The sequence below is a fragment of the Eleutherodactylus coqui genome, chromosome 3, assembly GCF_035609145.1.
Source record: "Eleutherodactylus coqui strain aEleCoq1 chromosome 3, aEleCoq1.hap1, whole genome shotgun sequence".
In the NCBI taxonomy this organism is placed as follows: Eukaryota; Metazoa; Chordata; class Amphibia; order Anura; family Eleutherodactylidae; genus Eleutherodactylus; species Eleutherodactylus coqui.
In genome coordinates, this window is record NC_089839.1 from 11,277,349 (window position 1) to 11,421,527 (window position 144,179).

The 144,179-nt window shown below is 47.0% G+C and overlaps 1 protein-coding gene across 2 annotated transcripts; it reads left to right on the forward strand.

Moving 5' to 3' along the window:
- The first annotated feature begins 22,018 nt into the window (after positions 1-22,018).
- LCLAT1 (lysocardiolipin acyltransferase 1) lies at positions 22,019-113,152 on the forward strand. Of its 2 annotated transcripts, none has more exons than XM_066595119.1 (6): positions 22,019-22,101; positions 36,576-36,744; positions 37,531-37,729; positions 51,669-51,815; positions 67,158-67,274; positions 105,338-113,152. In XM_066595119.1, exons 2-6 carry the CDS (start codon positions 36,580-36,582, stop codon positions 105,835-105,837), a joined length of 1,128 nt encoding a protein of 375 aa, XP_066451216.1. In that variant the 5' UTR covers positions 22,019-22,101; positions 36,576-36,579; the 3' UTR covers positions 105,838-113,152. The 2 variants fall into 2 exon arrangements, with proteins under 2 accessions (XP_066451216.1, XP_066451215.1); XM_066595118.1 differs by lacking the exon at positions 22,019-22,101 and adding an exon at positions 24,861-24,995.
- Positions 113,153-144,179: the final 31,027 nt, after the last annotated feature.

Below are 144,179 nucleotides of genomic sequence, written 5' to 3' on the forward strand. Positions count from 1 at the left end.
CTCCTGGGTAAACTGCACTAAAGGGCCAAAGTGCTGCTGATGGAATTCATTAAGATGTGGTTCTCATAATATGTTGGGTGGGACTCATTTATAGGACTTCAGTAAATACACGGTAAGTACTTCTCTCCGCCATTGACTGCCACATCCATCCTACAGCCATTCTAATGATTTCTGTGCGATTCCACAGCCGTCCAGCGAGGTATCGACATCCACAGCTCTTGAGAGCGCAGCTCTGCAGACGCACGGAAGGTGCCACATCTGAGATTTTCCAGACGCCTCCTGGTTTCGCAGCATTTCTCAGTATCGGAATTACACGTGTAACACTTGTACAGGGGAGTCTATGAACAATAACAGGAAGGGCAGGCAGGGCATCCCTTCAATATGAGGCGAGGTTTCCAACCACTTCAGATCACTGCATGTAACACGGAGTACCACAGACGGCGACAGGAAGACATTAACACGCTGATGACATTTATTACATGGCCCCGAGTTCCCTTACATCTCCTATCGTGTACGGAACATCTACAGCCCACCCCCAGTATCCAAATAACCCCCCGACTTCAATCACGACAGACTACATTGTTACATATATATCTCCTGTATATAGTGATATGGAGCATGCTGGTATAACCTGGGTATCTCCTGTATATAATTATATATGTACAGCTGGTATAAGTTATACATCTCCTGTATATAGTGATATGGAGCATGCTGGTATAACCTGGGTATCTCCTGTATATAATTATATATGTACAGCTGGTATAAGTTAAACATCTCCTGTATATAGTGATATGAAGCATGCTGGTATAACCTGGGTATCTCCTGTATATAATTATATATGTACAGCTGGTATAAGTTATACCTCTCCTGTATATAGTGATATGGAGCATGCTGGTATAACCTGGGTATTTCCTCTTTATAAGTATATATGTACAGCTGGTATCAGTTATACATCTCCTGTATATAGTGATATGGAGCATGCTGGTATAACCCGGGTATCTCCTGTATATAATTATATATGTACAGCTGGTATCAGTTATACATCTCCTGTATATAGTGATATGGAACATGCTGGTATAACCTGGGGATCTCCTGTATATCATTATATATGTACAGCTGGTATAAGTTATACATCTCCTGTATATAGTGATATGGAGCATGATGGTATAATCTGGGTATCTCCTGTATATAATTATATATGTACAGCTGGTATACGTTATACATCCCCTGTATATAGTGATATGGAGCATGCTGGTATAACCTGGGTATCTCCTGTATATAATTATATATGTACAGCTGGTATAAGTTATACATCCCCTGTATATAGTGATATGGAGCATGCTGGTATAACCTGGGTATCTCCTGTATATAATTATATATGTACAGCTGGTATAAGTTATACATCTCCCTGTATATAGTGATATGGAGCATGCTGGTATAACCTGGGTATCTCCTGTATATAATTATATATGTACAGCTGGTATACGTTATACATCTCCCTGTATATAGTGATATTGAGCATGCTGGTATAACCTGGGTATATCCTCTTTATAAGTATATATGTACAGCTGGTATCAGTTATACATCTCCTGTATATAGTGATATCGAGCATGCTGGTATAACCTGGGGATCTTTTGATATGTAACACAGCAGTCTTGGCATTCATTACTCTCGGAGAGCTGGGTGACGTTCCTCTAGGACGCTGTATCAGTTGTTTGGTTGGAGTTGCCGTCCCCCAGGATGGATAAAACATCTACCGTATATTCCGGCGTATAAGGCGACGGGGCGTATAAGACGACCCCCCAACGTTCACCTTATACGCCGGGAATACAGCGGAGCAAAAAATAAATAAATTACTCACCTCCCCGGCATTCTGCGGCGCTGCTGCAGGATGTCGCTCCCTCCTGGTCCCCCGCAGAGCATTGCTTTCTGGACGCTGAAGGCACGTGTGTTTTAGCCAATCACAGCCATTCAATGATGTCATTGAATGGCTGTGATTGGCTGACGGCGTGTGTTAGCCAATCACGGTATTAGCTTTCTGGAGGCGGGGATTTCAAGCCCCGCATTCAGAAAGCAATGCTCTGCCGGGGACCAGGAGGGAGCGACATCCTGCAGCAGCGCCGCAGAACGCCGAGGGAGGTGAGTACTGATTTTTTTTTTTGACACTTTCTTTTTTTTGTACTACCGGCGTATAAGACGACCCCCGACTTCAGAGCAGATTTTTAGGGGTTCAAAAGTCGTCTTATACGCCGGTATATACGGTAATATCTTTTATCCAGCCTCTCTCCAACATGGGAGCGCTCTTACTGCGCGGATATCTGTTTATTTAATGCAAGCAAGGTGAATTATGGGAGGAAATGTGATTTTGCTGTTCATCCAAAATAATGGACTATGGAAACTTCTCCTTCCTTAGACAAGAAATATGTTTGAGGCGAACGCTTCAATTTTCCTCTCATTTTCCATGAAGCTTCAGCAGATTCAAACAAATCCAGAATCCTCGCTGTGAATATTACGCTTCTCAGGACCGGTTCAGGCCGGACGCGGCAATAACAGCGCAAGAAATGGTGTTAAATCTCACAGTATGAAGTCACAGAACAAACTGACATTAAATATTTCCTAACACACGAGGGAAGCGCCGCTATAAACACGGGCGGCCGGAGACACCGCCATAATTGTTTCCTCTCAATTCTTCGTGGACTGGAAAATGATTGTTTTTAAAGCTGGTTGTACGCAGTAGCGCTGACTCGCACGGGCGTATGTGTCTCGTGTTTTACGGGCGTGTTTTTCACGTGCTGCCATATTATTCGCCCATGTGATAAAAAAACGCAGGTGTGAGTGGCCCAATGGAAACCAATTGGCTTTTAGCACCACATAATACGCGCGTGAAAAATACGTACGTAACGCACGGGTGAGATACGGCTGTGTGAGGGAGCCCTTAGATGGACGTAAGCGGATGGTTGAACAGTTGTTGAACGAACAATCCAGTTGTGAAATGTTCGTAGAAGCGGCTTTTACGGTAAGTCCATACTGGCTATTACAGTCATTCAAATGCGCCATCCATATTCAGCGACACCAGGCGACGGGCGACCTTAGGCTTCTTTCACATGAGTGCATGTCGGCCGGCCTTTTTCACAGCCGGCCGATATACGCTACGTTGGGAGTGAAAAACCTGATGAACGGGTGCGCAAATCAAACGTTTGTGCGCCCGTTCATATAGCCTGGTGAGGCCGGCACAAATGCACCGAGCTCACCAGGCCATCGCCCATTTCCCCTCTCTCCTCATCGCAGGCTCACCTCTCGTTCTGTGCAATAGGAAGAGGGTGGGGCAGGAGCGGAGCTAAGTGCCGGTCCGCCCCGCCTTCTCCCATTGATGGCATGTCTATAGCCATCAATGGGAGGAGGCGGGGTGGACTGGTGCTTAGCTCCGCCCCCACCTCCTCCCATTGCACAGAATGAGCGGGGAGGAACAAGAGGTGAGCCTGCACGGAGGAAGGAGAACAGAGGGGGGGAGTTTAGCAGCCATGCTGCTAAACTTCCTCCCAGCTCCGGCCACTGTCAGGGACTACCATAGGAGCCCATGTAGCGGCCGACATATTCCGGCCAAAAAGATAGTTCCAGGTTTATCTTTTGGACCCGACTTAAAAACGCCCAGCGCTAAATTGGCTTGGCCGGGCGTTTTTACGTCTCAGAAATACGCCCATGCGATCTGATGCATTGGAATCCAACACATCCGATCACAGCGCATATCGGCCGGCCGTTTCCATGTGAAAGAAGCCTTACTGGGAATATTCTTCCAATTATCAGTCAATTTGATTGGGATAGATGGACAGAGTAACTCCTCTGTACCCGTCCCTGGACATTATATATTTGGGGAATTGTTAGGGTCCTTTTACACCAAGCGATATATCGTCTGAACTGTTTATACAGCAGATACACCATTCAAACGAAAAATCATTCAGTCCTTCACATTCGCTGTATAAGTCACTGAACTATACATATTTAATGCAACCTGCCAATGGTTATGATCTTTATGTCTGCATATTAGGAACGATGAATGAAAAGCGAACTATTGTTGGCTGCTTTAACATTGAATGATTATCGTCCACTATTGGTATTTTAGTCTAGGACACCAGTAGTGAGATATAATGCTGGAGCAGGCTTTATGATCATGTAGTGGCCCAGAGTTAAATGTTTGTCTCGTGCAATGGTGTTATAAGTGTTTCCTATGTGTATGAATTTGATGTGTATTGCACCTCTGCAGCACTGAATGGGTTAACGTCTGGGTTATGTCTGAGAAATGTATCTTGTTGTATGTCATGTGACTGTGTTTTATCTATATGTTGATGAGGATGCAAGTGTGAGCGGGACATTCTGGGCAAAGAGAATGGAGAGCACATTGGAGTCCAGGAGAGCAGGACATCCCAGTTGACAAGTGAGGAGTCTGTGAGAGACCCACACACACACACACTGTCTGGTCTGTGTGGTCCAGCAGCTTAGCCTGGGACTGCTTTACCCAGGATGTGGCGGTGCTGCCACTAGCACTGAGAGAGGAAGGAGGAAAGCACCTGAATCATGAGTGTTGACCGGTAGAGAAACTAGGAGAGGAATAGAGTTGCTGGGAGCAGGATCACACAGATAACTGTTACACCACCTTCAACTGTTAGAGCCTCCCTGTTACACCACCTTCAACTGTTAGAGCCTCCCTGTTACACCACCTTCAAAGAGTGTAATTTACGTTAATTGATTGTTACTCTATTGGAATTGAAGTAAACGGACATTACCGACCATCCCGGTTATGTTCGGAAAGTTATCCCTGTGTGTGGACTACTTTATTGGAACCTTAGGATTCACTGCAGAGCATGGAACAGTGTAGTCACGAGTGACAAGGGAGGAACATGAGTGACACGTGCGGGTGGTCTTGGAAAGACTCCAAAAGAACAACCTCTACATCAAGTTAGAGAAATGGGAGTTTGAACAAACCCAAATACAATTCCTTGGATATATTATCTCCCCAGATGGCTTAAGTATGGATCCCAGCAAGATTAAAACTATCCTAGATTGTCCCATTCCAAGAAATTTAAAGGAAGTACAGCACCTGATTGGTTTCACAAATTTCTACAGAAAATTTATCAAGGACTTCTCAAAGGTCATCTATCTCTCCCATCACCTCCCTCCCAAAGAAAGCACACACATTTTTTTCTGGTCCCCAGAGGCACAAGCCACTTTAAAAAAAAAACGAAAGACACCGTTTATTTCAGCACTAATACTGACTGTTACATTCGCCCTGAGTGCCAACAGGAACCTGGTATGAGGGCAGCCAGAATGGACATGTAAACTAGCTATATGAGTGGCTAGATGCAGACCAGACAGAAAAATGAGGTAATGGACAGAGTCAGGCACTCTGAATCCCTCATACTTAACCCACCTTGCAGCGGAGCACTCGCCCTGAAAAGGATGATCCCACAAGGACAGGACGGGGGTCCGAGGGGAAGCAGAGTTCTGGCAATCAAGGAACAAGATAGAGACAGACAATAATTAAAAGAAAAGAACAGTAGAATACCAGACAAACAACAGATACAAACAGGGAACAAACCCAAGCACAGTAGCCAGATACACAGGCGCACTGAGCTGGCTGACTGCTCAGGGAACACTGAAAATCATCGGCAAGAAACAGCCAGGAAGAGCTGGATTATATAGGGAAGAGGGAGAAGCTGATTGGTTGACAGAACTGTCAATCACTAGCCACACCTCACTGACAGTTGCAGAACTAATTAACCTGGACTGGTAAACACAGGAGATGTTAACCCTAACTAGTAAGGATAGAATCCACAGAAAAAAAGGTGTGCTGGCAAAGACTTAGCCGTGTGCTGGCTGTAATGTGACACTGATCCACCGAAACCCAGAATTGCCTTTTGTCGTGGAGGTGAATGCGTCCAACTCTGCGAGTCAGAGATAAGATGCAACTACATCCTTGTGCATTTCTTTCCTATATCCTATCACCCGCAGAGAAAAACTATGATGTCGGAAACAAGGAATTTCTGGCCATCAAAGTGGTTTTCACCAAATGAAGACCTGGCCCCCTCAAAGGGAATAACTACCATCCTTATGGCTGTGGACCGACTCATGAAGATGGCTCAATTCATTCCCATAGAGAAGATTCCCACCGCTGAGCACACCACAGAGTTGATGATCTAGCAAGTGTTCCAACTATATGGAATTCCTGAAGATGTGGTCTCTGATAGAGGGGTTCAGTTCACCTCAAGATTTTGGAAACACTTCTGCACGGCCCTGGGAACCTCCGTGAATCTTACCTCTGCCTTTCATCCACAGTCCAATGGCCAAACTGAGAGAACAAACCAGACTATGGAGCAGTATCTTCGCTGCTTCATCTCCCATCTCCAGGACGATTGAATGGATTACTTATTGACTGTGGAGTTCACCTATAATAATGCTAAAAACAGTTCTACCACCCAGACTCTGTTTTATGCCAATTACGGTATGCATCCTGCCTTTATTCCTGGCCTTCCTATCAATTCTCCGGTGATGACTGTCATCCAGAGACTGACAGCGCTGGCTAGAACTCAGGAAGAGTTAAAGGAAGCCTTACAGGAAGCCCAAGAGGCCTACAGAGAGGCGGTTGATAAGCACCACCAAGCTGCCCCTGCGTTCCAGGTGATAGAAAAAGTATGGCTATCAACCAAGAACCTAAAGGCCTATGTGCCTGCTCCCAAATTGGGGCAAAAATTTATTGGGCCCTTTCAGATTTCCGCAAAAGACTCCCTGGCAGTCTTCGAATCCATCCAGTGTTTCATGTATTTGTCTTTCGTTCAAAAGAGAACACTTTTCCTGGAAGAAGCCCACCACCTCCTCCACCAGTGATGGTTCAGGGTGAAGAGGAATTCCTGGTAGATCAGATCCTGGACTCCAGAAAACATAGTGGGATACTGCAGTACCTGGTCCGGTGGAAGGAATATGGCCCAGAGGAGAATTCCTGGGAACCGCTCCTCAGCTGACGAGGGAATTTCATCTCAGGTACCCAGGCAACTCAGCTCCTGGAATGTCCAGTATCCATCCTAGAAGGAGGGGGCTGGTTTCAGGACTCGAACCTGGGACCTCTTGTGCTTCAGTCAGCTTTTTGAACGAATTTCGAGTGCTCATCTTTGCATGTAAATGGGGCTTAACAGCTGACTTGAGCTCCTATAATGCTAGGGGGCATTTCAACTTTTCCTATATCAGATGACTGCATAGATCCTAATGTAAAGACACTTCTTAGAATGTAAATCAAAAGGACAAGCGTAAAGAAAGTCACTGTACAAGCTGGGAATGTATAGGAAGGCTGCAAAATTGTAAATGCAGCACTGGAGGATAATCAGCTTTTGTAACTGCTCCATATTCATCCTAATACAGTAAGAGTCCTAATGGAGGCTTCTTAAAATAATTTTTCCCTATCAGAAAGCAATTTTTAGGTTTAGTTTGCAATTATAAAATAAAACTATACCGATACGATAAAATACTAAAAACAACAGTAACCAAACAGGAATCACTGCAGAAAAGACAAAAGTGAAACCGTGTAAAATCTGAGTGTGTGGGAAGTTCATGGTGGAAACAAAAAAAGGTTTTTAGGAACCCCTCCCCCCCCCAACATGTTATGGAAAGTTGTTTGTAACACCGATGAAGACTTTCAAAAATGATCAAAACAACTGATTGGAAAACTAAGCTGGGGAGCCTCGTCTTGTGGGTGAGACTTCTCGTCAGGACCTTACAGATGTGGTCAGGTGGAAGCCGGTACAGCATGTTATGTGGAATTACTGACTTTCCATCAAAGTTCGTGAAGTGACTGAGCTTTCCTGTACTTCATGGGGGTTTTCAGTGTGGGTTACCCCAATCTGGTTCCTATCGTGGTGGAGCCACCTACAAAGGTATGCGTATCCATCTGCTCAGCCGACGCCAAAAGGGCTGAAAATGGGGCTCTCATCCCACTGAACCTGGGAACTGGGGTCTCCCTCTCCTCGTCATTCTGGGCTCACTGTATCTCCTGTTACAGATTGAGAGGAGGTTGAATAGAAAGGGGTTTGTGAAACCAAACAAAATAGAAAGATGTCATACCGGACCACAAATATACCAAACAAATACTAAGTACGATCCCCCGCTGGTCACACTAAAAGGTATCCTAAAGAAAGTGTATTACTATATGACACAACATATTTCATGGATTGAGCTACATCCAACAGAGGCGCCTCTTTCATCCAGGGACATCATTATTCACGGAGATGCGGCACGTTATTGGATGTAGCCATTGACGCTTGGATTTACATTGGATATCCTCTGATGTCTGAGGTGGAAACATGTCAGGGGCCGTTATACATCTGCTGGACTGTATATGTTTTTGTGGCATACGACCATTAGGGTACTTATAGGGTCATTGAGAGGGCCAGTCTTGGAATTGGGGGTGAGGCCTCCAATGATCAGACTTTTATGAGCTATCCTAATGAGAGGTGATAAGTCAATTTTGGTACAATCCATTTAAACGTATCAGAACCCCATTCACATCTGTGACCTTCCGTCTGTGTACGATTATCATTTCTATGTCCACTTCTCCTTTAATAAACGAGTCCACTTATTACATTTGTATCATTTTACAATAATGAGTGTAATAACAATGCTGTAGCGCTATGTAGACCAACAACAATACTTGTACATCTAAACCATTTAGCGCACCCCAGGACTCAGTGGAGGCCACGGAAAACATCTGGGATGTATTAGAAATCGTCGCCACTTGGTTAAAATATTGTCCGGAGGATAAAAAAAAAAAATCTTAATAGAAATGATAACTTGGTCTAAAAATGCAACTGTTTTGGAAAGTTATTTCTATGATAACTTAGCTTGGAATGTGTAAAATCAACTAAAAAAAGGGATATTTTAGAGCAGGGAGTTTGGGTTACCTGGGAACGGGGAAAATGTTGTGTTTAAGCTATGACAACGCAGAGTATTGAACTTAGCACAAGATCCCATGAGTTGGAGCAGCGCCATAAAGCTGATGAGAAACGGCAAGATCTGCAATTTGATAGAACATGCGAGTTGTCAGACACCTCTGGTCTATACATTAACACCACGCAGATTTTGGCCGGTAACATTCAGTCACGCAGATTACCATGAGCCCAGTGATTCTGTACGGGAGGTAAGCTTGTGTGTTAGTTTGTGACTGCTGCACAAAATCAGGGTCAGATTTTTTCCAACATTGCATAATTGTCATTGTGGTCATGGCCATCCTGTAGTCTTACCACAACTCACTCATGAGCGGATAATGGTGTGAGAGGTGGCCCGGGGCAGTATCCGAGTCTTCAGGATCGGCTGACGGCTGCGGTAGTCACTGGGGAGGGTTGGGACCTACCTGCCGTCTGGGTCCTCAAGGAGAAACCTTGCATCTACTTCACCCGCCCAGCTCTGGCTGCTCTAGATGAGCCTCAAGCCCACATATTTCTCTCCCACTGTTGTCAGACGACACTCTTCCTGGGGTCTAGGCTCGGTCTCACCACCATGGAATGAAACAGATCTCACATCCATCATCCAACTTATTAGCTTTATTAACGGTGAAATGAAGCTTGTTTCCTCCCTGGGCGCTGGGAGGGGTGCAATCGATGGACCTCAGTAGCACGTCTCTGCCTCACCAAGTCATGGGCCTTAGGCTTCACCGACTCTCTGTCTGCTTTTAGTGACTCTACACTGACTGGGGTGGGCAACACGCTCCAATTTATGCCACCTGGTTGCCATGGTGACGAACATTATCTAGCGCGTTGCGACAGTCACTGGTTGTCATTCCCAGCATCCAGGGGGCACGGCATTAAAACAAATGTCACAAAAAAAACAGTAGACAAAAATCTCCATGCACAACGCGACACATTGGTACGTAGACCCATCCTGAGATGATTAGGATGTAAAATAGTGGAGTTACAATTCAAGGACTAATCTGTGGCTTCCTAATTAGCTAATTCAACGGGTGAATACGGCATGGTTCATGTTACTACATACCAGGCCCTCAGTGGTTTAGTGTCCATCGCTCATGATCCAGTGGTTTTGCCTCCAACTTTGGTGGTTGAGTACCTGATCCAGGTTAGCTAGCGTGCATGTCCAAAGATGCAGAGATATCGTGTCCATCTGCGCAAGGCGGACCTGGGCATGAGCACTTCCATGCCAAAAACACATTGCCATTTTGTTGATGTCACTTCCGGCTTGTGGCGCTGCTTGAGGCGCCACTTCTGGTATGCAGCTTTTTAATCCAGCACTAGCCCTGGTTCCTGCGGCGGCCTGGGTTCCCCTTACACATGTCCTTTCACTCGTGACTATATTGATGTTTTTTCCCATTCATGGTGTTTTTTTCCATTTCTTCTCTCTCTTGTTCCACGTTTCTCCATTCTTTTGGTTGGTCATTATGCTAATATTCATTTTTTTCTGTGTTGACCTGTTTTTTCTGACCTTCTCCACTATGGCGGTCTAGCTTCTTCCTACTGTCTTCCATCCTGGAGTTCTTCCCTGGTCTTCTGTTGCTCACCTTCTCTTGGTTAAGCTCGCTCTTGAGCTTCTTACCGCCTCTTTGTTATTCCTCCCTAATTTTGGTGTGATTGAGTTATGATTTGTTCTATAGACGCAGTTTATTCATTCCTTCTCTTTTAGCTCACTCATTTAGGCCTTATTCACACAACCGTATATATGCCGTCAAAAAGCCATGCAAAAACCGCGACCGTGTGAAGCATGGGATTTCAATGTATTCATTCACATGAATGATTTTTGGGCGCATAAAAAAAAAATCACGTTTTCGGTTGGCGATTTTATATGCAGCGTCAAAAGATAGGTCTTGCCTTATCTTTTGCCGAGATACGCAGGAAGTTCCCATAGACTTCTATGGAAGCGGGAAAAAAGACAGCTGACGCTATTTAAGCATTTGCAGTCATGCTGAGGATTTCTGCCGATCCGCGCTGCAGCGTATTTTTTTTGCCGCAGCCGCTGACCGTGCGGATGGCAGAAAATATGCAGTGATTCTTCATTCATGCTCTTTTACGGCACGTACCAGCGACTGTAAAAACACATACGGTTGTGTGAAAGAGGCCTTACTCTGATGAGCTCCCCCTGCCTTGGACACTGCCTTACGTGATATTCTATATGAGTGTATGTATCATTGAGGCTGCTTACCTCCTGTTATCTGCACCTGCTTTCTGCCCATCTGTACTGATATACATTATTCTGTGCAGTAATTGTCGCTGCATCTACAGTTGTTGAAATAAAGCACCTTTCTGATTAAGAAATGTCAAGTGTGCGCTACCCAATTATTTGCTACTCTGTCCACTGATGACGACAGCCGACCCGCCCGCCTGTTGTACTAACAACATACTAGATGATCAGCTGGTGGACAGGGGTCCCGAGCACTGGGCCCCCATCCATCAACTATCAATGACCTATCCAGAGGATAGGTCATCAGTTGACAATGCCTAGAGTACCCCTCTAATGGGAATGTATCAGAAAATAACCTACTATATAAATTACATTTTTGTGCTAACATGTTTTTTAAGTATTTTTGTTGATTTTGGAAGCCATGAAATCCAATGCATCAGATGGTAGCGTATATCTGCCGGCAGTAAAGACGGCAGTCAATATACTCTTGTGTGAATAAAGCCATAGCCTGATACTTCCTGAAGTTTATAGGAAACGTCTCAGCCGTCATTTCACATCACAGGCAGGATTACACTGCGAGGAAACATAGTATATTAGGCAAGAAAAGACACATGTTCATCCAGTTCGGCCTATTACCCCCCAGTCTGAGCAAAATGCTTGTGAATGCGCATTCCTCTGCGCATGCGCGTTGTCTGCACAGCTTCTCCTTGCTCTCTCGGCAAGGCCAAGCATGCGCAGTCCTAATTATTCCTGCTGTGTTTCTCTTGCATTTCACAATAGCAAAATTAATTTGGCGCACTTTCTGTTTGGTGCCAGAGTGACGGGTTAGAGGGTTCTGTGCAGAGGGGAGCTGTAGACCAATCAGAGTGCATTGATTTGCGTGGACACGTTCTGATGCTTTAGGGGCAAAGTGAGTTGTGGGAGGGGGGCGCGGCGGCCATCTTTACTAATGCTGGATGCCAGAGGTAAGCGATGACTCATAAAATTGGTAAAGACATGGTAATGGGGGTACAATATATGTGATTCACTTGGATACCTGAGCCATCCCCAAATTTTGAAAATTTCATCCAGTAACTGTAAATACTCCTTTAATCCTTTCCAATCCAATTTGTATCCTGGTTTTCCTAGGGGGCTTACTCTTTTTCTGCTGTTATACAACGGCGCTATCTGCTGGCTAAAGCCAGTACCGTATGAAGTGACACATGGGATAGGCTCCGACAGCAGAGAGGCTGGCAATATACAATAAGAGAACCCCGACGGATGTCTTCCAACATCAGAGCTCTACAGCCTTAAATCATAATGTCTTCAGAGGTCAGACAGTGGATTGGAAAATGTAGCTCAGGAAAGATGGCCGCAAAAAAACCAAAAGAGCGACCATGTTCAATTATTCTGCATATTTGTGCACCAAAGGTTCACATAGAAGTCAATGGGGGTGCGGAAACACACATGAATACTCAGAGGCGCGTGAAACACTGCGTAACTTTACTGGAAAAAACACATTTGGAACTAATTAGACATTTCAATTGGTGCGTCTGTTTGCAGAGCACAAATGGCATGCCCTGTGGGGACAAAAAGGACAGTAGAATACGACAATGCGCGCACAAAAAGTCTTGTTCATTCTGCAAAAACGCAGTGCTGAGACGTGCGCACCTATGCTGGTATGAAGGGAGCCTTACACAGTCAGATAATTTGCCTGCGCTAGCGAGTGCTGACTGACACACAGCATGTCGTTCAGCGCTTGTGCATTTTGTCTAAGCGGCTGATTACTTGCCATGTGGCCCAGAATTAACAAGGCCCCTCCATAAGAGATGGATGTGTTAGTCTTGTACATTTGTATTGTCGGTGTCTTCTATGTGCATGGATTTGATGTGTATTGCACCTTTGCAGCACTGAATGGGTTAATGTCTGGGTTATGTCTGAAAAATGTATCTTGTTGTATGTCATGTGACCTTGTGTGATTGCAAGAGTACTCTTCTTCTTGACAGAGTTTGGCAGCAGTCTGGAGGAAGGAAGAAACTTCTCTTGAGTTGGAGAAACTGTATCTTGTCTGGAGACCCAGGCTGGAAGATGCTGAGCGATTGCCTTGTGTGTGCCCTGGGCCCAAATTCACCCAGGCCTTCCTGCTATTGGCCTGGAAGACTGAAACAGTGAGAGGAGCCGCCATGCAGCGTTGAGTGCTTTCTTCCTAAAATATGAGTGTTAACCAATAGAAAGCTGGAGAGAGAGAAGGAAAGCGTCCGGGAACAGAACCCCACAGATAACTGGGACTGTGGATTTGTCTGTCATCCTGTGATTCCTCCGTCACACCACTAATTTGTTTGCACCAGTGTCCTGATTGCTTATGGCAAGTGTTTTGGATTGTAACTGACCGTTCCCGGTTCTGCTCTGAAACGTTATTCCTGCGTGAACTTTTTATTAACAACTTCTGGATTCACCACAGAGGACGGAACGGTGGCGTCACGAGTGACAGGACTTTGAGGTAAACCGTGTATTGTTTTCCCAGTGTGAAACTCCCTCAGCGTTAACTTGGATGGGTCCCATGCTACCTCACAGGGGAGGAGATGGTAGAGCCCCGTGACAAGGCTGCAATCTTCCCCGCTATCTCCTCGCTCCTCGGATGCTGCACTTGCACCATGTGGATGGATGATCGGTCTCCCCGTACTGCGGTCCTTGGTAATCGCGTTCACTTGGAGAGACGTGCAGCCGGCCGCTGAGCATTCTGATGGTCGCAGAAACGAGCCCAGAAGGCGACGAACAAGTGTTTGCTTGTTCGCCAGGTGATTGTCTGCACTTTTGCTCGGTCTTATGACCGAGTGATTAAATGAATGTTTTTGCCTGATGATCAGGATGTGTGGAAGGCCCTGGAAGCTGATGATACCTGCGAGAGCTCCACTAGTATCTTATTTCACGACTCGCTGACACTCCACAATAGCTTCAAAGCAAAACTATTAAATAAACAGGAAAAATAGTTAAACGGACACTTCATGTCGGGACAGTCCTGCTTTGGGACCCTGTGTTTCACCATTTTACCCAGGGTCCCTAAGTGGGACAGCCTTTTGTCCCACTTATGGGACACAGGGTCACCATGAAAGTGATAACTAACCGGGGTGCCGGGACTTTCCGACTGTTAATCGCTCAGTGTCACTGATGTAGGATGCACACACTGATGGCAGTGTGTGCATTTGGGATCTTTCTCCCCTCCTCTCTTGACCTCTCCTCCTTGGTTCTGCAGGAGGAGAAGAGAAGGGATGAAGAATCCAGGCACACACACTTCCACACGAAAAAGCGCCGAGCAGAAAAGAAGCGGTACTTTAAAAATAAGGTGGAGGTAAGTATATTGGTCTTAAGGGGGCACTATTACTACTGGGGCTACTGTGGGGGTGACTATTACTTACTGGGGCTACTGTGGGGGTCACAATTACTACTGAGGTCACTCTGCACGTGGCAGCATACCTCACGCTGACTTAGGGTATTTTTGCACATGGCGGAAATGCTGTCTGCAGCATTCCCACATACAAAAACTGTCAAAATACGTACCATTGGTGCAAATTTTGATTGGAAATCAGATGCATATTTGCAGCAATTTCATACTATGCGGCGCTCCCACTCACCTCCTCCATAGACTTACCGCTATCAGTGCTCCCAGCTTCCTGGTCAGATGAGGCCTCTACAGGGTGTTTTGGTCTCTTCTTCACGTCTGGCTTTCGTCTTCAGTCTTCTGACAACCCTTCCTGGATTGAAGGATCAAAATCCCCACCTCCAGGAAGGGCTGGCTGTGATTGGTTTACGAGTGCCGGGGGCTCAGCCAATCAGAGCTGGCGCTCAATAAACCAATCACAGCCATTCATTCAATGAAGAGAGGGAGCGCAAAATCTTCTGAATTAAGCTGCAGATGCGCAGCTGATTTGGACTCTGTTTTGGATGCAGAAATGCTGCAGACTTATCAGCTGTGGAAAATACGCAGCATTCCCGCTAGGTGTAAACATATATAATCCACACCACAAGTTCATTTATGCATAGATTCAGGGCAAATGCACACGGAGGAGAGAAGGATTTATGGGTTCTGGTTTCTGACAGCCTCAAAATGAGCCCACAATGCAGTCAGGCAGCAAAGAAAGCAAGTAGGATACTCAGTTATAGCGAGAGGTATAACCAGTAGAAAGGAGGAGATTATGATCCCACTCTATAGAGCTCTGGTCAGACACATCTGGAATACTGCGGTCAGTTCTGGAGACCTCACCTGCAGTAAGACATTGATAAAATGGAACAAGTCCAAAGATGAGCTACAAAAATGGTGGAAGGTCTCAAGAACAAAACAACTGGAAAGACTATAGAAAAGAAAGGCCTGCTGGCGTTATCTGAGCTCTGCTGTCTCTGTCAATCCCATTCAAATAAGTGAAACGGTAGAGTGCGTGTCCCAATGCCGCCTTCCTTACTTCAGCTATGGAGCCACGTTCTCAAGAGTGATGGGGATGCCAACAGCCAGACCCTACCGATCTCAAGGCTATCGCCAATCCTGTGGATAGTGGACAACTTTCAAACATGGCATGACCCCTTTAAACCTGCCCCCAACTGGCATTTCAGGGCAGTTTTGTGGGTGCAGCAACTCTCGGTGGTTTATGTTTCTTAGGCTCCTAACGTAGATGACGTAGGAGTCTGCCTGGTTACCGGCCCCCATTACAAGTATGGTCCACCCGCATGCATGAGCTCTTGTCTGCTTTCACTATATAACTTGATCTCGCATCCGATATGTAACAAAAAAATACCCACGACACTGAAGAATAAGCCCGCATGTGCTTTTTGTGCTGCTCTATAATGGACACTAGGTATATTTGTAGAGCCATCCCCATTCTTTACAAGCAAAGAGCTTCGCTAAAGAGTCTTCAAGGCAGAGAATGAAACGAGCAACGAAAAAAAGAACGAGGCTGGAGAGCGCTAATGTCATCCTCGGTCACCAAAGGCCACAGGATTCAGGCAATTACATTTGTCCTTGTTTCTCGCTTGTCCTGAGGGCCCCTTGTAAGCAGCTCCTCCAAGGACTCAGCTGCGTATCGTCTACTTCTTTTATTTTGTGGCACAAAGTGTTCTCTTCCAGTAAAAATTGTTGTCTTCTCATTTTTGTACATTCCAAAAAGCTAAAATATATGGTTGCCTTAAAGTGCTTCGGCCATTACATAAGAAACAGCAACATAAAGGAGTTGGAGGCATTTCTTAAAGCGCGTTTTCCAGGTTTTTTTTTAAATTAACAGCCTATCCATATGAAACAACAGCGGGGTCCGAGACCTGAGACCCCCACCGCTCAGCTGTTTCCAAGAGGATGGGACAGAGCCTGCAGTACCTTTCCAGACCACTACAAAGTGTATGGCAGTATCCTGTGCTAGCTGCGGTGCTGGGGCTCTAGTAAACAGGTGATACCATTTTGAAGGTCAAGTGACTTTTTAATCACTTTTAATTACATTTTTTCTTGGAGACGGGATGAACAACGAAGCGTAATGGGTACTGGTTCATCCTGTCTCCACCGGAACTAGAGGCCAGAGTGACAGGGAACACCCACGTAATGCCCCCCGGGTTAAAATTAGGGATGTCCTCACTAACGCCTCCCACCTTAGGCTTAGTGTTAGGGATGTGCTCACCACACCCTCCTGTGCTGTCCTGTCGGGCTCCAGCGAGGACTCATAGCTGCTGTTCGGCTGGAGCGCACGGCGAAAGGCGGGCAGAGACAGCGGGCCCGGATTAAGCTGTGCCGCCGGAGGGCATGGGAAATACCTGCGCTGATGGGAGGCCAACAGGGAGAGTGACACCTGTGGAACAGACAGTGGCGGACCAGGGAGGTGAGAAGGCAGAGTGCCGGGGACAGTGACAGGAGCGCCGGAGAGAGATTGCAGCGCTGATGGGAGGTCATCGGGGAGACTCACAGCGGGGGACAACACAGTGACAGGAGCTGCCAGGGAAGATGATGTTACAGTGGCGGCGGTGGGAGGGCGGGGGGGGGGGGGGGAGAATTACAGCACCAGAGCCGAGAGGGGAGAGCGCCGGGGACACTGACAGGAGCCGGGACGGTAAGATGACCGGCGGCCAAAGTGACAGCAGGGTCGGGAGGGGAGATACATGGCATAGCGCCGCTAGCAACAATGGGGCTAGTAGCGCATAGAGCAGCCCAGCGGGGAGCCTACATGGCAGAACAATGAGTAGAGGTCTCACCTTGCGTCTGAGGAGGAATGTGAGGAAGCCAATTGCCAGCTGTGGGCGTTCCCTATAGCTCTACAAGGACAAACCCATTACTCCACCCCCAGTTTCGGTGGAGACAAGCTGCACCAGTACCACGTAATGTCTATCATGCAGGATAAATAAAGTGTTACTTTCATAGATCAGACTTTTACGGATGCAGCGATAACAAGTATGATTTTTTTTATTATTAGAAATATGGGAAAAGGGTTTTCTAACTTTAATATTTTGGGTTTTAACTGTGGGGGAGCCCAGGGTGCCAGTGTGGTTCACCTGTGGGGTGCAGGGCAGTCTGCTGGATTTAAATATGGCATCACTAATAGGCTGGATTCACACGGGCATATAGTGGCCGGGTTTTCATGCCCGGACAATATACGCTGCCCCTTTGATGCATTGGTTTACAATGCATCAGTGCACATGGGTGTATTTTCGCAGCGTAAAAGCACCCGGCTGGCCAAGATAGGGCATTTCGGCCTTGCGCTTTAATGCCACCGGCGGCTGCATAGACTCCTATGGAAGCCTATGACAGCTGCCGGACCAGGGAGGGAGTTTAGCAGCATGACTGCTAAACTCCCACCCCCTTCCCAGCTCCTCCCTGCCCCTTAACAGCTGTTTGCAATGGGAGGGGCGGAGCTAAGCTTCACCCCCCTCCCATTGCTAACTGCAACAAGGGGTGGAGAGGGGACGGGAGCTTAGCACACTAGCTCCCGCCCTGTCCCGCCTCCTCGCCTTGCCAAGAGACGGCGAGGGGGAGGGAAGGGGGAGAACAGCTTAGCAGAGCTAAACTGTCTCCTCCCGCCCAACGGCATTGCGCCCTCGGCATATATGCGCTGGGCCAGGGCTGTCTGAACGGACACACAAACGTTAGATTTGTGCGCCCGTTCACGCGTTTTTACGTTGACGACGCTCGTATGAATCCAGCCATAAGTTGTAAGCCTGCATGGTGCTCTACACGTCCCATCTGGCCTGACACCCTGCATTCACTCTTATGTGTGGGAATAAGCGCTAAGCAGCCGCCCCGTCGGTATAAGGAGGGCTTGTGAGTGGCGGCTCATCAGTGCCCTTCACATGTGTTACTTGCTCCTCCACTTAGCAGTCTGTCTGTATGTTGAGGGATACGTGTTGTATATGCCTGCCCTCTTGTATCAGTATAGGAGTAAGAACGTGGGCGCTTTCTGGGATTTTTTTTGTCTGTTTTATGATTTTTATTTTTTCTAATAATTAATAAAAGTTTTTTTTTACATTTTCTTTAGGCCCCAGAGTGTACTTAACTTGTAATCGTTTGATGACTGTAATAATGTAATACTATAATATGACATCAGACAGCATTTTAACAGGTAGTCTATTAACCCCTTAATGACGCGGCCCTCTTTTTTTCTATTTACATTTTTTCCTCCCCCCTTTAAAAAAAAATCGTGACTCCTTTACTTATCCATCGTCGTCGCTGTATGAGGGCTTGTTTTTTGCGGGACGAGTTGTATTTTTCACAAGTACTATTTAATGTAACATATAATGTACTGAAAAACTTTAAAAAAAATCCTAATGGAGTAAAATGAAAAAAGAAACAGCCGATGCCCGCATTCTCTTCATACATACCCCGACGATGCAGGATGTAAATGTGCATCCTATAGCGGGAAGGGGTTAAAGCGTGCCACAGGCACGCCTTCATAGGCCTTTGTACTTAGTAGTTCTGGGGACCTTCAGAAGGCCCCCAAGTTGCCTTGGCAATCAATAGTACTCCGCGACTTCATTGTGGGGGTGGAGGAGCCCTCAGGACCCTCAAAAACCAATTGGTGCATTTAAATGCTGCTATCAGAACTTAAATGGCTAACAGTTTAAGTGCTGACTGTGTCTGGTGCAGGCGGGTGTCAAAGACAGTCAGCACCCGCCTTGTATGGAGCTGGATCGCCTCCCGATCCTGCTCCATACAATCTCTGCACGCCCAGAATGTAACTGTATGTCCTGAGGTGTAAATATATTGACTTGGATTCTCCATTTTTTAGCAGTCTTTACCTCTGCAGGCTCCATTTCTAATTCTCCATTTTCTCTGAAGTGGTGGATGTAGACTAGCTGCTATGATGTCTCCCATACACTGCACACAGAGAAGAGGAGATCCTGCTCCCCTATCACTATCCTATATAGAGAAGCAGCAGAATAAACAACATTAGACAGCAGTACTGAGCAGTGTAGATGTGATTGCAGGAGGTCCCCAATGCAGCCAAAGCCCCTCAAACCACATCTGAATTCAGACGCAGATATAGGCAAAATTGTGCTCCTCCCAAAAACTGGTAAAAATAGTGTACAGTGGTGTAAGGGGTCGCTGAAAACAAAAGGGTCTCCTAGATCAAAAATAGTACCAAGGAAGACAGCTTGTTTTAACCCTTTCCAATCCACTGTCTGACGTCTAAAGACATTCTGATTGAAGGCTGTACAGCTCCAATATTAGAAGACGTCCGGCAGGGTATTCTTACTGTATATTACTGGCCGCTCTCTTGTCGGGGGCCTCTCCAGCATGTCCAATACCGCAATACTGGCTCTAGCCAGCAGATAACGCCAAAAAATTGGATTGCAAAGGGTTAAAGGCAATGTCCTAAAGTTTAAAAGGGAAAATTATGCAACAAAAATAAATGTGATGCAGCTTCTCTCTCTTGTACTCAACTGTAAAATGCAGTTCAGACAACGTCCATCCAGTTCAGCCTGTTTCCACCCCCCTTGTTGATCCAGAGAGAGAGGCTGCAGTAGGAACTGAGAGCCTAAGGTCCGGCGAGGACCAGACTGGGCCCGTTATGTCTCTGATAGGGGAGGACGACCTCTAGACACCCCATTGGTGGATAGTGACGGGGACGCCGCGGGTTGGAAACCCTGAAATAGTGTTATGTTCCAGAAGGCATTTGCTGTGTGTGAAATAAAACTAGTGGAAGCCAGAATGTGAAGTAATTTGGTGGTCCTGAGCCTTCATGTGTGGGATGCCAACCATCTTGGATGGAGAAGAGCGAGTAACCCCCAGGTTGCCACATTATACACAATGTATATACGCAAGTATGAATGTGTCAATGAACTTTCACTGACTCCATTCACGGCGTATTATGCACGCGCTATACACGATGAAATTACACTGGTGTGCGCCGGCCCTAATATGCTCTATAATAGTGTAGCCTCTATAAATGTTATTACAGTTAGTGCAAAATATGTCATAAACAACATGCTTACTATCACAACTGATGACATTTATGGCCGGCTGCACACGACCGGGCCGGATTCTGGACACGGGATCCCGCACCGGAATCTGACCCTGTGCCCGGCCAGTGACCCCGCGTACCTGGCATGTGCAGGAGGACTTCTGCACTGCAGATGGTCTGGCCGGCGAGCTGTCAGACATGCGCAGTACAGATTTTTTTCCACGCCATCGCTAGGCAGTGATGTGGGTCCCGCGACCTTTCCGCAATGTCAATTGTGGAAGGGCCATGGGTCAGACAACTTCTATTGACTTCAATGGAAGCCGTCCGTGCGGCGCCTGCACAAAAACAGAACATGCTGAACAAGAAAAAGTGCTTTTCCATAGCATGCTATGGACGGTATTTTGGGGGGAACTCGGGGGTGGATGCCCGCCCCGGATTCCGCAATTCAAATCTGGCCACGTGCAGCCGGCCTTAAAGGGGTTGTCCCGCGCCGAAACGGCTTTTTTTTTTTTTCAATAGGCCCCCCGTTCGGTGCGAGACAAACACAAGGGATGGGTTAAAAAAAAAAAAAGTTTAGTACTTACCCGAATCCCCGCTCTGCGGCGACTTCTTACTTACCTTACCAAGATGGCCGCCGGGATCTTCACCCACGATGCACCGCGGGTCTTCTCCCATGGTGCACCGTGGGCTCTGTGCGGTCCATTGCCGATTCCAGCCTCCTGATTGGCTGGAATCGGCACACGTGATGGGGCGGAGCTACGCGATGCCGCGTAGAAGGGGCGGAGCCAGAACTCTGCTCGTGCCGAGACCCAAGAGAAGGGAGAAGACCCTTCTGCGCAAGCGCGTCTAATCGGGAGATTAGACGCTGAAATTAGACGGCACCATGGAGACGGGGACGCTAGCAACGGAGCAGGTAAGTGAATAACTTCTGTATGGCTCATATTTAATGCACGATGTACATTACAAAGTGCATTAATATGGCCATACAGAAGTGTATACCCCAACTTGCTTTCTCGGGACAACCCCTTTAAATAATGGTCAGATCAATCCGGGTTGGGGCAGGCAGTGAAACATGGAACAAGCTGAAAGAATAGGCAGAACAGAGAATGAGGAAGCGAGCAGACAGAAGCGTCATCAGGGGTGGAAACAGGCTGAACTAGATGGACATTGTCTCCCTTCAGCCTAACATACTATGTGACTATGTATAACAAGTAGGGGTCAGGAGCGGAGACAGGAAAGTAGTCAGGAACCGGAGATTTAAAACATACTAGAAGAGCGCCCCAAGCAGGACCAAAAGTCCACAATCTCAGGCACTTCATAGGGGATCTAGCCAAGGGTATCGGATGATTTGCAGGGAAGGAATTTGTAAGGTGTGCCTTGGCCCTTTAAGAACGCAGCCAGGCGTGCAGGCATCCTCCGGGCTGCTGTCAGTGAGCGAGCAGACAATGGAGTAGGGCGTCTATTGAAGATCACTGCCAGACTGAAGCTGCGGCTGCCAGAATAAGCAAGCTGGAGGCCATGGTGGCAAACGGTAACAGAAGCATTACACTGTCATAAGACATATTACAACGTTTTTTACCTTCACCTGCACTATTGGCTTATGCAAAGTTTGCTGGAAGGTTAATGTCCATGTAAAGTATTGGAATATCAGGAGTAGTTGTCATGGTGGTCTGAGACACATGGAAGAGAAAAGAGTTACAGCTATAGATGACATCACCTCTGAATCACTGAATTCATAGAGGATCATTTGGAAGAAAATTATACTCTGGCAAACTCCACCCCAAAACAAACCGCCACCTGATAAACCACGCCCCCTCACAACCAGAGCGTCACTATAAAAAGTGTGCTTTGTAATACCCTATTCAACTCCGACGACTAGACAAACTCCCACGAGCGTACGGTTGGTCCTTGTGCTGCCCGAGTCTACAACGGACTGTAAGTTAATGTCACATGACCCCATAATACCCAATGGGCAGATTTACTAAGAAAAATGCAACACTTTTTTGGCACAAAATCGTGCCGGGACTGTCCAACAGTTTGTGCCACTTTTATCGTGTGCTTTTAGACACTTTCATGCACTTTTTAAGATGTCTGACAAAGGAATGCGGCGGTGTGAAAAGGGGGCGTGGCCTAAAAGCAACATAGATTGCTTCAAATGTTTGCATTATATTGGTCCTAAATGAGGCGATATGAAGTCAGACCGCACCGTCTAATAACGCGCCGGATTTATGACTCAGCAGTCCTTGTGATAAGCCGGCGCATTTCAAGGCCGTCTATCCTAGCTTTGCACTTAATACTGGCGATCACGATTTTGCCGTGAGAAAATCGTGGCAAAATCGTGTCTTTGTTCCTGCGATTTTTGCAAAAACATCGCCGCCGCTTGCAATTTTCTCTCGTGATTTTTTTTTGGCGCGAAGGTCAATCAGACTTTCTGATGTTAAAAAAACACATTGCACGAAAATTGCAATTTTGTGCGTTGAGATGCGATAAAAATGAGACTCCATAGGGAAGCATGGGAGATCAAAAAAAAGGGAAAAACGCAGAAAGATGGAGCACGCCGCAATTTTTTGTAATCGTATGAGTGAAAACATTGCAAATGTGACGCCCATTGAAAAGCGCGGCTTCCATAATTCTGCGTTTTGACTCACTCTCGCATCACGCACACCATTGTATCGCCAGCGTTTAGCGCAGCGTTTCAAACGCCATCGCATTTTATATGCAGGTTGCGAGTGACAAAGGTTTGGTCTGAGAACAAATCAGTGTGCGCCAAACATTCAGTGCGGCGCATTGGGGGTGGAGCGTCTGATATCGCTGGCAGGAAGAGCTGGAGGAGTCACTCTGCAAGAAAGGGGCGGCAGAGAGGCGGAGCATTGGCAGCGGCGGCCCGCAGCTCATTAGCATACGGCGCGGGAGAAACGTATTGGCCGCTATCTTCACCCAGGAGATAAAGGTGACGCCGCGCTCCGGATGACGGCGCGTACAGGACAGTATATCGGGGTTACTTGGCCAGGTGTAGGAGACAGTTTGTTTCAGCCCCGAATTGTCCTCAATGCATCCAGGAACCCGTCGCCACTCCAGCAGTGAAAGGGTTACAGCCCGCGACTAAAGGCCCGTTTACACGTAACCGTTAGCGCTCAAAATTGGGTCAAACGAACGAATGAGCGTTAATCATTCAGCGTGAATGCGAAAACCAATCGCTCGCTCGTCGTCCGCCTAGAGGACCTCGCTGACTCGCTGCCTCCCTGTCCTGCGTAAACGCGGGCGCTGCCCATGGGAGGTGAAGCGCTGAGCAAGAAGCCCGCGAGCCGGTGGCAAGACTGCATGAGCGCCGACGACGTTAGCGGTGATGTCAGCGCCCGTGCCATCGTTTAGCTGACTGTCGACCCATGTGAGGCTCAAGGGCTGGTCACACGGGCGTAAGCGTGTTTCAGCCGTGTAAATGTTGTGATTTACGCACCCAAACCGTCTCAGCCGCGTATTTCGCTGACTCCCGCCTGCTTCTGTGCGGATAAGACTGCGCAAGATCGCATGGATTTTGGGTGTAAATGCGCAGGTTTCCTGCATATTTTGCGCATATTTACGCATACCCATTGATTTGAATCGCCACGGAGCGTATTTTCTTGCACCATCACGTTGCGTGAAAAAATAGGCTCATGTGAAGAAACGCACTGAAATCACGCGGTTTTATTCACGGTGTAATACGTGTCGCAGATACATTTGTGTGCCCTCCCCGGACCGCAGCGCCTCCCCTCAGCTGCGCTATAGGTACAAGGGCCTACGAATATACAGGAGTTTTCTATAACATACTGCTGAGGTAAAATGAAAGCTGCCAGCTGATTGGTTGCTAGCGGCGACACAGGCAGGATAGCAACAGACCTGTGCAGGCAAGAAAACTGCTGCCCACAGCAACCAATCACAGCGCAGCTCTCATTTTACCTCAGCACTATAAGAAATGAAAGCTGCTCTGTGATTGGTTGTTATATATTACACCTCTGAGGTAACATGAAAGCTGCGCTGTGATTGGGTGTTATATATTACACCGCTGAGGTAACATGAAAGCTGCACTGTGATTGGTTGCCCGGGGCAGCACAGACAGGCGTTCTTTCTTCCTGCCCGGTATTATCCTCACTCACATCACATCTCCCGCCTTCTCCCTGACAGTCTTCTCCTCACACTTTCCCGCCCGCAGACGCCCCACCTCTTTCTACGACGTCACTGCCTTTTCCCCGCCTTCTCAACTCCCGACGTATTATCACCTGCGACGTGGTGACGTCATTGAACTCAGAGGGGCGGAGGGAGACGAGAACCGCTGCTGCTGCTTAACCCTTCCCTACCTGGATCGTGTCCCTTGATGGGGTCTTCAGCGGGCGGTGGGGGCGGCACACCCGACTGGTAGAGAGCCGGGCGCAGCGCCGGCAGCAGCAGGTGACCCCCACTTATCCTATATCTGCCTGTGCTATGAGGTTTATTATATACCTATCTGTTATCGTGTGTGTGTAACGCTATACAGTAATCTATACAAGCCGTCATCCTAGAACCGGCCCTTATAGACAGATGTATACATTATGTCACCATATACTGCCCCCTATAGACACGTATACACAGGGTGTCACCGTATAATGCCCCCTATAGACACGTATACACAGGGTGTCACCGTATAATGCCCCTTATAGACACGTATACACAGGGTGTCACCATATAATGTCCCCTATAGACATGTATACACAGGGTGTCACCGTATAATGCCCCTTATAGACACGTATACACAGGGTGTCACCGTATAATGCCCCTTATAGACACGTATACACAGGGTGTCACCATATAATGTCCCCTATAGACATGTATACACAGGGTGTCACCGTATAATGCCCCCTATAGACACGTATACACAGGGTGTCACCGTATAATGCCCCTTATAGACACGTATACACAGGGTGTTACCATATACTGCCCCCTATAGACACGTATACACAGGGTGTCACCGTATAATGCCCCTTATAGACACGTATACACAGGGGTGTCACCATATACTGCCCCTTATAGACACGTATACACAGGGTGTCACCATATAATGTCCCCTATAGACATGTATACACAGGGTGTCACCGTATAATGCCCCTTATAGACACGTATACACAGGGTGTCACCGTATAATGCCCCTTATAGACACGTATACACAGGGGTGTCACCATATAATGCCCCTATAGACACGTATACACATGGTGTCACCGTATAATGCCCCCTATAGACATGTATACACAGGGTGTCACCATATAATGCCCCCTATAGACACACATACACAGGGTGTCACCATATAATGTCCCCTATAGACATGTATACACAGGGGTGTCACCGTATAATGCCCCCTAGACACATATACACAGGGTGTCACCATATAATGTCCCTTATAGACACGTATACACAGGGTGTCACCATATAATGTCCCCTATAGACATGTATACACAGGGGTGTCACCGTATAATGCCCCCTATAGACACGTATACACAGGGTGTCACCGTATAATGCCCCTTATAGACACGTATACACAGGGTGTCACCATATAATGTCCCCTATAGACATGTATACACAGGGGTGTCACCGTATAATGCCCCCTATAGACACGTATACACAGGGTGTCACCGTATAATGTCCCCTATAGACACGTATACACAGGGTGTCACCTTATAATGCCCCCTATAGACATGTATACACAGGGTGTCACCTTATAATGCCCCCTATAGACATGTATACACAGGGTGTCACCGTATAATGCCCCCTATAGACATGTATACACAGGGTGTCACCGTATAATGCCCCCTATAGACATGTATACACAGGGTGTCACCGTATAATGCCCCCTATAGACATGTATACACAGGGTGTCACCGTATAATGCCCCCTATAGACATGTATACACAGGGTGTCACCGTATAATGCCCCCTATAGACAAGTATACAACGGGTGTCACCGTATAATGCCCCCTATAGACACACATACACAGGGGTGTCACCATATAATGCCCCCTATAGACACGCATACAAAGGGTGTCACCGTAGAATGCCCCCTATAGACACTTATACACAGGGTGTCACCGTAGAATGCCCCCTATAGACACTTATACACATGGTGTCACCGTAGAATGCCCCTATAGACACTTATACACAGGGTGTCACCGTAGAATGCCCCCTATAGACACGTATACACAGGGTGTCACCGTAGAATGCCCCCTATAGACACGTATACACAGGGTGACACCGTATAATGTCCCCTATAGACACGTGTACACAGGGTGTCACCGTATAATGCCCCTTAGAGACACGCGTACACAGGGTGTTACCGTATAATGCCCCCTATACACACGTATACACAGGGTGTCACCATATAATGTCCCCTAGAGACACGTGTACACAGGGTGTCACCGTATAATGTCCCCTATAGACACGTATACACAGGGTGTCACCGTATAATGCCCCTTAGAGACACGCGTACACAGGGTGTCACCGTATAATGCCCCCTATACACACGTATACACAGGGTCTCACCATATAATGTCCCCTAGAGACACGCGTACACAGGGTGTCACCGTTTAACGCCCCCTATAGACACGCGTACACGGGGTGTCACCGTATAATGTCCCTTATATGCACGTATACATGGGGTGTCACCGTATAATGTCCCTTATATACACGTATACATGGGGTGTCACAGTATAATGTCCCTTATACACATGGTGTCACCGTAGAATGTCCCTTATATACACGTATACACAGGGTTTCACCGTATAACGCCCCCCATAGACACGTGTACACAGGGTGTCACCGTATAATGCCCCCCATAGACACGTGTACACAGGGTGTTACCGTATAATGCCTCCCATAGACACGTGTACACAGGGTGTCACTGTATAATGCCCCCCAGAGACACACGTATACACAGGGTGTCACCGTATAATGCCCCCTATACACACGTATACACAGGGTGTCACCGTATAATGTCCCCTAGAGACACGCGTACACAGGCTGGCATCGTATAATGCCCCCTATAGACACTTATACACAGGCTGGCACTGTATAATGTCCCTTATATACACGTATACACAGGGTGTCACCGTATAATGTCCCTTATATACATGTATACACAGGGTGTCACCGTATAATGTCCCTTATATACACGTATACACAGGGTTTCACCGTATAATGTCCCTTATATACACGTATACACAGGGTGTCACAGTATAATGTCTCCTATATACACGAATACACAGGGTGTCGCCCGTATAATGTCCCTTATATACACATGTATACAGAGGGTGTCACAGTATAATGTCCCTTATACACATTATGTCACCGTATAATGTCCCCTATATACACGAATACACAGGGTCTCACAGTATAATGTCCCTTATATACACGTATACATAGCGTGTCGCCATATCATGTCCTCTATATACACGTATACACATGGTGCCACCGTATGATGTCCCTTATATAGACGTATACACAGGGTGTCACAGTATAATGTCCCTTATATACATGAATACACAGGGTGTCGCAGTATAATGTCCCTTATACACATGGTGTCACCGTATAATGTCCCTTATATACACATATACACAGGGTTTCACCGTATAATATCCCTTATATACACGAATACATAGGGTCTCACAGTATAATGTCCCTTATATACACGTATACATAGCGTGCCGTCATATCATGTCCCCTATATACATGTATACACATGGAGCCACCGTATAATGTCCCTTATATACACGTATACACAGGGTTTCACCGTATAATATCCCTTATATACACGTATACACAGGGTTTCACCGTATAATATCCCTTATATACACGAATACATAGGGTCTCACAGTATTATGTCCCTTATATACACGTATACATAGCGTGCCGCCATATCATGTCCCCTATATACACGTATACACGTGGTGCCACCATATGATGTCCCTTATATACATGTATACACATGGAGCCACCGTATAATGTTCCTTATATAGACGTATACACAGGGTGTCACAGTATAATGTCCCTTATATACACATACACAGGGTGCCACCATATAATGTCCCTTATATACAGAGGGTGCCACCATATAATGTCCCCTATATACACATATACACATGGTGCCACCGTATAATGTCCCCTATATACACGCATACACATGGTGTCACCGTATAATGCCTCCCTATATACACGTATACAAAGGGTGAGACCATATAATGTCCCTTATATACAGGTTTACACATGGTGTCACCGTATAATGTCCCTTATATACACGTATACACAGGGTGTCAGAGTATAATGTCCCTTATATACACATACACAGGGTGCCACCATATAATGTCCCTTATATACACAGGGTGTCACCGTATAATGTCCCTTATATACACATATACGCATGGTGCCACCGTATAATATCCCCTATATACACATATACGCATGGTGCCACCGTATAATATCCCCTATATACACATATACGCATGGTGCCACCGTATAATGTCCCCTATATGCACGTATACACATGGTGTCACCGTATAAAGCCCCCCTATATACACGTATACAAAGGGTGAGACCATATAATGTCCCTTATATACAGGTTTACACATGGTGTCACCGTATAAAGCCCCCCTATATACACATATACAAAGGGTGAGATCATATAATGTCCCTTATATACAGGTTTACACATGGTGTCACTGTATAATGTCCCTTATGTAGATGTATAGACACGGTGTCACCATATAATGTCCGCTGCCTGGGATCCCCACTGATCAGTTGATCGCCCGCTGTCAGTGAGGATACCGCTGTCTGTAATGCAGCAATCCGGTTTGGCGCCGCAGGCGATGACTTCAGTGGGAGCTGCAGCTGCAGTATGGTCAGAGCTGTCTGCTTCCGCCTTTATGGAGAGCTGGCGATCAGCTGATCGGTGCCGATCAACCACTGATGACCTATCCTGAGGACAGTTTATTAATAATAAAGTGCGGGACTAGCCCTTTAAGTTAATGCAGAGTTGTATTGTGCCAGCTGACAATCTTAGCTCTGCTGTGTCAGTACATGTAGCAATAGTAGAAAGAAGCTGATACTGAAGACACTTTGCACCGCGGCCGTCCGCTGTCACCTGTCACCTCGCTGTGTCTTCGCGGCCGTCCGCTGTCACCTCGCTGTGTCTTCGCCCTCCATTGCTGGATTGTGGTGTTCTTGGTGGTAATTGATGAGCTTTATGCTGAGTTTCGAGGCGTACCTGGTGTTGGGCTGAGGAAGGAGACCGGCTGGTCGGGGATGTCTTGGGGTGTTACGGCGTTGGGCAGAGGCAGGACACCGGCTGGTCAAGGATGTCTTGGGGTGTACCGGGCGTTGGGCTGAGGCAGGACACCGGCTGGTCGGACATGTTTCGGGGCGTATCGGGGTTAGGCTCGAGCAGGACACCGGCTGGTCGCGGATGTCTTCGGGGATATCGGCGTTGGGCTGAGGCAGGACACTGGCTGGTCGGGGCATGTTTCGGGGCGTATCGGGGTTAGGCTCGGGCAGGACATCAGCTAGTCGGGGATGTCTTTGGGCATATCGGCGTTGGGCTGAGCCAGGACACTGCCTGCTTGGGGATGTCTTGGGGCGTATCGGTGTTGGGTTGAGGCAGGACACCGGCTGGTCGGGGATATCTTATCAAGGCTCATATGTGCATTCAATTCTCAACATGATTGACACCTCGGCTTAAAGGGGTTGTCCAGGTGTAAACTGTTGGTGCCCTATTCTCAGAATAGGTCATTAATAGTAGACCCCATTGATAAGCTGACCTCTGAGCTGATGTGTGCAGGAAGTAGACAGTGCTGTTCCCACTGAAGTGGTCTGGCTTGGTATTGCAGGCGTTGAATTGAATGGGAACTTTGCCTGTAATACCAAGCCTGGCCACTGCAGAGTGAACGGAGCTGTCTGCTTCCTGAACACATCTCAGTGCAAGAGCTACTAAGCTCACAGAATGGAGGGAGACTGCTGAGTGCATTGATCGCCACATGCGCCATAGAAGTCAATGGTGTGGCGGTTGAGCATGCGAACCACTGCTCTTTGCATATGGAGCCTTGGGGGTGCGCCCGTCTCAAGATGATGGAGATCTCAGAGGTTGGACCCCTAGCGATCAGAGTATGAGAAGCGGATGAATGTCATTAGTGGGAAGATGTCTGCGGTCTGCCCTCCCGATGGCGCTGGCCAATCGGAAAGCAGATCTAGTCCATTAATGTGTGACTCGGCTCGCAGTGGGAGGAGCTATGAAACCGTCTAAAAGAAGGATCCGCCTTATGCTTAGTAGCAGAAAAGTGGACGAGATCTTCAAAATCTTCTCTACACAACAAAAATACGCACAAAACCCGGAAGCTGACCTGCGGAGTGGGGTTTAAATCCGTAGCATGTCAGCGCCATTTATCCTCTTGTCAATGAGGGGGTGAATTCCGCGCCAAAATCCGCATCACATGATGCCGGTTGTGATGCAGGCGTTTAGCTGCGATCCGCTGAGGACGCCCTGTAGCAATCTGCCCCCCCCCCAAAAAATGATTACATCCCTTGTATCATAAGGGGTTAAGCCTGACACTAAGGGGTTAAACCTGTTTGCATGCGCTCTATTCGTTACTCTTGGCCGGCCCCACAAATTGGCACCCGCCTGCGCTAATTAATACTCGCAGCTGATGGCGCGCCCAAATTACTGTTTTGCAATCTCCCCGGAGATCGATCGGGAAGGTAAGCCCCGGCCGCCATCGCAGAGCCCCCCCTCCTTAGATGCGGCACCCGCGATAAGCTGTACGCCGGCCAAAAAATATGTAAATTGGCAGCAGGTACGCGGCGCCTCGAGCGGCGCACCTGCCAAGGTGTCCTGAGGCTGCATGTAGATGAGGTGTAATGAGTCGCTCGCGCCGCCGCTGTAGTAATTGTGCCTCCTATTATATATTCACTTAATAGTCGTAAACGCCGCGCCGCGAGGTCACGGAGGTCGGAGACGAGCCACGGGATTCAGCTGTTGTTCCGTTCCCTTTTTGCGTTTCCACACGTAACGATTGCTCTAATTATCGTCTTGTATAAATGGCGTTAATCAACGTTTACGAAAGCCGAACGCAAGAAGTCAGGAGGAAGTTACGGAAACTTCAGCAACTTGTCACAACTTTACTCCACGGTGATCAGTGTTCTCCACCTTGTGGCCCTCCAGTGTTTGCAAAACTACAATTCCCAGCATGCCCTGCGAGCCGTAGACTGCGGAGTCAGTGTGCAGTGGCGGCAAAATTCCACTAATCCAGCAACCGATGGTCTGGAAATCCTACTATTTGTGTCACCTGCGGACGGCCATTATTGGCAAACGCATTCGGCGATGTCCGGCGCACCCGCACTGCTTACTGCCGCTTATTTGTCGCACTATCGTGGACTTCCATTGTGCAGGGCCATTCCAGACTATCGGGTGAATTCCTGATGATCCGGCACACTGCTGTACTGTTTTTTGTGTCTGTATTACATCCGTTTTTTTATGCCCCATCGATTGGCGCTGGTATATTCGGATGAGGGTTTTATTTCACGGACCGACCATTTGCATAAAAAAGTGCAGCGCCTCGTCCGTATTTATGGGCTGAAGTCGCCCCGTAAAATCTATGGGAGCGGCGAAAAGTGACATCCGTGCTGTGAAAAATGTGGCGAATACGGATGCAGCATGGACGTAAAAAAATGTGCATGCACATCGAAACCGTATGTACGGGCGCCGTGAAAACGGTGCATTATTCACGGACCGAAATAGAGGCAGCATTTCTGCTACAAGCCGCGCCATTCTGTAAATCTCCCTCACGTGCGGAAACTTTCTGCAACGAATCCACCGTGTTTTTGAAGAACGCTGCGACTTCTACATTCGCAGCTCTTGACATAAAGGGTTACGATCTGCGGCCGGGGCGCCACAAAAGCCTCCGCAGGCGCAGATTTGGTCGTGGCCGTTTTAAAGCATATTTGCTGCAAAATACACTACATGCAAAAGAATTGCGCACGAGCGAGCCTGAAAACGCGTTTGTCTGTCGAAGCCCCTAGGACTTGCTCACGTATTCTACCGCGTAATCCGCGCTACCAGTCTTTAGATTTAATTCTGCCTCTTAAATACAGTGCGCCAAAGAACGTGGCGTGCGCCGTGTCTGCGAGCATAAATGCCAAGATGGTGGATGGTGAGTGTCGGCACGCAGTGAGGCCGCAATGCATTGCATAGCGCTCGGTGCTCCCGCGCGGGAGATACACGCACCGTGCCAAAACATTCCTCTGCGAGAACGCCCTCGGAGTGCATGCTTACGAGGCGGAGGCGCTGCGGGCGTTCTGGAATGGAAGACCCCCCGCAACTCTGCTAGAAATCTGCGGTGACCAAATCCGCAGCTCATCGGTGCATCTTTGGGCATATTTGTAATTGCGGATCACGGTACTGCGGCAGCTCTCACTGCGTCCGTGCTGCGGGACTGCGGGAAAGCATGAGACGGCCCGGCACACCGCCAAAAACATAAACGGGCAAATTCAAGACAAGCGCGTCCGTGAAAATGTGATTTTGGGTGGAGTAGGGGTCGTTGGAAGTCATCCCAGATGTCTCCAGCTGTCTGGAGGTTTGGGTGATCCGCTGATTGGTGCCACACAGTGAGATCCGTGACTCGAGGACATACTGGGGGAGGTACGTATGGGAAGTGGGCCCTGCTGTGACTACTGGGGTCGGTGATGGTCCTGAGAGAAGAGGGGGGATGGTTTAGGCTACTGAGGTGAGGAATCAAGTAAAAGGTTGGGCTACAGAAAATGGTGAAAAAGGTGCTATTGTGAATTTGAGACAAAAAGAGGTGCCCTGCTGGGACTACTGGGGGCAGACGTCGCTCTCGTAGTTGGCACTTTTGCCAAATGTATCTGCTTGGGATTGATCACTATTTTGGGGTGCATACAAGTTTTTGATCATTTTGTATTGCATTTTTTTGGAAGGCACAAAAAGCCAAAAAGGGGTGCGCTGCTGCGACTACTGGGGGGAAAATTCCTCTTGGATGGCCAATAGTTGGCACTAATCCCAAATGTATCTGCTTAGCATTCAACAGTTTTGGGGCTTGGCTGATACGCTGGTTGGTATGCTTTACTGGCACCGCTTAACCCCTTAGTGACCCCAAAGCGCCCTTTTACAGCGGTCACTAATGGGCTTTAAACCCGCACATCTTTAAGCCGGTGGCTTGGCCGACTACTGACAGCCCGACTCCTGCTCTAACTGTCAGGAATGGAAAATCATCCCAGCAATTTAAGGCCCTTTTACACGGGAGCGATCACCGCTAGTGAATGCAGGCGGAGCGGCCGGGGATTCGCAGTCGGCAAGCGCTCATCCGTAAATGATAACTGCCCCTTTACACGGACCGACCCAGCGCTCGGTCTTCTGCATGCATAAACTGTACAATGAGCGAGAAGCAAACAAATCCTCGTTGGCCGTTCATTCGGGGCGGCATTCATTCACATTCCCGCTGGATGCAGCAATTATCGGCCTGTGTAAAAGGGCCTTAACCCCTTACATGCCACAATCAATAGCAAATACAGCAGATAACAGGGGGCCCCTCCAGCCACCCATCAGCACCCCGCCGTGCAACCACAAGGTACCAGTGGGAAGCCTGGCAATGACCTCCATGTCTGCCGTGTAGCTCCGCCCACTAGGCCCCGCCTCCGGCCCAGTATAGCAGGCTTCTGTCATAGGCTTAGTAGAAAGCACTACAGAAGTAATGCAGTGTACTATCCGAGCCATTGAATGATCGCATCTTCAAGTCCTCCTGAGGGACTGAAATATGGGGTGAAAAAAAGTTTATTGAAGTTCAATTTAACCCCTTCCCGCTCCAAGACGTACATTTACGTCCTGGAGCGTTGGGGTATGTATGCAGAGAGGCCACGGGGCGACCTCTCTGCATACAGCACAGGCGTCAGCTGTTTACTACAGCTGACACCCGCAGGCAATAGCCGTGATCGGGTGATCGCGGCTATTAACCCTTTAAATGCTGCGGTCAATTCTGACAGCGGCATTTAAAGCCCCCGAACAGCATTCGGGGGTCCTGTACGCCCCCCCTGCAGTTAGATCAGGGGAGCCGTGCAGGTGTCATGGCTGCCGGGGGCCTTCTGAAAAGCCCAAGGGCTGCCTTCAAAGACTGCCTATCAAGCCATCCCCATTGGGTGGCTTGATAAGCTGTAGCATTACGTCATACTGCAGGAGCGATCAAAGCATCCCATATTGTAGTCCCCCAGGGGGACTAAAAAGTAAAGTAAAAGAAAAGATAAGATCAATAAAGTTTTTTTAATTGTAAAAAAAAAAAAAAAAAGTAATAAGTTTAAATCACCCCCCTTTTGCCATATCTATAATTAAAAAGTCTAAATAAGAAAAGAAAAATACATATTTAGTATCGTCACGTCCCTAAAAGTCCGATCTATTAAAGTAGCGCATTATTTACCACGCACGGTGAACGTCGTCCGAAAACCCCCCCCCCACAAAAATGCTCTTTTTCAGTCACCGTCTCCCAGAAAAAAACGCAATAAGAAGCGATCAAAAAGTCAGAAACTACAGATCATCCCGCAAAAAATGAGCCTTTGCTGAACTAACGTCGACGGAAAAATAAAAAAGTTATTGCATGCAGAAGATGACGGCAGAAAATAATTGAAAAAAATTAAATGTCTTTAGTAGTAGTACCGTAAAAAAAAACTATACAAGTTTGCTATCGCAGTAATCGCACCGACCCGTAGAATAAAGTTAGCTGGTCGTTTTTGTTGCAGTTTGTGCGCCATAGAAACAAGACGCACCGAAAGATGGCGGAATGTGTTTTTTTTTTTTGTTGTTGTTTTTTTTTTCATTTTACTCCACTTAGAATTTTTAAAATGTTTTTTAGTACATTCTATGGTAGAGTAAATAGCACCATTAAAAACTACAACTCGTCCCGCAAAAAACAACGAGCCTTCATACAGCGGCGTCGATGGAAAAATAAAGGAGTTACGACTTTTTCAAGGGAGGGAGGAAAAAACAAAAACTGGGAAAAAAGGGCCCGCATCATTAAGGGGTTAAACGGGTTGTCCCGCGGCAGCAAGCGGTGTTAAGCACTTCTGTATGGCCATATTAATGCACTTTGTAATATACATCGTGCATACAGAAGTGCTTAACACCGCTTGCTTGCGCGGGACAACCCCTTTAAAGAAAAAAAAATCCAGCTAAAAAAATACTCCTTTTTCCCCACAAAAACCCTTTTAAAAGGATAAAATACCAAAGATCTTTTTGAAAAGCAGCACATATTATTACGTAGCGCCTCGCGCGATGAAAGCGTTTGGTTGTTTATTTCACGCTGCGAATGCTGGAAAAATAATTTTAAAAACGAACGCCAGAATCGCTATATTTCTGTAGTTTGCCTCCAAAAAAACGTAATAAAAATCAATCCAAGAGTCGTCTGCAGCCGGGCCCCCGAGTGTCTGTCTGTTGACCGTGTCCTGGGTGTTGTCGTGCGGCGGCGCGGAGTCCGCTGTTTATACTTAAAAATATGTTTGTTTTTATTTTTTACTAATTTATCACAAAGAAAATCAATCGCCATCCAGCTGTGATCGCAGTGATCGGGCCGGTCCAGAGGAGGAGCCTGTCAGGTTACTTTTACTGACTACCGGAGGCGCTGTTGAGGCTGCTGGGGGGGATGAACTACTGTGATTAGGGGAAAGTTACACACTGCTGGAACTAATAGGGAAGCGACTGTTCTGATGTGACTACTGGGGGAAAGAGACTGAAGGGAGTATTGGGGAGAGTGAAGGGCAATGCCGTGACTTTTGGGGAGGTGGAAAGATCTGGGACTGTTTCAAGTAAACGGGTAACGATGTACAGGTGACGTCTTGATACCCCCTATACTCACAGCGGAGTCCTCATTGAGGCAGCAGTACATAGGAACAAGCTCTGTCTTCTCTGCCACGACCTGTTGGTTTCGTTCCCCCTAACGCTCCCTGTCTTCTTGTGTTTCAGAGCCATGGTGTCATGGAGAGGGGTTTACTTTGTCTGCACTTTGTTTCTGGGAAGTTTCTTTGGTAGCATTTTCATGCTGGGCCCGTTCCTTCCGCTGATGTTTGTGTCTCCGGGCTGGTATCGTTGGCTGACTGATCGCATCGTGGCAACGTGGCTGACCCTCCCCGTGGTAAGATGTAACTCAGTAATGTATGAACACACCAGCAGAATAGTGAGTGCAGCTCTGGGGTATAATACAGGATGTAACTCAGGAGCAGTACAGGATAAGTAATGTATGTACACAGTGACTCCACCAGCAGAATAGTGAGTGCAGCTCTGGAGTATAATACAGGATGTAACTCAGGAGCAGTACAGGATAAGTAATGTATGTACACAGTGACTCCACCAGCAGAATAGTGAGTGCAGCTCTGGAGTATAATACAGGATGTAACTCAGGATCAGTACAGGATAAGTGATGTATGTACACAGTGACTCCACCAGCAGAATAGTGAGTGCAGCTCTGGAGTATAATACAGGATGTAACTCAGGAGCAGTACAGGATAAGTGATGTATGTACACAGTGACTCCACCAGCAGAATAGTGAGTGCAGCTCTGGAGTATAATACAGGATGTAACTCAGGTCTAGTACAGGATAAGTAATGTATGTACACAGTGACTCCACCTGCTGAATCGTGAGTGCAGCTCTGGAGGATAATACAGGATGTAACTCAGGATCAGTACAGGATAAGTAATGTATGTACACAGTGACTCCACCAGCAGAATAGTGAGTGCAGCTCTGGAGTATAATACAGCATGTAACTCAGGATCAGTACTGGATAAGTAATGTTTGTACACAGTGACTCCACCAACAGAATAGTGAGCGCAGCTCTGGAGTATAATACAGGCTGTAACTTAGATCTGTATGTGGTGTCTCTGGAGATGTAAATAACCAGCGCTTTTGTCCCCCATCTTCCAGGCTTTGCTGGAGCTGGTGTTTGGCGCCAAGGTGGTTATAACAGGAGATGGATTCATTCCGGGAGAAAGGAGTGTTATAATCATGAACCATCGGACCCGACTGGACTGGATGTTCTTGTGGAATTGCTTACTAAGATACAGTTACCTCAGGCTGGAAAAAATCTGCCTTAAATCCAGTCTGAAAGCCGTCCCGGGATTTGGTACGTGACGCCTTAGTGTTGTATGTATCACTGATAGGAATGACCTGTTGTCGCTGAGTAGCATCCAGCAGGTCTGTACAGCTGCTCCCACTTCACAGTGTAGATATCTCTACAGATGCAGCAGAGCAGAGTTTGTCATTCAGCAAAACTCAACACCCCATAAAGCTGCTGTTAATGGACCTCCTATTTCTGTTCTGTTTCTCTAATGTGAAAGATCTGCAAATCCAACTGACAGCGGGGTCTGGTGGTGGGATGTGTCATACTGATTGGTGATGTCCCCCCACCAGACCCCGTTATCAGCTCTACACCTGGTGACATCCCCCCACCAGACCCCGTTGTCGGCTCTACACCTGCTGAGATCCCTCTACCAGACCCCATTGTCAGTTCCACACCTGGTGACATCCCCCCACCAGACCCCATTGTCAGCTCTGCACCTGGTGACATCCCCCCGCCAGACCCCGTTGTCGGCTCTACACCTGCTGAGATCCCTCTACCAGACCCCATTGTCAGTTCCACACCTGGTGACATCCCCCCACCAGACCCCGTTGTCAGCTCTACACCTGGTGACATCCCACCACCAGACCCTGTTGTCAGCTCTACACCTGGTGACATCCCTCCCACCAGACCCCGTTGTCAGCTCTACACCTGGTGACATCCCTCCCACCAGACCCTGTTGTCAGCTCTATACCTGGTGACATCCCCCCGCCAGACTCCGTTGTCAGCTCTACACCTGGTGACATCCCTCCCACCAGACCCCGTTGTCAGCTCTACACCTGGTGACATCCCACCACCAGCCCTCATTGTCTCCTCTACACCTGGTGACATCCCCTCGCCAGACCCCGTTGTCAGTTCTACACCTGGTGACATCCCCCCCACCAGACCCCGTTATCAGCTCTACACCTAGGGGCATCCCCCCACCAGACCCTGTTGTCACCTCTACACCTGGTGGCTTCCCCCCACCAGACCCTGTTGTCAGATCTGTACCTGGTGGCATCCCCCCACCAGACCCTGTTGTCAGATCTACACCTGGTGGCATCCCCCCACCAGACCCTGTTGTCAGATCTACACCTGGTGGCATCCCCCCACCAGACCCTGTTGTCAGCTCTACACCTGGTGGCATCCCCCCAGCAGACCCTGTTGTCAGCTCTACAGCTGGTGGCATCCCCCCACCAGACCCTGTTGTCAGCTCTACACCTGGTGACATCCCCCCGCCAGACCTCCTTGTCAGCTCTACACCTGGTGACATCCCCCCCACCAGACCCAGTTATCAGCTCTACACCTAGGGGCATCCCCCCACCAGACCCTGTTGTCACCTCTACACCTGGTGGCATCCCTCCACCAGACCCTGTTGTCACCTCTACACCTGGTGGCATCCCTCCACCAGACCCTGTTGTCACCTCTACACCTGGTGGCATCCCTCCACCAGACCCTGTTGTCACCTCTACACCTGGTGGCATCCCCTCACCAGACCCTGTTGTCAGCTCTACACCTGGTGGCATCCCCTCACCAGACCCTGTTGTCAGCTCTACAGCTGGTGGCATCCCCTCACCAGACCCTGTTGTCAGCTCTACAGCTGGTGGCATCCCCTCACCAGACCCCGTTGTCAGCTCTACACCGGATGACATCCCCCCACCAGACCCCGTTGTCAGCTCTACACCGGATGACATCCCCCCACCAGACCCCGTTGTCAGCTCTACACCGGATGACATCCCCCCACCAGACCCCGTTGTCAGCTCTACACCGGATGACATCCCCCCACCAGACCCCGTTGTCAGCTCTACACCTGGTGACATCCCACTCACCAGACCCCGTTGTCAGCTCTACACCTGGTGACATCCCACTCACCAGACCCCGTTGTCAGCTCTACACCTGGTGACATCCCACTCACCAGACCCCGTTGTCAGCTCTACACCTGGTGACATCCCACCACCAGACCCCGTTGTCAGCTCTACACCTGGTGACATCCCCCCACCAGACCCCGTTGTCAGCTCTACACCGGATGACATCCCCCCACCAGACCCCGTTGTCAGCTCTACACCGGATGACATCCCACCCCCAGACCCCGTTGTCAGCTCTACACCTGGTGACATCCCACCACCACCAGACCCCATTGTCAGCTCTACACCTGGTGACATCCCCCCACCAGACCCCATTGTCAGCTCTACAGCTGGTGACATCTGATGGTTTCTGCACTGTTATCTCCTGTGCCATCCTCTCCTTTATACCTAATGCTACACATCACCAAGATTAGCGGGGGGCCAATACATTTGTCAGCGTTGTGTAGAGTGGGGAGTCGTCCTAGCTAGAGACCACTTTGGTCTGACCCTTGTACCATCTCCTAGTAAAATCCTTTAAAGTGGATGTTCCAAGATAGAATGTTTAGCCCATGTTCCTCAGGATGGGGATAACGTTCTGATCAGCGATGGTCCAACTGTTTAGACCCCCACAGATCCCAAGAATGGTGGTCTTAAATATCCCCAGATTATTGTAACAGTCATGTTGTCTTTTGTATTGCGGAAGCTTAACAGGATGAAATAGCGCTGCATGAAGTGCCATCACCTCCTGTAACATGCCAGATGGCGGACCGAACCCCATTAGAGTCCGTGGGGTCGTTTTGCAACTATCTGGTTCCGTCTTAAGACTGATCCATTCAGCCGGGGGTTAACATTTTCTTGTTCCCCAAATAGAGCAGGAAACCGGAAACCCCAAGTGCCAATGGGAGCGAACCGCTAACCACTTACATGCCGGGGTCAACACTGACCAGGACATCTAAGTGGCTAGCGGCCAGGATCAGAGTTATGTGTAATCCCAGCCATTGCAGTGAGCCCCCGGCTGTTACGGACAGCGTGACGCAGCATTACGCTAAATGACAGGAGCGGTATGACCCCGCCACATAATGGTGTTTATTACGGTCCTAGAGTTACCCGTACGGGTCTTTGTGCTGCTTGCGGTTTCCTCCATCGCTGTACGCGCTTCTCAGGGTTTCTGCATCCGTTATATTTAGTTTTGAGTCTTCGCACGTCCCCAGTTTGTCATCCGCTCGTCTCCCGCCTCCAGAGCGCAGCGCCGTTTGTAATCCATTTAGTCTTAAGTGGAACTCAGGTGACAGATGTGGACAACACAGGATGTGGAGCGCGGACGGCTCTGTTTCCGATCTGGTTATACGGGACACGAGCCAAGAGAAAACTGCCGTTCCTGAAGACACCCGTGTAACACACTCGTGGCCTTAGGAGATCTCCGTACCTCTGCTTACTGTCACTGAATGGGAACAGAGGCTGAAACTAAATCCTGGTTCTGTCACAAGTGGATGGTCTGTGGTAGCACGCCACGCGCCTCGCTCAGCTCTGTTCACACGCGGCCGAAATGCTGCGGATTTTCTACAGTGGATTCTGCCGTGGAATTTTCTGCCCTAAACGGCTCTTCCAGGATTTTGGCATTTTTTCTATTGATGACGTGTGCTCATAATACATCCTCAATAGATGATCTGTGGGGGGTCTCACATTCGGGGTCCCTGCCAATCGGCTGATTTACAACACCCTGCTGTCAGTACAGACCGCGCAGCAAGTAGGTAGCGCCATCCGCACTGCAGCGCCCAGATTGGTAATGCAGGCTCGGCTCCTATACCGTCCAGTTGGCCGCCGCTGCAGTCGTCTCTGTTGATTGCATTGATCTTCCTGGTCAGGCAAGCGCATAGCCGTGCCTTTCACATGGGGCATTCGCGTTGCGCAGATTGTTGAGGGTCGCAGCGGTCTGACCTATAGGGAACAGACATGTTTCCCCTATACTGCAGATGCGGGATTTAAAGGGGTTCTCTGGGACTTTTACTATTGATGACCTGTCCTTGGGAATAGGTCCTTCAATAGTAGATCAGTGGGGGTCCACCACTCAGGATCTGCGCCGATCAGCTGTTTGCCATGACTACCGCCTTCCGCATTGAGAGCAGGCGAGGCGAACAACTGATCGTCGGGGATCCAAAGTGTCTGGCGATCACTGATCAACTATTAATGACCCATCCTATGAATAAGTCGTCGGTAGTAATGTGCCAGCAAACACCGTAAGAATATGTTCACACGGGGCAGAGATGCTGCGGAACCTCGGCAGCTGCAAATTCCTCATAAAATAATGTGTCAAAATCCATGGATTTTGCCCAGGAATCAGCAGCGTGTCGGCAGCTACAGCACTCCGGTGCACCACGCAGCACATCGCGCCTCGCTGCACGTCACCCCGCAGACTAGTGAGCACCGAGCTGCTCGTCGGGTGATTTGGAACTGGCGCCACTTGGTGTACCCTCTGTCCTGGTCGAATTGGTAGGGATTTTAATTCAGATCTGCAACCGGAAGCGTGCAATCTGCATCAAAATCCACTATGTGTGAATGCACTTTTAGAGGGGTTGTCTGCGGGACGGAACTCACTCTTACCAGCTGCAGCGTCATCATGGCTGCCGGCGTCTGTGGAGGCGCAGCGCTTATATTTGCCATCGTCTCTTCTGTATGGCGGCTTCTCCAGTTGACCTTAATTTCACAATAGGCTGCGTCACTAAGGGGTTAAATGGGGAGTTTGATGCCTCAGTGTGTTAAAAGGCCGTTCCCGACTCGTAAAGGGATGGCGTATTAGTAGGGTAGGCCATCACTTTGTGGGCGTTGTCTCTCACCTGTTAGACCCCCACCGGTCCTGAGGACTCGGGGGCCGCAGCGTTGACACGGCACACGGCTGTATCTTCGGGGCTTATGAGCCCATTCACATGGATGACTGGTTTGTCCTATTCTGTGTTCACATGCAGTTTGCAGGGTCCTTGGGGGTCAGCGCATGGACGGGTGATTTGTAACGGAGCTTCTCGGGCACAACTGAACTGGACCTTAGCCTGATTTAACTTTTAACCCTTCACTCTTCTTCCTAGCGCAGTGCTGCTCCTTCTGGCTGTTTAGGGAACTGCAGCACAACTCCCTTCACTTGAACAAAGCTGCGCTGCAGCAGCATCCTAAAGTGATGTTCTATCCTAGAGCTGCAGATCGCCCGAATGCCCACAGACCCTTAATTAGGGGACACCTGCATTAGGGGATTCCTTGGCGTGATCGCTGGTGTCACTGGCTGTGCGCTGCGGACCGTGTTCCCGATCCCACCTCATACCGACTCCACGCTCCCAGGATGTACGTTTACTTCCTTCGGTGCTAAGGGGTTAATGCTCTATATAAAAAGCTCATAGCCGCAGGATGGCGTCACTGAGACACTGGCGTTCTGTTATCACCCTTAGGCTAGCTTCACACGGGCGATCGCCATTTTGCCGTGAAAAAAAATCGCATCTTTGTTCTTGCGATTTTTAGCGGCAGCGTTTTTGGTTTTTTTAAAAAAATTTTTAGAACAATCTCACTCCGCATTGTTGCCGTCTGCATTAAAATTGCGCGTTTTTTAACGTGAAAGTCAACAGGACCGTCTAATGTTAAAATCACATCGCCTCAGGGAAGTCATTGGATTCATAATCTGCTTTTTTTACTGACTCTCGCATCAGGCGAAAATCACGCGATTTTTCTCGCCCGTGTGAAACCCCCCTCAGGGCTCCTTCACACCAGCGCATTTGTGCATGTTTTTGCGTGCAGAACACAGAGAATTTCACGCACTTGAAAAAAAGCGACATTCTCTACTTTTGGGTAGAAGTTTATGGGGGGGGGGGTGCAAATACACGGGCGATACGCAAGGGGGTGTGCAATAAGCCGGAAAAAGAACGCATCTTAAACTTGGGCTAACTAGCCGTTTATATCGGGGCGTGCTTGTGTCCCGCGCACAAAACCCATATCCGCACGCAGAAAGAGTACAGGAAAATACGTACGCAAAAAGACTTGTTCACAGCGCAAACATGTTGAGCACAATTGCGCACACGCTCGTGTGAAGGAGCTTTGGCTGGTTTCCCACAAACCTATGATGGTCACACTTATGTGTCTGCCATACGGATGAGTGTCCCAGCCGAACGAGGGGGTCCTGACCCAAATTCAGGGCGTCGTAAGTTTGTCATATGTGTGTGTGTGTGTATGTGTGTATATATATATATATATATATATATATATATATATATATATACACACATATGCACCCAGAGTTTGTGTTAGGGGGTCTGCGGTCACGCCTGGACGCTCGTTCTCTATATGGATGGATGCATGCATGCGCCTATAATACGTTCGTGTGGAAGCGGCCTCAAAGGAAGCGTGGTAATGACTAGTAAGGACTCCGGCGCTGGGCGTTACATACAGATACAGGGGGCAGAACGTCGGGGGTCCTGTCCCTTTAAGACGCATTCCTCACTCCCTTCTTCTCTCTTGTTTTCTCCGCTCGTTGTTGTGTTTGTTTTGCCAAAATTCCATCAGATTTTCCCCTTTTCCTCCCCAATCTTCGCTCCGTCATCAGCTGGTTCGCATCTGGAACGTATTTTACCTTTAATGGTCAAATGAAGAGTGCCTGAAATCCATGAAAACCCAGAAAGTGACTATATAAGGTAGAGGCTGCGCTGCGAGCTCTGGTCAGTACATCGCTCCTCTAGATGTACCTGCTGCTATCGGCCGACAGACCACCGTCCCCACACACAGGACCCTCGTCGCAGGCAGCTCTCTTTATTTTACGTCACGTGCCGGGGGTTCCTGTTTATATAAATGGAGATTAATCATTAAAAATATGTTTTAGTCTTCAAGATCTCTGCTTGCTGTCAGTGAATAGAAACATTCTTGTCTGAATTCAGAGGCTGATGGCCTTTGGCCTCATATCCACGGGCGCGCACTGTTTCCACCCTGCTGGTTTTCTCCGTCCACGGCCGGATCTTCTTTCTTCTGCACTGTGGATGCGCTCGGTGCGGCGCACACATGCGTTATCCTTTTTTTTTTAAACCCTGCACGCTTTAAATTGTTTTGTGCACGCTAATGCATCCCTATCGGCGGCTTGATTTGTGGATCTCCAGCACGCATTCCGCAAATTAAATCTGCCTGTGGACGTTGAGCCTTCATGATCATGGGCTGATGACACCGCTTCAGGGCTCATTGCACTACACAGCTCTGATTGCTGGGGGTCCAATCACTGGGCCTACGCAGACGGGCGCACCCGGACGCTCCATGTGAATGAAGCAGTGCTGCACATGCTCCACCGCCGCTCCATTCACTTCTAGAGGATAGAGTGAGATTGCTGAGTGCATTTATCTCCCCAGTGAATGGAGCGCTGGTCTCAGGATCCCCCCAGTGGGCGGACCCCCAGCGATAAGACCTTTATTCCCTGTCCTGTGGATAGATATAATACATATCATTGCAAAACCACTTTAATAGTTGTAGAAAGAAATAAATATTCAGCAACTTTTCCATATACCTCCTATTTAATTTCTCACCATTTTCAAGATCTCTGCTGGCTGGCAGTGAATTTTTGTTTAGATCTTGACACAGAAACCCCTGTAGAGATCTGGGGGGTGCGGGAGGGGGGGTCATAGGAAGAAATCCACACTGGCAGAATATGATGTGGATTTCCAGCTCTGGCAGGAGTCCGCAGGTCTAAGCGAGGCCGCGGACGCCATCAGCCAGACCGCCGACTCCTTCATGTACGACTCGTGTTCAAGTGATACATTTACTGTACTGAAATGGTAACAACACGGTTTTCCTCCCCATAATGATGATGATCCAGCTATTCAGATAGAACATAAAATATATTTATTGGGATACAAGACAGAACTGAGCTGTAATTATCCGGAACGCGACGTCTTTACTGACGGGACGTTTCAGAACTTCCCTGAATTCCTATCAAAGGAAATATGCACCAAATTCTGCATGTAATTAATGACTGTATTTCTGGGACTAGAAGGCGCCGCAGGTCTAGACAGCCAGAAACAATGCTTCATACCCATTGTAACGTCTCTGGGGGTCTAAAAAAGTGGGGAGGGGGGCTGCTGACATTCAAGGGAACCCGTCCCCGCAGCACCGGAAACTACAACGAGCTGACACTTACATGGGCTGTGGGGCGCAGATGCCGGACAGGTCGTCCCAGCGATAGTCGCTCATGTGCTTTTACACGGGAATGATCATCGCTAGTGATTGGAGGCGGAGTGAACCGGAGATCGTTCCGGCCCGCCCACCTCGGTTCATAGTAAACAAGCAGCTCTAATGCATGCTTTCATGCAGGAGGACAATTTTTCAGATTCTTGCTGATCGCAGGAATCTGAATGGCTTCTCAGTCCGTGTAAAATGGCTCTAATACATGGATGAGCCATTCTTTGTTAGCTGCTCTTCGATCAAGCCAAAAATTGGGAGAAGGCTTTGGACGTGGACCCGCCCACTTGCCTTGCCAGGCCCTATGTACATTTTTTTCCCCTTACTATCCTGGTATATGTACCGTCAAAAAATAAAGCAACTTTTTAAAATCCGTTTTGATTAAAAAAATCTTCCGTTTTGTGCATACAGACATTCTGCAGACCTGTGTGTCTCCATGGTTACAGACTACAAACAAACCCTGTGTAGTCTGATCCCGCAGTCAAGTTTTACCCGACTCCTCCGATCCCAAGAATTTGGATAAGAGTTAGCAGATGGAAGTGGAGTATATCTGCACATCAGATACAGGAGTTATCACCTAGACTTGTTCCACTGACCACTTCCCCCACAAACAAGATAAGGCCCAATGTCCATGGGTGCCTGAGTTTTCCTGCCGTCGGCGTCCGCGTGGATCTCTTCACTTCCGGGTTCGCTGTACTGTGCGTGGCACTCGCGGCTCGCCGTCAGACATGCACAGTACAGTTTGTTTTTTTTTAAATCTCCTGCTTTCCCGTAGATCCGCAGCCCGTCCGCAGTGCCAGCTGCGAGTGTGCCGCTGATCGGACCACTTCCATTGACTTCAATGCAGGCCATCTGTGCGGGAACAGATTGGAGCATGCTGCGATTTCTTTTCTTCCCAAAGTGTCTGCAGAACAAATCCGCAAGCTTTAATCCATTTGCGGACGCCCGTGTTTTTCTATGGGCGGCTTCATTTACGCATCTCCCACGCGGGTTCCGCAGATCAAGCCTGCCCGTGGACATTGAGCCTAAGTGTATATTCCTATAGAGGAAGGAGACAACTGCGCATTCATAGGGTCCGCATACATGAAACAATATTGGGAACCATGACCTCTTTGACTAAACCTGAGCTGGTGACCACATATGATAATATCTAGTCGAATCCGCCAATTTTCTGTCTGCTTCTCCTCGTACCACAGATGAGCAAAAGGAGGTTTCAGCTTGGCCTGTATGCGCTCCCTCTCCCCCTCTCCCCCTTTCCCCGGGGTCGAACACGATTTGATGCTCGTCGAGTAACGAGCAGCATCGAGTATGCTAATACTCAAACGAGCATCAAGCTCGCCGGATTATGTTCGCTCAACTCTATTTATAACTTTTTTTTTGGCTCTATTATTTCTTCCATATGCTGGGCTGACCGGGAATTCTTGTAGCTGCTTGTACTACATCCGAGTACTGAAGCCGTGTTCAGACATTGCATCTGAATAAGACTGAGTCCACTGCAGCTTCTTATCGTATAAGCCATATGTACTTTATGAGATAGAGAGCGTTTGCATGTCCGAAGGTGGTTTGTGAATAAGTTGATGAGAATTAGGTAAAAACGGTTATTGCTCAATACTTTAGTAGAGGAAGGAAATGTCAACTTCTCTAAAAGCATTTTTTTACGTTTCTGAAGCAATTAGACATTTTAATGACAAAATAAGTAGAATATTTTACTACAACAGCAAAAGCTACATAATACTGCCCCCTATGTACAAGAATATAACTACTATAATACTGCCCCCTATGTACAAGAATATAACTACTATAATACTGCCCCCTATGTACAAGAATATAACTACTATAATACTGCCCCCTATGTACAAGAATATAACTACTATAATACTGCCCCCTATGTACAAGACTATAACTACTATAATACTGCCCCCTATGTACAAGAATATAACTACTATAATACTGCTCCTATGTACAAGAATACAACTACTATAATACTGCCCCCTATGTACAAGAATATAACTACTATAATACTGCCCCTATGTACAAGAATATAACTACTATAATACTGCCCCCTATGTACAAGAATATAGCTACTATAATACTGCCTCCTATGTACAAGAATATAACTACTATAATACTGCCTCCTATGTACAAGAATATAACTACTATAATACTGCCCCCCGTGTCCAAGAATATAACTACTATAATACTGCCCCCTATGTACAAGAATATAACTACTATAATACTGCCCCCTATGTACAAGAATATAACTACTATAATACTGCCCCCTATGTACAAGAATATAACTACTATAATACTGCCCCCTATGTACAAGAATATAACTACTATAATACTGCCTCCTATGTACAAGAATATAACTACTATAATACTGCCCCTATGTACAAGAATATAACTACTATAATACTGCCCCCTATGTACAAGAATATAACTACTATAATACTGCCCCCTATGTACAAGGATATAACTACTATAATACTGCCCCCTATGTACAAGAATATAACTGCTATAATACTGCCCCTATGTACAAGAATATAACTACTATAATACTGCCGCCTATGTACAAGGATATAACTACTATAATACTGCTCCCTATGTACAAGAATATAACTACTATAATACTGCTCCCTATGTACAAGAATATAACTACTATAATACTGCCGCCTATGTACAAGAATATAACTACTATAATAGTGCTCCATATGAACAAGAATATAACTACTATAATACTGCCCCCCATGTACAAGAAAATAACTACTATAATACTGCCGCCTATGTACACGAATACAACTACTATAATACTGCTCCCTATGTACAAGAATATAACTACTATAATACTGCCCTCTATGTACAAGAATATAACTACTATAATACTGCCCTCTATGTACAAGAATATAACTACTATAATACTGCCTCCTATGTACAAGAATATAACTACTATAATACTGCCCCCTATGTACAAGAATATAACTACTATAATACTGCCCTCTATGTACAAGAATATAACTACTATAATACTGCCTCCTATGTACAAGAATATAACTACTATAATACTGCCTCCTATGTACAAGAATATAACTACTATAATACTGCCTCCTATGTACAAGAATATAACTACTATAATACTGCTCCCTATGTACAAGAATATAACTACTATAATACTGCCCTCTATGTACAAGAATATAACTACTATAATACTGCCCCCTATGTACAAGAATATAACTACTATAATACTGCCCCTATGTACAAGAATATAACTACTATAATACTGCCCCCTATGTACAAGAATATAACTACTATAATACTGCCGCCTATGTACACGAATACAACTACTATAATACTGCCCCCTATGTACAAGAATATAACTACTATAATACTGCCCCCTATGTACAAGAATATAACTACTATAATACTGCCTCCTATGTACAAGAATATAACTACTATAATACTGCCTCCTATGTACAAGAATATAACTACTATAATACTGCCCCCTATGTACAAGAATATAACTACTATAATACTGCTCCCTATGTACAAGAATATAACTACTATAATACTGCCCTCTATGTACAAGAATATAACTACTATAATACTGCCCCCTATGTACAAGAATATAACTACTATAATACTGCCCCTATGTACAAGAATATAACTACTATAATACTGCCCCCTATGTACAAGAATATAACTACTATAATACTGCCGCCTATGTACACGAATACAACTACTATAATACTGCCCCCTATGTACAAGAATATAACTACTATAATACTGCTCCCTATGTACAAGAATATAACTACTATAATACTGCCTCCTATGTACAAGAATATAACTACTATAATACTGCTCCTATGTACAAGAATATAACTACTATAATACCGCCCCCTATGTACAAGAATATAACTACTACAATACTGCCCCCTATGGACAAGAATATAACTACTATAATTCTGCCCCCTATGTACAAGAATATAACTACTATAATACTGCCTCCTATGTACAAGAATATAACTACTATAATACTGCCCCCTATGTACAAGAATATAACTACTATAATACTGCCCCCTATGTACAAGAATATAACTGCTATAATACTGCCTCCTATGTACAAGAATATAACTACTATAATTCTGCCCCCTATGTACAAGAATATAACGACTATAATACTGCTCATATGTACAAGAATAGAACTACTATAATACTGCCTCCTATGTACAAGAATATAACTACTATAATACTGCCCCCTATGTACAAGAATATAACTACTATAATACTGCCCCCTATGTACAAGAATATAACTGCTATAATACTGCCTCCTATGTACAAGAATATAACTACTATAATACTGCCCCCTATGTACAAGAATATAACTACTATAATACTGCCTCCTATGTACAAGAATATAACTACTATAATACTGCTCCTATGTACAAGAATATAACTACTATAATACCGCCCCCTATGTACAAGAATATAACTACTACAATACTGCCCCCTATGGACAAGAATATAACTACTATAATTCTGCCCCCTATGTACAAGAATATAACTACTATAATACTGCCCCTATGTACAAGACTATAACTACTATAATACTGCCTCCTATGTACAAGAATATAACTACTATAATACTGCCCCCTATGTACAAGAATATAACTACTATAATACTGCTCCCTATGTACAAGAATATAACTACTATAATACTGCCCCCTATGTACAAGAATATAACTACTATAATACTGCCCCCTATGTACAAGAATATAACTACTATAATACTGCCCCCTATGTACAAGAATATAACTACTATAATACTGCCTCCTATGTACAAGAATATAACTACTGTAATACTGCTCCTATGTACAAGAATATAACTACTATAATACTGCCCTCTATGTACAAGAATATAACGACTATAATACTGCCCATATGTACAAGAATATAACTACTATAATACTGCCCCCTATGTACAAGAATATAACTACTATAATACTGCCCCCTATGTACAAGAATATAACTACTATAATACTGCCTCCTATGTACAAGAATATAACTACTATAATACTGCCTCCTATGTACTAGAATATAACTACTATAATACTGCCTCCTATGTACTAGAATATAACTACTATAATACTGCCTCCTATGTACAAGAATATAACTACTATAATACTGCCCCTATGTACAAGAATATAACTACTATAATACTGCCTCCTATGTACAAGAATATAACTACTATAATACTGCCTCCTATGTACTAGAATATAACTACTATAATACTGCCTCCTATGTGCAAGAATATAACTACTATAATACTGCCCCCTATATACAAGAATATAACTACTATAATACTGCCCCCTATGTACAAGAATATAACTACTATAATACTGCCTCCTATGTACTAGAATATAACTACTATAATACTGCCTCCTATGTACTAGAATATAACTACTATAATACTGCCTCCTATGTACAAGAATATAACTACTATAATACTGCCCCCTATGTACAAGAATATAACTGCTATAATACTGCTCCTATGTACTAGAATATAACTACTATAATACTGCTCCTATGTACAAGAATATAACTACTATAATACTGCCACCTATGTACAAGAATATAACTACTATAATACTGCTCCCTATGTACAAGAATATAACTACTATAATACTGCCCCCTATGTACAAGAATATAACTACTATAATACTGCCCCCTATGTACAAGAATATAGCTACTATAATCAGTAATGTATGTGACATGTAATGATTTCGGGGCATACAGAAGATCAGTATATTTACAGCACCTCCCAGCTGATAGCAGAGAACAATAGATTGTACTGTACTATATATGAAGAGCAGGTAGAGTGCGGGTGTTTTTGCCCAGACTGCCGCTGACTCCGTCTTGTCTTTGTCCCCTTGCAGGTTGGGCCATGCAGGTCGCCGCCTTCATCTTTATTCGCAGGAAGTGGGAGGAAGATAAGAGTCATTTTGAAGCCATGCTGGATTATTTCTGCGACATTAAAGAACCTCTTCAACTTCTGATCTTTCCGGAGGGAACCGACCTGACAGGTTAGTAAAGCTGCGAATCGGGAGCCGCTGCGTCATTCGTGTGAGAGACTCTCGGTGAGCGCAGCTTAGATATCTCGCAGAGTGCGGGCCCTGCAAACAGCTCGTATCTCAGCTTCCTGGTCCGGATCAGAGTGACGCAGGAGTTGGGGGTGAAGTGCCGTTGCATCTGAGGTTTTATTCTATCGTCTGACTTGTTATATAGACATATTAAAGCATTGGAACTATAAGTCCCATCATCCCCCAAACGAGGCGACAAGTGCTCTGTACTTCGTTAAATGCGTTCGATTAATTTCTTGGCAAACTTGTGAAAGGTCTTTTCAATTTTTAATTTTGTGGAAAAAAAATGTTCTATTAACTTGCTTCTGCTTGATTACTTCTACACTGCAGTACCTCATTGCAGTTTTAATGTTAGTCTATTAAGCCCTGAGGTCTTGAACCCATGGCAACCCTAGAAGCCTTCAGTATGCCCAGGAGTGGCATAGCAGCTCTCCACAATTGCAACACGGAGGGGACATTTTCAGGTCTCCCCAGGGATGTTTGATTGGGTTCGGGACTCTGGCCGGGCCACCCGAGAACATTCACAGAGTTGTCCCTACGCCCCTCCTGTGTTGTCTTGGCCGAGGTCATGGGGTCATTGTCTTGTCGGAAGGTGACCCTTCTGCCCGGTCTGAGGTCCCTTGCGCTCTGCATCAAGTCTTCAGTATCTGTGTACTTTGCTCCATTCGGCTTTCCATCCCCCCTGACCGGTCTCTTCCCCCCCCACCCCCAGCATTATGCTCCACCTCCAGGCTTCACAATAGAGATGGTATTGGGCAGGCGATGAGCGGTGCCTGGTTTCCTTCAGACAGAATGCTTAAAAGGCCAAAAAGTTCCATCTTGATGTCATTAGAGCAGAGAATCTTGTTGTTCGCAGTCTGAGGGCCTTTCGGTGATTTTTGGTAACTCCAGGCGGCTTCTATGTGTCTTACTGAGGAGGCTTTTTTTCTGGCCCCTCTGCCATAAAGCCCGGATTGCCGGAGGCTGCAGTGATGGTCGACCTTCTGGAAGTTTCTCCCTTCTGCACACAGAACTTTGGAGCTCAGCCAGAGTGACCATTGGTTTCTTGGTCTTCTCTTTCCTCAAGGCCCTTCTCCCCCTGAGTTTTGGGGTCGGCGGTTCTAGGAAGAGTCCTGGTTGTTGTTCTTCCATGTAAGTATTATGGGGGCCGCTGGGCTCTTGGGAACTTTCAGGGCAGCAGAAATGTTTTTGCAGCTTCCCCAGATCTGCGCCTCCACACAATCCTGTATCTGAGCTCTACAGGCAGTTCTGTCCTCCTCATGGTTTTGGCTCTGATATGCATTGTGAGCTGTGAGACCTTATATAGATGGGGGGTCTGTTACTTCCAATCAGCTGAACTTACCGCAGGTGACTCCAATCAAGGTGTAGAAACATCTCCGAGATGATCAAGAGAAATGGGAGCCTCCGAGCTAAATGTCAGGTGTCCTACCCAAGGGTGGGAATACTTATGTCAATGCCAAATGTTAGTCTTTCATTAAAAAAAATATATATATATATATATATTGATTTCTACCCTTTTGTTGTCACTTTGTCATAATGGGGAACTGAGTGTAGAATGACGGGGAAACACATGGCCAATGTAACAAAGTGAAGGGGTCTGAAGACTTCCCGGCCCCCTGTAAATGTCCTCTCGTTATGTATCACACCTTTATTATCATATATCCCATATGACGTACGTGCCAGAACAGTCGGCCCTCCGCCAGTGGCGCAGCCGGCCGCGGTTGGATGAGATACATTGGTGTCACATGGTCGGTGTAGTTACATTGTATCGAGCAGGTGACTGGTGGAGTAAGCGGTGAGCAGAGGAGACGTGCCGGGATTCTCTCCTTACTCGCCCAAGACCATTTGCGTAAGTGACCACTAATCTATAATGCCGCTCGTTGAGAGGGAAGGAGGATGTTTTTGCTCAGGACGGGGGAGGGGAAGATTATCTCGCAGGCTTTTACGTAGTTTCACCGGATTAAGCCTTTACCTGTCTCCCAGAATTAGCAAGCAGACGACACGCCGACGCAAATAAAGGCATATTAATAGAAGCCTTATCCCAGGTGTCATCCTTTCCCTCCGGGGATTGTGGGGCCATATTTATCGCACCCGTGACGCACCGTGTTGTGCTGCCGCAGCAGATCTGCCCGCCGCCTGATCGCATATTACCGCTTGTGTGTCATGTATTTATAGATGGGTAATATGGAAGAAAGTGTCCCGGTATTCTTTATAATGGCCACTATTATATGCAGTAGTATACGGAGCGACGCTATGCCTTATTGCCAGTTTGGACGTAACCCAGTCGCCATGGTGACCAGAGTCAGGGGGTCTGCTCCCTGCCCCGCTTCCATTCTGTAGCTGACTACTTCCTCTCTATGCCAGTTACACGGCGCTGGATATTGTATCTGACATTGTCGCACACAGTCCCTACTGGCGTTCACGGACCGCTACTGCCGGGCGGAGAAGGTGCGCGGCGTCAGTTGTCCTGCGTCATTCTCTGTTACTAGCCGCAAGGACTCGGGGCTCATTTACACGAGCATACGCAGCGTATTCACGGACCCAAACTTGCCGACTCCCTACGTATTTTGGGTGTTTGCAGTTTGGGTCCGTGGATATGCTGCGTATTCCCTGCGTATCTGGACCTGCTTGTGCCTTTTTGCGTGTGTATCCTCTGCGTTTTTCACATGCGCCATTGAATTCATGCATAACTCCCCAGTCAGTACGAATGTATCAGGCATATTTGCACAGTCCCATTGACTTCAAGGGGCTGCTCCGGTCAGTAATACGGACCATAGTAGGGCATGTTAATGAGGATTCAGCGCTCCGTAATGCAGTGTGCAGATATGCCCATGTGACATCGCAGCTCGCTGTGTACGGCGCTGCAGACCGATAAGAGTGTCCATGTGACCCCAGTCCACCAACGAAAGTGCATCCAATGGAGATCAAAACTGCGGCATGGAGTAATGGAAGAAGACGCCCGGTTCAATGAATCAGATTTCATCATGTGGGCGGCCGGGTGCGTCACTGACCAGGGAAGAGGATGGCACCAGACTGGGGAGAGGACAAGCCGGTGGGGCAGTGCCACGGGCAACATTCTGCTGGGTACTTGGGTCGTGGCATCATGTGATGTGACGCGTACCACCTACCTACCTAACCTTGTACAGACAAGTCCCCCTTCATGGCAGTGGGGTTCCCTGTCGGCAGGTAATGTGCCCGGGCATCCTGCAGGAACATCACAATGAGCTTCGAGGTTCTGACTTCTCCACATTCCTCAATCTCAATCCGACAGAGAGAACCAAGGCCGATCCACAGAGGAGCTTGCGGGACCCTTCTGGAGGGGGCGGAGTTGGTTATAAAATTCAAAATGTTTAATTAAGAGTACATTAAACAGCACCATTAAAAAAATACAACTCGACCCGCAAAAAACAGCGAGCCCCCCGACAAAGACGGCGATGGAGAACTAAAGGGGGGAGGAAAAAACGAAAATGGAAAAAAAAGGGCCGCACCATTAAGGGGTTAAATTCTGGTGTGAACTCTGACAGCAGCCTACAAATGCTTCAATCTGCCCTCCAATGAGATTGTGAGATGCCATTCGGTTGTCATAGCAGCCCGGGGCCTTCAGAAAGCCCCCAGGGCTGTCATGACTGGTAGTATGTCAAGGTGTGCCCATGGCATGTGCGATGGACTGCTAGTCAGAAGTCTGCCCCCCCTGGGGGGGTTAAGCCGTTACATAGGTTGTCCAGGATTAGAAAAACATGGCTGTTTTCTTCCAACAACAGCGCCATTCCGGTCCACAGGTCACGTGTGGTATTAAATCTCAACCCCATTCACTTCAGTAGAGCTGAGCTGCAGTACCAGATACAACCAGTAGACGGGTGTGGCGCAAGTTTTGGAAGGAAGTAACCATGCGCTTCTAAACCTGGAACCCTTTATGGAGGCCATAGTGCGCAGCGTTTGAGTTTTACCCATAATATTTCTTCAAAAACTTCTTTCCCGCTTCTGCTATTTTTTGGATCTTTGTACCCCGGACGGCCCAGATGCTTCTCCTCATGTTTTATGCGGTCCTTCCAAGTGGAATGTCTAGGAAGCATCTCGGGTTAGAAGCTTCTCGTCTCGTGTCTTTATCATCCACTTCAAAGGAGGGAAGTTTTTCTAAAGCTCCGTCAAGCGAATTTGTATCTTCTTCCATCTCTCATGTCCGTCCAAGACAAACTCTGAGAAGATGAAATGTGTGTTTGTTTAAGGCTACTGCCCAGACGTCCTCCTTCCAACAAGACTTCCAGATTTCCTTCGTACACATGATTTCGGAGGATGACAACAAGACCTCTCACCGGTCACACGTTTACTGGCCAGCTGGCGCCTGCTCACAGAACGCCAAACTGTACATCTTGTCCCAAAAGGTGGGGGCGGCGGAACAGAAATACGGAGAGAAGGAGATTGTCTGGTGACAGCAGGGATGTTGGGCTGATGAACACTGCTGATTAATGGTGACCCAGCGAGGAAGAACGAGATTGGCGGGAGGAGAAGAAACATCCGAAAGGCGTCATCCTGTGAATGTCTGCACTTATGTAAAGATGACAAGTTACTAATACTGTCCAGAGGTGCACTAGAGATTACATGTAATGGCGTCACAATCTATGAGAACGGAGGCAGCACTATAATAGTTATATTCTTGTACATAGGGGGCAGTATTATAGTAGTTATATTCTTGTACATAGGGGGCAGTATTATAGTAGTTATATTCTTGTACATAAGGGGCAGTATTATAGTAGTAATATTCTTGTACATAGGGGGCAGTATTATAGTAGTTATATTCTTGTACATAGGAGGCAGTATTATAGTAGTTATATTCTTGTACATAGGAGCAGTATTATAGTAGTTATATTCTTGTACATAGGGGGCAGTATTATAGTAGTTATATTCTTGTACATAGTGGGCAGTATTATAGTAGTTATATTCTTGTACATAGGGGGCAGTATTATAGTAGTTATATTCTTGTACATAGGGGGCAGTATTATAGTAGTTATATTCTTGTACATAGTGGGCAGTATTATAGTAGTTATATTCTTGTACATAGGAGGCAGTATTATAGTAGTTATATTCTTGTACATAGGAGCCAGTATTATAGTAGTTATATTCTTGTACACAGGGGGCAGTATTATAGTAGTTATATTCTTGTACATAGGAGGCAGTATTATAGTAGTTATATTCTTGTACATAGGAGCCAGTATTATAGTAGTTATATTCTTGTACACAGGGGGCAGTATTACAGTAGTTATATTCTTGTACATAGGAGCAGTATTATAGTAGTTATATTCTTGTACACAGGGGGCAGTATTATAGTAGTTATATTCTTGTACATAGTGGGCAGTATTATAGTAGTTATATTCTTGTACATAGGGGGCAGTATTATAGTAGTTATATTCTTGTACATAGGAGGCAGTATTATAGTAGTTATATTCTTGTACATAGGGGGCAGTATTATAGTAGTTATATTCTTGTACATAGGAGGCAGTATTATAGTAGTTATATTCTTGTACATAGGAGCAGTATTATAGTAGTTATATTCGTGTACATAGGAGCAGTATTATAGTAGTTATATTCTTGTACATAGGGGGCAGTATTATAGCAGTTATATTCTTGTACGTAGGGAGCAGTATTATAGGAGTTATATTCTTGTACATAGGGGGGCAGTATTATAGTAGTTATATTCTTGTACGTAGGGAGCAGTATTATAGGAGTTATATTCTTGTACATAGGGAGCAGTATTATAGTAGTTATATTCTTGTACATAGGGAGCAGTATTATAGTAGTTATATTCTTGTACATAGGGAGCAGTATTATAGTAGTTATATTCTTGTACATAGGGGGGCAGTATTATAGTAGTTATATTCTTGTACATAGGAGGCAGTATTATAGTAGTTATATTCTTGTACATAGGAGCAGTATTATAGTAGTTATATTCTTGTACATAGGGGGTACTATTATAGTAGGTATATTCTTATACATAGGAGGCAGTATTATAGTAGTTATATTCTTGTACATAGGGGGCAGTATTATAGTAGTTATATTCTTGTACATAGGGGGGCAGTATTATAGTAGTCATATTCTTGTACATAGGAGGCAGTATTATAGTAGTTATATTCTTGTACATAAAGGGCAGTATTATAGTAGTTATATTCTTGTACATAGGGGGCAGTATTATAGTAGTTATATTCTTGTACATAGGGGCAGTATTATAGTAGGTATATTCATGTACATAGGAGGCAGTATTATAGCAGTTATATTCTTGTACATAGGGGGCAGTATTATAGCAGTTATATTCTTGTACATAGGGGGCAGTATTATAGTAATTATATTCTTGTACATAGGGGGCAGTATTATAGTAGTTATATTCTTGTACATAGGGGCAGTATTATAGTAGTTATATTCTTGTACATAGGGGGCAGTATTATAGTAGTTATATTCCTGTACATAGTAATGGTATTATATTAGGTACTTTGGACAATGACAGCTCAGCGATATATTTAGGACATCCTGCAGCCACATGTGTTCCTCTCAGGGCGGCTTCCAAGAAGCAGCAGGATTATGCTCGGCCTCACACACAAGGGGGTCACAGGAGCCCCCACAAGATTGTCACACTTGCATGGTCGCCCGGTCATCAGGTTTATAGCCAATATAATGTGTACCGGACCACCTGGGATGCCAGCTTACACAGTTTATGAGTTTACACGATCTAAAGGCTCAGTTATAGTAAATGTGGAGCGATATGCTACAGGATACCATATAGAACCTGTATGCATCCATGCCCGCCCGTATCACATCTTGTATCCAAGCTAGAGGCTCTACAACAGGGTACTAGATCTTTAATGCCCACCCGTATCACATCTGGTATCCAAGCCAGAAATGGTACAACAGGGTACTAGAGTCTCCATTCCTTTCTGTATCGCATCTTCTAGCCAAGTTAGAAGTGGTACAAAACGGTCTTAGAGCCTCCATGCCCCCCATATCACATCTTGTATCCAAGCTAGAGGCAGTACAACAGGGTACTAGAGCCTCCATGCCTGCCTGTATCACATCTTGTATCCAAGCTAGAGGCGGTACAACAGGGTACTAGAGCCTCCATGCCTGCCCGTATCGCATCTTGTATCCAAGCTAGAGGCAGTACAACAGGGTACTAGAGCCTCCATGCCTGCCCATATCACATCTTGTATCCAAGCTAGAGGCAGTACAACAGGGTATTGGAGCTCCATGCCCACCGTGTCACATCTTGCATCCAAGCTAGAGGAGACCTACCAGGGTACTAGGGGAGGGATGTGTCTGACGAGTGTGTGTGTGTGTATATATATATATATATATATATATATATGTATATATGTATGTATGTATGTATGTGTATATATATATATATATACACTTACACACTCACTCCTTCTAGGGGTTTTATAGTTTTTGACAATCGGTGTAATTGCCGCTCTTTTACTCCTACAGTTCAGAATGTTTTTGCTCCATCTGATTTATTGACGATGGCCTCTTTTTTTTTTTTTTCTTCTTTTTTTTTGAGTAAAGTTTGCATGAAGCCCTCCGCAGCGCCCCCTGTGACGGGTTTACTCAAAATCAATTTTCCTGGAATACTTGAGCTGCAGATCCATTAACATGCGGCCAGATCTTGAACCACGCGGCACTTATCTATTTGCAGGCGGGTCATTGTGTGCAGAATGGGTTTTTGACATGAGGACAGAACGGCGTGTACCGCGCCAGACTGCTCTTACATCTACCTAAATGACCGTACTTTAATGTCGAGTGAATGAGAAGTTGAGCGTCTGAGTCTGCGGAGCTGGAAGTGAGCGCCATCCGCCACCGTGCTGGATGCATACCATTATGGGTATAAAAAGGAATTTCTGTTCTCGGTTCTTTATGTGCGGGAAGCGACTGGAGAGATCTGTAGCAGACTTACCACATAGGGAAGCAGATATTTTGTTCGAAATCAAAATACAAACGAAAATATTAAAGTGTTTGTCCGGTTGTAAACTATTGATAAGGCCATCAATGGTCGATTAGCAGGATTCTCACCCCCCCCCCCTTGTTACTCACCCCCGATGAGCTGATTGCTGTGCCAGTGCATTCAATACACTTAAGCTTATGATTGTAGGACATAGACAGCTCTGTTACCACTGCAGTGGCCAGGCCTGGTATTACAGGCAAAGTTTCCATTGAAATGAATGGCTTGTAATACCAATCCCAGCCACTGCAATGGGATGGGAGCTGTCTGCTTCCTGCACTGGTTCAGTTAGCAGCAGGTTGGTGGGGATCTGCAGGGCTGCACCCTCACCAGTTTTCTATTGTTTTCCTAGCCAAAGGATGGGCTATCGATAAATTAGAACTAGACATCTATAGGACCCCATAATAAGGTAATAAAGTGAAGTATATTTATAACACACCCCCCACCCCCTCAAAAATCCTGGCAAGAGAGCGTTATAAAGTTGCCTGACTTTCTAGCGACACGAGTGCGATATTGTGTCGTTCGTGTGAAATAGGCCTAACTGTAATGTGGTGTGTTTGGCCCCTGGCATGCCACCCAACATTTTTCTGAGATTTTGTATTGGATGCACTAGAGCCTTCAATATAGATGTGCACAAATCCCTATTTTATACTGACCCTGAGTTACATCTTGTATCACACCCCAGAGCTGCACTCACTATTCTGCTGGTGGTGGAGTCACTGTGTACATACATTACTTATCCTGTACTGATCCTGAGTTACATCCTGTATTATACTCCAGAGCTGCACTCACTATTCTGCTGGTGAAGTCACTGTGTACATACATTACTTATCCTGTACTGATCCTGAGTTACATCCTGTATTATACTCCAGAGCTGCACTCACTATTCTGCTGGTGGAGTCACTGTGTACATACATTACTTATCCTGTACTGATCCTGAGTTACATCCTGTATTATACTCCAGAGCTGCACTCACTATTCTGCTGGTGGAGTCACTGTGTACATACATTACTTATCCTGTACTGCTCCTGAGTTACATCTTGTATCACACTCCAGAGCTGCACTCACTATTCTGCTGGTAGTGGAGTCACCGTGTACATACATTACTTATCCTGTACTGATCCTGAGTTACATCCTGTATTATACTCCAGAGCTGCACTCACTATTCTGCTGGTGGGGTCACTGTGTACATACATTACTTATCCTGTACTGCTCCTGAGTTACACCCTGTATTATACTTCAGAGCTGCACTCACTATTCAGCTGGTGGAGTCACTGTGTACATACATTACTTATCTTGTATTGATCCGGAGTTACATCGTGTACTATACTCTAGAGCTGTTTTCTCTATTCTGCTGGTGGAGTCACTGTGTACGTACATTACTTATCCTGTACTGATCCTGAGTTACATCCTGTATTATACTCCAGAGCTGCACTCACTATTCTGCTGGTGAGGTCACTGTGTACATACATTACTTATCCTGTACTACTCCTGTATTATACTCCAGAGCTGCACTTACTATTCTGCTGGTGGAGTCACTGTGTACATACATTACTTATACTGTACTAGACCTGAGTTACATCCTGTATTATACCCCAGAGCTGCACTCACTATTCTGCTGGTGGAGTCACTGTGTACATACATTACTTATCCTGTACTGCTCCTGAGTTACATCCTGTATTATACCCCAGAGCTGCACTCGCTATTCTGCTGCTGGAGTCACTGTGTACATACATTACTTATCCTGTACTGATCCTGAGTTACATCCTGTATTATACTCCAGAGCTGCACTCACTATTCTGCCGGTGGAGTCACTGTGTACATACATTACTTATCCTGTACTAATTCTGAGTTACATCCTGTATTATACTCCAGAGCTGCACTCACTATTCTGCTGGTGGAGTCACTGTGTACATACATTACTTATCCTGTACTGCTCCTGAGTTACATCCTGGATTATACTGCAGAGCTGTACTCACTATTCTGCTGGTGGGGTCACTGTGTACATACATTACTTATCCTGTACTGATCCTGAGTTACATCCTGTATTATACTCCAGAGCTGCACTCACTATTCTGCTGGTGGAGTCACTGTGTACATACATTACTTATCCTGTACTGCTCCTGAGTTACATCCTGTATTATACCCCAGAGCTGCACTCACTATTCTGCTGGTGGGGTCACTGTGTACATACATTACTTATCCTGTACTGACCCAGAGTTACATCCTGCATTATACCCCAGAGCTGCACTCACTATTCTGCTGGTGGGGTCACTGTGTACATACATCACTTATCCTGTACTGATCCTGAGTTACATCCTGTATTATACCCCAGAGCTGCACTCACTATTCTGCTGGTGGAGTCACTGTGTACATACATTACTTATCCTGTACTGCTCCTGAGTTACATCCTGCATTATACCCCAGAGCTGCACTCACTATTCTGCTGGTGGGGTCACTGTGTACATACATTACTTATCCTGTACTGATCCTGAGTTACATCCTGTATTATACCCCAGAGCTGTGCTCACTATTCTGCTGGTGGAGTCACTGTGTACATACATCACTTATCCTGTACTGCTCCTGAGTTACATCCTGTATTATACCCCAGAGCTGTACTCACTATTCTGCTGGTGGAGTCACTGTGTACATACATTACTTATCCTGTACTGATCCTGAGTTACATCCTGTATTATACCCCAGAGCTGCACTCACTATTCTGCTGCTGGAGTCACTGTGTACATCATTAGTCCCCTGTCCCCATACATTTTACTATATGTCCCCTTTCCCCTAACAGTAATCCCGCAGTCCTGCCCTGAGGGTATTTCTGGTAATAGCCATTTTTCGCCGTTTCTTCCTGTATTGTCCCCGATTTGCTCTTGTGCTCGTTCGTTGTGATGCCTGAGATTAGATGAATCCCTGGTCTAGACGCGGCTTCCGCTCTGCTGTTTGTATACATGTATGATATCTGGAAGGCCTGATTTAGCTTCTATTTTTAAAGTCGTGGATTCAACATTAAACCCCTATTTAATGTACTGAAGAACTTTTTAAAAATTTGAAAGTGGAGTGAAATGGAAAAAAAGCAATTCCGCCATCTTTTAGAAGGGGAGGGGCTTGTTTATATGGTTTACACATTGCAACAACAATGACACAACGTTACTCTGTGGGTCGGCACGGTGACAGCGACACCAAATTTATGTAGTTTTTTTTTTGTACTATTAAAAAATAAAATATCGTTGGAAAAAAGTTAAATTATTTTCTGCCGCCGTCTTCGGACAGACGTATTTTTTTTATATTTTTCCATCGACTGTTGTTTTTGGTACCATTTTGTAGTGACTTTTTGATCGCTTTTTATTACATTTTTTTTCTTGATACGGAGTAACCAAAGCAACCAAATTCCGGAGTTGTGTATTATTTTTTTTTTTAATGAAGTGGATAAATAATGTGTTACTTTTAGGCCTCATGTCCACGGGGAAAATCAGGCCCGCTCCGGATTCTCCATGGAGAATCTGCAGCGGGTCCCTCCTGCCCCGCGGACATTAGCGCTGAAAATAAGAATAAACTCACCTCTCGCCCGCTCCGGATCTTCCCTTCGCCGCGGCTTCATCTTCTCCCCGTCGCGGCCGGATCTTCTTTCTTCGGCACGGCTAATGCGCAGGGCACGTCAGTTGCGTGCCCTGCGCATGTGCCGGCCCGAAGAAAAAAGATCCGGCCGTGACGGAGAAAAGATGAAGCCGCGGCGAAGGGAAGATCCGGAGCAGGTGAGTAAATTCCAAATTTAGGTCTCCCGCGGATCCGGACGGCTTCCATAGGCTTCAATAGAAACCCGCGGGAGACCCGCACGAAAATGGAGCATGGTCCAGATTTTTTCATGCTCCATTTTTTTTTAAATTCACTTTTATTGACGATCCGCGGGTATTTATCTACCCGCAGGGGTCAATGCATCCCTATGGGGTGCGGATCCGGGGGCAGGAGAAGAGTTAAAATCCACTGCGGATTTTAATTCTTCTTTTGTCCGTGGACATGAGGCCTTATACACAGCGGAATTTTATGGACGAAGCGATACAAAAATATGTTTGTTTTAATTTTTTTATATAATTGCGTTGCCATGGCAACCAGGGGCCTTCTAACAATGGCCTCAGAGTCTCCCATATTAGGTAAATCACATAATACACTACAGTATAAAAGCACTTCAGGTATTAGAAGATTGCAGGGTCAAGTACCCTAAAGAGATGTGAAAAATAATTTAAAATCTTTTAAAAAATTTATGTAAAAAATTTTTTTTTTTTTTGCACAGTTTTTTTCCTCTTTTGTTTAAAAAAATGGAAGCCATAATTTACGGTTTTGTTGCATCCGCAGCAACTCATTACTATAAACTAAAAACCCTTTTAATATTATGAATAAAGAAGCCAAGATGCTTTTTCCCTCCATTTTACATTGAAAGCAAATGCAATAAAAGTGAAAAATAAAGTGGGAAAAAAACCTTTATCTTCATGCTCCGTCTGGCCCCCCTCTCCTGCTCGCGCTCCGTCTGGCTCCCCTCTCCTGCTCGCGCTCCGTCTGGCTCCCCTCTCCTGCTCGCGCCCCGTCTGGCTCCCCTCTCCTGCTCGCGCCCCGTCTGGCCCCCCTCTCCTGCTCGCGCCCCGTCTGGCCCCCCTCTCCTGCTCGCGCCCCGTCTGGCCCCCCTCTCCTGCTCGCGCCCCGTCTGGCCCCCCTCTCCTGCTCGCGCCCCGTCTGGCCCCCCTCTCCTGCTCGCGCCCCGTCTGGCCCCCCTCTCCTGCTCGCGCCCCGTCTGGCCCCCCTCTCCTGCTCGCTTCCCCTCTGGCCCCCCTCTCCTGCTCGCTTCCCCTCTGGCCCCCCTCTCCTGCTCGCTTCCCCTCTGGCCCCCCTCTCCTGCTCGCTTCCCCTCTGGCCCCCCTCTCCTGCTCGCTTCCCCTCTGGCCCCCCTGTCCTGCTCGCTTCCCCTCTGGCCCCCCTGTCCTGCTCGCTTCCCCTCTGGCCCCCCTGTCCTGCTCGCTTCCCCTCTGGCCCCCCTGTCCTGCTCGCTGCCCCGTCTGGCCCCCCTCTCCTGCTCGCTGCCCCGTCTGGCCCCCCTCTCCTGCTCGCTGCCCCGTCTGGCCCCCCTCTCCTGCTCGCTGCCCCGTCTGGCCCCCTCTCGCTTTCGCCTGCGCCCCTTCTTTCACTTTTGGACAAGGATTTTTACTTCCCATTGATTCGTGGCCGTTGGCACAGTCTTCCAGTATTCGCCATACTATGGTTATCGACCTGCTGCCAGGAGCAGTCCGCAGCTCCATGCACGTCAGAAGATGCAGCCCACTGCTCCTTGTGAATTGAGGCATTAGTTGCCATAATTGACCTTTGTTTGGTTGCAGAGCCTAACTTGCCACATGCAAGGCTGCTAAATAAAAGGCGCTGAAATCCGGAACAAATTGTATATTTGGGACGTCCTATTCTATTACTGCCCAGCTATCTGCTGGGCCAACACAATAAGTGGGTAGTGCTGAGATTCAGGCCCAGCACTAGGGGTGGCGTGCAATTAAGGCATATCTGCACCTCCTAAAAACTGGTCACTGTGCTCATTACGTTACATATCCTATATAATACTCCAGAGCTGCACTCCCTATTCTGCTGGTGGGGGTCACTGTGTAAATACATTACTATCCTGTACTCACTATTCAGGATCAGTGCAGGATGAGTAATGTATGTACACAGTGACTCCGACAGCAGAATAGTGAGTGCAGCTCTGGAGTATAATACAGGATGTAACTCAGGATCAGTACAGGGTAAGTAATGTATGTACACAGTGACTCCACCAGCAGAATAGTGAGTGCAGCTCTGGGGTATAATACAGGATGTAACTCAGGAGCAGTACAGGATAAGTAATGTATGTACACAGTGACTCCACCAGCAGAATAGTGAGTGCAGCTCTGGGGTATAATACAGGATGTAACTCAGGATCAGTACAGGATAAGTAATGTATGTACACAGTGACTCCACCAGCAGAATAGTGAGTGCAGCTCTGGAGTATAATACAGGATGTAACTCAGGATCAGTACATAAGTAATGTATGTACACAGTGACTCCACCATCAGAATAGTGAGTGCAGCTCTGTAGTATAATACAGGATGTAACTCAGGATCAGTACAGGATAAGTAATGTATGTACACAGTGACCCCACCAGCAGAATAGTGAGTGCAGCTCTGGGGTATAATACAGCATGTAACTCAGGAGCAGTACAGGATAAGTAATGTATGTACACAGTGACTCCACCAGCAGAATAGTGAGTGCAGCTCTAGAGTATAATACAGGATGTAACTCAGGGTCAGTACAGGATAAGTAATGTATGTACACAGTGACTCCACCAGCAGAATAGTGAGTGCAGCTCTGGGGTATAATACAGGATGTAACTCAGGAGCAGTACAGGATAAGTAATGTATGTACACAGTGACTCCACCAGCAGAATAGTGAGTGCAGCTCTGGGGTATAATACAGGATGTAACTCAGGATCAGTACAGGATAAGTAATATATGTACACAGTGACTCCTCCAGCAGAATAGTGAGTGCAGCTCTGGAGTATAATAGAGGATGTAACTCAGGGTCAGTACAGGATAAGTAATGTATGTACACAGTGACTCCACCAGCAGAATAGTGAGTGCAGCTCTGGGGTATAATACAGGATGTAACTCAGGATCATTACAGGATAAGTAATGTATGTACAGAGTGACTCCACCAGCAGAATAGTGAGTGCAGCTCTGGGGTATAATACAGGATGTAACTCAGGATCAGTACAGGATAAGTAATATATGTACACAGTGACTCCTCCAGCAGAATAGTGAGTGCAGCTCTGGAGTATAATACAGGATGTAACTCAGGAGCAGTACAGGATAAGTAATGTATGTACACAGTGACTCCACCACCAGCAGAATAGTGAGTGCAGCTCTGCAGTATAATACAGGATGTAACTCAGGATCAGTACAGGATAAGTAATATATGTACACAGTGACTCCTCCAGCAGAATAGTGAGTGCAGCTCTGCAGTATAATACAGGATGTAACTCAGGATCAGTACAGGATAAGTAATATATGTACACAGTGACTCCACCAGCAGAATAGTGAGTGCAGCTCTGGGGTATAATACAGGATGTAACTCAGGAGCAGTACAGGATAATTAATGTATGTACACAGAGACTCCACCAACAGAATAGTGAGTTCAGCTCTGAAGTATAATGCTGTACCTAATTAGGGATCTGTGTCTGGCAAAAATGAAAAATAATGTTTTTTTGTTTTTTTTTTCTTTTTTAGAAAATACCAAAGCCCGCAGCCATGAATTTGCTGAAAAGAACGCGCTGGAGAAGTACGAATACGTCCTGCACCCTCGCACTACAGGATTTACCTTCATCGTGCATCGCCTGAGAGAAGGTAATGGTCTCCTTTATAGCTGCTGTGAGCAGTAGAAGCGTGTTCATCATTGTGCTGTACTCTGCTGGTGGTCTCTTCTCTGAGGTGGGCCTGTAGGAATGTGAGCAGCACAGAGTGTTTCAGGTTAGATTGCTGATCCCATGGGCCGCAGCGAGCTAGGAGTAGGCTTATACAACACCAATCGTCACTCTAACGGGCGACTGTCAGCGTGGGTACACACGGACCCCGACGGCACCGAGCAAGAAGTATCTGAGTAGTTGCTCACTAAAACGGAGCAGCCACCCAGTGAGTTCTCACTCCGTGTAAACGGGAGACGCCCAATCATTGAACGACTCCTATTTTCTATGAATGGCGGCGAGCAGCTGGAAGACGTATCGGGCGCTCAGTTCTCTGACGCACCACAGATAGGAGCACAGGAGCGGCAGTCGTCCCGTGTAAAGGTACACCGCCTCTTTAAGGTTCTGTGCCACAACTATTACTTCAAAGACTTTCCAATATACTTTGAATCAGTTTCTTAACACTTCAAGATCTCCGTCAGCTGTCAGTGAACAGAGGCTGAAGCAAAGACTTCAGACATGGTACGTACGTGCCGGCTCGCCAAGAGAATCCTGGAGCAAGCTAAAGTGCAGATGAGTGTTGCCTTGTAGCATGCGGACCCCGGGGCTCTGCTGCTCGCTCTCTTCTGTTACTCGATATTAGGGTGACATTTGCATCACAAATTCCTACAGGTTTTGCAGATTACTCTGTAACAAATCCACAGCTGAGGTTTTGTGACATTTGTATCCAGTCGATAGAATTCTGTGTGAGTGATGATATCTGCAGCACAAATTTCTCTCTTTTCCTGCTAGTTTGTTACAATGTATCAGTTTGGAGTTCCATCTGTTTAAAGTAGCCCTTGGATCACTGGACACAATGTATGCAAGGAGCGGAGTGGGGGAGTTATTCTACCTGCCACCCTCCAATCTGCCGGTACAACCAGCAATCCTCTTCATGCATTCAATATGGCCGTGGCGCTCCTATCACACTACTCGATTAGGAGCCAAATATCGCCTGCTGCGTTCTCATTGGCCAGTGCTGCTCAGTCGGAGCGGTGTGTAATGCCTTAGACCACCAATACACCATTAGGACTCGGTGTGCGCATCAGGTAGTCTAAGGCCGTATTTACGTGGGTAAGCAAAATATCGGTCCAAAAACCTCAGACTGATATCGCGCTCGTAAATATGGGATTTTACCCACGTCTGTCATGTGTTGGGTCAGAAAAATGCATCGTAACGCCGGACATGTGGTTTTCACGCACGTGAAAATTATGTTTTATTAGGAAAAATGGCAAATCGCATAAAAATCGTATCTGCATGCGACTGCGGTTCACTCTTTAAATTTTTTTTTTTGGCTCCCATACTAAATAATGCTTGATATTGCCCAAAAGGTAGGACATGCTGCGATTCTTCTGTCTCAGACCCCGGAGCCGAGAAAAAACTTGTCCATGCGTATAAACATATCGCAATCAGATGGAACTCAGGCGAGGAAATCGCCCATGTAAATATGGCCTAAGAATCGCCGTGGCCATGTTGACAGATTAAAAGGAACCCCAGAAGAAGTGGATGGGTGACCGTAATGGGAGCTAGGAGGGCAGTAGCTGATATAACGCCCCCTCTGGTCCAGGAGGGTTGCTCTGAAGGGCTATTTCTATCTGGACAAGCTATCACAGAGGATAATTTGCCGGTCTAACCCCCGCTGATCCAGAAAAATCGCTCCTGGCGTGTCCCAAAATTTTGATAGCCATGACTGCACATGCGTGCAACTGTGCCACTCACTGCAATGGGACCGCTGGAAATGGCAGTGTTCAAGTGCTCAGCAACCTCTGGTGGTCCCATTGACGTGAGTGGGACTGCTGGGGAGAGCTGAACTTGGCAATCTCTGGCTATTCCCATTGAAGTTAGTGGCATGCATGTGCGGCCACCACTGCCAAACTTCAGGGATGCACTGCGGGCAATATCTCTGTATCAATGGGGGGCCCAGGGGTCGGATCCCCATTAATCGGCAAGCTATTTCCCATCCTGTGAATGAAGGCCCATTTAGACCCAACGATTCTCACTTCTAATTCCCTTGAAGCCGTCTTTTGAGCGATAGCCATTGCGTCTAAATGCGCGGACATCGAGCAGTTTTCACGCATGATTCGTTCCTCGCTCAATTCAAGTTTTCTAGAATTCAGTGATGAACTCTTATCAGCGGTGTTATCACAGTCGGCAGCGCCAATGAGATTGTTTTAGCTTGTGTCCTGCTGGTAGTTCACAGCCAGACGTGAGCTGTAAGTGCGGAGAACAATGCAGCTATTTGCTTATGCAAAACAGCTGTATTGTTTGCCGAATGATAGCAATGGTGTCTCGCTCCGCCTGCATAGCTCTTTAGTAGCCAATTAGCTACTATAGACTATGCAAAGATGATCGCTCAAAACTGTCACTCAAACTGTCTTTTTTTGTAAATGAGGTCTAAGGGCTAACTTGCCAAGATGGGAATAGCCCTTTAATGGCAGGGGGAAGATCTAGACTGGATACAATTGTAACAAACTTTCAGCCTTGAGAAGTATTCGGTATATACAAATAGGAAGATGGAACAATACCTCTGCAGTGCCACCTATTGGAAGGCAGCATTCCTGCAAGTCAATGTTAGACGTTTCTCCTTATGGTGAGGAGCATGGATGGCCTTATAAGTCTCCTCACACCTTCTAGGTGCTCTCCTTAAGGAGAAATCATGCCCTTCCCGACCCACAACATAGCCTCTCACCCAGCAAACCTACCGCACCGTGATGAGGGGCAAAAACCCCGAAACAGCTGTTTGTGTATGGTTTACCCTTTCCTTCCTGGAGAAGACTTTAGCTTTAGCTTACATTCCCAGTCGTTGTTACAAGGCTTGTTAAAGGGGTTGTACCAAAATTTCAAGGCACCCCCTATCTCACCGCAGAGACCCCCACCGATCTCAAGAATGAGGGTCTCATGTCCCCTGTCCTCACTGTAGGGTTACTGCACCCCCTGCAGGGAGGAGGAGACTGAATGAAATGCAGCAGTGGGTATTTCTGTCAGCTCCAATGAAATGAAGCGACCCCCACAGTAACGGACAGCACACAGGAGTTCCTGAGATCGGCTGCTGAGACCCTCACTGAATCAGCAAGTTATCCCCTATCATGGATAGCGTATACCTTGAAATCCTTGAACAACCCCTTTAAAAAGTCTGCCATTGACCTGCAGGAATGCTGCTTTCCAATAGGTGGCGCTGCAGAGGCATTGTTCTGTCTTTCTAGCCCAGCATGCATGGCCTTTATACGTTTGCTCACTAGGTACGCTCCCTAAGGATAAACCATACCCTTCCTGACCCAAATATGAGGTCTGTTCGGGTTTTCAGCCTATGATTGTAAATGAGGTTATTTCTGTTCACTGACAGCAAACAGATCTCACAAATGGGAGGAATTGAAACACAAAGTAGTTTATTGAAAGTTGCGGAACTTTGGCAATAATCTAGACTCTGTCTTGTTTTGCTCATGAATGACGTTGGATCACGTTGCACTCGATGTCCCCTGGAAGTCATCAAGATAAATAGAGGGGCGATTAAGGGGTCAAATGGAAGAGCTGGAAATTTCCATCTCTGAAAGGGACACTTGGTCATGTGGGAGGTCAGAGGTCATATAAACACAAAACTGAAGGCACTTAAGACGTCTCGGCTCTTTCTCCTCGTTCTCCTCTTTTTCCAAGAAGCGAGGGGAGAATGGAAAAGAAATAAATAACGGGCGTCTGTTTCCCCTGCAATCAGCCAGCGATGGTGTTTACACGCTTCAGCAGAAAATCTTTGTTTCAATGACAACTTTTATCCCTCGGTGGCTTTCGTGTGAATTAATGTTGGTTCTTGGCAGCCTGCGGCCCTCGGGGGAGAAAAGGGAGAAACGAGCGGCGAACGTTAGTTTACTCTAAAAATAGGACCGCAAATTTAGGCGCAGGAATCAGATCTGCTTTCTAAGTCTGCAGAAAGAAAAGCGGGCGGACGGAGCCGCGGCGGGCGTATGTTACACAGGGGACGTAAACTTCACGGGGGTCCTGTGTGACAGGCAAGATGCTGATGGTGGCTCATATACAGAAGTCTGAGCCCAGGGGGATCTGGATGTGACCGGCTGGGCGAAGAGATGGGCATTGCCTGGGTACAGGCCGAAAGGGGCTTGTCACGTGACTGATGCTACGTGTGACCAGTTGGTGGTCACCATTGTTACCTCTGGCTAGTAAGCATGCAGGTAAGGGCCTGGGCACTTTCAGTTTGGGCAGTTGCCCTGTAATCTGGGTAATACAGGACGGCATCAAGTTATTAACATACAGCACCCTAATTAGCTATAATACAGACAGGTATACAGAGACAATAGTATTAAAATGAGGTATTGCAGTATATGGTATAAGCGATGAAACTATTGCAGGTTCAAGTGCCCTCTGGAACTAAAAAAAAAAAAAAAAAGTAAAAAGTGATTTTTTTTTTTTTTTTTTAATATTAAACAATCTTTATAAAAAATAAAGGATACTAAAAGTTCCGCCCCGCCCCTTCCCCTGATCAACAAGGGGGAGTGGAGACAAGCTGAACTAGATGGCCATTGTCTCCCTTCAGCCTAACATACTATGTGACTATGGATGTATTCAGAATAAAAAATCCAAACAAACAAGCCCAAACATATTTGATGCTGCTGCGACCATAAAAGTGCGATCCGACACATCAGCAGAAAAAATATAGACGGGACTAGAAGTGCGCTTTTCTGTTCAGCCCCCTCTCCAGAAAAAAAAATCATAATTAAAGTTGTTTTTTCCCATTTCACTCCACTTTTTCAGTCCATTTTCTGGTACATTAAATAGAACCAGTGAAAAATACAACTCGTCCCGCAAAAAACAACGAGCCACCAGAAATCGAACACTGAGGGGAAAAAAAGCCACAACCGTAAGGGGTTAAACAGGCAGAAGCAGGTAGGATGGAGGCGCCAGCCCACACCCTTATATGGTGGCATTAACGCTGGCGTGCTAAGCCTCATGGCAGCAGGTTGATTAATTAATCACATCTGATTATAGCACTTAACGATGGGGCTCTCAGCAGCCTCCTTCACTAACCCCGGGCACTGCCAGTCACCCGCACACGTCAGCCCTGGCGCTTTCTGGGTCAAGTATTGGTTTCCCTGTATACGGGGTTATGGTATGGTCCGCCGTGTATCCTCCGGTGAATCATGTGATGTATGAATACACAGAGATATAAATAACAAGCTTTACCGTCTTATAATAAAGCGCAAAGAATTCTACAACTTTCTAATAGGCCTTTTTCAATTCCTCAAATATTTGCTTGCTGTCAGTGAATAGAAATATTTTTCCAGAGGCTAAAAACTTGTAGAGACCAAATGTATCCAAACATCCTGGACTCTAGATTTTACCTGCACTGATACATTGTATCCAACTCACTGGGCAGGAGAGAGATTTGTGCTGCCTGTATACTGTATATACCCCGGCCGGCCCCACCTGTCACAGAGTATACAGCAGCCTCCATACTGTATATACCCCGGCCGGCCCCACCTGTCAGAGTATACAGCGGCCTCTATACTGTATATACCCCGGCCGGCCCCACCTGTCACACAGTATACGGCGGCCTCTATACTGTATATACCCCGGCTGTCCCCACCTCTAAGACAGTATACAGCGGCCTCTATACTGTATATACCCCGGCCGGCCCCACCTGTCAGAGTATACAGCGGCCTCTATACTGTATATACCCCGGCCGGCCCCACCTGTCACACAGTATACGGCGGCCTCTATACTGTATATACCCCGGCTGGCCCCACCTCTAAGACAGTATACAGCGGCCTCTATACTGTATATACCCCGGCCGGCCCCACCTGTCACACTGTATACAGCGCCCTCTATACTGTATATACCCCAGCTGGCCCCACCTGTCACACAGCATACAGCTGCCTGTATACTGTATATACCCCGGCTGGCCCCACCTGTCACACAGTATATGGCGGCCTCTATACTGTATATACCCCGGCTGACCTCACCTCTAAGACAGTATACAGCGGCTTCTATACTGTATATACCCCGGCCGGCCCCACCTGTCACACTGTGTACAGCGGCTTCTATACTATATATACCCCGGCTGGCCCCACCTCTAATACAGTTTACAGCGGCCTCTATACAATATATACCCCGGCTGGCCCCACCAGTGTCACAGTATACAGCGCCCTCTATACAGTAAATACGCCGGCCCCACCTGTCACACTGTATACAGCGGCCTCTATACTGTATATACCCCGGCTGGCCTCACCTGTCACACAGTATACAGCCGCCTCTATACTGGATATACCCCGGACGACCCCACCCCACACACTGTATACAGCGGCCTCTATACAGTAAATACGCCGGCCCCACCTGTCACACTGTATACAGCGGCCTCTATACAGTATATACCCCGGCCCCACCTGTCACACAGTATACAGCGCCCTCTATACTGTATATACCCCGGCCCCACCTGTCACACAGTATACAGCGCCCTCTATACTGTATATACCCCGGCCCCACCTGTCACACAGTATACAGCGGCCTCTATACTGTATATACCCCGGCCCCACCTGTCACACAGTATACAGCGCCCTCTATACTGTATATACCCCGGCCGGCCACTTTCCCTTCCTTCAGACTTATATGAGACTATAATTAGCTGATTGGTTTAATTGTTTTATTCCACAATGCCCTCTAGTGTTCGCAGTTGGTACTGACATCTTCTCCTGTTACACGTTGTTAGAGTTGATGGGATTCGCAGGTTTTTAGCTGAGAAACCAAATAATCGGCAGACTGCAGGACAGACGTTACTGATGGGGTTCTGTGTTAAGTTTTATTTCCTCCAAAGCCGAATGAAACAATTGTACATAATGCGGGGCCCCCTCGGAGTGGCTGCGGGGCCCCCTCGGAGTGGCTGCGGGGCCCCCTCGGAGTGGCTGCGGGGCCCCCTCGGAGTGGCTGCGGGGCCCCCTCGCAGTGGCTGCCGGGCCCCCTCGCAGTGGCTGCCGGGCCCCCTCGCAGTGGCTGCCGGGCCCCCTCGGAGTGGCTGCCGGGCCCCCTTGCACATATACCCCTCATATGCTTTATGCCCTCCATGTACTTTATTACATTTAATCAGACAAGGCAACAGAGACAGATGCATACAATCCTCTGGGGTGTTCTGTCCCTTTAAGGCCCCAGTACTTCAGCCATTTGCCCGTCGGAGCTCCTCCACCACACTTCTCCTAAATGCTCTCCTGGGTCATCGGGGTTGGATATATTTAGGTAATTTGCATACTGCCCCCAGCGACCAAACTAGACGGAAATGTAAAAACCCTGCAACTGTCTTAACCTTCTTTGTGTATCAATTTATCATCAACTACAAGATCTCTGCTTGCTGTCAGTGAACAGAAACATTCTTGTTTACACTCAGATACTGAAAGCCTTTACAGTTCTTATTTTTCTCACAGCTGAAGGTTTGTTACAATTGTATCCAGTCTGGGGAACCTTCTGTGATCTGAACACCTCAGCAGTCCGTGTCTCCCTCCTGCACTGATACATTGTATCAGTCTGGAGTCCAAGCTGTCTGGGTCTTTAAGGGGTTAAACAGCATTAATGTAATGAAAATCCCGTTGCGGTTTCTGTAATTTAAAGGGGTCTTCCGATCTGAGTCTAGCATGGCGCATCCATAGGATAGGCCATAAAACGTCCGCTGGTTGCAGGACACGCTCTGGGACCCCCAACAACCTCTAGTTGTGGCCCAGCTGGATGCGCTGGTGATCGGCACTTACTGAAACAGCCAAGCGGGTCGTGCTGCGCTGTTTTCCTAACTCCATAGAAGTCAATGGGAGCTGCTCTAACCGTGTAGCATACAGAGCTAGCCTGAGAGGTGTGGAAACAGAACAGCTTCCCGTGCTCCGCCGCTTGTTCACCTCTATGGGAGGTAAGCTTGGCCTGCTCGGCTGTTTGCCTGATCCCAGTCGCTGCATGCAGCCAGTTAGAGATAGAAGCGAGCCCCAGGGGTGTCATCTGCAGCTACCTGACTCTCCTTGGATGGGGATGCCCCTTTTAATATGTCTGGGGACAATAAGGGGAATTCCTTAAAGGGATTGTCACACAGGATGGGGGATAACTTGCTGATCAATGGGAGTCTCACCTTTTGAGAACCCCGCCAATTTTGAGAACGGGGGTCCCGTGTCTCCTTCCCCCACTGTGGGGTCGCTGAGGACACTGAATGGCGCACTGGTCACACAAGCGCACTAACAATCCATTCACTTTAAATGGGTCTGCGGGGGCGTCCGCACATGCTCGGACGACATCACTACAGGGGGAGACAAGACCCCCACACTGACAGGACAGCGGGAAACGGGAGTCCTGTTCTCAAGGTCGGCGGGGGTCTCAGCAGTGTGACCCCCACCGATCAGCAAGTTATACCCTACCGGTGGAGATCCTGTGGAGAGGGGAGAACTTGTAAATGTGGCACATCCCCTTTAATGCGGACTGAAAATCATCTCCAGCGTGTCTGAATAGCTGACCTTTTTTCCAGCATGCCTTCTGGATTATTCACAATTTTTAAGATCTCCGCTTGCTGTCATTCATTAAGAACCTTTCATTGCGTTCGTCCAAGGGAGTGGAGCATTTACCGAATGGGAGCGGTGCTGATTGCTCATTACTGACGTTACATCTTCATTTTTCCTACGGCTCAACAGGAAGTAGACGTTAGGAGCGCAGGATATTCCGATTTACAGGGTGGCGCCCTCCAAGAGACACGTAACTGCGGGGAAGGAGGTCAGGAGCACAACATTAAAGTTTCCAAATGTCACCAAAGTCACAAAATATGGGAAATGTAGAGGAAACGCAAATCATTAAGAGCCTGATATATACACACACATACAAATGCATACAGCTGGTATCAGTTATACACCCTGTATATAGTGATATGGCGTATGCTGGTATAACCTGGGTATCTCCTGTATATAATTATATATGTACAGCTGGTATAAGTTATACATCTCCTGTATATAGTAATATGGAGCATGCTGGTATAACCTGGGTATCTCCTGTATATAATTATATATGTACAGCTGGTATAAGTTATACATCTCCTGTATATAGTGATATGGACCATGCTGGTATAACCTGGGTATCCCCTGTATATAATTATATATGTACAGCTGGTATAAGTTATACATCTCCTGTATATAGTGATATGGCGTATGCTGGTATAACCTGGGTATCTCCAGTATATAATTATATATGTACAGCTGGTATAAGTTATACACCCTGTATATAGTAATATGGAGCATGCTGGTATAACCTGGGTATCTCCAGTATATAATTATATATGTACAGCTGGTATCAGTTACACATCTCCTGTATATAGTGATATGGAGCATGATGGTATAACCTGGGTATCTCCTGTATATAATTATATATGTACAGCTGGTATCAGTTACACATCTCCTGTATATAGTGATATGGAGCATGGTGGTATAACCTGGGTATCTCCTGTATATAATTATATATGTACAGCTGGTATATGTTATACATCTCCTATATAGAGAGATATTGAGCATGCTGGTATAACCTGGGTATCTCCTGTATATAATTATATATGTACCGCTGGTATCAGTTACACATCTCCTGTATATAGTGATATGGAGCATGCTGGTATAACCTGGGTATCTCCTGCATATAATCATATATGTACAGCTGGTATAAGTTATACATCCTGTATATAGTGATATGGAGCATGCAGGTATAACCTGGGTATCTCCAGTATATAATTTATATATGTACAGCTGGTATAAGTTATACATCTCCCTGTATATAGTGATATGGAGCATGCTGGTATAAGTTATACATCTCCTGTATATAATTATATATGTACAGCTGGTATAAGTTATACATCCCCTGTATATAGTGATATGGAGCATGCTGGTAAAATCTGGGGATCTCCTGTATATAATTATATATGTACAGCTGGTATAAGTTATACATCTCCCTGTATATAGTGATATGGAGCATGCTGGTATAACCTGGGGATCTCCTGTATATAATTATATATGTACAGGTGGTATAAGTTATACATCTCCTGTATATAGTGATATGGAGCATGCTGGTATAACCTGGGTATCTCCTGTATATAATTATATATGTACAGCTGGTATGTTATACATCTCCTGTATATAGTGATATGGAGCATACTGGTATAACCTGGGTATCTCCTGTATATAATTATATATGGAGCATGCTGGTATAACCTGGGTATCTCCTGTATATAATTGTATAACTTATACCAGCTGTACATATATATCTCCCTGTATATAGTGATATGGAGCATGCTGGTATAACCTGGGTATCTCCTGTATATAATTATATATGTACAGCTCATATAAGTAATACATCTCCTGTACATAGTGATATGGAGCATGCTGGTATAACCTGGGAATCTCCTGTATATAATTATATATGTGCAGCTGGTATAAGTTATACATCTCCTGTATATAGTGATATGGACTATGCTGGTATAACCTGGGTATCTCCTGTATATAATTCTATATGTACAGCTGGTATAAGTTATACATCCTGTATATAGTGATATGGAGCATGCTGGTATAACCTGGGTATCCCCTGTATATAATTATATATGTACAGCTGGTATAAGTTATACATCTCCTGTATATAGTGATATGGAGCATGCTGGTATAACCTGGGTATCTCCTGTATATGATTATATATGTACAGCTGGTATAAGTTATACACCTCCTGTATATAGTGATATGGAGCATGCTGGTATAACCTGGGTATCCCCTGTATATAATTATATATGTACAGCTGGTATAAGTTACACATCTCCCTGTATATAGTGATATGGAGCATGCTGGTATAACCTGGGTATCCCCTGTATATAATTATATATGTACAGCTGGTATAAGTTACACATCTCCCTGTATATAGTGATATGGAGCATGCTGGTATAACCTGGGTATCTCCTGTATATAATTCTATATGTACAGCTGGTATAAGTTATACATCCTGTATATAGTGATATGGAGCATGCTGGTATAACCTGGGTATCCCCTGTATATAATTATATATGTACAGCTGGTATAAGTTATACATCTCCTGTATATAGTGATATGGAGCATGCTGGTATAACCTGGGTATCCCCTGTATATAATTATATATGTACAGCTGGTATAAGTTATACATCTCCTGTATATAGTGATATGGAGCATGCTGGTATAACCTGGGTATCTCCTGTATATGATTATATATGTACAGCTGGTATAAGTTATACACCTCCTGTATATAGTGATATGGAGCATGCTGGTATAACCTGGGTATCCCCTGTATATAATTATATATGTACAGCTGGTATAAGTTACACATCTCCCTGTATATAGTGATATGGAGCATGCTGGTATAACCTGGGTATCCCCTGTATATAATTATATATGTACAGCTGGTATAAGTTACACATCTCCCTGTATATAGTGATATGGAGCATGCTGGTATAACCTGGGTATCTCCTGTATATAATTATATATGTACAGCTGGTATCAGTTATACATCTCCTGTATATAATGATATGGACCATGCTGATATAACCTGGGTATCTCCTGTATATAATTATAGATGTACAGCTGGTATAAATTATACATCTCCCTGTATATAGTGATATGGAGCATGCAGGTATAACCTGGGTATCCCCTGTATATAATATGTACAGTAAGTTATGCTTCCTCTGGTATATAATTATGTTCTGGTCACCTATGGATACATATAGGACCTTGATGAATATGATCCTTTATACCCAGATTGGTAGCATGGCAGTGTTATCTTCCCTTGCACCCAGCAGTGAAGGATGGCGTGTTCTGCCAGCGGCAGCTGGACCCACTGACTGCCATCACTTATGTTGGCAATGGTATGCCGTCTGCGGGTGCTGGAAGCAGAATGCCAATTACAGACTACAATAGCGCAGCCCTCCTTGTAGGATTCGCCTATCCAAGTGATGATGTTCATCTCTCATTTCTCATTTTCCGCTGCGTTTGTTCCAGATAAGGCCAGAATAGCGGCCACCTTATTGGTGGTTTACTGTAAACCTGCACTAAAACCAGCAAATATTAGAACAAACGGCATTTCTAGAGGATTGTCTAAAATTCAGTGAAAGAAAGAAAAACTCCAATTTTTTGGTTGTGGCTTGGGCAAGTGAAGGGGATCGGTGATCTGTAAGATGTGCCGCCTCCTTCCTTTAATCTGCGTTGGGCTTCAGTAGATTCCCTTGGAAGGACCAAATAGCAGCTGGAGATCCTTCCCAGGTCCAGACTGAGTGCAGCGGATGAGTCCTTCCAAGCCGTTCTATAGTGAAAGCTTCGCCTCCCCTCATATTCTGCGTATTTCCCAGAAGCCTTCATTGCCTGTATTAGACTCTTTCTTCAGTTATTAGGTTTACATGTAAGAAAAAAAACTGGAAACGGTCAACATGTTGCTTTTGACTGATTTTTAGCACGGCAGTAGTACTTTTATCATAATTACAACCAGAAAAAGCTCAGCTTGTGTAAGAAGCCGAACCTCCTGTACTAACCCGCCCCAAATATATCTAGGTCTACCTGTAGGAAACCGTCAGCATGCTGCTGTTGGCAGTAACTGAATGAAGAACACCCCAACCCGTTCCTACTATACTAACCCTCCCCATATAACCTAGAAAGAAAAACCCGGAAACTGTCAGCTTCCTGCTGTTGCCTGATCTTGGCGGAGCAGTTCATCTATAGATTTCGAGCATGGCGCACAAACTGTGCCACCGGCTGACATGACGTTTTGCACCCAGTATCATCTCCACCCGGAGAAGGGTATAGGCTTGAATTTTCATGCAACACCCCAAAATTTGCTTTCACCCATGGATTCTATGCACTCTGTTTAGTATCCCTGGTGTTTTCCAACAAGTGATTCCCACTAGAACAGCCATATTGGTGTTTCAGGGCTGCTCTTTGGCCCCCGTCTAACCCCGTGGAGCCACCAGTCATTTGGCCCATTCTGTCCTTCCTAATTCCGCCTTGGATGTTGATGTGGATAATGATCCCCGGACAGGAATACATGGAGCAAATGTATGAACCCCGGCCCCCGGGTATCACAACTGTCTAACAGGAAATCGTCAAACAGTAAAACCAATAGCAACCAATCACAGAGCAGCTTTCGTATTATTTCAGCACTAAGAGGATTAAATACTGTTACCCATAGCAGCCAATCACAGAGCAGCTTTTATGTGACCTCAGCAGAATAACAAATGAAAGCTGAGCTATGATTGGTTGCAATTGGCAACAAAACATCCCAAATTTTACTCAAATTGGACCGGAACTGGGGATTTGCATACGACACAAACAGATTTTGAGTTTTAGATATAAGATACCGAGCAGCGAAGGACAACAGCCGCACTTAAAGTAGCAGCCACTCGAGTAGCTGAGACGCCGGAGCAAACTATCGGACGACGCGAGAATCGATGCGAGGATCGGTGTCCTTCACCGCATTCATGCCGACGCTCTGATATCAGCTTTTCTTACTTATAGTGTCCCGTTCAGTATTATACGCGTTCTGTACCGGGTACCCGGGCTGGTGTCTTATAGTTATACCTGAGGCCAGGCCCAGCTGTAATACCCCTCTGCACGTACGAAGAAACCGGAAACCGTCACCATACTATAAGATTATCATAGGACCGCTTGACTGATGAGGCTGCGGTGGTCCCGGGCGCTGAGGATGGGGCAGAGATCTGGACAGGAGTTGGATGAGCCAAGCCAAGATTCTCAGGCCACACTGGTCCGGGTGAAGCCTAGCTGCCAACTGGGCGCACGACTGAGCGGGAGCGCCGACTAGAAGATACGTAGTCACGGGTCGCCATTTGTTTTGATGTTACAATGTTTAATGAAAAAACTGAAACGGGCAACAAGAAAACTGTGTTTCTTTCTTATGCGAACATCCAGTCCTTTCCCGTTTTCCGGGAGGTTCTGCAGTCCGTTGGGTGATGACAATGTCCGCATATATTTTAGAGGGGCAGTAAATGGACCAGAAATATAGCCGAGGACAACCCAACTCCTATAAGAAGCTATGCCTTCTGCACTGCTGCCTTTTGGCTTACATGGAAACCGAGAACATACTGCTGTTCACTGATTTTAACATCGCAATAAATCCATCAATTCTAATGGCGGACCACTTATTAACGATGTCGTGCCCCTGCTGTACTACCTCTGTCCATATACCCTTTTGTTTTTCATGCAGAAGAAAAAACGGAGAGCTTTGCCTACTATAACACCCCTGTCCATATGCTTTTGTTTACATGTAGGAAAAACAACTGGAAACAGTCAGCATACTGATGTTGACTGATCTTGGCATGATAGTTCATGTCTCCCAATTATCATAGAAAAGCAACCTGTTCCACTCATTGATCCCCCTCACTGTATAATATCTAATCTGTGTCTCCTCCCTTTCTGTTTCATCCCATTGCTTCTAGTCTTTCCTTGTGCAGATCAGAATAGGGCTGATCCCTCTGCACTGTGACAGCCCTTCAGATATTTGTAGACAGCTAGTAAGTCTCCTCTCAGCCTTCTCTTCTGCAAGCTAAACATTCCCAGATCCTTTACCCGTTCCTCATAGGACATGATGTGCAGACCGCTCACCATCTTGGTAACTCTTCTCTGAACTTGCTCCAGTCTGTCCATGTCCATTTATAACTGATTACTGGTCATTAAATAGGCTGTCACTACTGTTCTTCCCATGTCCATATGTCATTTTGATTTACCTGTCAAAATGCAAGTCGTCAGCATGCTGCTGTTGACTGATCTTAGTATAGCAGTAAATATACCCAAGGACAGCTGTCCCTACTGTACTCCCCCTGTCCCTACAGCCTTCTGCTTTACGTGTATCAAAAATGGAAGCAGTCAACATTTTGCTGTTGACTGATCTTAGCAATAAATCTAGCATAATTATAAGGGCTCAGTCACACGGGCGCCGATCCGCCCGTGTTTCTGCACGATAAGACGGTGGAGAGTTGTCCGCACTTGCAGTGCGACCGTCTTATCGTACAGAAACACGGGCAGATCAGCGCCCGTGTGACTGAGCCCTAACAGAGGACAACTCAAGTAGCGAAAGAGGCGCTCCCTACTGTGTTAATGCTTCCTTTACGTGGCTCCTCGTGTTCCAGAAGACTTGGTGCCGTCAAATGTTATGTTGCCATTTACCTTGAGGAGATACATTTATGTAGAGAGATGGCCTGGATTAGTTCAGTCTTGCAGAGAGGTTGCCCAGTTGGGACAATCTTCATTTGAGCAGAAACCTATTATGTACTCTAAAGTAGAAGAAGAGATCTGTCGAGAGCAGCTTGCTGGTGGTTTCCAGTCTTTTTTTTTTTTTTTTTTTTTTTTTAGGTGAAGATGACCCAAAAGAATCTTATGAGATATGAAAAGTGGATTGTACATGAAAGATGAGAAAAGCTGTAGTAAATAGCATTATGAACCGCTTGAAAGAAGAGAACGAGTCAGGCGCTGATCCTCTGTAGGTACCGCCGCGATCCCGCGTCCATAAGTAGGTAATGAAGCCTATAAACGAGCAAGGCTTATGCAGCATCAAGTGGAAACTTGTCGTTAAGTAAGCTTGTCTTCCATTTCATCCTGCGAAACACAGTAAGGCTTCGTGGAACTAATTAGCCAACAATGCGACGCAACATGGAAATAGATTAAAAATACATTGTGCATCGGCTATGAATTGTTAATGCCAGCAAAGGACAGCGCTATTGTGCTGCGCCTGGCACCGAGCGGCATGGAGGGCTCTATTGTGTGCGCTGAAGGAGGCATAATGCTTGTCAGTCTGTCAGCTGTGGAAAGTTTCTCCGCACAGAGCTGCAGCGACGATTGGGCGATGAAATACGAAGGTCACACTGTCCAGACCCCTATTGTGAGAGCGGGGACATCAAGCCGCAGGCGGGTCGGCGCCACCAATCAGTCTTCTGTACATGCACAAAGCTTGCAGAGCTCTTCAGCTTTCCAATATACTTTGTGTGTTCAGTTCCTCATTGTTTTCAGGATCTTTGCTTTGTGTCAGTGACTAGAAACATTTTTGCATCCCGAGGATCAAACCCATCTTGAGCTATTACGTCTCACAGTTTAGGGTTTGTTATAATTGTTTCCAGTCCAGAAGTCAGACTGATACATTGTAACACACAATCATAACGGGAGGGAGGTTTCTTTCCCTTATGATGTGGCTAACTCACAGAGGGTTGTTCAGTCTGGATACATCAGCAGCACACATCTCTATCTCATTCTGAAGGTTTGTCACAGTGTATCAGCGCAGCTACAATGTATCACTCTATAGTCCAGCCTGTACAGCTCACAGAAGATGGTCTAAGCAGGATACAATTGTAGCAAAACCTCACAGATGTGAATAGAGGTTTTGTTTCACACGATCTTCCTTGTTTTCATTATTAATTCCTTCAAGCCAAAGGACGTATATGTACTCCCTCTGGCGGTGGGGGGTGTATGGAGCAGACCTGGGAGCTGTGCCCCCTCCATATCTGGCAGACACGAATGGAGATAACTTTCAGCATCATTTAAAGGGCCTGACCGAGGAAGGGAGCTCCCTCTGTTTCCTGTAGTTTAGGGTCTTGTAAAGGTCTCCGGTGCTGCCTATTAAGTCGTACCTGTGGCAATGCTTAATAGAATGTCTGCAAATATGCAGTATACTGCAATACTGAAGTGTTGCAGTATATTTATTGTATAAGCGAATTTTCTGCCAGAATGTTTCCTTCTGCAAATATATCACACATTTTTCGAAAAAGCTGTAGTTGAGTAGTCTGTCGCTGGAGGCGGTGTAGTAGGCTTGGCAGTGCGGGCAGGTGCCCTTTAAGAACCTGAAGTGAAGGTTACCTGCACCTGCCCAGTACGTAATGTCTTTAGCAGGATTTTTCGGGGTAAGGTACATTCTTAACTAACTTTGCTAACAATCCACTGTGAAATTAATTGGCAAGAGATTTGCATCTCATTAAAGGAAGGAGTAATTAAGAATGGATTATAGATGGGTGGTCCAGATTCTGTCAGGCCCAGGGTGGGGAGCTGGTGGAGCGTTAGCCATATAGTATACTGTAGGCTCTTCTCAACTTCTGTAAACGTACAGCGACTCTCAGGTGTCAGCGACCAGAATTCAAAGTTGTCCCCTATCTAAAGGATAAGGGATAACGTGCAGATGGGTGGGGGTCTTGCTGCTAAGACCCCAGGTCAGTCTCGAATGGTGGTCCTTTGTCCCCCTTCCTCCTGACTGCATGTGCTGGTTGTGCAGTAGCACTCCATTCACTTTCAGTGGGTTTGCCGAGATACCTGAGGGGCACCTGCTCAGGTATTTTCATCAGCCCCTTTGAAGTGAATGGAGTGCTGACATGCTCTGCCAGCGGTCCCTTCATGCTGATGTCACTGCAGGGGCAAAGAAGTGAAACCCCACGGTGACAGAAAAATTAATTTGGATGTGACAGACTGTAGCAGTTTCTCTGGGCCCGGTGTCGCGGCCAGGTAGTACAGGACGGATGTCAATTGCTGCCTAGTTCTTCTCTCGTAGCACATGGGGGACAGCTTGGGACCAGCTTACTCCAAACACCTGAGGCTTTACTTTCCCTGGGAACGCTGAGGGTTAAACACTTGCAGGTGAAGCGCTCTCAGAGCTCTTCGCACTAGCATTCTGTGTCGCACTATACGAAGAAATCCAGAATGGAGCTTCAACCCTAGATACAAGGTCCTGCATGTCTGGGCTATTCACACCGGCTACATGAGGGTACAACAACTATTAAAACGTAACATACCGTATGCTACTAAGTAACAGTGGTATCTTCGAGTCCTCTTACAGGCCTGTGCATCCTGCTTCCCCCTCCCACTCATAGAGCCTGTGAGTCCTTCCCCCACCCGCTCAGAGAAAGCCTGAGTCCTGTTTCCTCTGCCCACCCATAGGCAGAGCTGCAGCCACTTGTAGAGCCTGTGAGTCTTGCTTCCCCACCCATTCATAGAGCCTGCGAGTCCTACTTTTCCCACCCAATCATAAAGGCTGTGAGTCCTGTTTCTCTCCTCCAGCTCATAGAGAGCCTGCGAGTCCCGCTTTCCCCGCCCTAGAGGGAGCCTGCGAGTCCCGCTTTCCCCGCCCTAGAGGGAGCCTGCGAGTCCCGCTTTCCCCGCCCTAGAGGGAGCCTGCGAGTCCCGCTTTCCCCGCCCTAGAGGGAGCCTGCGAGTCCCGCTTTCCCCGCCCTAGAGGGAGCCTGCGAGTCCCGCTTTCCCCGCCCTAGAGGGAGCCTGCGAGTCCCGCTTTCCCCGCCCTAGAGGGAGCCTGCGAGTCCCGCTTTCCCCGCCCTAGAGGGAGCCTGCGAGTCCCTTTATTCCCGCCTTCTTCCCCACCCCAGAGGGAGCCTGTGAGTCCCTGCTTCCCCCACCCCTACCCTCGAGGGAGCCTGTGAGTCCCTGCTTCCCCCGCCCCTGCCCTCGAGGGAGCCTGTGAGTCCCGCTTGCTCAGCCCACATTCTCTAGTGACTACATCAGTTCTGCAGACAAAGTACAACCCAGAGACCAAAAATCTATAAACACATCAGACACGTTTCTTTAATTACGGTTTCTTCTTATGTGTGCTGAAATGCCGCCATCTCTGATCCTATTGAAATACTTTAAACTAGCATAAGGGCGCCATTTAATTCACCTTCAGTGAGTCCGCCAGTTGTACAAGGGGCAAATCAAAGTGAACGCGCCATCTGGTAACATGGTGCAGAATACATCATCTAGACGTCGCTGTCATCTATTCTGTGGCGCACGTCAGCAGCGGTCGCCTGGAATCTACCACATTTTCTCGGGGGAGGGGAGGGGGGAATGGAACATTTGGTAACATTTTCGTCTTGGTAATATTTAATAATAGCTTAGCAGCAAACTCTTTAGAGCTCTAAGCGGCTTAGTAACCACTCATTAAATACACACTGGTCTCGGGCCCGGCAGGAGTAGCTCGGCTCCACGTGATCCTGCCCGCCGCTTATTGCGCTGCCATTGCTTGCTTAGGAAGCAAAAATCTAGCAAACGTTGAGGTTGAGCGTTGGAGAGCGATGAAGAGTCGCTGACAACTCCGGGAGGACTTCCATCCTGACCACGTTACACATACTTTCCCATACAGGTCAGCCAGCAGCTACACAGCGGAGAGGGGATAGTCTACGAGGGACCGCCGGCCGCCGCAGATCCTCCACCCCGAGCCCAAGATTACGCACTGGGCCGCTCTAATGACTCTTATCTGTGGCAAGACGATGCCGTCCTCAAAAACTGTCAGATGAGGCAACGTTCACAGTGCGTTTAGCAGAGTCCGCAGGAGGATTTCTGACCCCTTTTATGAGAGCCTCCGGCCCTCTCACGGTTGGCGCTTCCCTACAGCGACATTCCCCCTGTGACCCCAGAGCATAAAATCACGTGACAAGTTTTCGTGGATCAGTTTCAGTGTGAATCCACATTAGATGGGAAAATCCAGCGATCGGAGCGACTTCCAACGAGGCCGGTCATCGGTGCTAGACTAGCCGGGGGCTTACTGCCAACCGCGGGGGGTTATTGTGTAACAGTGTGGAGAGTATACTGAGAATGGCGCGATCAAGGAAAACATCCCGCGAAAGGGGATCCTGCGGACAGAAACAACTCATCACTGAAAGGGGTCGGAGGAGGATGTCAGGAATCGTTCTGACCAGCTGACTGTGCAGCCTGTAGAATACAACGCTGGAGCTCCAACTAACGTGTCCGAACGCACAACTCGCCGTTCCTCCGCACGGATGGGCTATAACAGCAGGCGACCAGTTCCAGCGCCATTGTGTGTAAGAGTAACAGAAAGACGAAACTCCGGCGGGCAAAAGAGCGCAAAACCTGTATCACTGAGCAGCGGAAAAACATCCTCTGGTCAGATGGATCCAGATTTCTGTTGCCCCGTACTGATGGGAGGGCAGAATTTGGCTCAAGCAGCATGAATCGATGACCCCTTCCTGTCAGCACTGCCATCTAATATGTGGCAACTGCAAGACATTCCCTGTCCGCAGGGGCCGGTATTCCTGCAGGAGGAGTTCATGCTCTAGTGGGATCTACGCCACGTTTGATTGCTGCGGTTCTGACGGGGGTCGTTGGCTGTGGATGTACACTATAGTGACACTTGCCGCCCGTAGACCTGCCGTGTTAGAGTATGCCTCATGGTATATGTTATCTCACTGGATGCCGCTGTACATTATGGCGCTGTAAGCTGCGCTGTTCCACTCAGCGGACAGAAGGGTATATTGAGATATATTGGCGGACTGGCTTCCGGCCTCCGTCAGGTGATTACGGTCTGTTAACACATGTGGCGGGTCGGGTTCTTTCCCATCGCTTGTGGCAGGCAGATGGGGCAAAGTGGGATCCGTAAAATCACTGGAAAGTGTTCAAAGCAACCAACCCTGCATTTAGTAAGAAATGGAAGCTGCGCTGCGGTTGGTTGCTACGAGGCAACAAAGACCATTTAGACCGGTCTCTCCCCTATTGTGTGAACTGATGGGGCAGCATAACACACGGGGAGATGTAGGAACCGCGCTAAAGTCTGGACTGCGGGCAACACTTGGGGCTCCTTCACACGGGCGCATTTGTATATGCGGTACACAGAGAATAGAATCCTTTGTTTTCAATGGGTTCGCTCACATTTCCTTTTGCGCGCACATATAAACGCAGCACGCTCTACTTTTGTGCGCATTTGTGTACCAAAGGCCTCCATAGAAGTCTATGGGGGGTGCGCAGATGCTGGTGCAATTCCACACATTCCGGGACTTATTAGGCTAAATGGCCATTTAGATTGGGGCATGGTTGCATCCAGTGTGCAAAAAAACCCCAAACACTGCGAGCGCAAAAAGGGCAGCAAAATACGCTGACATGCCGAAATAGCCCTCATTCATAGCGCAAATATGTTGCGCTGAGGCATGCGCAAAAACACATGCGCCCGTGTGATGGAGCCCTTAAAATGGCTAATTCCCCTGTGGATGTGTGTGATCCCAGTAGTGGCCCCCGTAGTGGTCATAGCGGTAATTGTGACCACCATAGTCTAATTCCTGATCAGGACGCAGCATGGTCAGCCACTTAACTGAAGGTCCATTCAGAGGACCCTGATGTCTGTCCGCTCTCTGCCAGAACGAGTGCCGGTCCACCATTTAGCAGGTCGCTGAGGGCCGTCCGGCCCCGTACGTGGGGCGTTTAGCACTTCTGTATGTGCAGAACCATTTTTAGTGCAATCATTCGACTACATGAAGTTGTCAGCAGCACATCCCGGTGTAGACATGTTCACATCTGCGCCAAGCGGAGCCTCTAGTGCAGATCCAGCCAAGCATCCCAGACCAGGAAGATGGCGGAGAGCTGGGCGGTAGCCGGATAGACCTCATTCTAATCAATGGGTCCATCTGGCGCCATTGGTTTCCCTCATAGGACCGATCCTGCATTCCGTCGTCTTCTGCTCCCATGACAGAGCAAGAAGACGAGGCGCCAAGCGGTGATGTGAACATAGTCTTAGCCAGGGCGATGTGCTGCCAACAAGAGGTGCCACGCAAAAGATGCAGTCACACGTTTGCTGGTTGATCGCCAGCACCGTCACCCAGGCAGCTGATCGCACCGTCATGCCTCGTCTCCGTGAATTGGCTTTAAAGGTGCGTTCACACATAGCGGGAATGCTGTGGATTTTCCGCTAGGGCATTGATTCCACCAATGGGTAAAATCCACGTGCAGAAAGTGACACGTCCGCACGACGGGACCCTTCACACGGTGGAATATTTCTGCAAGATGCATGAAGACGCGGTTTAACCTGCTGCTGCGGATTACTGCCGCGTAACCTGCATGTAAACGTGCGGGGCAGAATTGTCTGCATTATTGGTTGCGCCTCGCAGAAATATTGCGCACGTGTGAAATGTCCCAAAATGCACAGGATCCGCAGATAACTCATTATTATTCCTCCCCTGATATCGGGTCTGGAAGAACAGCATAATTCGGGACACTTTGGCGCACAATTTCCCAGCTGACTCTTCACTTCCATCGCACAGAAGGATATAATTCCTCCATTACCGGCGGCGCGGTGTGAAGTGGCTCTCAGCCGCGGTTTATTATCTCCGTTATGGCGTCTCTCGTTGTCCGACCCGATATTCCGGGGCCATCTCATGCTGATGCCACATTACGTCTTACTGAATGTTAGTAATTACCCCCCTTTATGCTAATTCATCCGCCGCGCCAATGTATGTCAGACTAAATACATTACTGTAATGGCCGAGGTATAGCTCATGAGTATTCATGCCGGCCGAGAGAGAACACAATTACTGGTCCGGCACTCGAGGACTCCTTGTGTGGAGAGGCGACCCCGTATCCAATGCAGGGACTTGTGAGCGGCGCCTTATTTATACCGCCATATACTATATACAATCAGTGTCGGGGATAGAAGAACCTCCTGCAGCTCATATGTGGAGTAACTGTTGTGCTTTAATGAGCCCGAGTAACCATAGATTGTGTTTTGTTCCAGTCACTTCTAGAGCTGCATTCAAAATTCTGCTCACTTCCTATTGGCTCTCAGGCTCCATGCCTGATGTCACATGACTGCCCTTTTGCTTTACGGCTCAATTCACTTCTGTGGTACAGAGCACACCAATCCCCGCTTGTGCCATAGTAGTGAATGAAGCAGCGGCCAAGGATGCATATCGCTGCTTCACCTGACGCATAGAAGTTAATGGGGCGGCGGTCAAGTATGCGTACGGTCGCACATTCACGTGGGGCATTGGGGTGCGCTGGTCCCAGGACCCCTCTGGTCGAACCCCCAGTAATCGGATCTTTATCCCCTGTCCTCTGCAGAGCGGATACATAACTTTGTCTTTTTATTAAAAACTCTTCCAGAAACTTTTACAAAACTTGGTCAAATAACCTGAAGGCCGAGTCTGAAGCGTAAGACTTAGCGGACCGGCGCCACTAGAATCGAATCATTTATGGACAAAATGTTTGTAGAATTTATTAGGCAGACGTACAAAATGAGGAATAGTTAAACGTCCGCCACGACTTCTACAATCTAGGTGAACAAGAAGTCGGGGATAAACCAGTTGGAAGTATAGTGTAGTGCTGAAGTATGGAGTCTGTGAAGGTGGAGCCGGCAACCAGAGGAGAAACGAGGAGCAGTGTACGGTTATGAAGGGTTGGTGGCCCGGTTGTCGGTCCCTGGTGCCCCGGAGGGAGATGTGGAAGATCTGTGGGGATATAATATATGGTAAGAGAACATTTGCACGGGAACAATCCCCGCTGGTGAATAGAGGCGGAGCAGCCAAGGATCGTGTGGCCCGCCTCCATTCACAGTAAACAGGCAGTAGTTCACTAGCGGATGACTGCCTGATTACACGGACCGATATGTTGTTCCGTTTGCTGCATTGCGAAAACTGAAAGACAAACGAGAAACCAATGAAATGTCGTGAGAACATGCATTTACACTGACAGATTCCCACTTGATGCAGTAATATGCATCAAATCTGATTGCTAATAGCGTTCACCGGTCATGACCGCCCAGGATACAACCCATCAGCCCTCTGTGATTACACAGCAGAAGGCCGATGGCATCTCAGAGTGGGCGCCCTCCATTTGTGAACATTTACCCCCCGGGGCAGGAAGGGCTTGAGGATGCATATAATGACACACTAGGGCTACATATGGAGGGTGTAGACTCTGTACACACCAGTAGGGCTCCATGTGCTGCTGTACAGGCTTTGCACACATGATTCTGCAATGCGCTATTAAGTCAATGTCCACCTTGTGGTCTTTAGGGGCCGCAATTTGTGTTGATCAGTTTTCAAAGCAACCCTCCCACTCCGGACTAAGAAAGATGGCCGCATTGCTACAGACTGCGTGATTCACACTGCGAACCATTAGTCTAAGACATTACACATGTAGTATCCTAGACTTCCCATGTGTACTAATACACAGCGTGCATCAGGTAGTCGGAGAAGCGGTGCGGCCATCTTTGTTTGTCCAGGATCGGAAGGTCGCTTTAATATATTTTGATATCAGTCGGAGCTCCATTTCTCTAATACAAGACTCGCGATCTTCTACATAGGCATAGTGGCATGATTAAATTCTGTTTGCCTGCAGTTTCCACTAGGGGGAGCTCACTGTATACAGTGTTAATATTGTACAGTGTATGGGAATCGTATCTATCCTGCTCCCCCTGGCACTACCACTATACCAATACCGGACCGATGGTCCAATATTCTGTGGAGGGAAGGGAGGATCGGAAGGTTTTTTGCTTTTATCGCACTTGAAGCAGTTCTGAGTCGAGCGCATGGCCTCGGGGTCCGGCTCAGAGCGATGTGCAGTAATGATGACTGGCAGCAGTGTTCCCCTAGGGGAGCGGTTAATGAGGAGCATAACGAGCAGCTAATCAACCCCAACGCGCTCAGCGGCCTCGCAGTCATGTGACTGGCACACCGTACAATAGAGAACTGTTAGCGCAGCCAACTCTCTCACCTGGAAAATGCCGACGACGAGACCGGAGAGGAAGATTTACACCTCCTGAAGATCCGCAGTCAAAGGTGGTCGTCCTGCAGCCAAGCATTGTTCGCCTCCGTCCAAGTGGAAGGAAAGATCGACTGACGCCAGAGACGGTTCTCGGTTTAGAAGAGATGAAATAAGATGGAGACTTCTAGAAGATTTATAGCTTTAACTCCTGACAACTCCAAACCCCAGTGCTCTTCAGCTGACGGATACCCGGTACTGGGCTCCACGTAGCGAGGGGCCCCTGCGTTACAGGGCTGCAATCCCGTGGCCTGCAACTTGGACTCCATGCAGCAAACGACCGTAGCGCCAAACTTTTTCACTTAGCAGTCATAGATGTGTAAAGGGGTGACCCCTCTCATACTGTATGTGTGCAGCACTTCGTACCGTTTTCTTTATTCCATACGTTTGGGGCTCGCGCTTGGCTCGGGTAAGGTGGTTGAGGAGCGACCCAAGGACTACAAGGCAATGTGTCTGATGCAGCATTGAGGAGAGGTTGAGAAGGGAACGCCTATGGCAGCTCGCAGGTTTGAGCCCCAATGGTAATGTGGACAACCAAGTTACCGCGAACATGTGTAGTAAATTACTGCAAGCCTGAGTAGAGAGCCAAGGTGCGTGCCACTTCACACTACTATCCTCTCTATGGGGCAGAGTTTCAGAGGGGCACAATGGGTGGGGCTGCTATGTTAACGTGCCTTGGCACTGATGTCCCATCACAACTAAATGGGATGCTGAAATCATCGACATGCCAAGGATGGCATTGGGCTTCCATCGTGAGGTGGCAGCGTTGGCACTAAGCTTCTGTCATGACAGGGCGGCGTTGGCACTACATTATTGTGACTGCAGATTTGGCTGTGAGTTTGCTTGGGCAACATTGGGCTTCTTCCACCATGAATTGGCACCTAGTTTCTGGAAGGGCAGCCTTGGCACCCTGTAAGTTTGATGGCATCAGTAAAGCCAAGATGTTATGTCCCTCACTTCGGACCCCTTTCTATGACCCAGTATAGAGCGGTTCCTCCTCTGGAAGGCCTTATACCATCATGTGATACTACATTCATCTTGCATCAGCAATGCCTATCTGGCTGTAGCTTTCCATGCCAAAATCGGCTGGTGGTTGGGAGCAGAACCCCTGGATGATCAGCTGATGCCCCCGGGTGCTACATTCTGAAAGGGGCTGGCAGATCACAATAATGTCTTTATCTCAATGGCTCAGTTAGGTTATGTCTGCATGTGGGCAACCTTGATACTGTCGATCTGCATGGCATCCATATGTGAAGAGGTGGAATCTGCAGCATAAATGATCACCGCGCACCGCAGGTCACTTCACCCTGCTGCCCTACAGCCATGGGGCAACCCCACAGGGGCGGCGGGTTGCCACTCGGCCAGTAATCGTTTTTTACCAACCATGTCGATGGCCAGTAAGCCGTGCGAGCAGTAAAAGCATTTCACGCAGTCCGCGGCTCTGATCCGCCGGCAGCCGCCGCTGCTGAGTGCGCAGTCACACGGGCGAGTGAGACGCACAAAACTCGTACTGACATGAACCCGTCGTTTGTAATGCGTCTGCTTACCTGGGATTTTTCTATTAATCTAAGCATTTTATTTTTTTGTGAGTCCGGAGAAATCCAGCCCGTTATTTGTAATGGGTAAGAAAAAAAAAATTGTATCGCGCTGCGCTGTGAAGTTTTATGTGAGTGCGACGCATTTTTAAAACATTTTTCCTATTGAAAAACACATGTGATTTTCCCGTTCGGCTGCGCAGTGTCCTCAAGAATCGCAACACATTCGCAGTGAACGTCGCAATTTTACAAGCATGATATTGGTCTGCATATCTTGCTTGCCTGTGTGAACACACCCTCAGTCTGACGCCAGGGGTCACACGTGGCAGGGATGCGCCCGATGGGTGCATTTATACAGGTGAATATCCCGCGCGGATTTAGTGCTTTGTGAGATACGGAAATACAACTCATTGCTGCAAGATGGAAAAGATGCGCCGCGGCCTGATATACGGTGATGCGCTGCGGCCTGATATACGGTGATGCGCTGCGGCCTGATATACGGTGAGAAGGCATAAAATTGCCCACTATGGGTGACTTTAAAAAAAACCTCGTCGCCCTCGTATGTGAATGTGAGTTTTGTGTGAGTGTAATGCGATTTTAACATTTTTCCTATGGAAAAAAACGCGTGATTTTCACGTGCGATGGGACATGATTTTCCTCCAATTTTCATCAAAATCAGTTGTTTACATTATTATACGCGCCTTTTTTTAATGTGGCCTAAAGCCAGTTTAACACACCAGGGTATGAATTGCAAATTCTGCGCTCGCCATCCGCACAGAGGCTCCACTGTAAAGCGCCGGCATTGAGCGCCATGTACTTTTGATTTTCCCTCCACATTCGCGGATACGAATTGTGGATTCTGTGAGCAGAAGAAAAATCACAGCATGCTTCTTTTATACCGCGGAATCCGTGCGGCCGGCCTCCATTAAAGTCAGTGGAGGCATTCGACCCGCAATCCATAATGCAATTAACATGGTTTATGCGCTGCAGGTATCCTTATCGCTAAGCAACGGCGCAGGAAATGCAAACAAAGGGAAAAAAATCTTTGTACTGCGCCTGACCGCCTGCAAGCCTCCGCGGCCATCTGCAATACGGGTAAGTGCCTACACAGGGTCACCGGCCAGGCTCACAGCCGAAATCGGCAGAAAAGTCGCATCTACTTGTGTGATGCAATATTTTTGCTGCCACAGGAAATAATGAAGGATTCTGAAACGGTATCGCCCAATAATAGGACACGCAGCGCTGCTCCAACCTCCGACCAGCGCTCCGAGAGAAAGATTCAGAGCGATGTGTTCTCTGCACACGCCACATCACAAATGGTCAGATATTGTGAGTGAAGATCGCCCGTGTGAATGCGCCCTTACAGGGTCTGAGAAGCAGGATGTAAGACCCTCGGTAGGCTTCTGACCCCGGGGGGCATCTTGTGAGGTGTAAGGCTCCCCCACCCCCATGTCCAGCGCTGGTCAATCCTTGGAGGAGCCCCGCATGTAGCGTCCCGGGGCTGCAGATCATAAGAAGGGAATTAAAGGCATGAAATGAAGATTTTAATGAAGCCGCAGAGCGGCTGACGTCAGGCGGCTCGGTGATTGCTGCTTCCAGGTGGCCTAATGAAATGAAAATGAAGTTGATACCCTCAGCGACTTTAAGCCCGGCTTGTTTTCTGCCTGTGATTGAATCTTAATGAGAAGACACTGCTGTGTGCAAACATGTCTGGGCTGGTAGCGGGATTGTGGAATCCAGACACAAGACATGTAGAAGGCAGCGTACATCCGTCCTCTCACCTCTAGCCTGGGGCTAGCTATAGAATATTGGTATGGTCCATGATGTGGGGCCGACTCCCAGGAAATACGGGGATTCTTAGGTACATGGCAATGTAACACTGCACAACCGATGGAGGCAAGAAGACGGAGGGGCATATATAGCAAGTGCCCATTTTTTAAAATTCTACTTCAGCCCCCGATCTCTTAGGGACCTTCCACACGGGACGGAATTAGGACGCAGCCGTATCCAAAGCTGCGGAACACCAACATCTGCAAGTCTAACTGCGGATTTTGATGCAGATTTGCAGGCAGGTTTTAAGTCATTTTCAATTCCACATCAAAAACTGCATGTAGCCTGCGTGTTTTGGTGTGGAATTTACCCCAGCCGGCGGTGCACTGGTCCCCTATAGCACTATGTTACCCACCAGTACCATACAACATTATGTCAGCGACCAATCCGCTATAGCACTGGGTCAGCTACTGTTCCCCTATAATAGTAGGTCAGCCTCTAGTCCCCTATAGCACTATGTTAGCCACCAGTCCCCATTCCAGTCGTGTATGTAGGCCACTGGTCCTCTCTAACGGTAGGCTGGTGACTCGTCCCCTATTGCACTATTTCACCCACTGATCCCATATAGTAATATGTCGGCCACCAGCCCCCTATAGCAGTAGGTCCACCACCATTCCCTATAGCACTATGTTAACCACTCGTCCCCTATAACAGCAGTGTATGTTGGCCACTGGTCCCCTGTAACAGTAAGTCAGCCACTGGTTCCTTATAACAGTAGGTCAACCTCTGTAACATTAGGTAGGTGACTGGCTCCCTAAAGTACTGTGTCAGCAACTGGTCCTTTATTGCTTTAGGTTGGCCATTTAATCTCCTAAAACAGTAGGTTAATCATCAGTCCCCTACAGCACTAAGCTGGCTGCCTTTCCCCTATGGCATTATTAGCCACTGGTCCCCCTATAGCAGTAGGTTGGCCACTGGTCCCCCTATAGCAGGAGGTTGGCCACTGGTCCCCCCTATAGCAGGAGGTTGGCCACTGGTCCCCCCTATAGCAGGAGGTTGGCCACTGGTCCCCCCTATAGCAGGAGGTTGGCCACTGGTCCCCCCTATAGCAGGAGGTTGGCCACTGGTCCCCCCTATAGCAGGAGGTTGGCCACTGGTCCCCCCTATAGCAGGAGGTTGGCCACTGGTCCCCCCTATAGCAGGAGGTTGGCCACTGGTCCCCCCTATAGCAGGAGGTTGGCCACTGGTCCCCCCTATAGCAGGAGGTTGGCCACTGGTCCCCCCTATAGCAGGAGGTTGGCCACTGGTCCCCCTCTAGCAGTAGGCTAGTGACTGATCAGCCATCAGGTTGTACCTGTTGCCCACTACAGCCCGTCCCACATGTAGTTTTATAAAAATATCATTAAAGATAATGGTTGCGTTTTCTGGCTATAGTTATGGAGCCATGGTCACTTCCTGTATGACCCAGCAGGGGGCGGTAGTAAGCACAGGACGAAGCTCCTCCAAGAATATGAAATGTCTGCTCCATCCTGAAGTACGATCGGAGGGATGATCAGAACGGAAAATCAGGGCTGCATCTACATGTTTGAGGAACGATCCCTGCATCACGGAGCTCCGTGTCAGCCATGGGTGGAGCTGGGACTGTGGGGAGACGAGTATTCCCATCCGGGACTCTGTTAGTCCTCAGAGCTTCTCTCTACTTTTGTTCAGCTGAGCTTTTATTTCAGTAGAAAATTAAATCCGTTTTGTCGTTTTGAGGCGATTTTCCATGAACGGCGCTAAGTTAATAATTGCTTTATGGAGAATATGTTTAATGTGCGAGCCGCCTCCCGTAGATGAAGGCGCTAACGATAATTATCATCTTATTTGTCAATCAGTGAGAGTCGTTTGCAGAAGAGCGTCGCTGTCCTCCTCCTGCCTCGTGGTTGGGTGCGGAGCGATCGCCGTCCGCAAATATTGGAACAAGCAGGAACGTTTTCTGATGCAAATTAGTATTAATTGTTCTGCCTTCTGCTAGATGATGGGCGTGTTGCGCGCACGGGTACAGCATTGTAGTTCGTCCCAAAGATGCTCAATGGGATTGAGGTCCAGACTTTAGGCCAATGAAGTCTGCAGACGTTCTGCTCCTCCACACTGCGTGCCATATGACATGGTGCTCGGCCATGTTGTTGGAGAGACGGAGCTGCAGCAAAGTATTACAACAGGGGAGGTGATGCCACATTGTCCGGAATGTCTCTGTACTAATTGGCGCTGAAGGTGGACTTCACTATAACCAATGGTCCTAGACCTTCCCAGCAGAACCCCCCCACCACCATGACAGAACCTTCTCCAAACCTCACTGTTAGGATAATGCAGTCATGTAGAAACCGCTTTCCAGACAACCGCCACACCCAAGTGCGGCCATCCGATCGGAAGATGCTGTCCTGTGACTCATCCACAACACTTGCTTCCACTCACTTACAGTCCGTCGCTCCAAGCCCCATTGCAGGTACCGCTGTGCAGTCACTGCTGGGATGTTGTGTGCAGCCGCTCGTTCCCTACGGAGGGTTCTAGTGCTAATGGATGTTCCAGTGTTCTGTGAGACCCCCTGAGCGAGGGCAGACAATGTGTGATGTCTTCACAGCTCCTACAAGGATTCGTTGTCCACATTCTGTCAGTTTACGAGGTCTCCCTGAATGTGGCGCCACTGCACACACCGGATGGCTTCCATCTTCCAACAGTGGACTCTGAAAGGTCCAGAAGCTGTGATGTCCGTACTGATTGGTTGGTGACATCCCACCACAAGACCCCGTTGTCAGCTCTACACCTGGTGACATCCCCCAACCAGACCCCGTTGTCAGCGCTACACCTGGTGACATCCCCCCATCAGACCCCGTTGTCAGCTCTACACCTAGTGACATCCCACCACCCGACCTCGTTGTCGGCTCTACACCTGGTAACATCCTACCACCAGACCCCGTTGTCAGCTCTACACCTGGTGACATCCCTCCACCAGACCCCGTTGTCAGCTCTACACCTGGTGACATTCCCCCACCAGACCCCACTGTCAGCTCTACACCTGGTGACATCCCCTGATCAGACCTCGTTGTCAGCTCTACACCTGGTGACATCCCCCGATCAGACCCCGTTGTCAGCTCTACACCTGGTGACAGCCCCACCACCAGACCCCATTGTCAGCTCTACACCTGGTGACATCCCACTACCAAACCCCGTTGTCAGCTCTACACCAGGTGACATCCCCCGATCAGACCCCGTTGTCAGCTCTACACCTGGTGACATCCCCCCGCCAGACCCCGTTGTCGGCTCTACACCTGGTGACATCCCTCGCCAGACCCCACTGTCAGCTCTACACCTGGTGACATCCCTCGCCAGACCCCACTGTCAGCTCTACACCTGGTGACATCCCCCCACCAGACCCCGTTGTCGGCTCTACACCTGGTAACATCCTACCACCAGACCCCGTTGTCGGCTCTACACCTGGTGACATCCCCCCACCAGACCCCGTTGTCGGCTCTACACCTGGTGACATCCCCCCACCAGACCCCGTTGTCGGCTCTACACCTGGTAACATCCTACCACCAGACCCCGTTGTCAGCTCTACACCTGGTGACATCCCTCCACCAGACCCCGTTGTCAGCTCTACACCTGGTGACATTCCCCCACCAGACCCCACTGTCAGCTCTACACCTGGTGACATCCCCTGATCAGACCCCGTTGTCAGCTCTACACCTGGTGACATCCCCCGATCAGACCCCGTTGTCAGCTCTACACCTGGTGACAGCCCCACCACCAGACCCCATTGTCGGCTCTACACCTGGTGACATCCCTCGCCAGACCCCACTGTCAGCTCTACACCTGGTGACATCCCTCGCCAGACCCCACTGTCAGCTCTACACCTGGTGACATCCCCCCACCAGACCCCGTTGTCGGCTCTACACCTGGTAACATCCTACCACCAGACCCCGTTGTCGGCTCTACACCTGGTGACATCCCCCCACCAGACCCCGTTGTCGGCTCTACACCTAGTGACATCCCACCACCCGACCTCGTTGTCGGCTCTACACCTGGTAACATCCTACCACCAGACCCCGTTGTCAGCTCTACACCTGGTGACATCCCTCCACCAGACCCCGTTGTCAGCTCTACACCTGGTGACATTCCCCCACCAGACCCCACTGTCAGCTCTACACCTGGTGACATCCCCTGATCAGACCCCGTTGTCAGCTCTAAACCTGGTGACATCCCCCGATCAGACCCCGTTGTCAGCTCTACACCTGGTGACAGCCCCACCACCAGACCCCATTGTCAGCTCTACACCTGGTGACATCCCACTACCAAACCCCGTTGTCAGCTCTACACCAGGTGACATCCCCCGATCAGACCCCGTTGTCAGCTCTACACCTGGTGACATCCCTCGCCAGACCCCACTGTCAGCTCTACACCTGGTAACATCCTACCACCAGACCCCACTGTCAGCTCTACACCTGGTGACATCCCCCACCAGACCCCGTTGTTAGCTCTACACCTGGTGACATCCCCCCACCAGACCCCGTTGTGAGCTCTACACCTGGTGACATCCCCCCAGCAGACCCCGTTGTGAGCTCTACAGCTGGTGACATCCCCCCACCAGACCCCGTTGTCAGCTCTACACCTGGTGACATCCCCCCACCAGACCCCGTTGTCAGCTCTACACCTGGTGACATCCCCCTGCCAGACCCCGTTGTCAGCTCTACAGCTGGTGACATCCCACCACCAGACCCCGTTGTCAGCTCTACACCTGGTGACATCCCCCCACCAGACCCCGTTGTCAGCTCTACACCTGGTGACATCCCCCCGCCAGACCCCGTTGTCAGCTCTACACCCGGGGGCATCTGATGATTTCTGTACTGGGATTGGACTGCTGGGGGAACAATACTTTTCTTGTACATATCTTGCAGTCCTAGTCATATATACACAGGTGCGGACGTTTTTGAGCCGTCCCCCGAGGTACCGCCACTTCGTCATCAATTTACATACTGCTATCCAGTCAATTTTCGCTTATAGTCAGCTGAGCGGGCGCAGGACTTACAAGCGGGCGCGGGCCTCCGCACATGGCACCTGACCACGAGCCTCATCTTGGCACCGCCACACGGCGTCCATTAATCAAGCTGTTCACCTCCAGACTGACGCCAGGCACCCCAAGTCTACGTGACCGATGTCTCGGGCGAGCGGAGGGTCTAGTTCCCCGCACACAGGCTGGAGGAGGGGGGCGTATAATGGAGTTCTCTAAGAGCGGAGCGGCGCGTTCAGCCGGCACTGGCTGCGGCTCCAGAGACCTCTTGGCCTCAATACGTTATAGAAAATTGCAGGCGAATCTTCAAAGCGACGGCTCAGCGCATCTGCAGAGAAAAATTTGGCTTTTTTGTTAAATCGTTGGACCATTGAAGTAAATGGAATCTATAAGTGGCGAGAAGTGCGGCGGGCGCGCGGCGTCTATAAATAGCCGGCAAACCCGGAGACAATGGCAGGGGAAGATTGTGCCAGCGAAGACGTAACGCCATTATATCCCATTGTAGCGAACCAACAGCCGCTTATTATTATCCATACGGTGCCATAACCAGGAACGCGCAGCACAAGGAAATAGTGTCAGTGTATCTAAGCCAGACCTGTGTGATACTGCCTGCTGAGTCTATCCCATCACATGAAACTCTGCTGAGCTGGCGTATCTAATTCTATCCTGTGTGATACTTTCTGAATGATGTATCTAATCCTATCACATGAAGCTGGCGTATCTCAGCCTATCGTGTATGCTGCAGTATCTAATCTTACAGTGTGTGATACTGCCTGCTGAGCCTGTGTATCTAATCTTATGATGTGTGATACACTCTGCTATCTATCTAAACAGATGTATCTAATCCTATCATCCTTGATATTATAAGCTTGTGTATCTAAGGGCTCCGTCCGACGCAATCTCAGACTCCACTCTCTATCAGCCGCAGTCTATTCTGCGTGTTACCGGTGTATCTAATCCTATAGCGTGTGATACTACCTCCACCCCATAGTGCTGGAGAAGGTGGCCCCATATGATACATGGCGGGGCCCGTCCCGACGTTCATTATGAGCTCAGCGATGCTATACAGGATAAATTGCGCAGCGTCCACGCGGTAAGAGCGCCGGACGGCCTGCAGATGCTGCGAAGCGTCCTGTCTGCTCCTTCACTCACTGAATGGGTCCATTCAAGCAGAACGCCTGGTAGAAGATTCACTCCTGCCAGGACAGCGGGCACAGCTGGCACATGCCACACACTAATAATGGCTGCACTGCAGAAAATCTGTTCTCATCTCAACAGGGTCATTTTCTTCAGAGACGACTGTGCCGCTGGTTACCAGTCCGTGTAGCGCCCAGCAGCTGCGCAATTAAAGGGCACCGCCACCTTCAAATCGATGGACCACCATAGTTATTACTCTGCCATCCACAGACTCAGAATGGCACATTGAGCGAGCGTGAACCAGGCTGCAGTGATCGTGTCATTTTGGGTAGGGATGCCCTTTGTTACAAATCAGGACTCTTAAAGGGACCTGGTCCGGCTTTAGGGCGCATGCAGGGGGTGTAATTCTCATCCATGTGGGCAAGGGGGCAGCACACAGACCCATTGCAGTTTTTATACGGACTGTCCGCACATCCAGTTTCTCAGACCACAATCGCCCTTTTTTAAGGGGTTCTCCAGTTTTAAACTATTGATGGCTTACCTGCAAGATAGACCATCAGTAGGAGAATGATGGAGGTCCTCCACCCGGGGTCTACCCTGATCAATTGTTCTTTGTTCCGGTGATTTTTGAAGGAAGCAGACAGCTCTGTTCCCACTGCAGTGGCTGGGATTGGTATTGCAGGCTACTAACTTCAATGGGAATTTTGCCTGTAATACCAGGCCTGGCCACTGCAGTGGGAATGGAGCTGTCTGCTTCCAACAGAAATCAGCTCACTGCATGAGCCCAGCTGATCAGTGGGGACGCCGAGCAGTGCACTCCCCATTAATCTACTACTGATGGCCTATCCTGAGCATAGGCTATCAATAGTTTACAGCTGGGTACCCCATTTAAAGGGAACCTGTCAGCACCTTTAGAGCCTTAAAAACTGAGTTATGGGGCTCAGAGGGGAGTGAACGGGGGTCCCGGTCCTTTATGCTCCTTGGGTCCCCCATTCCAGCAATGTGGCCCCCGAGAAATCAGTGTGCTCTGCTTTATGAGAGAGCAGAGAGCCTTCTGAAAAGAGTCACTTTTCAGAGGGACGGAAACCCCGAACGGACGCCAACGCAGGTGCGAGAGCGGACTAAGGCTAACGTCACACAGGCGGCGCGATGTCACATATTTGCTCATGCGATGTTTGAGCGCCGGCCATGCGGTTTCCTGGATAATCTCTCATCGCTGCTGCCTGCGGGGTTTTTTTTTTCGCAGGATAGACGACAGCAGGAGTCGCTGATGTCGCAAGTTCATGCGTTGCGATAAATCGGAGGCTCCATAGGCAAACCTGGGCGAGAAAAAATAGCAAAACGCAGAAAGATGCGTCAGGCAGCGATTTACAAATCTCGCAACATCACAGATGGGAATGAAGTAATTGAAAATCACCGGTTTTATAATTCTGCGTTTTCTTGCATTGCTCAAAAATTGCGCAGTTTTCTCGCCCCCGTTGAGGCGACCTAAGGCGCCTGTTCTTCAGCTCCTTCCCAGAGATGTAGAGTGAACCTGTTTTCCCTCCACCCGTAGAGGGCGCTCTGGAGGGACCATTATCGTACACACTGGTATGTAAGGGCTGGGAATGTAGTCGCCTGACTCCAGCCGCACGGATGTCTCGCATCTCGCCCTTCATCCCCGGTTTTACGTCTTCCTAGCGGTTGCTTGTTCTTCATTTAGCCGAGTGACGGGAACGATGACGACTTCACTTCCCTTCAAGCTGTTTATGTAAATGACACTAAACTGATGTGATTGCAGAATCCGTAGATCTGCTCCTTATTTATCTGCTCGCAGCGCGCCAAAGATAATTACCGCCACGCAGGGAGCTTCATACAGAGACAGCAAGGGGAGACTGATACACGGTTAATTGTGGGTGCCCAGAGGTCATGGGACCCAGGTACAACCCAACTGGCGTGGGGTGCAGCTCAAAGTGACCAATCAGAAGCCTGGAAACTGGTGTGCTGAATATGCCCGAGCCCCCCCCCCCCCCCCCTCCTCCTAGCCGGACCCCCACTGCCACCCCGAAAGTAGAGACTTTTGCTGCCTTTTACCTGCACTGATACGTTGTAGCAAACTGCCAGCACAAGAGAGAGATCTGTGCTGCCAATATATTCTCTGCCCTGGATACAATTGTAGCAAACGGTCAGCTGTGAGAAGTTTTAGGTCTGTGCGGATTGTCACACTCAGATGTAACCCACAATGCTTCCATTCACCGACAGCAAGCAGAACTCTTGAAAATAGTGAGCATTTGAAATACAAAAGTTCCTTTGGAAGATGTAATTTGACTGATTTGAACCCCGATTAACCCGATACGGCCCCTCCGTGGTTTTTCTTCCCCACTTTCAAAAAATCATAGCTCCTTTATTTAGTCATCAGCGTCCCTGTTTGTATAGTTTTTTGTTTTTTTTTGTCTTTACTACTTTTACAATATAAAATATCTTTTGGAAAATGAATTTAAAAAATGTATTAACTATTAAAAGAGATGAAACCTAATAAAAGTAAAAAAAAACCTTTTCCCATAATTTATAATAAAATAAAAAAAACAAAACAAAAACCACTTCTCATCTCTGCGTCCGGGGAAACCGATGACCGCAGATTCAAACTGCGCAAGGTTTGATTAGGAGCCGGATACATAAAAGATCGTTACTTCTGTCTTCAGATGTGTTGGTTACACAAAGCCTTTAACCCCTTCCAGCCCCGCGGTGTAAATACTCATCCTGGCTTAGAAGCATTTTCTGTGAATGGACATACGTAGACCTCCTATGGATGGGGCAGGCTCAGAAGCTGATCCCGCACCATCCGCAGAGGTATCCGACTATGACAGAGGGCTTCCCGCTGCAACAGCGGGGATCAGTGTAAGAACACCAATCCCCGCTGTTAACCCACTACATGCTGTGATCATGGCATATCAAGGGTTCGCAGAGGAAGGCCGCTTGCTTTCTGACATCATCAGCCCTCAGCCATGTAACCGCAAAGGGCCAGTAGGGTGTCTTGGCAGCTGCCATGGCCTGTGATCGCTATGAGAAGCGATGATACATTGTAGTATAGAAAGAAGTACTGCTTTGTATCAGTGCAGTCAACATCGCAAGTTCAAGTTCCCTGCAGGGCCATAAAAAGTGGGGAAAAAAACAAAAATGTAAAAAAAAAGTAGGGAAAAAAAACCTTTTTATGCACTTTTTTCCCTTTGTTTTAAAAAACATTAAAAACAGACATTCAGTAACGTCACATCCAGAATGTCCCGTATAATAAATGGAAGGCGCTTTTTATCCTGCGCAGCAAACACTTTTTTTTTTTAGAAAACGGAGCCCACATGCTTTTTTTTTTCCACTCATTTTGCCTCCCAACAAAGCAATAAAAGTGATCAGAAAAGCCTGAAGAACCCCAAAATAGTATCAATAAAAACTACAAGCGCAAAAAAAAAGATACAACACAGCTCTGCCAATGGGAAAATAAAAAAACGTATGGGACTTTAAATGCAGCAATGCAAAAAAATATCTATCATGATTTTCCAAAAAAAAAGGTTTTTATTGTGGGAAGAACAATAAATAAATTATAATTACAAACCCGCAGAAATAATGTATGCCGTCATTTATGCTGCATGATTAGCACTTTTAAGGAAAAAATGGCAGAATTGATGTTTTTTTTTTTTTCTTCCTGCCCTCCAAAACCCCAAATCACGTGAGCGATGTGGACGGTCGGAGAGCAGGCATAGCACATTGTAGTCTGACACTAGCAATGCACTGTGGGGATTGGGAAGTCTGAAGATTGGGTTGAGCCAAATCTGGTAGATTGGAGGCATGGCAGAGCAGAACAACTGCAGGCAATGTACACCCCGCCCCCAGGACTGAAAATAAAGGGCTTGTCCAGGATTAGAAAGCCATGGTTGCTTTCATATCGTTGACTTGATGTTTCTCCTCTCTCCTTTAGGCAACAACCTTGATGCCATCCATGACATAACTGTGGCCTACCCTCACAACATTCCTCAAACCGAGAAACACATCCTCATGGGCAACTTCCCCAAGGAGATTCATTTTCATGTCCGTAGGTATCCCGTCAGTAGCCTGCCCGCTTCTAAAGAAGACCTCCAGCTATGGTGCCAGGATCGTTGGAAGGAGAAGGAGGAGCGGCTGCAGAGCTTCTACAAAGGAGAGAGGTACTTCGACGTCACGAGACGAAGCCGAATCCCTCCTTGCAAATCAGAACTCAGGGTGCATTTCATAAAGTTGGCTTCGCTGCTGTACTGGACTACCTTAATTATTGCGTCCTTTTACCTCATCTACCTGTACAGCATCGTCCGGTGGTACGCCCTTATCATGATCGTTATCTTTGTCCTTCAGGAGAAGTACTTTGGGGGACTAGAGCTCATCGAACTGGCGTGCCACCGATATCACACCAGCCAGCAAGCCGCCGCCGGCAAACACAAGTAATACAGGGCTGTCTCTTTATGACACTTTTGTAATGTCTACCATATTGTGCATGTGATAGTGGTAACCCAAGGCTCTCCAGATTTTGAAGGAGCCCGGAGAGCCTCTGGTTGCCCGCACTTCATGAGAACCTTAGTGGAATTTTACCTTTATTGAGACAACATCATAAACTAGCCCTTAGCCAGGAACCCTTTCCCAAAGAGGCCACCACACAAGGCAAAGAGCCAATCTTCTTCCGAACTGGTCAAAGGTCCACGAAATCTTGACTTCTCTCTTCGTTAACTTTCGAAAGAGCCAGTCATCCTGGAAGAAGAATGTTTTCAAGTCTTTGACCAGCGCCAAAGAGATTTGGACTCTTGAGCGATCCCTGATCAAAGCTCTACAAAACCTTGACTTCTCTCTTCGTTGAATTTGGTTTTTCTAGTCTTCGAAAGAGCCAGTCATAAGAGAAGATTCTTTTTTCAGATCTTTGACCAGAGCCAAAGAGATTTGGGTTCTCTAGCAATCATGAGAACAGGGCCCTCTGTTTTTGGGAACTCTGTGCGATTTGGAACCCGTCCGATAAAAGGTGGAATTGCCTTATACGTATTTCCGGGTATCTTCGCTATTTTATTTTTAAAGGGACCCTGTCATCAAGTTCTTACAATGCAGTCTGAGATACACAGCGCTGCTAACGAGGTTTCCTTTTCGCTTATTAGTTTTGCAATCCATGCCCGATACCGTTACAATCTGCTTGTAGAGGTACTGGGACACGAACCACCTAGCAGTAAGGAAATCTCACTAGCAGCGGAGTTAGAGGTTTATTGGTGATTACATTGTAAAAAAAAACGTGATGACCGGGTCCCTTTAAGGAACGTTTTACCTATCTGTTTTAATAGGAAAAGATACAAATATTACAGCAGCAGGGGGCGGAGTTAGACAGGTTCACAAAAGTAAAGCATACTGCATCACTGAATGTATTCAAAGGGTTAACCTGACGTCCCTTTTATCGGATCTCGCATAACATACCTGGGAAGTCCAAAAATTGGGTGTTTTTCACACCGCCGTTTTTGCATAATGTTATCTGTTCAGTAGACAATCAGGATTTTCTTTATACTGTATCTGTGTGTTTGTGCGCCATTGTTTACCTTTTACTTTTTTTATGCCTTTTTCACAAAATCCTGCCAGAAAAGAAAAAAACTGCCATTGAGCGGCGGACACGCCGGTCATAACCATGTATGATTGCGTCCTTTGACATAGATTTAGGGTACAGTCCCACGCTACCGTCGACGAGCCTCAGGCGAACCCACATCACCATTACATTCATTCGAGGACCCTTTTAGACTCCATTCTCAGGATCGGTAGAGGTCCCAGCAGTCAGATAGTTTATTCCCTGACCTGTGAGAAGGGCATAACTTCATTTTATAGGACGATCTCTTTAATTTGCAAGACACACACACACGCCCTGAGCTGATTCTTGCAGGAAGCGGACAGCCCTGTCCCTACTGCAGTGGCCAGGCTTGGTATTACAGGCCATTCACTGCAATGGGAATTTGACCTAAATTACCAAGGCAAGCCACTGCAGTGGGAGCGGAGCTGTCTATTTCATGGAGAACTCGGCCCAGTGTATGAGCATAGTGGCCCAGAGGACAGCTGATCAGTGGAGTTTCTTTGCTGCAGACACCTATTGATCTACTATTGATGGTCTGTATTAAGGATAGGCCATCAATAGTTTTACAACTGGACAATACTTTTAATGACTGGCACTGTAAATGCCCTAAAGTTCCAGCTGTGTCCAATCCCTATTAAATGAGGTTTTTCAGGTCTTGCAAATTGATGACCTATCCATAGGATCCTGGAACCCCAGCTGATCAGCTGTACACCAGGCCAGCCGTCACGGTGTATGGAGCAGGAAGCAGATAGCTCTGTACATTTTACAGTGTCCAAATGTGGTATTGCAGGTACAGCTCCCATTCACTTCAGTGGGAGCTGTGCTAGCAATACCATGCTGGACCACACAGTGTATGGGGCTTCCTCAGCCATATAGAGTGAGAGCTTTCCCAATGAACAGCTGATCAGACTCGGGCAGCAATTCCTTGCTGATCAGCTATTGTTGATCTGTCCTGTGGATACGTTGTCAATTTTTAAGACCTGGAAAACCACCTTAGTTTGAGCAGTCTTTCCTAAGAGCACCTTTTTCTGGACAATAGGTGCTCTAAATCTTTCCAACTAATGATTACAAATGACGAGTAACAAAGGAGCCCAAGGCTTCATAGAGCTTCGAGATTGACTTGACCCAAGACACTGGTGGTGGTCTTGATAAATTGGCTCTCGCCGACCTATACTAATTGCTCCCTCCAATAACCCCTCAGTGAAACGTTGTAGACCCACCATTCTAGGCAAGACGAATACTGAATGGAACATGTTTTATGATTTGTGCAATCTTATGTTCTGGCAAGGGTCTGTCCATTGGGATGTGGGATTTTTGGTTATCTTTTGTGATTGTGGATTGTTTCTCTGGAATGACATAAACCCTTCAGACATATTCTTTGTTAAATGAGAATTTATGATCACAGACCTCGTCGGGGGCTCCAGTTGTCCAAGGACCTTGAACCGTAAGTTTCCACCGTCCAAGTAGCGGTCCTGGAGTCACGTGTGGCAATCTATGGGCTCATCAATAAGACTCAGTCTTAGATATCAGAATATGAGCTCTAGGTTATGTATTTATTTACTCTGGATCGCTATATGATCTGGAAATGTACTTGGTCCTTCATTTTTCATTAAAACACTAGTCTCTTTCCGGTCACCCTACATTTCTAGCTCTAATGGTGGCCATTGCACAGATGAATCTTGGCCAAACTGGCCTATTTTGGTGGCATCGGCCAACCTTCTAATCTGTATGGTGATGTCCTGCCCCTCCTCCCCCCAATGGGGTAAAGGTTTGGGCTTGGACCAGTGATTGTCAAAATGCCTGACCCTTGTTATCACGGGAGATGAGCCGTCGCTAGAGGTGTCTGCCAGCAGTTTAGGTTCCTTTTGCACAAAGTGCTGATTGAACATTTGTACCAAGTCGTGACTGAGTGTAAATGTGCCCAGTGAAACAAGAACATTTTTGTCTTTCATCACATCTTTAATACAGACATAAAAATTGTTTGTCTGCAGCTCATCCCCGCGTGTAAACACAGAATATGGTGCCCACAATAACGTAAACTGGTTTGCATGAGCGATTTGTCCGAATCACAATTGTGGCGTGTAAAAGTAAATCTAAGAGATTGTTACCGATTTATGAGACCCGTCCAAGTAGATTAGTATTTTTTTTTTCTTGCCCAGTAATTCACTACCTATCTGGACCCTTTAATGCTGAATTTAAGAAGTTTTATTGTACTTTTATAAAGTCTAGTTTTAGGAACATTTGGGACTATATTAGTGAAGTTTTAGGAAGCGGACGAAACACAATGAAACTTTTATAATGTATTATGTGTTGATTATGTATTGAGTGCCAGAAGGCAAATATCAGCGACAATGTCTACTTAGGACGGCACGATGTATTTAAACCCAGTATATCAACACCTGCAAAGACCAGACAGATCATTGAGATCCTATGTCCTTCCCAACATGTCCATGACCGTTGCCAGTTCATACATTTTAAGGAGATGCTTGTGGGCATACGGGAATTCCGTGATGCCCTGCTTTCAAAAAAGTTTCCTTTGGCCGGTAATCTTTAGCATTATTCTCATGCTTCTGCTCCATTGATATCAGTGGAGCTTGAGAATCGTCTACTTCCAGTATTGGAAATCTCTCTGCCCAAAATGCACCATATCCAACTCCCCCCTTGTCCTTTCCCATCGTTGGGGGTCTGTGCCCAAACAATATTTTTTGCAGTATTAGAAGATGACTTGGCATGGACTTCAGCCTCTAAAGACGTTATCTGGACCTTTTAGCACTTGTACTATTTCAGAGACAACTTTTTTCCTCCTCTCGGAAGCTTCCAGGAAACTTTGCGAGATAAGTGGACGGTTTATAAAGTCCTCTAGTTTCCTACAGGTGTCATCACTTTCCAAAAAGAAACTTTTGGTGGAAAATCGATTGAGACTTGTGAGTGGTATTTACGGTTCTTCCTTGTTATTACAGCTCGTTACCCATGCGACCACAATGTTTTTGCAAGTAACCATCTCATAAGTCCATTGTTAGGAATAGATATCCTGTTCTGGACCTCGACCAGGAAAATTCGCTAGCAGCTTCTTCGGGCTTGACCACTCATGAGCTTTACTGTAAGTGAGAGGAAGTGGCAATTTCATCATTGGACAGCTACGACTACAAATATCACGTAAAACTGTAACAAAGAGGGTGGTATAGACAACCTTTCGTGTGCACCATAGTTGGCCAAAGACATTGAACTTGTTCTTCGTTGAAATGTGGTTACAGTGGCGAAGACCGAGTGCTGATATATTATTACAGGGGTGACGGAATGTATCTACTGCGACTCGAGTCAAATAGTAGATATTTTTACTGTGATAAGCCTTCTTTGGTGTGAACTTTCAAAGGAAATGATCTCCATATACAAGAATTCTTCAAGGGGTTTAGTTAACTTTTTTCAGGTTCTAATGATCATTTAATTTCCACGGATGGGATGGCTAACACATCACATGACATCTGATGGCTCTTGTTCCACTCAAGATCATTGGTGAGGAGACGCCTGGCAGCCGCCCATCTCCCCTAGCACAATAACATTCACGCATGTTCATCCAGGCCATAAACAAATCAACTCTTAATTTGTGTCCGAAAGCCCTTTTGCTTTTGGTCAACAATGACTGAATCTGCCGTGTAAAGGCTCTAATACATATCAGAGACTAGTCACCTGACCCCACCAATAACCGCAGGCTCGGATGACTCTCTAATGTGCATGGGAGAAAAGAAGGATCGAGAAGGCTGAATTTCAACGTGCGATCCTTTTGCTCCCTAAGAGATAATCTACAACCAGAGCTGTCTAGCTTCAGCTTACCTCCCTAAATAAGCGAACATTCAAGTGTATCAGGTAACCAGGAAAAAACGTCTGTTGGATGAACAAACGTTTGTCCAACAGTTGTTGAAGGTGTATGAGCACTTTAACGATGGATCATTTTAGAATGAGTACCAGTTCCAGCTGTCTTTTGTACACATTTTTCCAGAACCATCAACCCAACCAAAATGACTTCATTGATGTAAGAGAGGTTATCAAAAGCCCATTGACACAAAGCAATGGCCAAGTAACACTACTGCCATCATCTGGAGATGGTTCACATTTTTACGCTTGAACAATCAGTTTCCTAAATGGTGATGGATGATTTTATAACTGATTCCGAACTGAAAGGAGACCCTGAGACATCCAGCCTCATGCAGGACAATCCACCAACCGAACCAAGATGTTCTTCTCTAGACCCATGCCAGGGACATGTTGTACATAGGATGTGTCTTGCAAGATCCACTAAGTTGTTGAGCTACCCATAATATAATTTTATGCATTACTCTTGTGCAAAGTTGTTTATCCGAAAGGTTACTTTCCAGCCATTGGAAGACCCTGAAGCCACTTAGACACCCATCACCATCCTTAGTTGGGTTTAGTACAGCTATCCAAAACTATGCCCAGTGCCGTCCATTTAGTCTGGGACAATGTAGACACATTCGTCTTGGATAGCCCCACCAACAAACAATGAAGCCTTTTCACTATTGCTTCGGCAAATGTTAATGGAACGCACCATGATATGTTTTAATGTGGTTATCAAAAAAGGATTTGCGATGGGGGGGGGGGGGCTTTTTGCATGCGAGCCATTGGTGGTATGCAATATCTTATACAACCAGGCAACAAAAAGTCGGATCCAGCAAGCACCATATCTTAATGCTGGTGTCCTATATTGAAATAACAATAGCGTACTTGAATAGGAAGGCATGGATGTGCTACACAATGGTATGGTGCACCGGCGCTTGGGGCCACGGAACACAGATTTCAGATTTATGTTGTGGCCCGTGAGAGAGAGAGAGCGTGTAAAACCCAACTGCAAAGTTGAAGAGTAGCATGTGGGAAGCAGAAGTCAACTTTTTGCGTTTTTCCAAGTCCTGTGCGACCACTGCTATGACTGAAGTAAGGAAAGCGTACTGGAAGTTACCTCCTTCTGCTACATAAGGGGACGATCATTGAGGAAGTTGTCTGCAGGAGATTCAGGTAGCGATCCGCTGTGAGAGTCCCCAGAATGAACACAGGTCCAACCAGGTGACCACGCCAAATTCCATCCCACATGTTAACTCAGAAATTTGCCTGGTTTTCTGATTGGGCCGTGCTCTTACTAGTCATTTACATTTGCATCTGCACTAAATCGGGACATCACTGTTTACTAATACTGTTCCACAATGATGGCGTCGGCCCTGGACTGCAATGTCAAACAGTTTCCTTAGTTCAGAAGTAATAGAGCTTCCTATTCAATTACGCTATTGTTATTTCCATAATGAACAGCAGGCTTTATGACTACACCCCATATATGATTGGGGAACCCTACTTCTGGGAAGGCAATAACCCAGCCGTGAAGGACGCTATGAGAGTTTACTCTCTACTTTTGTCCTGCACATCAGTGTGATGAATTCTTATGCGATTGGCTAAAAAAACTGCACCTGACCAATAGAGCGGGACTGCGTTCTGTCTCGGACTCCTAAAAATACAATTTGTATTGGCTTCGATCCCTATGAAGCCCTTTATGTGGGTGGGCATATCATTAAAAAAGCCGTCCCCCTCCACACACCCCATTTACGAAAGGGTTTCTTGAAGATGGTAGACCCTACAGCATAGGAGATACTATCTGAGAACTTAACACCCAAGAAGTGTAATTACTTGGCCAATAAGTTTCATATCATACCCGTCTGTGGCTGCCAGTAACGGGGTAACCGCGTGTATTTGCACTTTATGCTCCAAGACAATGTAGATAATAACTTTCTACGACTCCCCGTCATATAATATCGGTTCTGTGTTTTTGACTTCTCTGTAAATGCTGAGCAGCACCCACGGCGGAGCTGACGGCAGACACTAGCACTATGTGGCGTGTACATGAACCAGGATAACTCGTCCATTGAGGACATTTTTTACATGGTTTATTTATAATTTTCTGCTTTTAATAATTGTATTCTGTTTGATATTCTGATCCTCTTTCTTTCTCCCATAATCCTTGTTTCATCCCTTTATCAGCCGGCACAGTCACTTCCTCTGATGTGTGTTCACTCGTTTTACTTTGTAATCATTTGTGAAGGGATCAAATGTGTTGTAGACCCTTTGAAAGTGCATTGTTACTGTATATGAATAAAAAGATTAAAAGTTTTCTTTTACTTGTGCTTAATATTCTGCATAGGAAATCAGGAAAATGACTCCCTTACAGGGCATCAATTAGGAGGAGGCAGGGATGCAAAGGTAGCCATTGAGCTGCACTCGCAAATATATTCTACTGGTGGAGTCACTGTGTACATACATTACTTATCCTGTACTGATTGTGAGTTACATCCTGTATTATACTCCAGAGCTGCACTCCCTATTCTGCTGGTGGAGTCACTGTGTACATACATTACTTATCCTGTACTGATCCTGAGTTACATCCTGTATTATACTCCAGAGCTGCACTCACTATTCTGCTGGTGGAATCACTGTGTACATACATTACTTATCCTATACTGATCCTGAGTTACATCGTGTATTATACTCCAGAGCTGCACTCACTATTTTGCTGGTGGAATCACTGTGTACATACATTACTTATCCTATACTGATCCCGAGTTACATCCTGTATTATACCGCAGAGCTGCACTCACTATTCTGCTGGTGGAGTCACTGTGTAGATACATTACTTATCCTGTACTGATCCTGAGTTACATCCTGTATTATACTCCAGAGCTGCACTCACTATTCTGCTGGTGGAGTCACTGTGTACATTACTTATCCAGTACTGACCTGAGTTACATCCTGTATTATGCTGCAGAGCTGCACTCACTATTCTGCTGGTGGAGTCACTGTGTTACATTACTTATCCTGTACTGCTCCGGAGTTACATCCTGTATTATACTCCAGAGCTGCACTCACTATTCTGCTGGTGGAGTCACTGTGTACATACATTACTTATCCTGTAATGATCCTGAGGTACATCCTGTATTATACTCCAGAACTGCACTCACTATTCTGCTGGTGGAGTCACTGTGTACATACATTACTTATCCTGTACTGATCCTTAGTTATATCCTGTATTATACTCCAGAGCTGCACTCACTATTCTGCTGGTGGAGTCACTGTGTACATACATTACTTATCCTGTACTGATCCTGAGGTACATCCTGTATTATACTCCAGAACTGCACTCACTATTCTGCTGGTGGAGTCACTGTGTACATACATTACTTATCCTGTACCGCTCCTGAGTTACATGCTGTATTATACTCCAGAGCTGCACTCACTATTCTGCTGGTGGAGTCACTGTGTACATACATTTCATATCCTGTACTGATCCTGAGTTACATCCTGTATTATACCCCAGAGCTGCACTCACTATTCTGCTGCTGGAGTCACTGTGTATATACATTACTTTTCCTGTACTGATCCTGAGTTACATCCTGTATTATACTCCAGAGCTGCACTCACTATTCTGCTGGTGGAGTCACTGTGTACATACATTTCATATCCTGTACTGATCCTGAGTTACATCCTGTATTATACCCCAGAGCTGCACTCGCTATTCTGCTGGTGGAGTCACTGTGTGCATACATTACTTATCCTGTTCTGCTCCGGAGTTATATTGTGTATTATACTCCAGAGCTGCACTCACTGTTCTGCTGGTGGAGTCACTGTGTACATACATTTCATATCCTGTACTGATCCTGAGTTACATCCTGTATTATACCCCAGAGCTGCACTCACTATTCTGCTGGTGGAGTCACTGTGTGCATACATTACTTATCCTGTTCTGCTCCGGAGTTATATTGTGTATTATACTCCAGAGCTGCACTCACTATTCTGCTGGTGGAGTCACTGTGTACACACATTACTTTTCCTGTACTGATCCTGAGTTACATCCTGTATTATACTCCAGAGCTGCACTCACTATTCTGCTGGTGGAGTCACTGTGTGCATACATTACTTATCCTGTTCTGCTCCGGAGTTATATTGTGTATTATACTCCAGAGCTGCACTCACTATTCTGCTGGTGGAGTCACTGTGTACATACATTACTTATCCTGTACTGATCCTGAGTTACATCCTGTAATATACTCCAGAGCTGCACTCACTATTCTGCTGGTGGAGTCACTGTGTACATACATTACTTATCCTGTACAGATCCAGAGTTACATTCTGTATTATACCCCAGAGCTGCACTCACTATTCTGCTGATAGAGTAACTGTGTACATACATTACTTATCCTGTACTGACCCTGAGCAATATTTAATTGGTAAAAAAGAATTTCTTCTAACGCTTATCTTCCTATACAATGAGTGCTTACTGCTTACATCAGTGGATAGAAGAGCTCATTGTTAGAGTCTCTGAGAGCGGTGAGTATGGTTTGTATTGCCCACTGGTCCCCTCTCTGGGCGGATCCTCTTTTGCTCAAGCTGGCAGCGTTACCCCGGGCTCCAACACTGTCCACATCAGGATAAAGTGTGCATTGGTGTCAAAACTTGGAGCAGCGCCTGCAGCAGAGGAGGACCAAGAGGGCTGGAGATGTTTTAGCAGCAAACTGCGGTCTTCGAGAGAAATTGCCAGGATGGTCTGGGCCAAATGGAGAAGTAAAAATTATTTATCCTGCCCTTATGTTTCTTTTAGGATGTGTTTATATCTCTGTCATTAGACAGTAAGTTGGCTTTAATTGATTCTCGGGGAGGTCGGGAGTCGATTTTCTAATCTGCTTAGGGCACTGAATCACTCGGACCTGAAACCAGGGTAGTTTTTTCTAATCCTCACTGAGTCGAATTTTGACTCCTTGCCTCCGAGTCACCAGTTTGTAGCGAGTTGTGACCTTTGTGTTCTCTCTTCAGCTGAAGCCGCTCCACAGTGTGAGGACTCTGCAAACAGCTTCCCGGACATCATAGTGTTACGTTGTGTTAGCTGCAGTCACCGCTGAATGAGTAGGACAGAGATGTGACTTGGCTGCTGTGCGCTGACACATCTGGGGGCGCCATTGTTAGGGAGAGCGCAGCCGCCATGTGATTTGCTCGTTGTCACAGTCATGTGCTTCCAGCTCCGATAATTACATATGAGATCTGCAGTTAATTAAGGTCTCCGCCGCACACCATCCCTCCTCTTAGTGGCTGGAAATTGTGAGCGTTTATTATCTGCAGAGCGCTGTGAATTTTTAAGCGCAATTAACTCTTGATGAGTCACCAAATCTATCGCCTGTGGCAATCTGCTGCACAAATGAGTGCAGGGTGCAGCCATAAGGACGGACCCGGCTCTGTATCTCATGCTGGTGGTCTGGACTGAAATAACTAGAATGTACTTGAATCGGAAGGCATGGATGCGCTACACCAGTGTTCCCCAACTCCAGTCCTCAGGGACCGCCAAGGGGTCATGTTTTAAGGATGTCCTCAGTGTTGCACAGGTGATGTAATTATCGTCAGTCCTCACATTGCCACAGGTGTTCTCAATATAGGATATCCTGAAAACATGACCTGTTGGGGGCGCTTAGGACTGGAGTTGAGAAATACTGCGCTACACAATGCTATGGTGGATTGGTCCACGGGGGCCCCTGGAACCTGGATTTCAGTTTTGTGTTGTGGCCCCTGTAAGAGACATAGAGAGAAAACCCAACTGCAGACTCTAGGACTCCTTGTTCTTCTTTACGCCCAATATCATTTCTAATTATACTGGCTGGATGTTTGGGGTCTTTCTTCTGCTGCAGAATAAATTTGCAGCCAATCAGACGCCTCCCTGATGGGTTTGCATGATGGATAAGTATTAGAGATGAGCGAGCATACTCGATAAGGCAAACTACTCGAGCAAGTAGTGCCTTATTCGAGTACCTGCCCGCTCGTCTCTAGAGATTCTGCTGCCGGCACGGGTGAGCAGGGGGAAGAGAGGGAGAGAGAGATCTCCCCTTCGTTCCTTCCCGTTCTCCCCCGCCGCTCCTTGCCCTCTGCCGGCACCCGAATCTTTAGAGACGAGTGGGCAGGTGCTCGAGTAGTTTGCCTTATCAAGTATGCTCGCTCATCTCTAATAAGTATATCTGCCTGTATTTCTCAGGATTGAGAAACTTGCAAGGAGCCTCCACCATACTTTACTGCTGCCTGCAGACACTCATTATTGTCCCGCTCTCCTCCATGCTTCACTGCTGCCTGCAGACACTCATTATTGTCCCGCTCTCCTCCATGTTTCACTGCTGCCTGCAGACACTCATTATTGTCCCGCTCTCTCCCATGCTTCACTGCTGCCTGCAGACACTCATTATTGTACCGCTCTCCACCATGCTTGACTGCTGCCTGCAGACACTCATTATTGTACTGCTCTCCACCATGCTTCACTGCTGCCTGCAGACACTCATTATTGTCCCGCTCTCCTCCATGTTTCACTGCTTCCTGCAGACACTCATTATTGTCCCGCTCTCCCCCATGCTTCACTGCTGCCTGCAGACACTCATTATTGTCCCGCTCTCCTCCATGCTTCACTGCTGTCTGCAGACACTCATTATTGTCCCGCTCTCTCCTATGCTTCACTGCTGCCTGCAGACACTCCTTATTGTACAGCTCTCCTCCATGCTTTACTGCTGCCTGCAGACACTCATTATTGTCCCGCTCTCCTCCATGCTTTACTGCTGCCTGCAGACACTCATTATTGTACCGCTCTCCTCCATGCTTCACTGCTGCCTGCAGGCACTCATTATTGTCCCGCTCTTCTCCATGTTTCACTGCTTCCTGCAGACACTCATTATTGTCCCGCTCTCCCCCATGCTTCACTGCTGCCTGCAGACACTCATTATTGTCCCGCTCTCCTCCATGCTTTACTGCTGCCTGCAGACACTCATTATTGTACCGCTCTCCATTATGCTTCACTGCTGCCTGCAGACACATTATAATACTGCTCTCCAGCCCTTCAGCAAACAAACTGGCTTCTGTTACAGCCAAATATTTTACATTTTGACTCCTCAGACCGGAGCACCTGCTGCCATTTTTCTGCCCCCAGTTCCTGTGTTTTAGTGGATAGTTGAGTCGCTTGGCCTTGTTTCGACGTCGGCTTTTTGGCCGCAATTCCTCCATGAAGAACACTTCTGGCCAGACTTCTCTGAGCAGCAGATGGATGTACCTGGGTCTCACTGGTTTGCCAGTTCTGAGCTGATGGTACAGCTGGACATCTTCAATTTTGAAGGGAAGTAAGCATGATCTGTCTTTCATCTGCTACACTGAGTTTTCTTGGCTGTCCACTGCATCTACAGTCTTCAAAGTTGCTCATTTCTTTGTGCAACTTCAAAAGATCTTGAACAGCACATCTTAAATCCAGTCTGCTGTGAAATCTTTGCCTGGGAGAAACCTTGCTGATGCAGTATAACTACCTTGTGTCTTTCTGCTGTGCTCAGTCTTGCCATGGTGTATGACCTGTTACATAAAAACTGTCTTCCACAACCTCACCTTTACTGCAGAGTTTGGCTGTCCCTCACCCACTTTTAAGCCACATGCACAGCTTTTTCTATTCCAGTTAATGACCGTTTCAACCTACATATAAAAATGATGATCATTATCTTCTGTTTGGTATAAATGGTTAATCATGTACCTGACTATGATCCTACAAACTTGCACTGTGTGCCGAGAAGAACTGATGCCGTTGTGAAGGTGAAGTGGGGTCACGCCAAATATTGATGGCATTTGGGATTATTTTTTGTTCCGTCACTTTATTTTGGTCGAGTAACAAAATGTAAACTATTAACCCTTCTATTTTTGAAAGCATTCTTACTTTGCGGCACTTTTTCCACACCTGCCTAAAACTTTTGCACAGTACTATACTTTCCAATAGGTGGCGCTGGTGAGGCATTATACCATCTGCTTCTCTACCTTTTGATATTAGAAGTCGCTTAACCAAAAACTGACCGTGGTCTATTAGAAGTTAACTTCGAAGTGGAGCTTCTGTTGCTCGGAGTCAGTACTCTGCCACAGGAGAGGAACGTGGAGGAGTATATAGCAGCTTAGCTGGGGGATGCATACAGCGCATCTTGAGTACCAGAGTATTTAGATACAGGGCTAGGGTGGCAAATTGGACCAAGTGAAGGCACTATAGCTACATCTCTTGCAGTATATTTTGCGTGATGCTATGCATTCCTTACACGGAGCTATTACCATTGAGTGCCGCTCATCATTCCATGTCTGAAGTCTTTGTGCCGCCAGTCCTGTATCCTTTCTGCATGCCTCTCATCTAGGGCCGCGGTTCGCTCTAGTAACGGGATCCTGTGAGCTTCAGCTCTGGCAGGTAATGTACTATTCAGATCTTAGGTTCCTGTAAAGTCTGTTTTCTCTTCTTCACATCCCTATAATCCCTTACTGATGACTAATAAAGAATTTTCATAACCCGGATAATCTGTTTATCTTAATCCGGTGGAATTTGGCGTTCTCCCCATAAAGCACAGTCTCCCACAGGTCTAATTAATGACTAGTGAGAAATATGATCCCGCGGATGACTTTTTTGGCACTTTGCTGAGATTACGGAAATAGTTCTTGCTCCAAAAATAGTAAAACAAAATCTCGTACATGACTTCTTGAGCCGGGTCCAAATAACACGCCTGGCTAATCCAATTTACTGCGTAAAGATGGGATAATCAAATGGAACATTTGCAAAAATTCTTGCCTGGACTTCAAGTTTTTTTTTTTTCCAGCCAGACATGAAGGAAGCCGAGTTATTACAGGAGATCCTACGCCTAATTTCAATCCTTCGTGTCTTTCTTGACATCTACTTGGAAGATTTCATGTTCTTTTTCCTAGGACTTTTGACTTGTACTGTCAATAGTACAATATGAGTTGGTTTTCTGGTTTGTGTATTGCCGTTGCTGGACATGAGATGATAGAAGTAGACATCACCTCTATCAGTCACTTTTCCCAGGGGCTAATGGTGTCTCCCAACTGTCAGGCAGACGGACGTGGATCCGCCTTGCCACGTGCCACACACAGAGAGTCCCAGTGATGTGGCTGTTGATGCTGCACTGGACCAAGCCAAGTTCTGAGCAGGGAGTGGTCAGGAAACAAACTCAAGTCAGGACTGGCAAGACAAGGGAATAAAGCCAAAGGCCAGGGCAGGTAGCGGAGTCTAGAAACACAGAGCCAAGGTCAGGGAGCACAGAAGTCCGAATTGTAAAAATTGGCAAGGTTCAAAACCAGAAATACACAGTAACTAGGGTTTTATCACAATGGCTACGAGACCGATTGCTTAGGCATCCTCTATGAGGACAGGATGCCAATGATAGTAGGTGATGGCTGGTGATTGGAGGGGGACAGGATTAGGGAGTGCATGCTGCTCCTTTAAGAAAGGGGTCAGGAGCGCACATAGAGGCCTGGCTGTGAGCAGAGATAGAGAAGTGCCATACACCATGTGACAGATGGCAGTCTCCACCTGCAAGCCCAGGAGCAGGTGAGTAGCGTTGACGCAATGTGACACCAGCATTCCAATGTCCCTAGGGCTATAGGACTGAATTATGTCATAGCAAGACCGTTAATAAGCAATAATATGAAGCACATATCAACACTAGTAGGTAACAAAGATGCAAGAATGGGAACTCACCAATGACCAGAACAGAATGCGGATAGTACAAACGGATGATGGCGATGGCCGTCAGATAATAGAGTCAATAACAAACAAAGTAATTAACTCTAGCTTTCCTGAAGTCTTCCTGTAATCTATCCCTGATGCTGCCCTAACAGCAGAAACAGATGCCCTTGACTATCTCCAGAGATATCCCAAATAGAAACCCTATCTGAAACACTGTCCCTGAAAAACTGTCAGGATCACCATATCAGGACCTTCTGTGCCACACACTGGTTTGACTTTGGGCCAAATCCAGAGATGACACGTGAGGAGCCCCAGTATTTGCCCTTTCATCCCACTAGTTAATATCTAGCCTTTGCTGTGGGGTACCAGGCCATTTTCCCAGTAATGTGGCAGCTGACACTACAATAGACCAAGGCGCGGTACCTGAACTTGTGAACAGAGGCAGGCAGCGTAACTTCAGAACAAGGTGCAATCTGGAGGTCACAACACATAAAATGGGTTCAGCACAATACAAACAAGCCAGGAGTTGTTGCAGGAACCACACAGGGAAATGGGCAATACAACAAGCCAAGGTCAGAAGCAAAGAATGCAACAAAGTCCGTAATAGTCTTCCTTAGCGAAATGTAACCAGATAGTCCATGATTGGTAAGGGAAGAATTACAAAGGTGCATGCTATGCCTTTATGAGCATAAGCGTGTGCGCATGCTTGCCCTCTAGGCAACAGACAGGGACAGAGAGCAGACTTTGAGAGAAGAGAGCCAAGAAGAACACATGCTATGGCAGCTAGCAGTTTTAACATAAACAATTAGAGGGCAGAAGGATCCAGAGACAAGAAAGCCAAACTGAGCAGAGCTGAATTTAGAAGCAAAACAAAGACAGAAAAATCAACAATAAGCTAAGAAGCAACAACTGGACCAGAAATAAGGATAGGGGCATGACTACACTGACAAGAAACAAAGCTAGATAAGAAGCATATCAAAAATTCTGGATCAAAACGTACCTAGCTTACGCTATAACCAGCAACATACTGCAGAAGCCCCAAATATTTAAAGAAGTGCTTACCAATCTGGAACTCTTATCCAAATTCAGCAGCATGGTCAGCTGACCCATTCTATAGTAACGGCCTCAAAACCAAATTAGTAGAGATGAAATGTCGGCAAAGCCACATAATTACTGCTGATTGTAGCACTTTGTAACAAAATTCTTCTGATCTGAAAGGTCTTACTCTGACATTTCTTGCAATCTGAACACTAAAAAGAATTGTTCCAAACAGTTTTTCACTTGAGTAAACTTCTTGTAGATGTCAATCAACAGTCTCCACTTTCCATGTTAGGAATTGCAAAAATCCTATTTTACAGATTTGTCCCTTTCGAACACTGTCTTTTCTATTTCAGCACGTTTCAGTGATTTTTAACACACCACATCACCCACTGCACTGATGGGGTGCGTTAAAAACACAGTGGAATGCATTTGAAAATGCTGTAAAAAAACGTAACATTTAAAAAATGCTGCATTTTTACTAATGCCTGTGTGAGACTGAACTGAGGGAATGAATTTCCACTGTGTTTTTGTAGGATGTTTCCATTCATTCCAAGAATGAATTCCCATATTCGATCAAGAGGGAAACCTTCCATCTGTGGCCGCCACACCAAAGGTTTCTCAGAGAAATGGGCAACTAAACATTAGATTCTAAGAAGAGGTAAGCAAAATGGTGAACATTCCCCTTGGCAGCAATTCATAAAAGGAAGACACCCTTTAACCCTTTCAATTCGATTTGTTTCCTGGTTTTCCTAGGGGTCTTACTCTTTTTCTGCCGTTATACAACAACGCTATCTGCTGGCTAAAGCCAGTACTGCATGAGGTGACACGTTGGATAGGCTCCAACAGCAGAGAGGCTGGCAATATATAGTAAGAGAACCCCGACGGACGTCTTCCAACATCGGAGCTCTACAGCCTTAAATCATAATGTCTTCAGACGTCAGACAGTGGATTGGAAAGGGTTAATTGAACTGAAGATAAGTCCCTAGTTTTGGGGGTTCAGTCCGCCAAGAGAGGGATAGTCATGGTGGCTACCATCATTATTTCAGTAAAGGCAGTGCTTACCAAAACTGTCATCGGATATCTCCAGTGAAATGCGGGACATGGGCCTAAACTGCAGGCCTGCTTACACCGCAGCTGCAACTGACGTACTTCTTGGGCTATATTTGCCAGACACATTCAGGATGTTGACAAACTTTTTTGAACACAGGTAAAAACTGCTTTCCCGCAAGTAAGCAGCGCAGCTAGCTTGTCGCTTATGGCCCAGGTATGCTCGCCTCGGTTACCGCTATATTCTGGTCGCAACAAAAGTAATTGGTTCCCTCAGATAGATGATACCCACTATGTAGGGCTGCGATGATCCTAGGCCACAGCGGGGGAAGCCAGCAGCACCAGCCTCCTAAAAGGGAACATAAAATAGCAATAAGATAACTACTTAGGTATTATAAACAAAGAGAAAGTAACCTCGCCCCCTTACAAAACCGTACATTGCCCATAAGCACCAATGGAGTCTAATGAATCCATAGTACAACCGCCTGGTCTGGCTCTGTTCACATTGGTGTTGTGGCTTCCATTTATAATGGAAATCATATTGATGTGACAGATCTAGATGACGCCTGATGGGACCCATTGTCTTAGGCCGGATTCACACGACCGTATTTGTGCGTGTTTTGCACACAATATGCAGTGAATAGAACCAATTGATTTCAATGCTCAGGGAAGAAAAAAAACCAAATACGCAGCATTTTCTATTGTCCTGCACATTTGCATGGGGAAATAGAACCTAGGAAACTAATAGGGCTAATCAGCCATTTCAATGAACAGGCGCACAAAGTAAAACAAACTTAGTTGCATGTGCAAACACGCAACGTCCAATGCACAAAAATGCTGCGCAAATACGTGTGCACTCGTGTCAATCCAGCCTTATAATGGGGTTATTAAAAAAGGTTCCATCATGGTTTTCGTTGACGGCAACAGTAACGCTGAATGACACACTGTTCTCAAAAGTGACAGAACGGCCCATGAAGACTCCGAACAGAACCCCAAATGCTATTGGGTTCCTTGAAGTGAGTAGCTCAATGCCAAGCTGCCTCCCACAAGCCCTAATTTCAATGGTATAGTCACTTTGACAAGGTATGTTAGTACCCCATTACATACAACCATCCATACCGTTCTCTAGGGTGTTGGTCAAGGTGGGAATCAAGCAATGAAGAGTTGGTGAGTGTGAATGGTAGGTGGGTGATAGCTTGTATCGGGACACAAACACTTGGGGATTTACTACGGGACCCCTTCCTCATCTTACATACATACTGACACAATGTCCTTGCTAATCTAAATAATCTTCATTCTCCCATCATCTTCAGGACTCCTTATTGTTGTTGAGTTTCTCTTGCCCAGTAATGCAAACAGGCTCTTTAATCCTCTTATGAATCAGTCGAATTCTTGGGTGTTGAGTTTGCTGGAACCTTCCAGTTCAGTAAGACCTCGGCTTCCTCTGGTTTCTCTCCAGTTCTCCGTTCAGCAGTTTATTATCCTTTCTTCTGGCACCATAGAGCTTCCTAGATCAGCTCTGGATCTGACACATAGAACCTTCTGTTCTAGAATAGCCATTATCTAGAAAGCGTCTGACCGACCAGTAGCCTTGGGATTATGAAGGATCGGTCAGTAATACAGAAAGACCACACTTAAATATGCAAAGGCAAAAAAAGTGTCAGCTACATTCAGGTACGTCTTAAAGGAGATTGTTGACAATGCCGCACCATGGAAGACCCAAGCTCCAAGAGAAGGAGGAGGCTCGCTATGGTATCAGTATGGAAGACCATGTCATAAAAATGACCTTTCCAGGTTCTGTTGGCACTTTATAATCCTGACCACAAGATCATGGCCACCCTAGGTCTTGAAGGGCCCATCCAATCAGTACTTAGTATACTCAGCCAAGACTGTGGTTCTCAACCAGCACGGAGCCAAAGGAGACTCTATATGTTACTTTGGGGCTACTCACTACCCCATGGCTTGCAGGAAGGGGGCGGCCCCATACCAATTACACTAAGCAGGTCTGTAAAAGCTTAACCTTGCCTAAGCCATGTCGTACCTATGAGTATATCTGGTGCCAGCAGAAGGCTAAGGCCACAACTGGTAATCTAAGGAAAAGAAAGTCTTGGAACTTTCAGACTAACCAATACCCATAGTGCAGTGATAGTGTAAGGCTACAAATGTACTCTGCTTTGCCAGGGCTGCTCATGTGATTGCCACTGTCCAATTAGAGAATAGTGTACAGTATGCATTAAGTGAAAATTGCTGCAGCCATCTTGGATGACCAAAAACAGGGCCTGAAAACGGGATCGGAGGGGTAGTAGAAAAGAATGACTGCAAGTAATATACCCTCTTCCCCTCCTGTCCTGGGACAGAATTTTGTCCTAAAACCAGAAAGTCACTTTAACTTGGCCAAAACCACATCATATCCTAGACCATTCCTGATGCCATCAGAATAGTGAAGCCATATTAGCAATCTAAGGAAAATGAAATGCTGGTGGTGGGACTTTATTCCTTTGGTATTGATTAGTTTTAATTGCAGTACCATGCCAGACCACTTGGTGTGCTGTTAAAGAAGTAAACCATGCTGGGAGTAGACAGATGGCAAAGCCCTTAAATCCAGACATATGTAACATCATACTTTATAGTGCCACCTAGTGGTAGAAATGTGTATGTACATTTTCAGCTCCACAGATGAGTCACGGGGATGTTTTTCTATAATGTGCAACAAAACACAGGCTGATACTGACCTATTTGTGGTTCAAGTCCTTCAGTCTGAATTCTATGTTTAAGCGGCCTTACTCATGCAGAGAAAAATGCAGAAACCGGTTGCTCAACAGCAGTGGCCGCTCCAGCACACAGCTATTATATAGCTATAATGGGTGCACGTGCAGGAAATCAAGGCCCTGATACATAAAAGCCCCCCTCCCTTTTGATTACGTGTTTGTTTCGGCCGGTGCACATGCTAAAAATACATAAAAGGTCATTTCTATGAGCTCAGTGATGCACAGAGGACGGCCGCTGCGGCCGATAGGAAGTGATTTACATTACACCTTTGTGTTGGGTCTTCATGCGGAATGAAATCACCGGATGATGGAAATAAAAAATCTAAAGCCTCGAAGGACAAAACAATTTTCTGTCATTGATGTTCTGTCTAGCGAGGCCTTTGCAGCTGTTGAATATAGAAGACATCATAAGCCGGGGCTGAATGGCCGGCCCATAATGATCTAGCGCCCCCATCATGTGTCCCATAGCACCTGCTTGTGAAGGTACATCCGACAGGGTGAGCAACTGAGAAGTAGCTCCACACCCGCGCAGGTGCGTGGGTGGGGTGGGGGGGACCAGCCGCAGCACAGGTGAGTACAGGTGTCTTAGCAAACGGCAGGGAGAGAGATCAAGAACAGTGCAGTCAAATAATAGGGGTGGAGGAGGAACAATGCAGATTAATTATTGTGTGTTTGGGCCACAAAGGGGGGCCATTATTAGATTTGGGGGCCACAGGGGAAAACTGACCTTTCCAGGTTCTTACTGCACGAAGGCCGGAGAGGGTGATCATTACTGTTGTGCAGGGAATAAATACTGTAAGACGACCACAGAGGAGCATAATTACTGTTTGGGGGCCCAGAGGAGAACAAGTACCTTGTGGGGATGACAAAAAGGGCTAATTATTGTGTAGGGGATACAGAGGTGGATAAAGAGAGTGTGGGAGCCACAGTGGGGTACAAGGACTGTGCAGAAGACCACGAAGGGGGGTGATTACTGTCTGGGAGCCACAGAAGGAGATAATTAGTCTGGGAGCCACAGAGTGGAATGAGTACTATATTGTGGCCCCAAATGGTCCTAATTACTGTGGGGGCACTATTACTGTATGAGGGGTTCACTAAGAGGTACATTGGAGATGGTGACAGCATGGGGAGAGTCTATAGAGGCTCGTTGTGGCTGGATGAAGTCTTTATGGCCAGACAGAGAAGAAAAGGCAATTTATTCCAGAAGGTAAAGTGTGTATTACAGTAGAAGTTATTTCAGGGGGCACAGTATATTATAATCTATCTGGGGGCATAAGTTATTCTTGTTTGTAAAACGTATATTAGCGTTTACTTTTGAGGGTACAGTGAGTGGCACTATTTTCAGTGTGTGGCGCTATTATTTTCAGAGAAGCCAAAGATCTCTGAGCCACACAATCTGCAGAGGCAAGACGTAGTTGGGAGAAGTCATGATGGTCTGAACCAGATGGAGAATAAAAGGAATGAGCCCAGAAGATATCGCATATGAGTCACTCAGCACCATTGTGTATTCTGGCTCTGACTGCGTCACATCAGTACTGTAAAAACACGGAAGGTCTGCAGCATTGCAGTTTGTCAGCCTACAACTCCCAGCATATGTGTACCATTGTCCAGGTCCTACTGGGAGCTGTGGTTTATATGGCCGATGTAAACTATTATTTCAGTGGCACCCACATATATTGTATGGCCGGAATGAAAACAAGCCGTATAGTAGAGATAACACTTTATTTTGTCATTTTCTGGGAAGTGAGGTAAAGGACTGTGGAACATTGGAAACACTTGGAGTGACACAATACGAGGGGTCACTAACATTCTACCGCCCAGATTTGGCGGGACAATCCCAGATGCGGTCATTATTACTGTGGAGATAAGTCATAGAGACAGAACAGTTCTCAAAATCTACAAAAATCGTCACTGAGGAGAACCAGTTCCAGGGGTCACTGAAGGACAGTATTAGCAGATACAGAAGGTGTGGCTTAGCATAAAGGGGCGTGGCCTGTCCTAAAAATTTGCTGCAGCGTGCTGCTTTAGTTGGCCCTCCTTACATATTGGTGTAGCACTGTCTAATGACTCCATAGTGAAGCAATCTGGTTTTTCACAGTAATTGATAAGCTGTGAAATCCGGATGAGAGTTGTAGTTGTCGGACTTCATTCATATTCCTTGTTGTGGGTTTTTTGAGCCCGTTTATCTTTTAGTTATTCTTTAATAAAAGTTACGTTTTAGGAATCTAATCAGGGAAGGAGTTTTGAATTACATTTGATTCCTCTACCCCAGTGATTAGTATTTATGTACTCAGGTTAGTTCTGGTGTTGTATATATGTCATGGATCATGATCTTGGTTCTGGTGCTGTATTTATGTTATGAATTTGGTACTGGTGCAGTATCTATGTCTCAGGTTCGTTCTTGTGTTGTATATATGTCATGATCTTGGTTCTGGTGCTGTATTTGTGTTATGAGCTTGGTTCTGGTGCTGTATTTGTGTTATGAGCTTGGTTCTGGTGCTGTATTTATGTTATGAGTTTGGTACTGGTGCAGTATCTAGGTCTCAGGTTCATTCTTGTGTTGTATATATGTCATGATCTTGGTTCTGGTGCTGTATTTATGTCACTAAGTAGGTTCTGGTGCTGTATTTGTGTTATGAGCTTGGTTCTGATGCTGCATCTGTGCTATGAGGTTGGCTCTGGTGTTTCATTTATGTTATAGGCTTTGTTTTAGGTCTGTATTTATGTTATGTGGTTGGTTCTGAGGCTGTATTAATGTTATCAGTTCTGGTGCTGTATTTATGCTATGAGCTCAGTTCTGGTGCTGCATTTATGTTAAGAGCTCGGTTCTGGTGCTGTATGTATGCTACTGCAACATACGTGTCACGGAGAAAGGAACACTGGACTTGGGTATGGCCGGACGCCTAGTCCTTGTCATGGTGTAGCCAAGTGGTAACATGAGGCGTAATGTTTGTAGAAGTTTATATCACGTCGTGACGCCATCGTTCCCACACCGTTATTCTATGCAGTGGAGTAATAAACACCGAGACTTGTCTGTTGTACCTCGGGTCCTCAGGAACGGTTGAGACCCGGTAAACTTTACTTAGATGAACTTGAATATACAGGTAATTACAGGTAGATTCACGGCAGAAGCTCAGAGGTTGGGAGAATACACAGGAACAATATGGCCCTATAGTCCACGTTATGTATATATCACCGGTCCTGGACTTTATATATATACTCCGGAGGAGGCAAAAAGGTAGGGGTCACTCCACATGCTCTCTGGTAATAGCGCTGTTTGGCTGTGTTTTCTTGGCACTGTATGATGGTATTACATGGGCTTCATATTCCAGTTCTATCTTGGCAGTGTAAGGTGGTATTATATGAACTGTTTATGACAATATTGTTTTGCCATTGTATGGCGGTATCATATGGGCCGTATACAGCAGTATGTGGTCTGTATATGGCAGCAGTATACTGGAACAGAATACATGTATTATATAGGCTGTATCTGGCAGTATTATCTTGGCACAGAATACATGTATTATATAGGCTGTATATGGCAGTATTATCTTGGCAGTGTATAACGTTATACAGACTGTATATGGCAGTATTATCTTGGCACAGAATACATGTATTATATAGGCTGTATCTGGCAGTATTATCTTGGCAGTGTATAACGTTATACCGACTGTATCTGGCAGTATTATCTTGGCACAGAATACACGTATTATATAGGCTGTATCTGGCAGTATTATCTTGGCACAGAATACACGTATTATATAGGCTGTATCTGGCAGTATTATCTTGGCAGTGTACTGTATAACGTTATACAGACTGTATATGGCAGTATTATCTTGGCACAGAATACATGTATTATATAGGCTGTATCTGGCAGTATTATCTTGGCACAGAATACACGTATTATATAGGCTGTATCTGGCAGTATTATCTTGGCAGTGTACTGTATAACGTTATACAGACTGTATATGGCAGTATTATCTTGGCACAGAATACATGTATTATATAGGCTGTATATGGCAGTATTATCTTGGCAGTGTATAACATTATACAGACTGTATATGGCAGTATTGTTTTGCTACTATATGGTGGTATTATATATGTTGTATGTGAAAGTTTTATCTTGGTACTGTATGTTAGACGTATATTGGTAGTAAATGGTAGTATTTTCTTGGCACTGCATAAGGATGTAACACCCAGACAGAGTTGCAGAAGGAGCATGAAACTTGGATGAAAGTCTCCTGAATAATTATAAACAGGATGAAGTACATTGTTGTAGTTTACCAGTGGTAAGGTGCGTTATGGAAGAAGGTTCTCTCGGTCTACAGATTGTCGTTCACCTGGTACTCCAAATCGTAGAGTTCAAACTCCGTAAACCCAAATGTCGTACTCTGGGAGAGGGCGATAATTGTCATGTTGAAAAGGAGCACGCCTGTACTGGGACTCACAGTCGGCACACTTCTTACTGACACTTGTATCGGGGGTTCATGGTGGGCACACTTCTTACTGACACTTGTATTGGGGGGGGGGGGAGTTCATGGTGGGCACACTTCTTACTGACACTTCCAGTTTCCGCCAGTCTATAATCAAACATCTATCTGGCGGCCCCCAAATCACAAACCGTTGGGTAAAGCAGGCAACCCTCATAACAACCAATATGGCGGCACTTCCTGCGGACGCTTTGGCTAAATTAGCGACAATAACAACACCGCAAAATCCTGCCCCGCTACCCGTCTGTATGACACACTGACCCGACGTCCGACCTACTAAAATACAAAAACAATTGCGTTACGGTCGGAAATCCTCTATAAAGGGAGACGCAGCCTGAAAGGTTTCCTGTGTAAATGTCTAACTGAGAATCGTGACGTCCGGCGGCCGCGCTCTCTGCGCTACTGCGGTTTTTCTGTGACCTTTCTTCTGGCAGCTGTGACTGTGTTAGGCCTTTTTACCAAGGAGGGTGGATGTCAGTGGAAGATTGAACAGCCGCTGGTGGAGGAGCCGCACCAGGAAACAAGGTTAGGGTGCATTCACATGGGTGGCAGCAACTTGCGCCCAACGACTTGCATCGCACATTATTATAATTATTAGGGGCATTATTACTGAGGGGAGCCTACAGGGGGCATTATTACTGAGGGGAGCCTACAGGGGGCATTATTACTGAAGGGGGACATACAGGGGGCATTATTACTGAAGGGGAGTATATAGGGGGCATTACTACTGAAGGGCAGCATACAGGGGGCATTATTACTGAGGGGTATATACAGGGGGCATTACTGAAGGGGAGCACCAGGGGGCATTTTTACAGAAAGGGAGCATCTAGGGGGCATTATTACTGAAGGAAAGTATACAGAGTTATTATTATTGAGGGGGAGTATACTGGGGGCATTATTACCGGAGGGGGACATACAGGGGGCATTATTACTGAAGGGGTGCATCTAGGGAGCATTATTACTGAGGGAAGTATATAGGGGGCATTATTACTGAAGAGGAGTATATAAGGGGCATTATTACTAGAGGGGAGCATATAGGGGGCATTATTACTGAAGGGGAGCCTACAGGGGGCATTATTACTGAAGGGGAGCGTGCAGAGGGCATTATTACTGAAGGGGAGCATACAGAGGGTATTATTACTGAAGGGGAGAATAAAGGGGGCATTATTACTGAAGGGGAGCACCAGGGGGCATTATTACTGAAGGTGAGCATATAGGGGGCATTATTACTGAAGGAGAGCATATAGGGGGCATTATTACTGAAGGGGAGCATACAGAGGGCATTATTACTGAAGGGGAGAATACAGAGGGCATTATTACTGAAGAGGAGCATACAGGGGGCATTATTACTGAAGGGGAGCATACAGGGGGCATTATTACTGAAGGGGAGCATACAGAGGGCATTATTACTGAAGGGGAGAATACAGAGGGCATTATTACTGAAGAGGAGCATACAGGGGGCATTATTACTGAAGGGGAGCATACAGGGGGCATTATTACTGAAGGGGAGAATACAGGGGGCATTATTACTGAAGGGGGGCGTGCAGGGGGGCATTTTTATTGAGAGGGGGCATTTTTACTATGGTGGGCATACAGGAGCATTACTATTGAGGGGAGCATGTGGGAGCGTTATCACTGTTGAGGCATATGGGGAATTATTACTGAGTGGGACATATGGGGGCATCATTACTGAGGGGTGCATGTGTGGGCATTATCACTAAGAGGGGCAGCCGGTGGCATTATCACTGTTGAGGTATGTGGGGGCATTATTACTCAGGGAGACATGCATGGGATTATTACGGAGTAGGGGTTTGTGGGGGCATTCGTACTGAGGAAGGCATGCAGAGTTATTATTAATAAGAGGACCATGCAGTGGCATTAATATTGAGGGCAGCATGCGGGAGCATTTTTACTTAGTAAAGGTTTGTAGCGGCATTATTACTGAGGAAGGCTTGCGGGGGCATTATTACTAAAGGGGGCATATATGGACATTTTTACTGAGGGGGGCATTACTTCCGAGCAGGGGTCACTTATGGGCACTATTACTGTTAGAGGGCCCAAAAGGTGCAGCGTATTGTAAATAGGGTGTTGCCTAACAAACAAATTTGCTATAAGAGTTGCCCCCCCATTCTTTGTGCAGCTGACTCTGCTCGCTGCACGGCGTTGTAGGAGATGTAGTGTTCATCTCTCGCGACGGACTGGGTGATTTATGGCATAAGCGATGGCACATTGCGGGCAGCACGTATTACACGTGGAGATATAGATTTACGGCTGCAGGAATCCGCTGTAGAAGACGCCGTGCTCGGATTTACTGGAAGATTTTTTCCACTATAATAATCCAGTTTTTGACAAATTCCTCGAACCTTCCAAATTCCACTGAGCAATTTTCTGCTTGCAAATGACGGCCCAGGATGCCAAGCGCTGGATATTATTGGCCAGCCCGTCTCAAGTCACAGCCGGCATATGAAATCAAACAGCAGAATCGCACGAGATACCAGAAAAACAGAAACCAGGATTAGTTGATGTCGGTTTCGGGCCGAGCGCTGGCTGGTTAGCAGGAAAAGCACCAAACCTTTGTTGAGTCACTGTGCAGATGCAGCAGAGCCGGCTGGTTGTCTAGTTGCTTTAACTTCCATAAGCCGGCTGAGCTTTAATTGGAGCATAAAACGTGCTAAACAGTGGAGAACGGCTTAAATAAAGTAGCTGCCTGCGTGTCACAGCCGCTGTCCGGCTCCTGATTGTACTCAGCGTCAGCGGCTCAGATGGACACTATGAAAAGACTGCCTGTCACACTGTGCCAAGGGGTTAAGCTAGACTTGTGAAGAGAGAGGCCATTGATTGTACATTACGGTAGTCACTTAGGATCTGCGTCCTCAACTTCAGAAATAAGTATCGCACAAGGAGGGGGGGGGGGGGGGCGGGAGCTCCAACTAACGTGTCCGAACGCACAACTCGCCGTTCCTCCGCACGGATGGTATAACAGCAGGCGACCAGTTCCAGCGCCATTGTGTCTAAGAGAAACAGAAAGACTCCAGCGAGCAAAAGAGCGCAAAACTTGTATCACTGAGCAGCGGGAAAACATCACCTGATCAGATGGGTCCAGATTTCTGTTGCTGATGGGAGGTCAGAATTTGGCACAAGCGGCATGAATCGCTGACCCCTTCCTGTCAGCCGGTCAGAACATGTCAGCACCGCCATCTAATCTGCAGGGACTACAAGAAGTTTCCTGTCCGCAGGGGCCGATATTCCTGCAGAACCATTTCATCACCAAGTGGGATCTACACCACGGGGAATCGCTGCAGATATGAAGGCCAAAGGAGTCCAATGCTACTAGATAATAATCTTTATATAGCACCAACATATTCCGCAGCGCTTACAAGACAGGGGGAATAAAAACAAAACTGCGGTTACAAAGTAATCAGTTGGTGGAGACAGTAGGGGTGCGGGTCCTGCTCCAACGAGCTTACATACTACAAGTAATGGGTGATACAGAAGGTAAAGGGGCTGGAGATGTGCACTGTATGGCGGGGGGGGGGGGGTGGAGATGTGCGCGGTATGGCAGGGGGGAGAGTGAGGGATGCTATACACATAGACAGACAATGGTCAGACATAAGCCATGTGGTGGCTGAATCGGTATGACTGCAGGGGGGCGGTTGATTGCATCTGACAGGGACTGCAGTCGGTAGGTCAGGGAGCATGTTATCAGGCGGAGTACAGAGGGGTTTGTTTAGGGAATTCGGTATGCCTCCCTGAAGAGGTGCGTTTTTAGAGCACGCCTGAAGTTTAGTGTGTCAGTGATTGCCTGGATAGCTTTGGGTAGCGCGTTCCAGAGAACCGGTGCTGCTCTGGAGAAGTTTTGAAGTCGGGAATGAGAGGTTCGAATTAGAGGGGCACTTAGTCTGATTTCGCTAGCTAAGCATAGGGCACGGGCTGGGTGGTGGATTGAGATGAGAGAGGTGATATAGGGGGGCGCTGCGCTGCGGAGGGCTTTGTGGATGAAAGTAATGAGTTTGAATTTTATTCTGTATTTAACGGGCAGCCAGTGCAGTGACCGGCACAGGGCAGAGGGGTCCGAGTAGCGGCTGGACAGGAAGATGAGCCTGGCTGCCGCATTCAGGATGGATTGGAGAGGGTAGAGTCTGGTGCAGGGGAGGCCGATCAGCAACGAGTTGTAATAATTTTAACCAAAAGTGGATGAGGGCAACAGTGAGCGTTTTAAGCGTGTTCACGGTGAGAAAGGGCGGATTCTTGCTATGTGGGCTAATAAAGGGCCCTTTGGTGCAGGTGCAGAGCTACTCGTGGGTCGTGTGCTATATGTTTTTTACTAGATGCCTCTATATGGAATAGCATAGTTGGCATACTGTACTTTTTAAGGGCCCGAAGTACTAATAGGACCCTCTTTTCTCATAGGGTCATCGGGGCTTTATGGATACATTCGTCACATAACCATCCATATGTATGATACATACAGACAGCATTGTCATACAGAGAGGTCACATAGGTCAGAACCACGGCCCACCATAGCTACATGCAACAGCCGCCAGCCTGAAGGCGGCGGGCATTAGGCGGATGTGAACAGGGAGCGGCTGCCCCCCCCAGGTCCGCCTGGCCAGATGATCTTTTTCCTCCATGAAGCAGCAATTTGTGGAGCTACATGAATCATCGTCCTCCTGACTGTTTCCTCCCCTCTGATGCTCCGAGAAGCCGCAGACAGCCCAGTCCTGCTACTGTATTTATGTACGGAGCATGTTTTTTTAACTGTAGGTACTGAGGTAACTGTATGTATTTATGTTATGAGCTTGGTTCTGGTGCTGTATCTATGTACTGAGGTTTGTCCATGCTGTATTTATGTACTGAGTTTGGTTCTTGTATTGTATCTTTGTGCTTGGTTCTGCAGCTGTCTTTATGTTATGAGTTTGGTTCTGATGCTCTATTTATGTACTGTAATTGGTTCCGGTGCTGTATGTATGTTTTGAGCTTGCTTCTGGTACTGTATCTATATACTGAGGTTTTCTTGTGCTGTATTTAGGCACTGAGCTTAGTTCTATTGCAGTGTTTATGAACTGAGATTGGTTCTGGTGCTGTATTTATGCCATGCTGGCATTGCTGAGAACTTCTCAGAGTCAGAGCCAGGCGGGTACATGTGGGGTCTCTGCGAGGTGCTAACTACAGGATCTTATAGTGAATGCCATCATTTTGAATCTCATACAAGATCCTTACCGCTATAAATTGCCTTCATATTATTATTAGTGTTGCTTACTGTATATAGCGACAACATATACTGCAGGAACCTAGCAATGACCGCTGAGCCGCCCCGCTGCAGAACATTCCACCAGCTGCAGAGCATTGCCCCAGCTACAGAACATTCCACCCAGCTGCAGAACATTCCACCCAGCTGCAGAGCATTCCCCCAGCTGCAGAACATTCCACCCAGCTGCAGAGCATTCCCCCAGCTGCAGAACATTCCACCCAGCTGCAGAGCATTCCCCCAGCTGCAGAACATTCCACCCAGCTAAAGAGCATTCCCCCAGCTGCAGAGCATTCCCCCAGCTGCAGAACATTCCACCCAGCTGCAGAGCATTCCACTCAGCTGCAGAGCATTCCACCCAGCTGCAGAACATTCCACCCAGCTGCAGAGCATTCACCCAGCTGCAGAACATTCCACCCAGCTGCAGAACATTCCACCCAGCTGCAGAGCATTCCCCCACCTGCAGAACATTCCACCCAGCTGCAGAGCATTCCACCCAGCTGCAGAGCATTCCACCCAGCTGCAGAGCATTCCATGCTTGTATATAACCTGCAGCACGTTCCCCCGCCGTACGCAGCTGCTGCAGGATCTGTATTCTGGAAGTGTATGTGAATCTAGAGGGGGCAGCAGAAGATTCCCGAATGACGTCAGAGACTCTCCGTGACGCCCTGCTGCCTCCATGCTGACGCGTCCATCGAGAGGAGATGAGGAATCGAAGCCGCATCAAACACCTGCTGATGCGCCAATGTAAAATATCAAGCAGTGCATTAAATATATATGACACTAGCCGATGCATAGGAAATGTAGGACAGTGCAGCCGCACAGGATTATGGGAGGGACGCAGCGGATATTCGCTACAATGTATTCTGCTACGTGTAGCACTGAGATCTGTACTTAAAGAGACTCACCTGGTTTATTTAAAGGGCCACTCCAGTGATTCTTCAAAATGAATTCATGATGTAGCTGCTCCCCCCAGTATACATAAGTGGTCTAGTATCACCTCGGTTAGTTATTTCTTTCTGTCTTACTCTCCTGGCCTCCTCCTCCTCAGATGGTCATGTGATCTCAGTTCTGACCCGCTCAGATCTGTTTGGGGTGATGGGTTCATTTTCTAGTCAGATTCTCAGTTTGTGTGATGCTGTTACATCGGTGTACCACAGAAATCACCTAGAGGGGTGACAGATGACCCTGTCACAGTTACTGATGTTGATCACACGGCTCCTGTCACACAGGTATAATAGAGGAGATCACAGCTCATTCTCCTGGACTGTAGCTTAATTAGGTCAATATAGAAGGTAAGGATAATTAAACTATCCCCCCAACAGGCAGAAATAGTACAGCCTCTAGCTAATGCTGTATCATGAGATTGATTGAAAGTGAAAGTACAAAATCTCAGAGCTTATTCCGACTAGTGTATATCGGCTGGGTTTTCACGCCTATATACACTGTCCCTCTCTGCAGGGGGAGGAGGCGGGCCGGGCCGGGAGCAGTGCATTGAGCTCCCGCCCCCTCTCCGCCCCTCGCCACTGTTTGCAATGGGAGGGGCGGGACGGGGCAGAGCTAAGTTTCGACCCATCTTGCCCCCTCCCATTGCAAATAGTGGCAAGGGGCAGAAAGGGGGCAGGAACTTAGTGCACTGCTCCTGGCCCGACCCACCTCCTGCCCCTGCAGAGAGAGAATAAGCCCTCAAGATGATGACTGATAAGCATCAGACAGGGGGCAGCACTGCAGATAAGTGTCTGTAATATACAGAGGAGTCCTCTAGAGCAGGGGTCCCCAACTCCAGTCCTCAGGGACCACCAACAGGTCATGTTTTCAGGATCTCCTATAGTAAGAACCCCTGTGGCAATGTCTGTGGACTGACAATAATTACATCACCTGTGCAATCCTGAGGAAATCCTGAAAACATGACCTGTTGGCGGTCCCTGAGGACTGGAGGTGGGAAACACTGCTCTAGAGTGTGGCAGGCAATTAAGTGTGGAGGGCAGAAATAGAAAATGTGTTTTTGGCCCTTTATGACTGACCTTTCAAATGTCAGACTTCCTATAATCCCTGCCCGCTCGCAGCGCGCCTAATACATGACTGAGCCACGCTTGTCTGAAGGCTTATTTCCGGTTTTGCTCTGAGCAGTGAATGGGCTCTGTGTAAAGTCTATGCAGTCCATTTGCTTATAGTAGAATGGGCGCTGCTCTTACATGGGTTCGTCTGCCCATTTGTTTTAGCCATCGGTGGGGCTCTCAGCACCCGGAGCTCCGCCCATCAAAATTTCTGGCCTGTCCGAAGTTTTAAAAAAGTTTAGTTGCACTTTAAGCTTACACAGGAGCTCCCATTTAAAGGTACATGTACATGACGCAGCAAAACCGCATTTAGGGTGCGTTCACATGGGTGACGAAATCGTGCCAGTTTTGTGTGTTATGAAATGTACAAAACCTGCACAAAAATACATCCCATTCTTTGCATTGGGTCTATTTACATGCATTGGGCCTCCCCTGCACCAGACTCTACCCCCTCCAATCCATCCTGAATGCGGCAGCCAGGCTCATCTTCCTGTCCAGCCGCTACTCGGACGCCTCTGCCCTGTGCCAGTCACTGCACTGGCTGCCCGTTAAATACAGAATTCAATTTAAACTCACTACCTTCATCCACAAAGCCCTCCACAGCGCAGCGCCCCCCTATATCGCCTCCCTCATCTCAATCCATCACCCAGCCCGGGCTCTCCACTCTGCTAACGAAACCAGACTGAGCGCCCCTTTAATTCGAACTTCCCATTCCCGCCTCCAAGACTTCTCCAGAGCAGCACCGGTCCTCTGGAACGCACTACCAAAGGATACCCGAGCAATCCAGGACTCGCAGAACTTCAGGCGTGCTCTAAAAACGCACCTCTTCAGGGAGGCATACTGCATTCCCTAAACAAACCCCTCTGTACTCCGCCTGATAACATGCTCCCTGACCTACTGACTGCAATCCCTGCTAGCCATCATAAACCGCACCTGCAGTCATACCGATGCTGCCGTCACACGGCTAAATGTCTGACCATTGTCTGTATAGCACCCCTCACTCTCCACCCCCCCATACAATGCACATCTCCACCCCCTTTACCTTCTGTATCCCCCCACTACTTGTAGTATGTAAGCTCGTTGGAGCAGGACCCGCACCCCTATTGTTTCCATCAGCTGATTACTATATGTAACCGTGGTTCTGTAATGTTTGTACTTTTGTCTTTCTGTATCCCCCCAGTCTTTGTAAGCGCTGCGGAATATGTTGGCGCTATACAAATACAGATTATTATTATTTACATGGGTGATTTTCCTCTTGCAGCCATGATGCCAGATGGAAGAATCGTAACATGCTCTATTTTCACACAAGGCTCATACAGGAACAGACCATGCAGAGGTGCGGTCTCCTGGACCCCACCAAGCGTCCGTGTGCCGTGCGATGTGAGTTTATCTCGCATGACTCCCAATCCTGGTAACACCATCTGCCGTTGTAACATGCTCTTGGCTGCGCCATAACCGTAGGAGTCCTGTTATACTGCAGGTTTATTCATACGTCGCAGTTTTTGCTACGTTGTTTTAGACCGCAGGAAACACTGTTACATTTTTGCTACAATGAAATGTAAATTGAGCAACTGGTGAGGAGTCCTGGTCTAGGATCCCCGCCCGCCTGGTCTAGGATCCCCGCCCCGTCCTGCGCCCGGCACTCGCATTGTCTCGCAGTTCTCCTTTGTCGGCAGATGGATTGCGGTAATTTTTTGGCCTACATTTGTTTAATCTCAAAATAATTTAATCCAATAGTCGATATTTTCCACAATTACTGGAAGCCTCTTACAATGCGGGACGTTACTTGTCTCCGTGTTCGCTGAGCGGTTTTATGTTTGATCTGATTTCTCGGGAGAGCATGAGCAGACTCTCTGGATTTGGGGCAGATCTACAGTTATTGCTAAAAACTTCACACAAAGACGTTCCACTGACCTTGGACTGAAAACCATGAAGATTCGACCTGCAAAATCTAATAGCATCGGCCACAAAGTGCAGGAACAGAGAAAGCCTTACCAGTATGACTGCATGCGTCTAGGACTATGTGCACTGTTGGTTTTACCTGTATGTTACATAATATACTCCATACAGTGCCTGCAATATTAACTGCTGCCACTAGATGGCTCTGTAGTTCCAAGACAGGATAAAGAGCTGCAAACAGGAATTGAGCTAATGTGTGGCTGAGGCCGAACAGAGGCTGAAAGTAAGGGTCTGGCAAAGGGGGCGCTCCGGAGGAACCTGCTATGAGAGACATAATATATATCCATTCAGTGTATGGAATATAGATATATTACATATAATAGTGTGGCCTTGTTCCGGAGAATATGTGATAAAGTATACGAGCCACGATGTTAGGGCCCATTTACACAGGCGTAGGCATTTCACGTGTGCCCATCGGTGCCGTAAAAACGCCTAAACGGCAAAAGGCCCGGCACATATACGCCGAGGCCGAATTGCCCTGGGCACTCGGGAAACACTAGACCTCGCCAACTCACCTCCTCTCTCCTCCCCTCCGGCTGTTTGCAATGTGAGGGGGCAGGGGTGGAGCTAAGCTCCCGCCCCTTGTCTGCAGCCATCAATGGGAGGGGGTTAGCTTAGCTCTGCCCCTGTACCCCCCTCCCCCCCCCCCTTTGCTAACAGCGGCAAGGGGCAGAGAGGAGAAAAGAAGGGGGGGAATTTAGCAGTCATGCTGCTAAACTCCCTCCCACCTCCCTTCTCTGGCAGCTAGCATAGGCTCCCATAGAAGCCTACGGTATGCAGCTGTCCAGTCAGGTGCTTTTACCCTGTGCACTGATGCATTGTAAGCCAATGCTCCAGAGAGGCAGCGTATATCGGCTGGGCATGAAAACCCAGCTGGCATACGCCCGTGTGAATAAGCCCTTATATGTAAAAAAACGCAGCACATCAATAGATAAACTGGAATCTGTTTCTCTCCCGGTATAGAATAGTGCTTCTCAATATAATTTGGGTATACCCTGGAAGTGTGACGCCAGTACCACCCGAGTTATGTTCTGCCAGGTTCTTACATGAGAGAATGGAGCTGACAGCACACGACTCCTCATAATCTCACTGTCCGCTCCATTGGTTACATTTTGGTGCAGCCAACAGGATAAAAGTATGGCAGTTGCATAAAGCATCATGGGCGCCTCAGGGGCTACTGGAACTACTAACGAATTCAATGCTATATAAATAACCCCGTACACTGCTCAGTTCTGCCTTTTAGTGCTGCATTATTACCCCTCAGTGAGGAGGGTGGAGTCGCCCCTTTCAGAGTATATAAGTTATAATGCAGTGTGTCGAGGATGTGGAAAATGTGATTGTTCTCAGTAAGGCTTTTCTCCCACGAGTGTATATCGGCCGCCGTTTTCACGGCCGATGTACGCTACGATCTGAGCAGTTAAAACTCGTGAATAGGCGCACAAATCTAATGTTTGTGCACCCGTTCAGACAGAATGGGCCCCGGCGAGGCCGTCATGCTGTCGCCCCTTCCCCTCCCTCCTCCTCGCCAGCTCACCTCCTCTCTTCTCCCCTCCGGCTGATTGCAATGGAAGGAGGCAGGAGGGGATGGGGCTAAGCACCACCCCGCCTCCTCCCATTGCTGGCTGCGGACAAGGGGCGGGGAGAAGGCAGGAGCTTAGCTCCGCCCCCTCCCATTGCAATCAGCCGGAGGGGAGGAGAGAAGAGGGAGGGAGTTTAGCAGTCATTGACTCCCATAGGAGCCATGCAACGGCCGACGTATTCCAGCCTGAAAGATAGTTCTAGGACTATCTTTTGGGCCCAATGTAAAAACGCCCAACGCTATATTGGCCGGCCGGGCACTTTTACACAGCGGGAATACGGCAATGTGATCTGATGCATTGGAATCCAATGCATCAGATGACAGCGTATATCGGCCGACCGTGAACATGACGAGCTGACATACGCTTGTGGGAAAGAGCCCTAAGAGAAACCAAATAATCTTGTAGATGTGATACCTTCTAATTGCTTACAAAAATACATGATGTTATAGCGAGCTTTCCAACCTACTCAGGCTTAAATGGAATAGATCAGAAGATATATGTGTGTGTGTATGTGATATATATATATATATATATATATATATATATATATATATATATATATATACACTTATAACAAGGTGCAGACAGGGATGTGATTAATTTGCACTTAAAACAATACGAGAACAGAATGAGCAGAGGAGTAAATACTTAATAAAGGCCCATTTAGACACAACGATAACTGAGCGACATCTTTTGAGCGATCATCGTTTCATTTACAGCCCAAGATGAGCGACCACCTTGCACTGCCAGCGGAGGATGCAGAAGACAAGCGGGGTGTCTCCGCCTGTCTTCTGCATCCAGATGTTTTCTGCATGGAGCGCCCAGCTGTTATACAGCCAAGCGCTCCGTGCCGGGTATGGAGAACAGCGGGACCGCTCTGTTCTTCATACTCAACCCGTTATCAGGGAGCGGGATACAGCTGAAGCAATAGTATCAGCTGTATCCCGCTGTGAACCCCTGATAAGACTCATCGTCAGCACGCTGACAGACAACGATGAGCGACGGGATAATGAAAACAGCACGATGTCAGTGCAGCTACACAACGATTATCGCTCAAAAGACGGCTTTTGAGCGAATTTTGAGCGATAATTGTTGTGTGTAAATGAGCCTTCAGTCCTGATGACCCCTCAACACCAATTTAGAGACCATAAAAGTCTTACATCCTTATCAGTGGACTAATTAAGTATTTACTCCTCTACTCAACCAAATCAGTGTGGCCAGGGGGGTCTGTGGGTCCCCTTAGCTTAGGGCCCAGGTCACAACTGTAACCCCTAGAACCATATTTGTCAGGATTTTTGGAAAAAAGTGTGTTGAAAAGAAAAAGAAACCTTCAAATATTTATTTCCAAATCAACTTCTTTGAACTCCGGATATTTTCCTTCCACACACGGGATAATAGAATTTCTGCAGCGACACTTCTGATTATTGTCGTTTCCTTTCATTGTCGGTGACCGCGGCGTTTTATCTTCTTTACGTCTTATTTATGGATACGATATCACGCAATCCGTCCGCAGACCCGGTTTATAATGGGATTACTGTCAGTAGCCGGGTAAGCTATTAAACCCCATTTACCAACATAAACCCACCATTGGCTGATAATCTGAGCCCGGGGGGACGGCGAGGACGGATGTTGTGTGTGCATTGTATACGTCTTACTGCACAGGTAGAGACTCCTTGTAACCTCTTCCATGGGATCTAATCCCATCCTACAGCCTGTTCATCATAGGACAACCCCTTTCTCCAAATCTATTCTCTTATCTGAATTCACTCTTCATTATCCTGGGACCCCTGGCTCATGAATAGAATGGGAAAACTACAGTTGACACTGACACATTGTCTACTGGGTGGGTTGTCACCTTTGTAAAGAACAAATACTGACCAGGGCAAAAGGGGGCGTGGTTTGGGGGTGTGGCTTATCACATGTTTTCATCTCCATTATCTAGTAGCCCCAACTAATTATTTTGCCCCCTTAGTGGCCCCCCCAAACAGTGACCAAATAGTAAGTGTTCCTAATAGTAGTAGTGAGTCTCTTAGTGGCTCCAGTAGTAACAGTTACCCCACATGTGGCCACAGTAGCAATAGTGACAATATTAGTGGTCCAAGTAGTAGCAGTGACCCCTACAGTGGCCCCAGAAATAATAATTGCCCCCTTAGTGCCCCCAATACTAATAGTGTCCCCAACAGTGGCCCCAGTTGTCATAGTGATACCATTTGTAGCCTCAGTAGTAATAGTGACCCCCAAAATGGCAAGTACATCTCCTGCGGCAGGACTCAGATAGTACCTGCTACAGAGCAGCTCCCGCTCCCACAGTACTGCATGTGCTTAGAGCAGGTGAGTAAGCTCCTCCCCACAATACCATGTATGCAGACTGCATGAGAAAGCTCCTCCCCACAATACCATGTATGCAGACTGCATGAGAATGCTCCTCCCCACAATACCATGTATGCAGACTGCATGAGAATGCTCCTCCCCACAGTACCGCATGCGCAGAGACTGCATGAGAATGCTCCTCCCCACAGTACCGCATGTGCAGAGACTGCATGAGAATGCTCCTCCCCACAGTACCGCATGCGCAGAGACTGCATGAGAATGCTCCTCCCCACAGTACCGCATGTGCAGAGACTGCATGAGAATGCTCCTCCCCACAGTACCGCATGCGCAGAGACTGCATGAGAATGCTCCTCCCCACAGTACCGCATGCGCAGAGACTGCATGAGAATGCTCCTCCCCACAGTACCGATGTGCAGAGACTGCATGAGGAGCTGCTCTGTAGCGAAGACCGGAGCCATGTTCTCGGCTGCAGCAGGTTGTGACTGTGTGAATTCTCCCGCTGCTGAAATATATGAGCGGGTCCACGCACGTCAATGAGAGGTTGAACGACCCCAATGGTGATAATCTAAATTACTTTTTACCAGCAATTAGCATTGTTAGTCCAATGGTTTACTGGCTGCATGGCAACCCTAGTTGTTCCACTTTTAGCTATTGATCACCTATGCCCAGGGTAGCTAATCAATGGCAGATTACCAAGAGTTTGCTGCCCGGGACTTCCAACAATAAGCTGTTTTGCTTCTGGAAGTAGACGACTGTGTAGTGGACCCAGTTGGTACTGCAGGCTGAGTCCTATTGAAGTGAATGGGAGGAATCCTGCTGTACCAACCAGGGCCACTGCGCAATGTACGGCGCCGTCTGCGTCTTACAGCAAAGCTCTTCAATACACGGAGGTTAAGGGGGTTTTCCAAGTTATTTCTTTTATATAGTTTTGGGCTCCCCCTGCCAAAAAACTATATATAAGGAATATAGTCACCAGACTGGTGGTCCAGTGATACGACATCTGACAGGTGATGTCCTGTAAACCTGTCACATGACCTTCTAATGTAGAAGCCACGAGGCAGGTGAATGGCCCGCTGGCGTCCCATTGGCAGCAGCGATCACATGGGT

Excerpts from the sequence above, each read along its gene's own strand:
- LCLAT1 (XM_066595119.1), top strand. The coding sequence starts at position 36,580 with ATGGTGTCATGGAGAGGGGTTTACTTTGTCTGCACTTTGTTTCTGGGA. Across the intron at positions 36,745-37,530 it reads CGTGGCTGACCCTCCCCGTG|GCTTTGCTGGAGCTGGTGTT; the intron begins GTAAGATGTAAC and ends CCCATCTTCCAG. Across the intron at positions 51,816-67,157 it reads GGAGGGAACCGACCTGACAG|AAAATACCAAAGCCCGCAGC; the intron begins GTTAGTAAAGCT and ends TTTCTTTTTTAG.